The following is a 140,368-nucleotide window of genomic DNA, read 5'->3' as shown; positions in this document are numbered from 1 at the left end:
AATGTAGCAAGTTATGGAGGTAAGGCAATAAATAGGCCATAGTGCAAAATAATTACAATTTAGTATTAACACTGGACTGATATATGTGCAAGAGATAATGTGCAAATAGAGATACTGGGGTGCAAATGAGCAAAATAAATAACAATATGGGGATGAGGTAGTTGGGTGGGCTAATTTCAGATGGGCTGTGTACAGGTGCAGTGATCGGTAAGGTGCTCTGACAACTGATGCTTAAAGTTAGTGAGGGAGATAAGAGTCTCCAGCTTCAGAGATTTACTATGGAGCTCCGTCAGAGTGACCATTGGGTTCTTGGTCACCTCCCTGACCAAGGCCCTTCTCCCCCGATTGCTCAGTTTGGCCGGGCGGCCAGCTCTAGGAAGAGTCTTGGTGGTTCCAAACTTCTTCCATTTAAGAATGATGGAGGCCACTGTGTTCTTGGGGACCTTCAATGCTGTAGACATTTTTTGGTACCCTTGCCCAGATCGGTACCTCGACACAATCCTGTCTCGGAGCTCTACGGACAATTCCTTCGACCTCATGGCTAGGTTTTTGCGCTGACATGCACTGTCAACTGTGGGACCTTATATAGACAGGTGTGTGCCTTTCCAAATCATGTCCAATCAATTGAATTTACCACAGGTGGACTCCAATCAAGTTGTAGAAACATCTCACGGATGATCAATGGAAACAGGATGCACCTGAGCTCAATTTCGAGTCTCATAGCAAAGGGTCTGAATACTTATGTAAATAAGGTATCTGTTCTTTATGTTTAATACATTTACTAAAATGTCTAAAAAACTGTTTTAACTTTGTCATTATGGGGTATTGTGTTTAGATTGCTGAGGATAAAAAAAGAATGTAATCCATTTTAGAATAGGGCTGTAATGTAACATAATGTGGAAAAAGTCAAGGGGTCTGAATACTTTCCGAAGGCACTGTATGTCTCTAATTTTCCTAAAGGCTGTTTTTGACCTCAGCTGGGACATCCTAAAGGACATCTTCCCAGAAGGAGAAGTTAAGAGGCTGTCATGGGAGAAGCCTGAGGTCAGACACTGCACCTACAAGTGCAAACTCAGCTTTGATAATGTGGCAGAGGTTCAGGTGAGACAAAAGTAGGATTTGTGGAGTCAACTCTTGCGCTGTGTGTGTGTGATTGTGTGTCTGTGGGTGTGCGGTCGTGCATGCATTATTGTGTATTAACGCTGTTTGTGTCTGTCATAGGCATTCATAACAAATGAGGTTTTAAAGGCTTATGGCCTCAAGAAGGTAGAGGTGGACCTGACCAAGAAGTTTGGCCATACCTTCACAACAAGCCTCAAGCGGAAGAAGCTGGACAGGGTGGACCACATTCTGGTAAGCTTTTTACAAGTGTGTTGTCATTGTCCATAATTGACACACGCACACACACACACACGCACACACACTAATGTATCCTGTTGGTCTCGTTCAGCATCAGGAGCTGCCTGGAGAACAGCTCCAGATGCAGAATTGGCAGCAGGAGGAGTTGGCCATCAAGATGAGGATGGTCGACAGCCTCTTTGAATACCTGCTGGAGGACACTGTTGATGTCCTCAACAAGATCCACGAGAGGAAAGCCTCAAATATATGAATACATATTGTTACGGAACCGATTATACAAACTCGGTAAGTCTAGGGGTCTTAGGCTTGCCTACTGTTCTGTAACCTGACTAGCAGTGGTGTGTATTCATGGATGCCAAGGTAAGCCATGCTTCCCCAAATATTTGACAAAAAAAAAAAAACTATACATAAAAACCATTATCTTTCGTCTCTCTGTGTTTTCATAATTTTCTGTCAATTCGCAAGTGGCTGAATCTCACCGGAGAAATATCATCCGGGCGAGGAAAACAGCGCCCCTCTGTCTCAGTATGTGTAGCCCATGTATCTGATGCTGTCTGGAACAAAAGAGTATGACATGTTGCCACTGTAGTATTTGATTGATTGATGGCAGCAAGCATTTGGCCTCCCTTGATAATTATTTTTATAAAATACACTACATGACCAATATAATATCCGAAGTAGGTGAGTAAATTTGTTCATATACTTTTTGTAATTTGCAGAATTCAGGGAAGCGGGATTTGTGAGAACCTTTTTATACAACTCGTTTTTTTAAACTGAGGATGTTTTGAGACCGGTTGTAAACCAAGGTTTCCAGAACCCTTCTGCTGCTCTCGTATGTGGTTTAACACAGTGGTGAAACACAGGGTTGAAAGATGTGAGAAAATACTGGTAAGCAGACTCCACATCGGCTTGATTATAAACATGTTTTATCTTAATTATTAATCAGATTCAAAATCAATGTTATTTAAATGTAAGTGCGAGGTCAGATCTAACAAATAATTAAAAACGTTTATGAACAAAAATGGCCACTCCTCCTCCCACTCTTGATGTTCCACAGTGGTGAACAGCATTATAAGGAGACATGTCATAAAGCATGGCTGTCTCTTCAGTCAACCAAGTTTCTGAAAGGGCAACGATGGTCAACAACTAGTCCTGAACATCTCTAAGACTAAGAGCATTGTATTTGGTACAAATCATTCCCTGTTCTAGACCACAGCAGAATCTGATAATGAATAATGTGGATGTTGAGCAAGTTGAGGAAACTAAATTAATTGGTGTTGGGTGTTACCTTGGATTGTAAACTGTCATGGTCAAAACAAATTGATTCAACGGTTGTAAAGATGAGGAGAGGTGACCCATGGGGCAGCGCACAATTGGCCCAGCGTCCAGCGTCGTCCAGGGTAGGGGAGGGAATGGCCAGCAGGGATGTAGCTCAGTTGGTAGAGCGTGGCGTTTGCAACGCCAGGGTTGTGGGTTCGATTCCCACGGGGGGCCAGTATGAAAAATAAAATAATGTATGCACTCACTAACTGTAAGTCGCTCTGGATAAGAGCGTCTGCTAAATGACTAAAAATGTAAATGACTGCCCTTGATAAAGAGTTGCTCTGCTTTCTTGACACCACACTCCACAAAGCAAGTCCTGCCATGCTCTAGTTTTATCTTATCTTGATTATTGCCCAGTCATATGGTCAAGTGCTGCAAAGAAGGACCTAGAAAAACTGCACCTGGCCCAGAACAGAGCAGCACGTCTTGCTCTTCACTGTAATCAGAGGGCTAATATTAATACTATGCTAGTCTCTCTTGGCTAAAAGTAGGGGAGAGAATGACTGCATCACTTCTTCTTTTTATAAGAAACATTAATGTGTTGAAAATTCCTAATTGTTTGCATGGTCAACTTACACACAGCTCTGACACACACATGTACCCCACCAGTTTCACGCCCTGACTCAGGGGACGCTTATATGTTGAGTCAGGGTGTGTATATTCCTTGTTGTGCTTTTTCTATGTGGCTTGTCTAGTATGTATAGTTCTATGTTGGCCGGTGTGGTTCCCAATCAGAGGCAGCTGTCGCTCGTTGTCTCTGATTGGGGATCATACTTAGGCAGCCTATTGGCACTGTCTAGTTGTGGGATCTTGTTCCGGTTAAGGTTTGTTGTGTGTCTACCTTAGGACTTCACGTTTCGTTTCGTTTATTGTTTTGTCGTGTGTTTATTAAGTTGAATAAACATGTACGTATATCACGCTGCGCCTTGGTCTGACCCGTCATTCAACGAACGTGACAGAAGATCCCACCAAACAAGGACCAAGCAGCGTGCCGAGAAGGAGCAAACGCCTGGGACTCAACAGGAGGTAACATTAGTAGATGTCCTCCTCGGTTGGGGGAGAATTACAGAGGAGGAGGCCGTCCGTTATCGGAAGGCGATGAAGAAGGAAGCCCGGGTAGGAGAGGAGAAACGGCACCAACAGTGCCGACAACGGAGACCCGAGAGGCAACCCCAAGAAAAAATTTGGGGGGGCACACGGTGTGGACGACGAGGCAGCAGGAGGCCGTGAAAGGGCGGATCTGCAGGTTATGAGAGGAGGCCACCATGTTACGGGGGCTGTTGGCTCAGAGGGAGCAGGAGTTATTCGGTCAGAGGGAGGCGCTACAGGAGGCTAAAAGGGAGAAGGAAAAAGTAGAGGCACGGCGAGAGGAGCTGGTTAGGCAGCAGAAGGAGCGGGGGTTAATAAAGGAACCCAGTCCTGCTCCTCGCACCAAGGAAGTGGTGCGCGTCGCCAGCCCGGCCCGGCCTGTTCCTGCTCCTCGCACCAAGCCAGTGGTGCGCGTCGCCAGCCCGGCCGGGCCTGTTCCTGCTCCTCGCACCAAGCCAGTGGTGCGCGTCGCCAGCCCGGCCCGGCCTGTTCCTGCTCCTCGCACCAAGCCAGTGGTGCACGTCGCCAGCCCGGCCTGGCCTGTTCCTGCTCCTCGCACAAAGCCAGTGGTGCGCGTCGCCAGTCCGACCCGGCCCGTTCCTGACCCTCGCACCAAGCCAGTGGTGCGTGTTCCTAGTCAGGCCCGTGCCCGTTCCACTGGTGCCTGGTCCGGCACCGGTCAGCTGCGCCACTCCAGAGCCAGAGCAGTCCGCTCCACCGGGGTCCAGTCCAGCTCCGGTCAGCGGCTCCACTCCGGAGCCAGAGCAGTCCGCTCCACCGGTGCCTGATCCAGCTCCGGTCAGCGGCTCCACTCCGGAGCAAGAGCAGTCCGCTCCATCGGTGCCCAGACCAGCTCCGGTCAGCGGCTCCAGTCCAGACCATGACGTCAGCCCCTCTCCAGGTTCGGGGTCTCCCACACCAGGGTCCAGACAGGGCCTGACGTATCGTGGGAGGAAGGAGAGGGGAAGCAGCGCGCCGAGGTCCAGACCAGACCAGGGGCGCAACAGGGAGGCGGAGAGTGAGAGGTCGTCACGCCCCGAGCCGGATCCGCCTCCGAGGCGGAATGCCCACACGGCCCCTACCCTGTTATGTTTATGTTGTGCGGTCGGAGTCCGCACCTTTGGGGGGGGGTACTGTCACGCCCTGACTCAGGGGACGCTTATATGTTGAGTCAGGGTGTGTATATTCCTTGTTGTGCTTTTTCTATGTGGCTTGTCTAGTATGTATAGTTCTACGTTGGCCGGTGTGGTTCCCAATCAGAGGCAGCTGTCGCTCGTTGTCTCTGATTGGGGATCATACTTAGGCAGCCTATTGGCACTGTCTAGTTGTGGGATCTTGTTCCGGTTAAGGTTTGTTGTGTGTCTACCTTAGGACTTCACGTTTCGTTTCGTTTATTGTTTTGTCGTGTGTTTATTAAGTTGAATAAACATGTACGCATATCACGCTGCGCCTTGGTCTGACCCGTCATTCAACGAACGTGACAACCAGATATGCCACCAGTCACCAGACTGCCACCAGTCTTTCACAGTCCCCAAATACAGAACAAATTCAAGAAAACGTAAGTATTATATAGAGCCATGATTGCATAGAACTCTATTCCATCACAGATTGCTCAAGTGAACAGCAAACCTGGTTTAAAAAAACAGATAAAGCAACACCTCATGGCACAATGCCTCTCCCCTATTTGACCTAGATATTTTGTGTGTATGTATTGATATGTAGGCTATGTGTGACGTTTTAAATGTATGTAGTTCTGTCCTTGAACTGTTCTTGTCTATTAATGTTCTGTATTATGTCATGTTTCATGTTTTGTGTGGACCCCAGGAAGAGTAGCTACTGTTTTCACAACAGCCAATGGAAATCCTAATAAAATACAAAATACCTCTTGGTTGGCCAGCACAAACAGATTATCGTTGTTCAGTTGGTGGTGCCTAGGGCTGTGGCGGTCACGAAATGTCATCAGCCAGTGATTGTCAAGCAAATAACTGTTGGTCTCACGGTAATTGGCCGTTAATTAACATAAACACATTTAGCATCTCCTGGCTTCCACACATAGCCTACAAGCCACTGATGCAGACCCTTGGCACATCTGCATTTAAAAAAGTCTAATATATCCATGTAATATAGCCTACACCTTCACAATAAATCCATTATTTATTTTAGACAGGTCTAAAGAAGCATGATATGAAGAAAATTTAGTCTATTTCAGAAGAACAGAATAGCATGTTAGGTCCTGATCTGGCTATGCCAAATAGCTGTGGGCTACACTAGTTCATTTACCAGACAAGATTTTCTTAGAATTCCGTGGCATTATTTTATAGTATGAAGAATACAATTGAACATAGCTGAATAAAATAGAAAGGATATTTTCTCTAAACGATTTGAGGGAGTGCGCACATGCGGCTATTCTGTGTTGAGTGGTTAACAAAGAAATAGGTATTCCTATATGCTTAATTTAGAGTTATTAATGTAACTTTAGTTGATCTACAAATGTTGGGCTATATGTTATGATTTTTTCTGTATTTGTAAGGCTGCATGATGGGACTCTAATGATGATTTGAAAAAAGTTGCTTGAAAGGCATGAGCTCTGCTTTGTTTTTTGCGCAGGCTGTACACACTACATTAGTCACTCATTCACAATTTGACAAGCACTTGATAATGCCTAGAATTTTACAGCGGCATCCCCTTTGTGTGACCGTAATGCACACAACAACAAAAAAAATGCATTTTGCTGCCAGTGGCAGTTGTGCCCTTCTCCCTGAGTACTGCGCGCTCTGAATCACCTTTCACTCATATGGCTCTCCATCACCTGATCTGGTCTTTCTCACAGGCTACAAGTGAAGACAGACACATCGGGGATGCAACTTTGCGCGTCCTTATACAATTCCGAGGTGGATATTGAAGATATTGGAAGAACTGTCCACATTTACTTTTCATCAGCCAACAAGATGAGTAGGCCTAACGAACAGCAAAAGCACTAACCTATGTCAATCTACTATCCCCCATAGTACAAAAATCAACCTATTCTATTCTGTGCAAGAAATAAATATTCCAATCATAGTCTGGGACAGTTGTGGGATGCGATAGATCCCAAATTAATACAACCACTAGCATCAAAAAAACTTTTTTACGCAATATGGCTGACGCAACAGATCAGAATGTTTAGCTTAAAATGTTGATAAACTATTAGGCTATTTCTTCCCATTATAAGCGTAGCAATGATCACATGGTAGTAGGCTATAAGCGTGAATGTTCCATTAGCGGAAAACACCATTACCAAAAGTGACCGCAAATGCAATTATGCATCTGATGCTTTTAATATAAAGGTGAAAGTTATCTTCCCCAAACTTCAAACTCACACGCTGCTTATGTATGCCAGTTAGGCTCTATGTAACAGGGTTGGTTATGTTTCCACTTGCCTCTAAAGAAATGTGTATTTAATGTTCAAGCATTCTTATTGGTTGGTTCAACTCTGATGACAATAAGGCGTGTTGTGATTGGCCCCGCTTGCAGCTAGGGGGAGATCGTGAACGTCAGGTCTTCCCAGTATGAAAATGTGATGCAAGGGGTAGGTCATGTTCTGAATACTGTTTTATATTTTACAATGTGTACAAGGTTGCTGTACGTTACTGATTCATACATGTGTGGGTATATGGTACCTGTTAGGGATTGAGGGGCTTTCTGGGATGTGCTTTGGCATATGATTGCTGTAGATAAGTGTGTTAGCTAGCATACACCGACGTAATGGTCACATGAGCCCACTGCTAACACAGTTGCCTTCATGTTACAGATTTTGCCATCGACAGCCATCAATATCATTAAGCTCTGCACAACTAACGTGCTGTTTCCCATTTAACAACAGGTATTTACACATGTTATATTTTGTATTGTATGTTTGTATTTTGTTCGGCCAGTATGAAAATGTGATGCAAGGGATTTTGCCATCGACAGCCATCAATATCGTTAAGCTCTGCACAACTAACGTGCTGTTTCCAATTTAACAACATAAATAAATGAAGCTCAACTGGGACCACTGGCTGATGTGATTTATTAAGAGAAAACACAACGCAAGGAGAGTACGATATACATCTGTTACATCTACAGTGGGGAAAAAAAGTATTTAGTCAGCCACAAATTGTGCAAGTTCTCCCACTTAAAAAGATGAGAGGGGCCTGTAATTTTCATCATAGGTACACGTCAACTATGACAGACAAATTGAGATTTTTTTTTCCAGAAAATCACATTGTAGGATTTTTAATGAATTTATTTGCAAATTATGGTGGAAAATAAGTATTTGGTCACCTACAAACAAGCAAGATTTCTGGCTCTCACAGACCTGTAACTTCTTCTTTAAGAGGCTCCTCTGTCCTCCACTCGTTACCTGTATTAATGGCACCTGTTTGAACTTGTTATCAGTATAAAAGACACCTGTCCACAACCTCAAACAGTCACACTCCAAACTCTACTATGGCCAAGACCAAAGAGCTGTCAAAGGACACCAGAAACAAAATTGTAGACCTGCACCAGGCTGGGAAGACTGAATCTGCAATAGGTAAGCAGCTTGGTTTGAAGAAATCAACTGTGGGAGCAATTATTAGGAAATGGAAGACATACAAGACCACTGATAATCTCCCTCGATCTGGGGCTCCACGCAAGATCTCACCCCGTGGGGTCAAAATGATCACAAGAACGGTGAGCAAAGATCCCAGAACCACACGGGGGGACCTAGTGAATGACCTGCAGAGAGCTGGGACCAAAGTAACAAAGCCTACCATCAGTAACACACTACGCCGCCAGGGACTCAAATCCTGCAGTGCCAGACGTGTCCCCCTGCTTAAGCAATACATGTCCAGGCCCGTCTGAAGTTTGCTAGAGTGCATTTGGATGATCCAGAAGAGGATTGGGAGAATGTCATATGGTCAGATGAAACCAAAATAGAACTTTTTGGTAAAAACTCAACTCGTCATGTTTGGAGGACAAAGAATGCTGAGTTGCATCCAAAGAACACCATACCTACTGTGAAGCATGGGGGTGGAAACATCATGCTTTGGGGCTGTTTTTCTGCAAAGGGACCAGGACGACTGATCCTTGTAAAGGAAAGAATGAATGGGGCCATGTATTGTGAGATTTTGAGTGAAAACCTCCTTCCATCCGCAAGGGCATTGAAGATGAAACGTGGCTGGGTCTTTCAGCATGACAATGATCCCTAACACATCGCCCGGGCAACGAAGGAGTGGCTTCGTAAGAAGCATTTCAAGGTCCTGGAGTGGCCTAGCCAGTCTCCAGATCTCAACCCCATAGAAAATCTTTGGAGGGAGTTGAAAGTCCGTGTTGCCCAGCGACAGCCCCAAAACATCACTGCTCTAGAGGAGATCTGCATGGAGGAATGGGCCAAAATACCAGCAACAGTGTGTGAAAACCTTGTGAAGACTTACAGAAAACGTTTGACCTGTGTCATTGACAACAAAGGGTATATAACAAAGTATTGAGAAACTTTTGTTGTTGACCAAATACTTATTTTCCACCATAATTTGCAAATCAATTCATTAAAACTCCTACAATGTGATTTTCTGGATTTTTTTTCCTCAATTTGTCTGTCATAGTTGACGTGTACCTATGATGAAAATTACAGGCCTCTCTCATCTTTTTAAGTGGGAGAACTTGCACAATTGGTGGCTGACTAAATACTTTTTTCCCCCACTGTACACCCCTTGTAAAGCGGATTAATGTGCTTAATTTTAAGAAGTTATTTGGCCACTTTAGTTGTGATACAAACCTTATCAAAACATATAGGCCTATGGGCTAGGCTACATGAGGTGTGCGACTATGATTGGAAAAGTAGCAAAAAAAAAGGCATTGTTTCTTATGCTGGGCATTATTCACAAGTGAAAATACAGTGGGGAAAAAAGTATTTAGTCAGCCACCAATTGTGCAAGTTCTCCCACTTAAAAAGATGAGAGAGGCCTGTAATTTTCATCATAGGTACACGTCAACTATGACAGACAAAATGAGAAAAGAAAATCACATTGTAAGATTTTTAATGAATTTATTTGCAAATTATGGTGGAAAATAAGTATTTGGTCAATAACAAAAGTTTCTCAATACTTTGTTATATACCCTTTGTTGGCAATGACACAGGTCAAACGTTTTCTGTAAGTCTTCACAAGGTTTTCACACACTGTTGCTGGTATTTTGGCCCATTCCTCCATGCAGATCTCCTCTAGAGCAGTGATGTTTTGGGGCTGTCGCTGGGCAACACGGACTTTCAACTCCCTCCAAAGATTTTCTATGGGGTTGAGATCTGGAGACTGGCTAGGCCACTCCAGGACCTTGAAATGCTTCTTACGAAGCCACTCCTTCGTTGCCCGGGCGATGTGTTAGGGATCATTGTCATGCTGAAAGACCCAGCCACGTTTCATCCTCAATGCCCTTGCTGATGGAAGGAGGTTTTCACTCAATCTCACGATACATGGCCCCATTAATTGTTTCCTTTACACGGATCAGTCGTCGTGGTCCCTTTGCAGAAAAACAGCCCCAAAGCATGATGTTTCCACCCCCATGCTTCACAGTAGGTATGGTGTTCTTTGGATGCAACTCAGCATTCTTTGTCCTCCAAACATGACGAGTTGAGTTTTTACCAAAAAGTTATATTTTGGTTTCATCTGACCATATGACATTCTCCCAATCCTCTTCTGGATCATCCAAATGCACTCTAGCAAACTTCAGACGGGCCTGGACATGTACTGGCTTAAGCAGGGGGACACGTCTGGCACTGCAGGATTTGAGTCCCTGGCGGCGTAGTGTGTTACTGATGGTAGGCTTTGTTACTTTGGTCCCAGCTCTCTGCAGGTCATTCACTAGGTCCCCCCGTGTGGTTCTGGGATTTTTGCTCACCGTTCTTGTGATCATTTTGACCCCACGGGGTGAGATCTTGCGTGGAGCCCCAGATCGAGGGAGATTATCAGTGGTCTTGTATGTCTTCCATTTCCTAATAATTGCTCCCACAGTTGATTTCTTCAAACCAAGCTGCTTACCTATTGCAGATGCAGTCTTCCCAGCCTGGTGCAGGTCTACAATTTTGTTTCTGGTGTCCTTTGACAGCTCTTTGGTCTTGCCCATAGTGGAGTTTGGAGTGTGACTGTTTGAGGTTGTGGACAGGTGTCTTTTATACTGATAACAAGTTCAAACAGGTGCCATTAATACAGGTAACGAGTGGAGGACAGAGGAGCCTCTTAAAGAAGAAGTTACAGGTCTGTGAGAGCCAGAAATCTTGCTTGTTTGTAGGTGACCAAATACTTATTTTCCACCATAATTTGCAAATAAATTCGTTAAAAATCCTACAATGTGATTTTCTGGAAAAATTTTTCTCAATTTGTCTGTCATAGTTGACGTGTACCTATGATGAAAATTACAGGCCTCTCTCATCTTTTTAAGTGGGAGAACTTGCACAATTGGTGGCTGACTAAATACTTTTTTCCCCCACTGTATATGTGTATTAAAGTAGTCAAACATTTAGTATTTGGTTCCATATTCCTAGAATGCAATGACTAAATCAAGCTTGTGGCTCTACAAACTTGTTGGATGCATTTGCAGTTTGTTTTGGTTGTGTTTCAGATTATGTTGTTCCCAAAATAAATGAATGGTAAATAATGTATTGTGTCATTTTGGAGTTACTGTTATTGTAAATAAGAATATAATATATTTCTGAACACTTCTACATGAATGTGGGTGCTACAATGATTATGGATAATCATGAATGAACTGTGAATAATTATGTGTGAGAAAGTTACAGAGGCACAAAGATCATACCCCCAAGACATGCTAACCTCTCACCATTACCAATAACATGGGAGGTTAGCATTTTTTTGGGGGTATGATATTTATGCCTCTGTAACTTTCTCACTCATCATTATTCACGATTCATTCATGATTATCCGTAATCATGGCAGCATCCACATTCATGTAGAAGTGTTCAGAATCATATTATATGATTATTTACATGAACAAAGAGGAATAAATAATTGATGGATTGTGGCATTGATGATAGTTCTCAAGTGGTGTGAACATTAAAAAAAAAATATATATATATATACTTTGTGAGAAAGGTCCTTCAATATGACAAACTGAACACAGTATGTATGTACTAGCGTATCGTGATGAAATACTGTAGTGAGGCAACACAGGTGACATGAATGGCCAACATTCATACTTGTCATTGTCCATAATTGACATGCATGCACACACACATGTTTCAGAAGCACTTGTCAAACAAAGTGTAGAATGTATTAGACTATTACTCTTTAAAGCAATTTATACAGGTCATTCTGATATTTACATTTTAGTCATTTAGCATACGCTCTTATCCAGAGCGACTTACAGTTAGTGAGTGCATACATGTGCATACATTTTTCATACTGGCCCCCCAGGGGAAACGAACCCACAACCCTGGCGTTGCAAGCGCCATGCTCTACCAACTGAGCTACAGGGGACTACTAGGCTACTGATATGTACCCTAGTAGTCAAAGGTCAAAGTTCTGTTGACCTAAACATTCCAAAGATTGTCTGAAGGATATCTGTGAATCCAAGCTTTCCAGTGATATATGATTAAAGGGTGTACGTGAGCAATAACTTGTTGTATAATTGCATTGTTTGTCATAGGGTAACATCCATATGGGGAAAATGAATGGAATGGAGGGATGAATGAAAGCCTGATAACACACAGAATGCTGCTATTGCTGCACTGCTATCACACATTTTACAACTCTAGGGACATAGACCTTCAAACAAATCACTATTAGACATTGTCACCGCAAGTGAGCCTGATGGCCCAAATCTGGGGGTCTGGCTCATGGAACACCGCTGGAACTAATGTATCCTGTCGGTGTCTTTCAGCATCAGGAGCTGCCTGGCAAACAGCTCCAGATGCAGAATTGGCAGCAGGAGGAGTTGGCCATCAAGATGAGGATGGCCGACCACATATTTGAGTACTTGCTTGATTGGTGTCCTCATCCAAATCCACAAGAAGAAAGCCAACCAGGACCCAACAGTATCAAACAATAACCCAACAACCTCTTAAATAAATCAACCACAGCACGTTCTTGGACTCATTCAGCACTTTTTCCTGATTAGTTGTTGAAAGTTTCATTAATATTCCTGAAACATAAGTTGAAAATTATGTGGTCGCTGCTTACTGTTGTCAAGAACTTTTGATACAGTGAGGGAAAAAAGTATTTGATCCCCTGCTGATTTTGTACGTTTGCCCACTGACAAAGAAATGATCAGTCTATAATTTTAATGGTAGGTTTATTTGAACAGTGAGAGACAGAATAACAAAAATAAAATCCAGATATAAATTGATTTGCAATTTAATGAGGGAAATAAGTATTTGACCCCCTCTCAATCAGAAAGATTTCTGGCTCCCAGGTGTCTTTTATACAGGTAATGAGCTGAGATTAGCAGCACACTCTTAAAGGGAGTGCTCCTAATCTCAGTTTGTTACCTGTATAAAAGACACCTGTCCACAGAAGCAATCAATCAATCAGATTCCAAACTCTCCACCATGGCCAAGAACAGAGAGCTCTCCAAGGATGTCAGGGACAAGATTGTAGACCTACACAAGGCTGGAATGGGCTACAAGACCATCGCCAAGCAGCTTGGTGAGAAGGTGACAACAGTTGGTGCGATTATTCGCAAATGGAAGAAACTCAAAATAACTATCAATCTCCCTCGGCCTGGGGCTCCATGCAAGATCTCACCTCGTGGAGTTGCAATGATCATGAGAACGGTGAGGAATCAGCCCAGAACTACACGGGAGGATCTTGTCAATGATCTCAAGGCAGCTGGGACCATAGTCACCAAGAAAACAATTGGTAACACACTATGCCGTGAAGGACTGAAATCCTGCAGCGCCCGCAAGGTCCCCCTGCTCAAGAAAGCACATATACAGGCCCGTCTGAAGTTTGCCAATGAACATCTGAATGATTCAGAGGAGAACTGGGTGAAAGTGTTGTGGTCAGATGAGACCAAAATCGAGGAGGAGGAATGCTGCCTATGACCCCAAGAACACCATCCCCACCGTCAATGGGTATTCCAGCATGACAATGACCCAAAACACACGGCCAAGGCAACAAAGGAGTGGCTCAAGAAGAAGCACATTAAGGTCCTGGAGTGGCCTAGCCAGTCTCCAGACCATAATCCCATAGAAAATCTGTGGAGGGAGCTGAAGGTTCGAGTTGCCAAACATCAGCCTCGAAACCTTAATGACTTGGAGAAGATCTGCAAAGAGGAGTGGGACAAAATCCCTCCTGAGATGTGTGCAAACCTGGTGGCCAACTACAAGAAACGTCTGACCTCTGTGATTGCCAACAAGGGTTTTGCCACCAAGTACTAAGTCATGTTTTGCCGAGGGGTCAAATACTTATTTCCCTCATTAAAATGCAAATCAATTTATTACATTTTTGGCATGCATTTTTCTGGATTTTTTTGTTGTTATTCTGTCTCTCACTGTTCAAATAAACCTACCATTAACATTATAGACTGATCATGTCTTTGTCAGTGGGCAAACATACAAAATCAGGCAGGGGATCAAATACTTTTTTCCCTCACTGTATATTATTAAATGTGTGTTTGTGGATGAATTTACTTCGGCCAAATGCCTTTTATTACGTTTTTGCACTGAAGACCATTGTGCTATGTTTTTGCCCATTCAAGACCATTCTAAAAAAACTACAATTCTACTTCCTGAAAAATGCCATGTCACTTTCATAGCATATTTCACCCCTGTAGATGTATATATCTAAGAGAGAAGTGAAATGAGAATTGAAATGTCTCAATGGCTTTCTTCTCTATTGATTTGAATCGATCTGTAAATGTCCTTGTGTACTGGAAGTTCTATGTAAAGTGATGGTTTGTTGACTGGATGTATTTGCAGTACCTGCAACAAGCTTCAGAGACTGTTGTAATCGTCAAGTTTCCTTTTTATTTTCATATTCTAAAATGCAAAGGACATAACAGGATTTGAGAATAAATCCCAGGTTGAGTGCACAAAAATGTTTCCACTGCAAGCGATTATTTACAAGAACGAAAATCAACATACCCTATCTATATGTATTTCAACAGGTACCAATATTCAGTGTGAACCTTGCACACTTACTTAGACAAAAGAGTAGAATGCATACATAACAGTTGAATTCACTTTTCATCATGTTTCTGAACTTAGTATACTAAAGGTAACAACAATTCAACAAACGTTTAGTTTTGTGAACCATTCTTATACCCAGCTGTTTTTAAAGTTCACTATTAGTGCATTAAGGACCACTGTCTTCTTTATCCTTATCTACTCTTTTTGAGGGAATTGTGATCTCTGGAAATAGGCTCTGTTAAACATTAACAGGTAACATTGAACACAAAACCACAGAAAACCCAACTTATCACCCAGTTAACATTGCTACCAATGTATACCAATGGCTAGCAATGAATTATAATCATTTGATTGTACCATCCTTAAATAATCATATCAGTTTTTAGTGCCGTTTTTACAAAGATCAGAATCGATTTTGAATGTAAAAATTGTTCTCGCTTGCAGCTTGAAGAATGATTAATTTGCTAATGTACAGTATGGCAACGATATCTAACAAGCAGATCAACTGTTAGTAAGTCTCTGCTTTACAATATACTGTACACAGAATCATGATTTTGGTTGTAAAAAGATGAGCATACCCACTGGGCAAACTGGTTGAATCAAAGATGTTTCCACATCATTTCAACCCCCAAAATCAATGTGATGACGTTGAATCAACGCAGAGAACTAATTGGATTTGCAAAAAGTTATCAACGTAAGAACATTTCCTATTTTTTTCACCCAACTTTTAACCTAAATCCAATGACATGGTGAATTTCTTTGTTGATTTCACAATGAATTCACGTTAGTTGACAACTCAACCAAATGTCAATCAAAACTAGACGTTGAACTGACCTCTGCGCCCAGTGGGTATTATCCAGAGTTCAGTTTCAGTGTGATTTGGTCGACAGACAGTTTCCAGTGACAATTATTTTTAACAGCACTGCATTCTGTTTTTGATTGATGTCTCCTACTAATAACAAGATACAAATTGATTTTTGAAAGCTATAACAATTCAGTTCAACACTATGCGTGCTAGCTATATCAAGATAAGCCAAAAACACTTACTATCGATTAAAGAAAAAATCTGATATGAAATGTGTCCATTGTCTGGAAGAAGTTCAACACAGATGGGGTTTTAAACACAGGAAATACATGATAACTTACTTTTTCAAACCTTCAGTAGGCAATAATAACGAAAGTGCTCTTTTGTCAAACCTGTAAAAAAATAATTTATACACATCCCATCGGCTGATTGGAGTACTTCATCACAAAATTTGTTAACAACTGTTTGTTTATCGATGGTCCTTTCCACCATCACTTCATCCCCCCATTCTCTTCCTCACCTCCTTCTCCTGCTACTCTGTCGTACCTAGTGATGTGTTATTTATTGAAGGGCAGACAGGCAGGCAATGTGACAGTGGAGCAGGATGGGCCTGCTAAGGGCTCGGCCACCTCTCCCTCCAGCTCTGTCCAGGTCCCCTTCTCTGGGCTGAAGCAGATGGTGGAAGACTTGTAGGCTCCCTGCAATACAGCAGTTGAGACATCGTTATTATATTCATTCATACATGTGTCTATGAGGGCAATTCTTTCAAGGTCATTTAAAGGTATTTCACAGTGTCCCACCTACGGTTGTCTCTATCAGGACTGAAACTAATCTAGCCAACAGGTTGTTGGTATTCCTAAACCCATACTGTAGGCCTACATACCCTAAGCTATTGTGATTTTAAAACAAGCAACTTCATACTCACACACAATCATACATACGGTATAGCGTTAATGTAGGATAAAGATAGTGAAATTAGCCTTTACCATGCTCCAGCTGTATCCTCCCACTAGGAAGATGCTGTCGTCCAGGATGCAACAGCCGGGGCCACTGCGTCCCTCCAGGATTGGTGTCTGGAGGATGTTCCACTGGTCCGCTTTGGGATCATAACACTCCACCAGCATCACGTCCAGGTGAGAGAAACCTGAGCACAGCAGAAAGGAAACATGATGAGAAACCCTCATTGTGATTTTCCACACTGCAATATTCCTAGAATAATGCTCAGCTGAGGACAAGCTATTGGGGTCATATGGCTATATGGGTCAAGCTATTGAATACAATTTTGCATTGGTGGACAGCATCCTGAAGAGGAAATACTAGTATTCAGATGATCCATCTTCTACTCCACATTCATTAATTGTCTATGTGCAAAAAATAGAGTAGCTGAGACATGCCAGTCCTTACCTTTCAGATGGTTGCCCCCGATAGTGTAGAGGCGGTCATTCATCCCAGCCAAGGCATGAATGGCTCTCTTTGTGTTCATATCCTGTTTCCTGGCCCACACATCCATGATGGGGTCGTAGCAATACAGCCAGGATACGTATTCTCCATTATGGACTCCACCTATAGTGGTATAGCAGATACACACATAAAGACGTTATTATTAGCTGTGAATGGAAGGGTCAGGATCAATAGACCCATCACTCTGCTTTTGAAGAGAAACAGCCTGACTGAGTGTGCAGGGAAATCAACGAGTCTGTGTATGCATTGATAGGTGATATTTAGCAGTCCTGCACTAATCACGATACTCCAGATCAATAGATTTTTACTGTGTCTGAGTTAGTAATTTTTTTGCTTTACATTTTCAGCATGAACTCATTTTCCATTGAGATGATCTGTGAGGTCTCCCTTGTAAAATAGGTATTTTGACCTCAATGGGACAACATAGTAAAATGAAGGTTAAATAAAATGAGTGAGGTCTGACCTGAGATATATATTTTCCCATTGTGCACTGCTCCAGCGTGTGCGGCTAGGGGCTGGGGCAGGGAGGATACGTAGTTCCACTCGTTAGTCTCCAGGTTGTAGGACTCCACGCTGGAGAGGTAGCCCGACTCGTTCCTCCCACCAATCACATACAGGTGTTTATCCAGGCAGCAGGCGAAGAAACTGGCTCTCCTGAGGAGGAGGCATCAACCAGACAACATCATTAAAACATCCAGGACAGTGTGTGTGTAGGGGGGTGTGTGTGCATGTGTGTGTGTGTGCATGTGTGTGTGTATGTGTGTGAGTGTGTGCATGTGTGTGTGTGTGTGTGTGCATGGTGGAAGCCTTGGTGGACAAAGTTATAACTCAGTTATAACCTCTGTATGTAAAAAAATATGTTTTATTGTCCCATACACTGTATAGCTGCTGTGAAATGTGATGCTTTACAGTGTCAACCATAGTAGTAAGGCGCCCCTGGAGATTTTTCACCTTGTCGGCTTGGGTATTAGAACCAGCAACCTTTCAGTTACTGGCCCTAACCGCTCTAACCGCTAAGCTATTTGTATGGAATGGTTATAACATTCAGACACTGCAATAATTCAGTGTTAATAATCAGTACAATAATTCCCACATCTATTTGTATTGCATTATTTTGTCAATCTTGTTTGCATTGACTTACCTTTCCTGCATAGGCGGAAGTTGTATCCAACTGTTGAATCGTGGATCATAACGGCTGACATGATTAGTGCTGTGCTTTCCTGCAAAATACATGCCAGAATCAAGATCCATAAACAGTTAATATGGCCACTCTTATCCTTTCAAACAATGTCGAGTGGCAATAAAATATATAGATACTATACATGGATAGTATTGGTATTAGTAGTAGTATCTGTAGTGATGTTACCATTGGGGTTCCACTGGTCCTCTCCACCCAGCAGTAGAATGAAGTTCTCCACCTCCACCACACAGTGATGGGCACTGTTGTAAGGCATTACTGGGAGACACAAGACAACAGTGGAGGATGTCAGAAACTGGCAGGACACAGAATGGTGGTGTCATGGTTCCACCTGTCACCAGAGGGAGGCAGAGACCGCCCTAGAGACTATAATGACGGTGTTGTTACAAATTATGATTTCCTTTTAGAGAGGTGTGTTTTCTGTCACCCTTTGCAGTAGCTTGATTTGTTTGCCATGTGCGTTGTCTCCTGAGTGAGTTCGAGTCTTAGTGATGGTTGTTTTCCCAGTTTTACTTTGTACCTTCTGTTGAACGTTTTCCTGTAAAGTATTTACATTTTTTCCTAAACCACTGGTTCCTCCTCTGGTTCTCGTCTCTGCTCCTGGGTTCTACCTCACCATGTCACAGGTGGAACTTGAGTTAGCAACTGGCTAAAGCCAACATGACATCCAGTGAAAACTCTATACTGTGTGTGAAAAGAGCAGTAACTTGCACTCTAAACAAAGGTACAATTCTAGCACAAAATCAACCAAAAGATTCAAAACAATTCCTTTTAATCCAGTATTCAGACATTTTTGGTGTTATTTCACATTCGACAACACACTGCATGAAGCTCACAGGGCCAAACGCTCCCAATCAACACTACAATATAATACACCACACTGACTACAGCACCTGGTGGTGGTCTCCCTGCCTGTTTACTGTCTGTATGTCTAGGTGGTCCAGTCTATCCCTCTCTCCCCTCCATCTTCCCCTGCTAAAGTGACCCCCATTGAGATGGAGAGAAATGGTCTTAGGTGACAGTCATAATGAACATAATCATGTTCACTCGATAAATCTAGAGGCCCGTACTGTGCGTGGGCTTTTGAGCGTAAATCAGTGGCATGGTAAAGCCCACCTGTCTGTCTCCATCCGTCATTTCCACTGTCACCTCCCCGCTAGTCTGATGGATTGCAGTTGCTGTAAAATTAGACAGCCTTGAATCTCATTTCTTTACGATTGGCCTCTCCTCTCCTCAGCTCTGCAATCTCAATAGCTGTGGCTGGCTGACATGTGGAGGTCTTCCACTCATAGAGGGGAGTCTAGCTCAGACAGATAGTGACTGACTAACAGAGCTTTATCTTCAATAAGGGTGTGTGACTTGCAGAGGTCTTCCATTGAAGGTGGAGAGCCTCAGATAGATAGGAGGACTAACAGCTTTATCTTGAGGGAAGGGGATTATACTCCCTGACTTCAGTGCACCACAATGGCAAGAGGGTGTAGGTGGCAGACTTCCTTACATGCCTTAATGTTATCATTCAGTAGATGCTAAGAAATGTTAATGAGTGGTTATTTTTGTTGTGTTGTGATTTCTGCTCATAGTAAACAACATCTGAAACTGTAAAAAAAACATTGCACTCCACTGAGGGTAAATTAGACGGTACTGAGGGTAAATAGACTCAGAACAGTGGTTTTACTGTCCATAACTTATGTTCAAGTTGGCTAATTCATTTGTTTTATTCCTATTCTGATAGTCTTGCACATTACAGCCTGAAAATAAATAAGATCCATCTCTGAATCAGGGATCATGATGTTCATAGATGTTGATATCAAAATCCGTTTCAATTGTTCCATATTTACCACTGGAGCCTAAACTGTAAGACCACTATGTGGCAGAAACCCAATCCCTTCGAATTGGCCTTGCCTTGACTTTACAGTAAGCTCTCAGGCTCACTAGAGGGAGTCAGACACCTCAGCATTGGTTGGGGTTGACTGAATGACTCCACGGCAACTGCACTAATCAACGTTGCGTTACTACAGCCATCTAACATCATTAGTGATGCATCCCACCACATTGCATTCTTTTGTTCTGTACTGTGCTTAGATCAAGATTCATTTTTGAAGCCATGAGGTGTTAATGCCAGGTTGGCTCAGGTACTGTAGAATCAGGCAGCAGTGGACAGAGTCACTACTTTATCCGAGCCACTGTCTTTGTCTTCCATTCCATTCCTTTCCCTTCCCTGCTTCTTCACGGTGCTATAGGTACACTAGATGGCAAGCAAGAGTTCCTCTAGTTTCTAGAACAGACGAGCTGCAGTGATCTGACGCGACAAGAGGGATCAGACTCTCCCTAAATTGTGTTGATAAATGTCTTAATCAAACGCTATCCCTCTCAGGCTTCGCCTCATTGAAAAGTTATGATTGAATGTTAATCATTCTCTATTCCACATCTATTGTGTAGCAGCTCCATCAGGTGGCCATCGATGTGTTACGTTAAGGGAATGATTTTGCAGTTTTGTTCTTCCACACGGACACGGACCATTTGAGTGTTAACTTTTAGTTTTGAATAATGGAAATCCCCATTGACCTTTTGGTTGTTACACTTTATACCAATGAGCTTTAATGAGAAAAATGTCAATACTGAAATATCAATGAGGCTGAAAGTCGTTGTGTATGCATGCCTGTTTTGGTAACATGGCTGACAAAATCAAGAGGAAATGTTAAAATACCATTAATGTAACACTAATGATAACAGAGCAGAAATGTAGCTTATTGCGTGTTGACAGACAGTAGACAGGTGCGTAATATTTGGGACCACTGCTACAATTCTGTCTAGCTACAGATGGTATGTGTTGAAATGGTATCATGGTAAATAACACTGGCAACATCAGACCAGGACCAGAAATAACTATGGGCATGTGTGAGACAAGTGTTGTTAGTGTGTTGAATGGGGACTGATTGAGAGCAGTTGTGACAAATGGACAATAAAGTTGTATTGTATTGCGAGAATAGAGTGTACAAGGTCTAGGAGATGACAGTAGGTAGGTAGACCAGTGGTTAATATGTATGAATGGAGCAACATTAGTGAGAGATGCACACTGCCAGGCCAGAGGACAACAACTCAATATGAACACAGATGATGATGATGATGCAAAGGACAGATAAGGTTTTCCATTAGCACTTGTTTGACCTATGGAATGTGGCAAGAATATAGTGGTGTCTCTCAAAAGGTCAACATAGACAGGTGGGAGAGAGAGCATAGAACACTATATGTTGAGGCAAGTAGTGTAATAGAAAGCTTGTTCTTTGTATTTTCAGAAGTATTACAGATGTAGGATCTTAACCCTTTACACTCGTGGGATTGGCCTATATGGATAAGGCTAAATTGAAATGTTTCTTACAGAAGAAATATGAACATTCATAATCATGGTAGCAATTGAAAGGGAACAGTTTATGGGGAAATTATTACACCAAAGGTTTGGACACAACCTGGCACAAGACTGAATCCAAACCTTACACTGTTGATTTTCTGTGCATTTTACATTTACTGTACTTTTCGTCGCATTTGATCATAACGAACTGTGAAAATACTCTGGATACATTCAGTAACATGATAAGACTATTCCTGGAAAATGTGGGGTAGGTGCAACATAAGACACAAAATTGACAAGGGTTTGAGTGAGAGGACTAACTGGTGTATCCAAGTGGCCACACATCTCTCCAAAGTGTGCACAGTTAGTAAGTCATGCACTTTTATGACTCAAAGAAGAATCTTCAACTATATGGTACTTTTTTTTTTGCTGTCCTAGCTGTGCTGTTGAGGAACTAGAGCAAGCACACTTGTAGTTGTTTTGTTTGGAACACAACCCTGCATCCCCACCATCCCACAATTACTGTTGTTGTTTACACAATCCAAAAACGGTCCATTATAAATTGCAACTGGGTCAGGTGGGCATCATTTGAAAGCCTGTTCTATTGCCAATATGACTAGCTAAGTTATAAAATAGAATATTACAGTGTTAGGCTTTCACAAGGCAATTCAGAGAAACAGATCGTAATTTTGGTGTGCATAGAAAGGAGTCATGAGTGCATTCAGTTGCTTGTGCAGCAGCTTATTTTCTTCACAATAAACAAAAATAGGCTCATTCTGTTCAAAACATTCCAGGGAGTGACATCATGTCATCTTGTAACTGTACATCAAACATAGTGATCATAAACATTGACACTGTATATGACATGAGTTTTATGATTTGGAAATGTGAAGTGCACATTTGGACTCATGGGTGTTTGGCTTGCTTTTATAATAAATAATAATAATAATAATAATATGCCATTTAGCAGACGCTTTTATCCAAAGCGACTTACAGTCATGCGTGCATAATTTTTTAAACTTTTTTGTGTATGGGTGGTCCCGGGGATCGAACCCACTACCTTGGCGTTACAAGCGCCGTGCTCTACCAGCTGAGCTACAGACATCAAAGCGGTATTTATTATAATCCTCAACGTCTCATCTTTCAAAATATATAGAGTCCTCTTAATTTACAGCATTTCCCTCACTCAGACAACAGAAAATGTGCAAAAGTTGCCCAATTACTGGGAGAAATGGGGGCAACTTCTTGTCGCGCAAGGTACTCAAGTTTAGAATGGCTGTCAGTCAAAACCCATACAGCTCTGTGAAGCACAGAACCAGAGCTCTAACATCATGTATAGCATGTTACTGTACAGCCACTGCGTTCCAATTTAGGCGTTTATCAGTGCCCAAATCTGCAATTTACAATCTGTACACGGGTATGAGTGTAAATGGCTACTTTGTTCACTCTTTTGTTGCACAGCAGGACATGCAAACTTGTAGTGTATTCAAGGTTTATAAAGACTTCTAAAGTTTCTAATGTCAGACTTGACTTGCCCTAACGTGTGTCAACCCCTATAAATCTGGCCATTCATCTTTGCCAGGAGATTTCAGCAAAAATAAGGGAAGATCCACACCATGGTGGTGAGCCTGTAATGTCACGCTCTGATTAAAAACGTACACTAAAAGTGCTAGTGATACACCATTACCTCTAGGAATTTGAGGAACTTCTTCCCTCTTCCCTCATTTTATCTGAAAATTAACCTGTACTAAAGGCAAAGCCTCGTAACATTAAACTTGAAACAAACCTTGAAATCCTGTTGTTGATTCGTGGTTGAAAACTGGTTAAAATTAGACATAAACTGTGTATGACTTTTTGTGAATTCAACCAAAAAATCAATTGATGTTCAACGTCAGCATGTTGAAAAAATATAAAATATGATGTTGATAAAACGTTGATTCTTTTTATGCTTATAACAGAAGAAGCTTCAGGTAAAAGACAGGGCTACTACTCACTGGTGAGGATCTTCCATGTCTTCTTCTCGTTGTCATAGTACTGGACCAGATTACTGGGGAGTCGATCGGGTCCAGGGGGCAAGCCACCCACCAGCAACAGCATCCTCTTATTGGAACGAATCCTGGAGGAAAGTGGGTGTGGAGGGGTTGAGGTTTGGATGGGGTTGGGGGGAGGGGGGTTGAGGTTTGGATGGGGTTGGGGTGGAGGGGGGTTGAGGTTTGGATGGGGTTGGGGTGGAGGGGGGTTGAGGTGTGGGGACAAGAGATAGGAAACACAAAGATTACATAACTGATATAGATTAAATAAAACATCCACCAACATCAAACAAAAATAGAAGCTTTTTCATTATAGTATTAAGCCAACTGCAACTAATCACTACAACTTCATTGTGTTGGAAGTCATTGAATTGTAGCATATCCTATATGAAAGATAAGAAAATTATCTTCCCCATCATGTAGAAACTTCCTTATTGGCCAACACTATATGAGCTATGTAGATCATAGTAGTAACAGCTTAACAACATTGTGTATTAACTTGAACATTATATATATTTAATAACATGGTAATAACAGAGTAACTGGGCTTTGTAATTTCATAACTGTTTGTTCTCTGAATTGATGTGAAAAAATGTACCCACTTGTTTTTCATATGCTTTCTGTCCAAAGGGGGTTTACACCCTAAATATATCTGTTAAATTAGGTGTGAAGTCATCAGAACATTTCTACAGGGTGACATACAGTGACGCAAATATGACTGGGCAATGTACAGTAGAGTAGATCAATATTGCTATTCCACTGGTCAAGACTCTCCATGTGGCAGTTCTGAACCAATTGTGCAACATATTCTTGAGTTCTGGGGGTTTGTTTGTGAAATAGCCGAGCCACATACTTTACTGTACATTGAGTCCAGTCATCTTGTTTCGAATGAAGTTCAATGCAATTAAACAACCACCCACAAAGTAACAGTCGTTTTAACAACATTGGCCATTAATTCCAGACATTTGTATTGTTATTTTTTATGACTAAATGACCACCGTCTCAGTGCATACATTTGGATACTGGCTCACTCGTGTTTTTGGGCTTATTCTCATATGCAAATGACCACTGGATATAGATAATGCTGATTAATTGAGGGGAGAGAAACAGTGGCATGTGATATTAATATGAGAAGTTTAGATCCTAGATCCGTGCTGCATTTGGACCCATTTATGGACATCTCACTAAGGAGACTCTACTAGGCATGGCAACATGCTACAGTACATGCAGGTCCTCTCCATTGCTTATAACTTTTTATTGGATTTCCACTAGATAGGGAAACAGTAGTGTGCTCCATAAAGATATTGTGAGAAATAAATAGTGAAATTAACCATGCCATAAATTACCCTGGTAAATACATTATACACCACAAGAGCAAGATAATTGTTTATTTATATTTTCTACAATACTGTGAGATTAGTTTTCCAATCATAAAGCCTACTGTTTCTGAATGAAGAAGATAATGTTCAAAAAATGTAAAAGTCAAAATTGCTCCATAATATTTCAGAGACTCATGATACAAACTGAAAAATGTTTCTGAGGAGGTTTTTAACGAAGGTGTTTGCTGTAAACATCAGCAGCTTCAAGCACAACCAATCAATCATCTTCCTGTCAACTCCTGTCCATTAACTGTCTCTGAAAATGCTGATCATGATGAACACACCATGACAAGCCATGGTTGTGTACTGTAGGTAAGGCAGACAAAGCAGCCATTCTCGGTATGGATCACCCAGACCTATAACTCTGTAATCCATGAGTTATTTTCTTGCTCTTGTCAAGCTATTCAAAAATATATAGGTTATGTATATATAGGTTATAGGTCATATCTACCCAGATTATGTCAATAGAAGTTTTCATGTGCTCTTATGTAATATGTTTTACAAGTGTGCCTATGTTTAATTATAATTGACCTAAATATTTTTGGGAATAATGTGATAACTCGTATTTCAGAAGAAATGCCTGAATGTACTGTTCAATTATCTTCCTATTGATTTAAGTTATGTCTATCTTTTCACCACTTAAAAAACTTTACAGAGAGTTAACAAAGTTCTAGTGTGAGATGGTATAGAAAATAAGTTAGAGTAGACCATTCTAAAGCATCCTCACTAACCCTAACCTTATCCAAGTGTACAAAGTAGTACCTTTACTAACCTCTGTGTGTGTGTGTGTGTGTGTGTGTGTGTGTGTGAATACATATGTTCGTGCATGCATGTGTGTGTGTACATCCTCACTTGCTGGCTGTGGTCTGCCTGCAGTGCTGTCTGAAGGGCATCAGGTGGTAGTTCATGGCATCCATCAGCAGCTTCTGGCACACTGGGTCACTCCTCATGAAGTCAACCGACTGCACCCTCTCCACCAGCTCCGGGGCCGGGATGAGGGCGAAGCGCAGCCTCTTCATCAGGTCCGGGGCGTAGTGCATGCGAGTCTCCCGGTCATGCTCTAGCCACAGCACCGACATCTGGAAGAGGGCCAGCTCCGACTCCACCGGGGGCGGCAGAGCGTCCAGCATGGCGCACATCTCCTCAAAGTTCAGCAGCAGCACATCCTCCACCAGGTACTTGTTGGCCAGCTTCTTGGTCTCGTCCAAGCCATGCAGCGCCGCGATCTTGCAGATCTGCTTGTAGTTCTGCACGGAGATCTGGTCGTTGAGGAACTGCACGCTGAGCTTGGTGATCTGGGGGACATTAAGGATCTTGCTGACCGACAGCACCTCTTCCACAGTGTCCAGGGAGAGAGTGACGTTGGCAGTGTACAAGTACTCAAGCACTAGCCGTAGTCCGATGGAGGAGCAGCCCTGGAGGACCAGGTTGTTGATGGACCGGGTGCTGGCCATCAGCTTGTCATCGGGGGAGGAAGATGGTGTACCACTGCTCCCCTGGTCCTTGTTGTTGTTGGTCCCCTCGTTGTTGAGCATATGACTGCTGGAAAAGAGACACCTGAAATACTGAGAGCAGGACGCCAGCACCGCTTTGTGGCAGTAGAACTGCTGTCCTTGGGCAGTGAGAGTCACATCACAGAAAAGCTGTTTCCTCCATAGCAGGTTGAGCCCGTGCAGCAGGGTGTCACTGTGTGTGGGGTCAAAGGTGGATGTTCTATCACCCGATCTGGACATGACTTTACCTAGGCAACAAATACACCATGCAAGCCATTTAGCCTACATCTAGCCCATTATCTGTGAATAACATAACATGATATCATCATTATAGTCAGGAGGGAATTGTCTCTAATACCTTCACGTTATACCGATCATAATGGTTAGTTAAATGAATATGTATCCGTTTGAACCGGTAAACCATCATGCTGCTCCCGCGGATACTATTCTGCAGTGAACAATATAGTTCGGTCCGGTTGGCTATCATTTCAACTTTGGCTCGGGTCGGAAGACAAGAGAAAACAAAAACGTATTGTCCCAAGAATGTGCCATTCAATTGCTATTTTCATTATTTCACGACTAGATCATTTCAGTTGACGCTGCGGTTTGAAGCGCATTGTCAAAACAAACTATGAGAGGAGATGCTGCAGCGCCTTCTCTTCGATAACGCAATTTAAGTTGTTGGATAAGGGGAAAATGCAACCCCTATGCAAAGATAATATGCAGCATTCAGCTAACACTTATCGTTCTCCTCTTATCTTGCTGCACTCTCACAATGATCAAATTTACACATCCACAAATGCACGCACGGAGTGATACAAAAGCAATTAGTTTGCCCTCACACAGCCGACATCATCACTGTGCTCTGTGCGGGAGCTTTTTTCCCTTTTACCTGAGTTACGACTATTCAGACGTGAGTATCGGAAATTATTCATTCAATGCAGCTATCCAACAATATAAATGAAACATGCAGGAGTGTATGTAGTTAAACAACGCTAAAAATGCATTTAATACATTCAATATGTTTGTAAACTTGATATAAGCGTCCTGTACTACCTTGTTTCGTAGTCGCCACATTCTCTAAAGCGCCTGTCACAACTAAATGATGTGAGCAGTTTGCCTCAGATCAAGCCAAACTTACCTGATTACGAGCTTGTAAAAAGCTTCAGGTTCCCAATAATCTCACTTGACTTTTCTTTGTTCTCCTTTTTCTTTAGATATATTCCTTTCCTTTAAAAGTATATGGTCGGTGCAACAAAATAATTATTGATTCCCACTCATAAAGTCACTATTTCAGGTTATTTGTTGGCGTTGATCATTTGTTCTTCTGAATTAACAAGAAGTGTGTGAGTGTGTGAGAGGGAGCTGTGCTTTCTGCAAGAGAAGAAGAAGAAGAAATATACGTGTGACAAATTATGCTACCAAGAAACAACACATCATTATCCTTGGGCCTGGGGCTCAGTGAGTCGTAACGAGAGTAATAGGAAATCCACGGTTGGGGAGAGAAACGGTCGTGCATGGCCAGTGGAGAGAGACCATGCAGGGGTATGGATGCTGGAGAGACTCGCAAAATTATGGCTCAAGGCTATTGTAAAAACTGTCGAGCGTAAATGACTGCGATTTCAAACATCTATGGAAGAAAGAAAAGAGAAAGGGGGAGAAAAGCCGAGTCTTCCCCTCGCTGTTATAGAGGGAACCGTCAAGTTTTAGTGCGCATTGCTAATTAGTCAATTTCTCTCTGCCTTCACAGCCCGACGACTTTGCTGCTGAGCTGAAACTGCTAATTTCTGGGACCAGCCTTTTTTTTGGCTGTGAACTGGATGGATGAATGAATGGCTTGTCTCGCACAAATGACAAAAAGCCCCTGCCTTAATCTCCATCGGCAAAATAACCCCTCATCTCATTCTGCTCCTGCTTGTCCTTTAAATGAAGGTACTCTACACCAACTTTAGTGGCTTATATGCATCACATTTGGACATAGAGTATGATATTACATATACTAGTTTTAACATTTTAATTATAAACATATTTGTATATGTTTGACAAAATGATGTTCTGGAAACATAAGGTCATCCTCATCCTCATCCCAATAACCAGCCACATTGTATCAAGTTAAGATGCTATACATATAAACATCTATTATATAGCTATTTTATCATCTAAAAGCAGAAGTGAACTATCCATTAGATACTTGTAACTTGATATAATCGTTATTGTGGCATGGACATAGGCCTACTATAGGGCTACACAATAGAAAGGAATGAGTGTATTTGTATTTATTATGGATCCCCATTGGCAGCAGCTACTCTTCCTGGGGTCCAGCAAAATTAAGGCAGTTATATATAATTAAAAACATTGCATTACATTTCACAACAGATTTCACAACACATTAAGTGTGTGCCCTCAGGTCACTACTCTACTACCACATATCTGCAACACAAAATCGATGTGTACGTGTGTGTATAGTGCGTATGTTATTGTGTGTGTGTATATGTGTGTGTCTGTGCCTGTGTGTGTCTCTTCACAGTCCCTGCTGTCCCATAAGGTGTATTTTTATCTATTTTAAAATCAGATTTGACTGTTTGCATGAGTTACTTGAGTTCCATGTAGTCATGGCTCTATGTAGTACTGTGTGCCTCCCATAGTCTGTTCTGGACTTGGGGACTGTGAAGAGACCTCTGGTGGCCTGTCCTTACAAATGAGCCCATACAAAATAGGCCTCACAACCCATTTTGACAGCATTTCTAAATAATTTCACCTTATAGTAGGCTTACAGATGCACTGTCAACTCTAATAAAGACACTACATATCTGGTATTTGGTCTCTTGTAACTCATATTCAGGTGGTTCCATGAGTCAGACCATGTCTACCAATGTTATCAACATGTTACATATAAATATGTTAGAAAGCCATACATAATGCTGTTATGAATGTATTGTTATAACACTTTACACAGTATCTTGGGAGGTAACATCTTATGTCCAGAACTGTTTGGTCCAACTGTTTGGTGCTACAGCTATGTGGTTTTAGTGTCACTCAATACACGTGGTACCATATCTTATCACATACAATTACCTATACTATTTCATTACATACAATTCAACTGTCATTCTTAATTGACTATATGCTGCATTTAGGTTTATGGATCATCACAATTGTCATATTGAGGGGCTAAATAACAAAGCAAGTCAATGAAACATGTATTTCCCACAAAGCAAACCGTGAAAACAAAACATTCAAGCAAATCAATTTTAAATCTGTTAAAGCACTTATTAGGTTGGACTGAACTGTCAATTAAATAAAGAGCACAATTGGAGCAAAAACGTGCACATCCAAGGGTCCCCTGGGACCAGAACTGACAGATACCTCCTCACAAGTTATAAAATGACAGATAAGGATAAATGAGCTTGTTCATGTACTATGAAATAGAGCAACACCATCAGATAATAGCAGGCCACACAAACAGTGGGTTATAACATTGATAAAAGATATAATCTTTCTTGATGCCTTTTGATGGTTGAATGTTTGACAACAGGACAGCACCACCTCTCAACCCAGTGTGGTTTATAGATCACACAGTTACTACCAGTCTTGTAAAATGACCATTTTGAAGGCGATAGCCAAATCGGCATACTCGGCAGGAATGTGCATAGTGGAAACCTGGTTTGGACTTTCCACCGTAGTTGCCCCCAAGGAAACTCCTACACACCTCCCTGAACACCAAAGACCATTTGAGCATCCTGTGTACTCATCTAGTGGTTTGGCTATTACCCCACAGTGGAGGTGTCATAATACCCATAAAACCTAGCGGTCAAACAAGGAAATGGTTCCAATCATTTTTCCACCATTCAATTTTTCCCATAGGGAATTTTAGAAACACTTAAAATAAGGGTGGTGTTTCGTGTAGGCTTACCCTGGCATGACGTTTTGATAGCCATGTAAATCTCTCTCGGACAAGGTGACTTTTATTAATATATTCTGCACTATTTACTCTCAGATTCGAAAATGCTAATTAGCATCAAAGTAGACATCATGCAAGACTTCAAATCCCTGCAAGCTCCTGCATGTCATCTCTTTGCTAACAATTATGGTGTCAATTTAAAACTTTCACAAGACAGTTCGCATAATTGTCAATTTAAATAAATGTAGCCAATTGATTCATTACCAAATATAGCTAACATTAGATAGTTAATCCAGAGAATCTTACCTTTGCTTCGAATCGACAGTCTCGTCAAGATCATCATGGCATTTGTAGTTCTTAATGATAGCCACATTAGCAGCTAATTAGCATTTCATTTTGGGGGGGTAAATACAGGTGAATATATTGATAAAAGTCACCTTGTCCTGGAGAGATTTACTGGGTTATCAAAACGCCTCACCAGGGTAAGCCTACACGAAACACAGACCTTATTTGAAATGTTTCTAAAATACCCTATGGGAAAAACGAACGGTGGAAAAACGATTGACCGCTAGGTTTTATGGGTATTAATGACTCATACTGTGGTACTCTATACATGTTTTAAGCAATGTCCATCACTAGATATTGTTCAATGAATGTGTTTATCAAGTTAAAACATAATAATTTTGATTATACAGTAAATTATACAGTATCACATTCTAGTACCTAGCTATAACCTAGTCTGTCTGGGACTGTAATGTTTGCCAAAGATAATACAACAGTCAATTAGGACGACATTACCCAAGTCTCCAGAGAGCCATTCTAGTGCTATGAAATGACAATTTCCAACTCTTTCAGCTCTTTGTAGCAACTCAGTCTCCTGAGGCCACTGGTCTTCAGATTTCAGGGCATTTATGTGGTGGTAGGTTGCTGCAGGGAGGAGAGGGGGAAGGGGGGGGGGGGGGGGGGGGGGGGGTCGGTCATCAGATAGGAGAAGAGTTTCTGGACTAATTAAACCCCTTGAGACAGAGAATCACAGTACAGTGATTTACAACTCTCTACATACCAGTTAACCCAACTCATATGTGTCTGTCATATTCACATTACATGCACCATTCTGTATTCCTTGAAGAGGAAGTAAATAAGGATTTTCTTAGAATGTAAAAATTTGATGGAACGCAATTGAATGTTCTGAAAAATATGATTGAACAGTATATCTACTCTGTTATCAAACAAAAACCAGGAGGACTTATTTTGACCTGAGTTGACTTGCTTACAGTATGTACTGCTTATGAATGTGCTATGTATGGACTATGAATGTGTTTTGAGTTTAGTGTTCGATCTAAGACTAGGGTTAAGGTTAGGACTAACCATAGTAGTGGTTTCCAGTCCTGGTCATTGAGAACCACAGGGTGTGCAGGCTCACCTGATTTAAATAATCAACTAATTATCAGGACCTTGATTTGCGGAATCAATTCTGTTAGTTCTAGGCTGAAAGAAAAGCTGACACACCCTGTAGCTATCAAAGACCAGGGTTGGTGCCCACTGCCCTACTACAAAGAGGATATGCAGAGAAAGAAAATGCGTTTAGTGAAAAATAGTGTCGGTGTCACGGATTCTGCCGAGACTGCCCTTCCTTCTGGTTCGGGCAGGCTTCGGCGTTCGTCGTCACCAGAGTACTAGCTGCTGCCGATCTATGTTTTATGTTTCTATGTTCATCTGGTTGTTGTCTAGTGTTGCACACCTGTTTCCCATTATGGTATTATGTCCTTCCCTATTTAACCTGTTCGCTCCCACTGTGTGTTGTGCGTGTTTGTTACTTGTTTCGAGTGTCGTTTGTGAGCGGGTTTGCTCCTCCCTGTGTTGGAGGTTTTGCTTGTTTCTTTACTATACAGTAAAGTAGATTTTTTATTTCATTCTGTGTCCTGCGCTTGACTCTGGCCTACCGCATTCCACAGACATTCATGACAGAAACACGCACCACTATGGAGTCAGCAGGAGCAGCCGGATTAACCGAGACGATGGAGGAACGAGTCTAACGACAAGAGATGATGATTCAGACTCTCTGGGTCACCATGGAACGAGTGTTCCAGACGATGGAACGATGGGAGAGAGGTGGTATCCCGTCACCATCTCCAACCACTCAACCACCTACAACACTGGTCACCACTCCGCCACCTGGGTCCAGTGGGATTCGGCTCTCGCTCCCGAGGGCATATGATGGTACACCTGCCGCGTGTCAGGGATTCCTCCTCCAGGTAGAGCTCTACCTGGCCACCATTCACCCGGCGCCCTCGGGATACGAGAGCGTGTCCGCCCTCATCTCCTGTCTATCGGGGAAGGCTCTTGAATGGGCCAACGCCGAGTGGGGAGGAATAGACTCGAGAACTGTCCGCTACGAGGATTTCACCCGCCGCTTCTGGGCGGTATTCGATCATCCACCAGAGGGGAGAGTGGCGGGTGAACGTCTGTTCCACCTACGACATGAGATGAGGAGCGCGCAGGAGTTTGCGCTGGAGTTTAGAACATTAGCAGCCAGCGCCAGATGGAATGAGAGGGCCCTGATTGACCATTATCATTGCAGCTTAAGGGGGGACGTCTGTCGGGAACTGGCCTGCAGGGACACCGATCTCAACCTGGACCAACTGGTGGACATGTCCATCAGGTTGGATAACCTGTTGGCAGCCCGCGGACGTTCTGATCGGGGTCCGTCCATTCCATCCCCCAGCACCTCCGAGCCTACCCCCATGGAGCTCGGAGGTGCTGCGGTTAGGCAGACGGGGAGAGGGACCGTCCCCTGCACCAACTGTGGCCATAGAGGACGACACACTGCTGGTCGGTGCTGGGGAGGGTCCTCAGGAGGTCGAGGCAGCAGGCAGAGCACTGGTCGACCGTTTCAGGTGAGTAGGCACCCGACTCACCCAGAGCCCCCTGTTGCTGTTCCATCTGTGTATTGATATTGTCTTTCCTGAGTTTTCTCCCCATTCCCAGCATAAGGCGCTAGTAGATTCAGGCGCGGCTGGGAATGTTATTGATCGCCAGTATGCTCGTAGTTTAGGGATCCCTACTGTGTCTGTTGATAAACCTTTCCCTGTGCATGCATTAGATAGTCGCCCGTTAGGGTCAGGCATAATCAGGGAGGTCACCGCTCCACTTCTGATGAGGACACAGGGGGGTCATGAGGAGAGGATTAGCCTCTATCTGATTGATTCTCCTGCGTATCCTGTGGTGTTGGGACTTCCCTGGTTAACCATTCATGACCCCACGATTTCATGGCAACAGAGGGCTCTCAAGGGATGGTCCGGTCAGTGTTCAGGGAGGTGTGTAGGAGTTTCCTTGGGGGCAACTACGGTGGAAAGTCCAAACCAGGTTTCCACTATGCACATTCCTGCCGAGTATGCCGATTTGGCTATCGCCTTCAGTAAAAAGAGGGAGACTAAATTACCACCCCATCGTCCGGGGGATTGCGCGGGAAATCTCCTGGTAGGAGCTGCACTTCCCCGGAGTCACGTGTATCCTTTCTCTCAGGAGGAGAGGGCGGCTATGGAGACATATGTCACCGAATCTCTGAGACAGGGATACATTCGGCCATCCACATCACCTGTCTCCTCGAGTTTCTTTTTTGTGAAGAAGAAAGATGGTGGGTTACGCCCGTGGTGCATTGATTACCGTGGCTTAAATCAGATTACCATCAAGTACAGCTATCCATTACCCCTGATAGCTAGTATGACGGAATCATTGCACGGGGCACGCTTCTTCACAAAATTGGATCTCAGGAGCGCGTACAACCTAGTGCGTATCCGGGAGGGAGATGAGTGGAAGACGGCATTTAGTACCACCTCTGGACATTATGAGTATCTTGTCATGCCATACGGGTTAATGAATGCTCCATCAGTTTTCCAATCATTTGTGGATGAGATTTTCAGGGACCTGCACGGACAAGGGGTAGTGGTGTATATTGATGACATCCTTATATACTCCACTACAAGGGCCGAGCATGTGTCCCTGGTGCGTAAAGTGCTTGGAAGACTGTTGGAGCATGACCTGTATGCTAAGGCAGAGAAATGCCTGTTCTTTCAGGAGTCCATCTCCTTCCTAGGGTACCACATGTCCACGTCTGGGGTGAGGATGGAGAGTGACCACATTTCGGCCGTGCGTAATTGGCAGACTCCAACCACGGTGAAGGAGGTGCAGCGATTCTTGGGGTTTGCCAACTACTGCCAGAGGTTTATCCGGGACTTTGGTCAGGTAGCGGCTCCCATTACCTCGTTGCTGAAGGGGGGACCGGTCCGTCTGCGGTGGTCAGCTGAGGCGGACAGGGCTTTTAGTCACCTGAAGGACCTGTTTACCTCAGCTCCAGTGCTGGCTCATCCGGATCCCTCCTTGGCCTACACGGTTGAGGTGGACGCATCCGAGGCTGGGATAGGCGCTGTACTTTCTCAGCGCTCGGGCACGCCACCCAAGCTCCGCCCCTGTACTTTCTTTTCGAAGAAGCTCAGCCCGGCGGAGCGCAACTATGATGTGGGGGACCGGGAGCTGTTGGCTGTGGTCAAAGCCCTGAAAGCGTGGAGACATTGGCTTGAGGGGGCTAAACACCCTTTTCTCATTTTGACTGACCACCGCAATCTGGAGTACATCCGAGCGGCGAAGAGGTTAGGTGGTCCATGTTTCTCACCCGTTTTGTTTTCACCCTGTCTTACAGGCCAGGCTCCCAGAACGCTAAGGCAGATGCTCTGTCCCGACTGTATGACACGGAGGAGAGTTCCGTGGAGCCCACTCCCATACTTCCGGCGTCGTGTCTGGTGGCACCGGTGGTATGGGTGGTTGACGCGGACATCAAGCGGGCGTTGCGTAATGAACCCACTCCTCCCCAGTGTCCAGAGGGTCGTATGTACGTACCGCTGGAGGTCCGCGATCGTTTGATCTATTGGGCTCACACGTCACCCTCCTCTGGTCATCCTGGCATCGGTCGGACAGTGAACTGTCTTAGTGGGAAGTACTGGTGGGTCACCTTAGCTAAGGACGTGAGGGTTTATGTTTCCTCCTGCTCGGTGTGCGCCCAGTGTAAGGCTCCTAGACACCATCCCAGAGGGAAATTACACCCCCTACCCGTTCCACAACGACCGTGGTCCCACCTATCGGTGGATTTTATGACTGATCTTCCTCCCTCAAAAGGGAACACAACCATCCTGGTCGTTGTGGATCGGTTCTCTAAGTCCTGTCGCCTCCTTCCTCTGCCCGGACTCCCTACGGCCCTACAAACTTCCGAGGCCCTATTTACCCACGTCTTCCGGCACTACGGGGTGCCTGAGGATATAGTGTCTGATCGGGGTCCCCAATTCACCTCAAGGGTTTGGAGGGCATTCATGGAACGGTTGGGGATCTCGGTTAGCCTTACCTCAGGTTTTCACCCCGAGAGTAACGGGCAGGTGGAGAGAATCAACCAGGAGGTGGGTAGGTTTCTGAGGTCGTATTGCCAGGACCGGCGAGGGGAGTGGTCGGTTTTCCTACCCTGGGCAGAGATGGCAATAAACTCCAACTGCCACTCTTTAACTGACCTCACTCCTTTCCAGTGTGTGTTAGGTTATCAGCCGGCCCTGGCCCCTTGGCATCAGAGCCAGATCGAGGTACCTGCAGTGGACAAGTGGGTTTGGCGCTCGCAGGAGACCTGGGACGCTGTCCATGAACGCCTGCAGCGGGCCATCAGGCGGCAGAAGGCGAGCGCCGACCGCTACCGCTACCGCTACCGCAGTGAAGCTCCGGTGTATGCACCGGGGGACCGGGTCTGGCTCTCGACCCGAAACCTGCCCCTTCGCCTGCCCTGCCGGAAGTTGGGTAGGCGGTTTGTGGGTCCATTTAAAGTCCTGAGGAGATTGAACGAGGTATGTTATAGGTTACAGCTTCCTACTAATTATCGCATTAAACCCTCGTTCCATGTGTCTCTCCTCAGGCTGGTGGTAGCTGGTCCACTCCAGGAATCTGAGATATGGGAGGTTCCTCCGCCCCCACTAGACATTGAGGGGGCTCCGGCGTACTCGGTCCGTTCCATCCTGGATTTGAGGCGTCGGATGGGGTGCCTGCAGTATCTCGTGGAGTGGGAGGGGTACGGTCCGGAGGAGCGGTGCTGGGTTCCTAGGAGGGATATCCTTGATCCCTCCTTGTTGAGAGAATTTCATCGAAATCATCCGACTCGCCCGCGCCGCGTCCTCCTGGCCGTCCCCGAGGCCAGTGTTGACGCATGGCTGGAGCCGCGCGTCAGGGGGGGGGATACTGTCACGGATTCTGCCGAGACTGCCCTTCCTTCTGGTTCGGGCAGGCTTCGGCGTTCATCGTCACCGGAGTACTAGCTGCTGCCGATCTATGTTTTATGTTTCTATGTTCATCTGGTTGTTATCTAGTGTTGCACACCTGTTTCCCATTATGGTATTATGTCCTTCCATATTTAACCTGTTCGCTCCCACTGTGTGTTGTGCGTGTTTGTTACTTGTTTCGAGTGTCGTTTGTGAGCGGGTTTGCTCCTCCCTGTGTTGGAGGTTTTGCTTGTAGATTTTTTATTTCATTCTGTGTCCTGCGCTTGACTCTGGCCTACCGCATTCCACAGACATTCATGACAGTCGGAATGTAGGAATAGTTAAGAAATGTGAATACCATACGCTTTGTGCATTTCTACAAAATGTGAAAGAATCTATTTATTTTTGTTAAAACACACAATCATCACTACATACTGTATATTGATGCTCTTACAATGTCAATAATTGAAATAACATTGTAGTGATAGGCATATCAACAACAATACAGGGAAATAACTCAATAATACACACTGCTCAGATGATTACAGCCTAGAATAAACAGATAAAAGATTAGAGCATTTAATATAATCAATGAAACAAAACATGGAGAATCTATCTGGAAGTTATAGCATAGCAAAGTCTACCAGGCATAATTCATCTTGCTGGCTGCAGCAGCAGCAGAGGGTATGCTAAGATAGAAAGTATTATTTTCCTAAATGGAAGGTGTCAGATGGTCACGGAAATGTGATCGGCTGTTCAAGATCACTGCTTCCCATCTGCAATTTGTGATGTGTGAAAGATTCAGCCCAAATGTGCTCACAAACCGGAAATCCTCAGCACTTTCTCTTATCGTGGAAAAACAAGATAACCAGCTGTTTACAGATCACAGAACATATCATATTAATATCATGGAAAGGGTGATATCATCTTGTTTGTACAAATATTTTGTTAACTAAGTGGAGTGGTATGGCAATGGCAACCTTCAGAGGGAAACTGTATATCTAGGAGGATGGAAATGTGCTAGGTTAAAGATAGTATTTTCTCCGAAAATCTTTAAAAAAATAATAAAATATGAAGATATTGCCATGCGAATTATGTGGTAAAATTGATGTACATACATTTTTTGTGTTTGATCACCAATGGGATCCCTTTTAAGGTGCACAAATTATACACATCAAATAGTAATTCCATACAAAATATCTGCTGTTTGTAACATGTTTATATCATGTTTTATGATCAGTTACTAGCTTTACGATAGCATCAGCATTCTTTCCCAAGTGTAACCTCAAATTACCCCTGCACCTGATGTCTACTGTAAACTCAAGCTCTTTTCCTCTTCATTTAATCACTCACTGTATGCTTTCATTGAATCTGATAAGAGCTACACAACCGTTACACAACCGGAGTGATATTGTTAGTGTGAATAAAGGAAATTGAAGATGTAGTGGGGTACAAATACAGTTCACTGCTCCAGAACCCTATGCATTGTTAACTGTCTCCGATGCTAGTTTTACCAGTTTAATAATCTGTCCTCTGCACAGTCTAGTCACAAAAAGAGCAGGTGGAGTTTGCTGGAGACAAAATCATTCCATTTATACAATTCTGTGTATCGATAAGGTCCGTTATTGGCCTACTCTGTATTGAAAATGATCCATAACCATAGGAAGGAGATTAATCATTTATAGAGTGAAATGTGCTGTTGTCTGTATAGCACCAGTTGCTAATTCTTCACTGTAAGGAGAACTAAAGCGGTGATAAACTCCTATACCACGTAGACCATAACCCTTGTGAATGATACAATGTTATCCTTCTGTACATTGGTATACATATCTACAGTACAGGTTTCCTATCAGTTCAAAGTTAGTGTTAGTACTCATCCAAAGTCTACTGTGTATTAATTATTGTGCTCTTATTGGCTGCTGTTTGAAACCCCCAGATCTTCACGCATGGCGTAGTGTAGGCACCACAGACACATGGCGTAGTGTAGGCACCACAGACACATGACGTAGTAAGGGCACCACAGACACATGGCGTAGTGTAGGCACCACAGACACATTACGTAGTGTAGGCACCACAGACACATGGCGTAGTGTAGGCAGCACAGACACATGGCGTAGTGTAGGCACCACAGACACGGACACATGGTGTAGTGTAGGCACCACAGACACATGATGTAGTGTAGGCACCACAGACACATGGCGTAGTGTAGGCACCACAGACACATTACGTAGTGTAGGCACCACAGACACATGGCGTAGTGTAGGCACCACAGACACATGGTGTAGTGTAGGCACCACAGACACGGACACATGGTGTAGTGTAGGCACCACAGACACATGATGTAGTGTAGGCACCACAGACATATGGCGTAGTGTAGGCACCCCAGACACATGACGTAGTGTAGGCACCACAGACACATGGCGTAGTGTAGGCACCACAGACACATGGCGTAGTGTAGGCACCACAGACAAATGGCGTAGTGTAGGCACCACAGACACATGGCATAGTGTAGGCACCACAGACACATGGCGTAGTGTAGGCACCCCAGACACATGACGTAGTGTAGGCACCACAGACACATGGCGTAGTGTAGGCACCACAGACACATGGTGTAGTGTAGGCACCACAGACACGGACACATGGTGTAGTGTAGGCACCACAGACACATGACGTAGTGTAGGCACCACAGACACATGGCGTAGTGTAGGCACCCCAGACACATGACGTAGTGTAGGCACCACAGACACATGGCGTAGTGTAGGCACCACAGACACATGGCGTAGTGTAGGCACCACAGACAAATGGCGTAGTGTAGGCACCACAGACACATGGCATAGTGTAGGCACCCCAGACACATGACGTAGTGTAGGCACCACAGACACATGGCGTAGTGTAGGCACCACAGACACATGGCGTAGTGTATGCACCACAGACAAATGGCGTAGTGTAGGCACCACAGACACATGGCGTAGTGTAGGCACCACAGACACATGGCGTAGTGTAGGCACCACAGACAAATGGCGTAGTGTAGGCACCACAGACACATGGCATAGTGTAGGCACCACAGACACATGGCGTAGTGTAGGCACCCCAGACACATGACGTAGTGTAGGCACCACAGACACATGGCGTAGTGTAGGCACCACAGACACATGGCGTAGTGTATGCACCACAGACAAATGGCGTAGTGTAGGCACCACAGACACATGGCGTAGTGTAGACACCACAGACACATGGCATAGTGTAGGCACCACAGACACATGGCGTAGTGTAGGCTCCACAGACACATGGCGTAGTGTAGGCACCACAGACACATGGCGTAGTGTAGGCACCACAGACACATGGCTTAGTGTAGGCACCACAGACACATGACGTAGTGTAGGCACTACAGACACATGGCGTAGTGTAGGCACCACAGACATATGATGTAGTGTAAGCACTACAGACACATGGTGTAGTGTAGGCACCACAGACACATGGCATAGTGTAGGCACCACAGACACATGACCTAGTGTAGGCACCACAGACATATGATGTAGTGTAGGCACCACAGACACAGACAAGGCTCACATAGTCAGCCAGCAGCCGGGAGGTGAGCAGAGAGATGAACAGGCGGTGTCCCCTCCAGACTGAGCACAGGAGCGTACGTGTGTGTGTGTGAGGCATTCTATTCTCAAATGACAAAGGAGAACGGATGAGCGATAGAGGAGGGAGAGAGGGAGGGGACAGGGGAAGTTGTACGGAGGGAGGGAAGACTCACCTTGGGAGTGGCTAGCTGGACTACTGGGACAGGAAGAGGTGTGGGGGAGACTGGAGAGGACACCAAGGTGTGGAGGACGGGGCACAGGGGGCCAAGCCAAGCCATGGTGGGAGTAGTCTAGAGTGGAGAACTGTGTGGGGGCTGGGGGGAGTAAGGGGGTGCCAATGTGCAGTCTCCCCAGCGTGATGCATCTACCTTCAGGGTGGCAGCAGGCGTGGAGTGGGGTGCGGTGGAGCGAGCACAGGCTCAGTGGCGCAGTCACCTAGGGACGCTGGAACTGCTGTTGCATGACTGATAGTTATTCCTTGGGAGAATTGTGAGATGAGCCCCATTGTATTAGCATCTCCCCCCACTACCACAACCCAAATTGTATTAATGCTGTTGAGCCTTGAAAGTGTTTTTTTTAGGGGTGCAAAGAAATTGTGGTATCAACAAAGCAAATGGTGTATTCCAGTTTTTAAAAAATAATATATACTTTTTTTAGCCATATTATATAATCAATAATTTAATTTACAGTATGAATGTCAATGAAAACCATAGTAGTATGAAAGGGGAGGTATCGCATAATTTGCTATCCTAAAACCGACTGAGTTTGGCTGAGATACAGCATAGAACTGGTGTATTCATATAAAATATAACTCCCACAGTAAATTCCCTTGGCAACAAGGACATATCACATTATTCCATATTGATTTGAAAAATTCTCAGACATTAAGCCTTTGAATTTTTGCCCTACTTTTGTTTCCGACTCTCGCAGTCGTATCTTCTAGAAAATTCTCTGTGTCTAATATTGTCAGCACTTCCAATTATTCACTCCACTGACAAGTGAAACAAACTGGGGCCAACCAGTCCATTCTGTATTATCTACCCCCCTTGGATTCCTGCGACAATAATTAATACAATGGCAAGCCACTGTTACCGACCCCGGCAACATAAGTTCAACAACGTAAATTCTCCCATTTCGAACAATTGTCGAAAGGAAGGAAACGACTACTTTCAGCTACACGTGAGGTTATAGCTAATGATGTAGTCACCACACAGTCCGTGAGGTCAACATAGCTAATGATGTAGTAACCACACAGTCAGTGAGGTCAACATAGCTAATGATGTAGTCACCACACAGTTCGTAAGGTCATCATAGCTGATGATGTAGTCACCACACAGTCCGTGAGGTCATCATAGCTGATGATGTAGTCACCACACAGTCCGTGAGGTCATCATAGCTGATGATGTAGTCCCCACACAGTCCGTGAGGTCATCATAGCTGATGATGTAGTCACCACAGTCTGCGAGGTCATCATAGCTGATGATGTAATCACCACAGTCCACACCACAGATAGACAGGCCTGTGCAGTCTGGTTTCCAGTTCATAGAATGGATATAGATCCCATTAGAAGATCTCATTAATAACATCAGGTTATTACCAGGTTATTACTCACACCATTACATATATAATGCTGTGGCTCTGGTGGATGCCAAGAAACATGAATACAGCCTGACTATAAATATACAGTACAGTACATACAACTTCCAGCAACTCAAGCAGGGTCACCATTGACCACCGCATAGGCATGGTGCTGTACATACAGGCGCATAGGTAGCACAATCACAGATAAGAGAACGGCATAGACAGACACAACACAGACACACAGGACATAAACATAACATGCGCTTAAAGTACAAGCACACAATCACAATATCAACACACAAGACATAAAGTTTGAGGGGTTGTGGTAAGAGTTGCCATTACACTTCATGCAGATAAAGCATTTCCTATATAAAATCAAAGGATTACTTGTAATGTGTTGATCAACCAACCAATACCAACATGCAGTTTTACCATGGGAGATGTTGAAAGGTTTATTTAAACAATTATTGTGGATCACTTTTTTCCCTTCCAACAGCCATTAAAAGAACGTCGCATCATGTGTAAATCCTCACAGCAGGACTTGGCATCAACAGAAAAAGTGGATGCGTTTCTCTTTAACAGCTGTAATTTGTGTTTTCCAATCACCATGCTGATTTCTGCTCATTATACTCTGGGTTCACATCGGTAAGTGAGCAAAGTTTGGATTGATTGACTCTAATTAACTACAAAATGTTCAGAGCCATGGATGTATTATCATGCTAGCTAGCCACAATGTCACAGACATTCAAAAATTACTATCCTGTTAAGATAAATGTATTGTAATCAAAGGAGTGTGTAAACACAGGGAACATGTAGTATTATTTCCGTGATCATTTTTGTTTGGCGTGTTTTCCATGTGGTTTGTCACACATTGAAAACAGAAGCCTACAAAGCTTATATGCAGATTTCAAATGTATTCTCAAAATGTAATATATTCATATATTGTTAGTCATACAAGATTGGTATTGGTATCAATGAATGGAAAGTTGTGTACTATCCAAACTTCAGTTGTCTAAGTCGTACAGTGTTTCCCAATTCCGGTCCCCGAGTACCCCCGTCCCCCAACAGTACTTTTTTTTTGTGGCCCCAGACAAACACACCTGATTCTACTTGTCAACTAATCATCAAGCCCTTGACAAGTTGATTCAGGTGTTTTTGTCTGGGGAGACAACAAAAATATGTGCTATTGGGGGTACTCGAGGACCTGACTTGGGAAACACTGGTCAAAGAAATGACAAATGTCAATTTGTGAATGGTTTCCCACTGAGACGATGGGAAGACAGAAACTGACAACTCTGCTTAGATCCACTGTCTGCACAACTAAAAGGGTTAGGGTCTGAAAAAGTTAATCTAGGAACCTCCACAGTACTATTTGGTCATCTCTTTGTCAAGTCCCTATCCCGGTTGTGTCCACTAAAACAAGGCAGTATCTCCCTCGTTGATATGTTAGACACAGTAGCACCTCTCTGCACTCTATTATTCCTTTGCCTCCATGGCTCAACTCTCTACACTCTTAGAAAAAAGGGTTCCAAAAGGGTTCTTCGGCTGTCCCAATAGGATAACCCTTTTTGGTTCCAGGGAGAACCCATTTTGGTTCCACATAGAACCCTTTTGGGTTCCATGTAGAACCCTCTGTGGAAAGGGTCCTATATGGAACCCAAAAGGGTTCTACCTGGAACCAAAAGGGTTCTACCTGGAACCAAAAGGGTTCTTCAAAGGGCCTATGGGGACAGCCAAAGAACCCTTTTAGGTTCTAGATAGTACCTTTTTTTTCTAAGCGTATACTGCTCCCAACTCTGGCCATTTTGAAAAGTACATAAATCCACATTGTATTCTTTCTGTAAATACCCTGCTGAAGGCTTGCACCAAAACATGTTAGCTTTAACAATAAATACATACTTTTTAAAGCAAAATTCAAATGTACATTGTATATATTTACTGGACATTGTATGGAAGTGGTGTTGGAGGGCCAGTAGGAGGCACTATTTCCTCTGGCCTAAAAAATTATAATACCCCAATGCCCCAGGGCATTTCGGATGGGACGTTAAACGGGTGTCCTGACTCTCTGTGGTCACTAAAGATCCCATGGCATTTATCGTAAGAGTAGGGGTGTTAACCCAGTGTCCTGGCTAAATTCGCAATCTGGCCATCATACCATCATGGCCACATAATCATTCCCAGCTTCCAATTGGCTAATTTATCTCCACTCCCCTGTAACTATTCCCCAGGTCGTTGCTGAAAATGAGAACGTGTTCTCAGTCAACTAAAAAAAAAAGAAAAAAAAAAGAAGTATACTGTCAAATATTTTTTCATCTTCACCTTCTGCTCTCTCATGAACAACTAGAGATGATGGCTTGAAGGGACCAGTAGCAAACTGACCCCCCATTATCCATGATTCCAAACAAACACCCAGTATTAGATAACCTGTCAATCAGGTCCTACCACAATATCTGTACAACCTGTCTGTGTGCTATATATATTTATTTAACCTTTATTTAACTAGGCAAGTCAGTTAAGAACAAATTATTATTTACAATGACAGCCTACCCCGGCCAAACCCTCCCCTAACCTGGACGACGCTGGGCCAATTGTGCGCCGCCCTATGGGACTCCCGATCAAGGCCAGTTGTGATACAGCCCGGGATCGAACCCGGGCCTGTAGTGACGCCTTAGACCGCTGCGCCACTCGGTCCCCCAAAGTGAAAGCCCCTTCACTGACTGGCATGTCACAAATGATTACAAGGAAATACCACAGATACTGTAGTGTATGCCCACTGTGTTGTGTTTGTGACACATGTTCTGAATTTTGTTTACTCATCATAGACTTTACATAATAACACAAGTGTGTATAACATGTAATAAACATAAAATACTGTACAGTAGGCCTAGCATTTTTTCCATCAATATCTCCACACACTACAGTAGTACACACACACAAGCACACACACACACACACACGTACACATCAGTACACCCACTACAGTCTTGCCTCCAGACAAATGTGATGACAGCCAGCTCTGGTTCAGTGCCATTTATTTGGGGGATTGATTAGATGCAAGGAAAGGAGATTAATGTGTTGGGAAGGTGCCTTCATTTGAGATATTGCTATAATGTTTAAGAGATACAGATGTAGGATCTTAATTTGATCACCCTGTTGCAAGAGAACTTTAAAACGTGTAGTGTATTTGAGGTTTAAAAAGGCTTCTGAAGTTCATAATTTCCACTTTGAAAAATGTATCAACCCCTACAAAAATGTCCAATAATTATAATCCACATCAAATTCACATTTCCTGTTTCTGTAGGATTATTTTCCTGCTGTAGCAAACAGGCTCAAATTAAGATCATACATCTGTATCAGAGTCAGTACATTTATCAAAATACTTTTTGGGGAAAGAGATGGATCCCAGCTTAGTAAGGCGCTGATCTGAAAGACCGTGTTAGATCCATTAACCTGCATGTCTGTCTTAGACAACATGCCTGTTGAGGAATCACACAATACAACAAATTGTTACCCTTGACATGTGATGAAAATAACACAACTCACTAGTATTGCACCTAGAGTGCCTTATTCCCCAAACTGGAATATCTTTAAACTACTGGTCTTTACAATCAAAAAGTCAAAATGATCATAGTAAACACACACTTTCATAAGGCCAACTTGACTACCAGGTGATTCAATAAGATGCTATTCTATAGCTTGGCAGTGGAAATGGAGCATGTGTTGCTAAAGTCAATGGTGATGTCAATAACCACGTTTCCATCCATAGTTTTTATGCGAGTAAAGTCATACCGTAGAACAAAAAAATTCTGCGAGAAATGGACGTGGAAATGCCTTTATGCACAAATATTGATATAATAACCATCATATCGAAGTAAACTTTGAGTCACGCGATGATATGTTGTGTGGTCCAAACACTACGACTCGGGAAACCTTGCAGTTTACCGCCCTATAGGACTCCCAATCACCGCCGGATCGTGATACAGTCTAATCGAACCAGGGTCTGTATTAACGCCTCTAGAACTGAAATGCAGTTCCATAGGAGCCAAGAGCGCACGTGACAAGAGCGCTATATTGACTAGAGCGCACGTTACAAGACCAGAGTAGGCACATTTGCTATTTAACGCAACAGTTCTTGTGACAAAACTATCGGTAGAGTTGAAAATGTGATGGAAACCGAATGAATTTTTGATTTTTATTTGGTACATGAAAAAGTAAATGTTGTGTGCACTAGGTCATAAAGCACTGATTTTTATCTGCAACAAATCTGTTTGGTGGGAAAATGAACATATTTTCTCTATGCAGATTTGTTTATATTCGCATGATAATCTTTCGCCAATTGAATGGAAACCGAGCTACAGTCTCCCTCTCTCAGCTTGTTGTTTCATACTGCCCCCCTCTGCCCTGGCTGGCTGGCAGGGGGGAGGGAGGGGAGAGAGGCCTCGGTGTCATCAACAAACAAACGTCTCTATCAACAACACTGAGAACCAGAAGACTGCAGACCTGGACCAACAATATCTATCACCTGGCTGAGTGACCTGATAGGAAATCACACTGTCACTACTTGAGGTGAGTTCAAGAACATCTAGGAGAGAAAATATCTTAAACCAATAGCCATCTCCATAGCCTAATAGCCCATTTCAGTGGTCTGAAATTGTCCCATCACAATAATCAAAATATAAACAATGGTGTGGTAATAATACTTGTATCACAAATGTTTATCAAAGAGGAAAATAAAAACTTTTGAAGTGTGTTCAATAAATATTAATGTGCCACATCATTATTAGGCCTATGAAGCAATGGGAAGGAACATGCTTGATGAAATAATAAACATTTATTTTCTCTTCCAAATAAATACTACATGTGATTGAGGTGAGATGTGCCAAATTGAAAGCAGCGTTACCTGGGTGTTCTTCAGTTAGAAAGCCAATAGGCTACTGCACCACGCTACACAACATCCTTTCGTAATGTGCACACTATTTACCCCTGGATTGCTCCAGGCTAATGTCTCAATAATGTTCACTCCTTTCTCAGGTCCTTCCCACAAAGGACTTAACTAATGATCCATGGACAAAATGAAGCATTTAAATTTATTCATTAATCATTCATCTCCAGCTCATTGAAAATGCTAAACTTCCACAAAATGAAGATTGAATATTGAAAAGTGATTGAGGGAGACAGCTTTCTAGAAGAGCAGAGGGAGAAAAAAATGAAACAACTAAAACAAGTGTGCTTGTCTACTGAGAGGAAGTGTTTTGCTCGGGCATTGGTCCGGGTGGTCGAGGTGGTGTACTAAGTGCTAGTTAAGGTCAGGGAGGGTTTTAGTAGTCCTGATTAGAGCTCCAAATCTGGAGAAGCATAGAATTTCTGTCAACACTGCCTGTAATTATTCTCTTTTCCAATTAATGGTGACATAGATTAATTATCTGATGAGGCAAAGCCAATTGCAATCATTCACCCAGCTAAAATTAGATCAGTCCTGGCAGCAGCATGAAAGTCACCTGTTTCATTGTTATGGATCTGCTTCTGGTAAAAGAGAGGGGGGGGGGGGGGGGGGTAGTGAGTCAGTGAAGCGTGCTGGGGTAAGTAAGTTGTCTGGCACCAGGTGAATGTCCAATTACACTGTTATCTGAACTGTATGCATCTTCTTCTTGTTCAACCCAATGGCATCCGGACCTGCTTGTTTGTTCCCTGCTGCTGTCGCCATCGTCGCAGCATCATCAATGGTAGTTGAGTCATCTGCCAGAGAGTGCAGAAAGGCAGAAATGCACTGGATTGCTTCTGACAACTCCTCCTGTTTGAATAAGGGAGCAAATAGAATCAATGAATACCATCTAATTAAGAAAACAGAGTGACGACAGTCGTCAGACGACGTTGAGTGGAGGAGATTAGAGGGAGAGCAGCAGCTTTGACGACAGACATACAGTAGACAAACACAACTCTACTGTTGATGTGATGCTCTCTCCGTCTGTTTCACTACTTGCTGCTTGCTCCACGTGCTGTCTAGAGATAGTGAGAGTAAGTTACGCCCAGCGTCTTGATCTTTATTTTGTGGAAGGAGAGAGCGAGAACGAGTGCAATAGAGAGAGGCTCCTGGTTGAACCATGGTGCAGGTTCAGTGCGCCTGTGTTTTAAAAACCTCAGCATCCAGTTTTTCTATTAAACTGCCTGGCACTGTCAACCAACTTGGGAATCTGAACTGGCCTAGCCATGCAGAAATTCTCTGACTAACAATTATATCAGAAACAGGATCTTGGATTACTGTCCCTGGAGACCGGGGCTAGTGGGCGTCTGCTACTATCATTACTGGCTATTCAACAAGCACTCTGCACTGTGAGCCTCGCCGCTGTTAGCCATTGTCAATTACGCCATCCCTGGTGTAAACTGGCAGAACACAAAAACTCAACTGCCAGTTCTGGCAGCGGTGTTACATGATGACAGCGCCCCCACCACCACACACACCCACCATCCCACACCCCCCAAGTTCCCCCACCGCCCACTGCCTTCTCCTCTGAAGCTGCTGCAAAGCAAGAAAATAAGTAACATTTGGCTTCATAATGTTAGTGTGCCTTGGTGGTGGAAATGCAGACCTGACCTCTCTGATGTTCTGCGAAAGAGGTTAAGTGGACATTATGGATTAGTATAGTACCCAGCAGGATTCAATCCATGTGGACTCCATTTTGGTATATTTGTTTCATTATGGTTTGTTCTGTTGGTGCGAAGTGGGAACTGCTCTGAGGCCATCACCATCAGTGTATAAAGTATGCAGTGCATCGCTGAGGGGCTTTGGTTTTAAAGTGAACGTTACTCTGAGGGTCTTTGTGCTTAAAGTGTGCACTACTCTAAGGGGTCTTTCTAAGGGGTGTGCACTACTCTTAGTAAGGACCCTGAGTAAGGAAGCTTAGTAAGGAAGCTGTGCGTAGTGCGTAGTAAAGCCTGCTCTAGTCTGGAGGAGCCGGGTTGGGGGTTTAATGTGAGTAGCTGCTGTGCTCTGCTCTGAGGGACGCTGGGCTGTGACGGGTGACGGTGTGCTGCGCTTCAATACACCAGCTCTTTTGTCCTTCACACTCTGCAGCTCCCTGATAGCTCCTCCCTCCTCCTCCTTTCCTCCTCCTCCATGCTCCACTCCTCCCTGCTCTGCTCTCCCCTCTGCTCTGTGTTCAGCTGCCTAGAGCCTCCCCTCCTCTCTTCGGGGTTAGGCCTGGGAGACATGACTGCTCCCTCCCTCCCTGACTGACTGGCTGTAATGTCTGGCTGGATAACACCCATCAAAAAGCATGTGGCAATAAAAAGGGGGAAGGAATGGATGGATAGGGAAATAATGACTAGATGTGTTATTGCTCACTGTGTAGAGAAGACTAGACACAGAGGGTCTGAAATTAAGTCAAATCAATTCTATCTGGAAAGAAGTCTGATCGAAAAGAATCAGTGGAATTATAAATTTCAATCGCAATGAAGACCTAGCCAAAACATGTATTGTCTAAGTCTGTGGGACTGTGACATAGGTAATAGTAGTGCTAGATTGGGAACAGCTGATAGACATGGCTGGCTGTCACACCTGGAGAGAGAGCAGGGGGAAGGAAACAATGCTGAATGGAAACACCTCTGGATAAAAATATAATGGCTATGAGAGAATGTGAATGGTTCCATGGTTGAATGGCACCTGCCTGCTTCAGTATGATGGTCGGTGAGAATGGCACCTGCCTGCTTCAGTATGATGGTCGGTGAGGGGGCTACAGGACAGCACATTTGATAAAGATTCATCACTCTCCTTCTGTCCGCTTTGACCTCCTCTCACATCTCACCACATATTAGCCGACCATTATCCAGTAATTGAAGATCTCCACTTCTCCATGCACCCCTGCAGATTCAGAATACGTGTCTAATACTTTTTCAGCAAAACATAAGAAAGGTAGCGAGGGGTAATTCAACCAAGTTGTACCATAGATAGCTATCCAGTAGTAACACCCAACACAATAAACATAAGGCAGCCACACAGCCAAACGTAATGTAGTGAATAAATATGCGACCTAACAGAGTGAATGTATATATAGTTATCTGTAGAGGAGAAAGGGCTAGCCTCAGATGCCGGGTCACCGCATGCCATAGGCACTCGCATCGAAACGTCATCAATCACTTCACTGTGCCGGCGTTGATGGTGGCGTCTTTAACTCTAGTGTGATGATGCTACAGACGGCCGTGGAGACTGGTGAATGTTTTACTGTGGGTTAGTGGACTGGTTAGTTCCCTGCCAATGGAGGCATGACGCTCAGCTCAACATGTTTTAACTTTGGGATGCCACACATGCTCAGCATTACATGAATACATTAAGTTATTGTACTGTTATAAATTATTATACTCCCATTAATCAAATCTACTCAACCCATGAATCCTCCCAACACTTAAAAAAATATATTGTGATATACTGCAGGAGTAGGCAGGCGGATTTAAGAATTCAAGAAAAACCCATTAAACTGGAATGGTTGTAATGTTGTCTGTGTGTGGATTCACAAGGGAAAGTCCTATGAAACATACATACCTGGACAGTTTTTATTTTCTGGTTGTTCTCATTAGAGAGGGTCTGGAAGCGGGCCAGTTCAGCCTGGCTATAGAGGTTGCGTTGTCTGAAGTATTTCACCACAGCTTTGTGCATCCTCTTCTGCAACAAATACATCTAGGAGGGGGGAGACAGGGAGAAAGAAGGAAGGAAAGGAGAACAGAGAAAAAGGAATTGGAAAGGCAGGAGAGGAAATAAATGGCAGTGTTCAAGAAGAATGATGGAGAGGAATAGAGAAAGCAGTCAATAGCCCATTCTGCAGTACACAGGCCTGACAGGAATTTCACAGTCTCTTGGTTTCTCTGCCCATTCGTGTGCAGTCATCAGAATCCAGTCACATCTGGCTGCCAGGATGGGGGGTTAATTTTCTCCAAATGCTTCAGCAGTTTTGTTCTAGCCGAGGCAAACTCTGTGACTGCAAAGCTGATGAGTAAAATATTTCTACTTCACCCAGTTTAACTTTATACCAATCCCCTCAAGACATATTTTACACATACACACAGAGTCATGAACCCCCCACCGAAACTAGAAATTATTCCTAGTCTATTGGAAAGATATGATTCTCGCTCGCTTTATTATTTGAACACAGTTTCAAGCAAAGGGGTTTCTTTCAATTCTGATAGATGCCATTGCTTTTTCTCCCTCCATCTCTGTTTTCCTCCTGCAAAGCTTATCATTGCTTGGCAATGTGTTCCCCAGTGCATAGAGAAACTAAAGCGAATTAGCTCAGCCATCTACTGCTGAAGGAAAGACAATAACAGGAATTCTCTTCATGGTGTGCCCTGTTAAAAACCTATGCTGAGAGCTCCATCCACATAAACAAAACAATGCTTACATGCAATGATAAGAGGCCACTTACATGAACCATAAAGTAACTGATGCTATTGGAGGAGATAACACATCGCCATTGAAAACCACTTTTAGGTTAGTGCTATGCTAGTTGAAGGGGGTAGGTATGGTAGGTAACCATATACAAAACATTTATTTTGATATTGCCTAACATTTGAGAAAAGTGTTGGGTTGGAGCATTGAAACATTCAGCTATGTGCAGGTGATTAAAAAATAAACCAATTGTAACATGAACTTACTGTATAATGTCAACTAATTACAAATGCTATACATTCAGAATGTATCTTTGTGTACAATGTCTTACTACTATGGTGCTAACTACGTTTGTATTATAACAGGCCAAAGCCTGTAAACCTTGGCTTGATGAGTCAGACCAGTAGAGCGCCTTAGCAGGAGCTTCCATTGGCTCCCTCTGCTGAATATCAAACATTTTACAGGCTCTTCAAACAACTGAGAGTTTCTTACATGTTTGGAGTGAGCCATGTCATTCCAGTACACAGTATTGCTATGGGCTGTCAAACAATGTGTGCTATGATATGATCCCACTAGTGTGCTGGGTCCTTTGAAGCTAGTCTTTCTTCTCTGGGACAGAAGTAGGTTAGCTAGCCACTATGAATAAAACCTTGTAACATTGGGTATTGAGAATAACAACTGATAGAAATGAGATTGTCAGAGGGATATGAAAATCAGAAATATATATATATATATATCATTACATTCAATCTGTTTCTATTTTGAATGAGAAAATTAGAGATGTTGGAAGGTGGTTCTGTACTAAATGTCTATGTGTAGAGCTGAAACAAACAGAAATGGTTAAGGAAGGCTGAATCCAGAGTAAAAGAAAATCAGGCTTTGATCATGAGCGTGGAGAATCCTGTCCACAGGATTTAATTTCTGCATTTTTCACTTGATAACATTCATTCAGTCAGATGAGTAATTGCTCAAGTAAAGGTGTTAGTCATTTTGGGGAAACAAATCATGTCTATTGCTTATTGCTTGAAGCAGTGCATGTTTTATTTCCTGTGTAGGCTATAGAATATGGTCTTCATCTGCAATTCCCGGTCCATAAAGACCAAAACGGTTCAAATGTTGTTTTCTGTAGCCTCTCTCACAACTATTCAACACCTTTAGGAGTATACGATGTTCTGTAGTTTTCATTTAAGACCTTTGGGAGTATTAGCATTGAAAGTGCATTCTCTTTTTTTATTATTGACCTGTGCCTGCTATGGGTCTCCCTCCCATTGGCCACCTAGCCCATTGGCCACCTAGCCCATTGGCCACCTAGTGAACAGAAGCTAATGTGTAACACAAACATAATGAAACAGGTCACCTTGGAACACCTTGAAAAACACTTATTATGCATCCTAAATGGCATCCTTTGTACTATCTAGGGCACTACTTTTGACCAGGGCCCACAAGTTCAGAGTGCCATTCAAGACTGCATAGTGAACTTAGTCTTTATAAGTTTGCATGAATTGCATCCACCTATCCCCTCTCTAATCTCCCCCTGGGCAGAAATACTACTATATCACATCCATCATCCTCCTCCACTAAGGTTATCTCATCAAGATCAGATTACTGCAGTCATCTCCTCATTGGTTACCCAACTAAAACAATCCGAAAATTACTGACCATGCTAAGAAACATTCCAATCAAAACGGCAAACTGGATATAATATAATTTAACATAATATCATATAATATCATATCATGATTTAAATGTATGATTCAATTATTGTGATTCAAAATGTAAAGCTCTATAATTTAATAACATTAGGAAGTAGACCGTTCAGTAGAGAGCCTACCTGTTTGTGATCATAAAAAGATGCCTCTGTTCGGTTCCTCTCGTCAAACACCCCAACAGCCCCCTGCTTGGCGATCATCAGGACTTTCTGAAGGTCTCTGTACTCATGGGCCAACTCAACGTTTTCTCTTAGGGCTACCTTTAGGTCATCCTACAACACACACACACACACACACACACACACACGTTCAGTTACACGGTTTCACATATATTGATAACAACGTGTCTTGACAATTTTAAGCACTAGACAGGATTTATGAGTGTGGTCCACAGTCACAGAGAATATTGAGGAGACATGGCAGGTTGCAGCACAGTATGACTGAGGAGTTCCACCATGATGGTTGGTTCCATAAACCCCTAGTGGAGGAGAGCTGCTGCAGTCCTACCAAGGAACAATACATGCTGAAGCAGCAGTTATACTGCACTGCCTACATGTTGGATGTCAGCTACTGTCTGAGCGATCAAAGATATGGATCACTGTCCCAGGCTATGCTATAGAAAGGAGAGATAAACATTCTCATGAACCAATAGGCCTGGGAGTGAAGCCATAGATGTACAGTATGTATTTAGGGCATACTGTATACTCAGCATTATGACAGGCTTAAAATTAATTTCCAATAACATATTTTGTCATAGGTTATTTAGTAGGTAGAACAAGTACACGTGTGTGAGACTATCTGTGTGTGCTTGTGAGTGTGTACTACTGGATGTGTGAGTCTTACAATCTAGGGCATACAGGGCCAAATACAGACAATTAAAGACTGACTGGACACTTCTGGAAATCAAATAAATAACAATGACTGAGTAACTGTCTCTCGCTCTGCCTGCCCTCTTCTCATCTCTAAACCCCATTCATTCCCAGAGTATTTGATCATTGTGCTGCTGTATCCATTGTGCTGCTGTATCCTGGTGATCTTGACTGTACTGTGCTGTACCTGCAGAACGAAGGAACATAATGAAGTGTGTCTCTGCAGTAAAACACAACAGCAGCAGCACTAAGGTGATGAGTTTAACCCAGCAGAAAGAGAGCGAGAGAGAGAGGGGGGGGGGGGGGGGCTGTAAACATGACAAATTCTTTCTATTGATTCCAGATTTAATTACAGCAGGCAAGGCATGCAGCACTACTGACTAAGCCCATCTGATGGCTGCTGTTATCTGAAGTGTAATTGGAACGAATTACACATCATTGCCCATAAGAAACTTATGGAGTCTGTAGTTTGTTCGCGTTTACTTTCTCCACGGTGACTACTACGCCGAACGCCAGCTAACTGCTTGATTACATTAATGAAGGAAGACACCATGTTGATGGTGGAAACGCTTTGGAAACGTTTGGGTTTGGCGATTGGAGATCATGATAGACATTTACAGTGCCTTCAGAAAGTATTTATACCCCTTGACTTATTCTACATTTTGTCGTGCTACAGCCTGAATTCAAAATGGATTAACTAGATTTTTTTCCTCTTCCATCTGCACACAAGACCCCATAATGACAAAGTGAAAACATGTTTTTAGAAATGTTAGCAAATGTATTGAAAATGAAATACAGAAAGATCTAATTTACATAAGTATTCACACCCGAGTCAATACATGTTAGAATCACCTTTGGTACTGATAACAGCTGTGAGTCTTTCTGGACAAGTCTCTAAGAGCTTTGCATACCTGGATTGTACAATATTAGCACATTATTCTTCTCAAAATTCTTCAAGCTCTGTCAAATTGGTTGTTGATCATTGCTAGAGTCTTGGCATAGATTTCAAAGCAGATTTTGGTCAAAACTGTAACTTAGGAACATTCACGAATATGGGGGGGAATTGCCTTTAAAATTGCTGGTTCTATTAATGTAACTGCTGCATCATTTCCAGTCCCCCATATACATATACAGTTGAAGTCGGAAGTTTACATACACTTAGGTTGGAGTCATTAAAACTAGTTTTTCATCCACTCCACAAATGTCTTGTTAACAAACTATAGTTTTGGCAAGTCGGTTAGGACATCTACTTTGTGCATGACACAAGTAATTTTTCCAACAATTGTTTACAGACAAATTATTTCACTTATAATTCACTGTATCACAATTCCAGTGGGTCAGAAGTTTACATACACTTAGTTGACTGTGCCTTTAAACAGCTTGGAAAACTCCAGAAAATGATGTCATGGCTTTAGAAGCTTCTGATAGGCTAATTGACATCATTTGAGTCAATTGGAGGTGTACCTGTGGATGTATTTCAAGGCCTATCTTCAAACTCAGTGCCTCTTTGCTTGACATCATGGGAAAATCAAAAGAAATCAGCCAAGACCCCAGAAAATAAATTGTAGACCTCCGTAAGTCTGGTTCATCCTTGGGAGCAATTTCCAAACGCCTGAAGGTACCACGTTCATCTGTACAAACAATAGTACGCAAGTATAAACACCATGGGACCACGCAGCCGTCGTACCGCTCAGGAAGGAGACGCGTTCTGTCTCCTACAGATGAACGTACTTTGGTGCGAAAAGTGCAAATCAATCCCAGAACAACAGCAAAGGACCATGTGAAGATGCTGGAGGAAACATGTACAAAAGTATCTATATCCACAGTAAAACGAGTCCTATATCGACATAACCTGAAAGGCCGCTCAGCAAGGAAGAAGCCACTGCTCCAAAACCGCCATAAAAAAGCCAGACTACAGTTTGCAACTGCACATAGGGACAAAAGATCGTACTTTTTGGAGAAATGTCCTCTGGTCTGATGAAACAAAAATAGAACTGTTTGGCCATAATGACCATTGTTATGTTTGGAGGAAAAAGGGGGCAGCTTGCAAGCTGAAGAACACCATACCAACCGTGAAGCACAGGGGTGGCAACATCATGTTGTGGGGGTGCTTTGCTGCAGGAGGGACTGGTGCACTTCACAAAATAGATGGCATCATGAGGAAGGAAAATTATGTGGATATATTGAAGCAACATCTCAAGACATTAGTCAGGAAGTTGATGACCCCAATGACCCCAAGCATATTTCAAAAGTTGTGGCAAAATGGTTTAAGGACAATAAAGTCAAGGTATTTGATTGGCCAATACAAAGCCCTGACCTCAACCCTATAGAACATTTGTGGGGAGAACTGAAAAAACGAGGCCTACAAACCTGGTGTCACGCCCTGACTCTAGGGACTTGTATTTGTTGAGTCAGGGTGTGTATTTTCTGTGTTGGGTTTGTCTATGTTAGTTTCTAGATCGTTTAGATCTATGTTGGCCAGGGTGGTTCCCAATCAGAGGCAGCTGTAGCTCGTTGTCTCTGATTGGGGACCATACTTAGGCAGCCTTTTGGCACCTGTTAGTTGTGGGATCTTGTTCCGTGTAAGGTATGTTGTTTGTATGCTACCTTGGACTTCACGTTTCGTTTGTTGTTTTGTCGTGTGTTTAGTCGTTAATAAACATGAATGCATATCACGCTGCGCCTTGGTCCTTCCCGTTCGTCAACGATCGTGACACCTGGACTCAGTTACACCAGCTCTGTCAGGAGGAATGGGACAAAATTCACCCAACTTATTGTGGGACGCTTGTGGAAGGCTACCCAAAACGTTTGACCCAAGTTAAACAATTTAAAGGCAATGCTACCAAATACTAATTGAGTGTATGTAAACTTCTGACCCACTGGGAATGTGATGAAAGAAATAAAAGCTGAAATAAATCATTCTCTCTACTATTATTCTGACATTTCACATTCTTAAAATAAAGTGGTGATCCTAACTGACCTAAAACAGGGCATTTTTACTAGGATTAAATGTCAGGAATTGTGAAAAACTGAGTTTAAATGTATTTGGCTAAGGTGTATGTAAACTTCCGACTTCAACTGTAGTACCAGTCAAATGTTTGGACACACCTACTCATTCAAGGGTTTTTCTTTATTTTTACTATTTTCTACATTGTAGAATAATAGTGAAGACATCAAAACTATGAAATAACACATTTGGAATCATGTAGTAACCAAAAAAGTGTTAAACAAATCAAAATATATTTTATATTTGAGATTCTTCAAATAGCCACCCTTTGCCTTGATGACATATTTGCACACTCTTGGCATTCTCTCAACCAGCTTCATGAGGAATATTTTTCCAACAGTCTTGAAGGAGTTCCCACATATGCTGAGCACTTGTTGGCTGCTTTTCCTTCACTCTGCGGTCCAACTCATCCCAAACCATCTCAATTGGGTTGAGGTCCGGTGATTGTGGAGGCCAGGTCATCTGATGCAGCACTCCATCACTCTCCTTGGTAAAATAGCCCTTACACAGCCTGGTGTGTTTTGGGTCATTGTCCTGTTGAAAAACAAATGATAGTCCCACTAAGCGCAAACCAGATGGGATGGCGTATCGCTGCAGAATGCTGTGGTAGCCATACTGGTTAAGTGTGCCTTGAATTCTAAATAAATCACTGACAGTGTAACCAGCAAAGCACCCCCACACCATCACACCACACATGCAGAGATCATCCATTCACCTACTCCGCGTCTCACAAAGACACGGCGGTTGGAACCAAAAATCTCACATTTGGACTCAACAGACCAAAGGACAGATTTCCACCAGTCTAATGTCCATTGCTCGTGTTTCTTGGCCCAAGGATGTCTCTTCTTATTGGTGTCCTTTAGTAGTGGTTTCTTTGCAGCAATTCGACCATGAAGGCCTGATTCATGCAGTCTCCTCTGAACAGTTGATGTTGAGATGTGTCTGTTACTTGAACTCTGTGAAGCATTTATTTGGGCTGCAATCTGAGGTGCAGTTAACTCTAATGAACTTATCCTCTGCAGCAGAGGTAACTCTGGGTCTTCCTTTCCTGTGGCGGTCCTCATGACAGCCAGTTTCATCATAGCGCTTGATGGTTTTTGCGACTGCACTTGAAGAAACTTTCAAAGTTCTTGGACTGTCATTTCTCTTTGCTTATTTGAGCTGTTCTTGCCATAATATGGACTTGGTCTTTTACCAAATAGGGCTATCTTCTGTATACCACCCCTACCTTGTCACAACACAACTGATCGGCTCAAACGCATGAAGAAGGAAATAAATTCCACAAATTAACTTTTAACAAGGCACACCTGTTAATTGAAATGCATTCCAGGTGACTACCTCACAAAGCTGGTTCAGAGAATGCCAAGCGTGTGCAAAGCTGTCATCAAGGCAAAGGGTGGCTACTTTGAAGAATCTCAAATATAAAATATATTTTGATTTGTTTAACACTTTTTTGGTTACTACATGATTCCATATTTGTTATTTCATAGTTTTGATGTCTTCACTATTATTCTACAATGTAGAAAATAGTAAAAATAAAGAAAAACCCTTTAATGAGTAGGTGTGTCCAAACCTTTGACAGGTACTGTATATATTTATTTATAAAAATAAAGATCTTCACTGTCTTCTTGGTAAGCAACTCCAGTGTAGATTTGGCCCTGTGTTGTAGGTTATTGTCCTGCTGTGACTGGTGGAAAGCAGACTGAACCAGGTTTTCCTCTAGGGTTATGCCTGTGCTTAGCTCCATTCAGTATCTTTTTTATCCTGAAAACTCCCCAGTCCTTAATGATTACAAGCATACCCATGACATGATGCAGCCACCACTATGCTTGAAAATATGGGGAGTGGTACTCAGTAATGTGTTGTATTGAATTTGCCCCAAACATGACACTTTTTATTCAGGACAAAAAGTAAATTGCTTTGCCAAATTTTTGCAGTATTACTTTAGTGCCTTGTTGCAAACAAAATGCATGTTCTGGAATATTTTTATTCTGCACAGGCTTCCTTCTTTTCACTCTGATAATTAGGTTAGTATTGTGGAGTAACTACAATGTTGTTGATCCATCCTCAGTTTTCTCCTATCACAGCCATTAAACTCTGTAACTGTTTTAATGTCACCATTGGCCTCATAGTGAAATCCCTGAGAGGTTTCCTTCCTCTCCGGCAACTGAGTTAGGAAGGATGCCTGTATCTTTGTAGTGACTGGGTGTATTAATACACAATCCAAAGTGTAATTAATAACTTCATCATGCTCAAAGCGATATTCAATGTGTGCTTTTTATATTTTTACACATCTACCAATAGGTGCCTTTCTTTGCGAGGCATTGGAAAACCTCCCTGGTCATTATGGTTGAATCTGTGTTCGAAATTCACTGCTCGACCTTACAGATAATTGTATCTGTGGGGTACAGAGATGAGGTAGTCATTCAAAAATAATGTTAAACATTATTATTACAAACAGAGTGAGTCCATGCAACTTATTATGTGACTTGTTAAGCACATTTTTACTCCTGAACTTATTTAGGCTTGCCATAAGAAAGGGGTTGAATACTTATTGACTCAAGACATTTCAGCTTTTCATTTTTAATTAATTTGTAACGATTTTGAAAAACATAATTCCACATTGACATTATGCGGTATTGTGTGTAGGCCAGTGACACAAAATCTCAATTTAATCTATTTTAAATTCACACAACAGAATGTGGAAAAAGTTAAGGGGTGTGAATACTTTCTGAAGGCACTGTACCTGCTGAATAACTGGACTTCAGCTGATTTTGTTTAATTTAATTTCAATTGACTTAGTGTATGGGGCGACTTCTTGAGTTGAATGGAACTGTTTGTGGATACACAACAGTGTTGTGGTGGCCAGTAAATGTGGTAACAATGTCACCAAGAGAAAAAAGCAGATGAGCATGCCATCCAGCGCACGCACACACACACACACACACACGTACACAAACAGGAAAAACGAAGGGGACGTGTCTGACGTGCAAACCGATATTACATTTTCGAATTGGTGAAAATTAGGTTACGGTTAGGGTTAAGGGTTTTGTTAAGGTTAGTGTTAAGGTAAGGGTCAGTTATGGATTTTGGCTAATCGGGCTGTCAATGGGATGCAGGTCAGAAAGGTCCTCTTAGTCTCTCCCCACACACAAACACAAGCCTCCTCTGAGCTGTTAGCAATACTAATGGGCTCTACCTGACAGTTAACATCCCAACAGTCAACATCCATAGTGACCTCCAGGGCCTTCCAATGATAATATGAGGTCAGCATCTTTCTCCTGTGTAATTTTATATCTCAATGTGTCCAGTCATTACTGTGTTTACTCGTTCTCTGAGTCACGCACAGCGGTTCCCAAATGCTTAGTGTGCTTATTACGTTATGCTAATGTGGACATTATGTGTGTGCTTTATATTCAAATCAAATCAAATCCAAGTTTATTGGTCGCGTACACAGATTTGCAAATGTTATCGCAGGTGCAGCGAAATGCTTGTGTTTCTAGCTCCAACAGTGCAGTAATAATACCTATCAATACAAAACAATATGCACATAATCCAAAAAGTAAGAAGAAAGAAATTAAGAAATGTCAGAACGTGTATAGAAAGTATGGACAGTATATGAATAGAAACTGTGTACAGCAGTAGTTATATAGGACCTAATGAACCTAATGATCAAAGTAACCAATTTCCTTATAACTTAACACTCTCTCTAACTCTTGATCTTTTCATTTGGTGAGAGGGGCTATAGGCCTATTGTTGTTTCCATTAAAATTTTTCAAGTGAAAAAGGCTAAAGCTATTTTTGCATGATTGCCTTTTACCAGGCTAATGGGACTTGTGTCTATGAGGAAGACTTCCTAATTCTTAAATTGTCTCACGCCAACAACTTCTTTAAAGTTGCTGCGCTCACGGATGCATGGCGGCCTAGCTCCATTGCCTTTTCTTGTTTTGAACTAATGCATTCTTGATCACCGTTTAATGAAACTCTATACCACATGGCGATTTCACATTAGATAAGCCATGTGAGACTCCCATCAGCCACGAGGCTCTGGCTGGGCTGATAATCCTGCATGCTGCAGATGAAAACCTTACAATAAATAGGGCTCTCCCATTAAAGGGGCAATCTGCAGTTCCTACATCCATTTTTGGACTTATAAATTAATGATATATCCCCATAAGATTCTTGAAGAATATAACTTATAAATGTCTCATGAGCTTAATTCAACTGTACCGAAACAGGGGTGAGGACCTCCCTTGGTTATTCTTTCAACTGCTGATTGCCACTTTAAGACAAAGCATAATTATAAAATAATGTACACCACAGACATAAATAATTTTATACTCCAACAGTTAGTTGTCACTCCTTTAAAAAACACAACACGATTGACCTTGGCTGGTAATTCTAATTGCTTAGGACGCTGTTGTGGTCTTCTCACAACGGATTGTAGCGAGTAATTCTAGTGACACTAATCCACAAATAACTACACAATAAGCTGAGGACCCTTTCAGTCATCCTCTTGTGTTTGTTAACAATATACCACTTTGAAGACAATTGCCAATGGGCATGTTTGAAAACTAACAAATATTTTTAGCCTACCTGTTTTTAGCCTACCTAAATGTTACTGTATATGGTCTCAATTCCAGTAAAATTAACTGTATGAGGAATACCAGTAATACTAACATCGAATACAGTGAGTACAACATAAACCAAACCACCTTGCATTCAACCAAATGACCCAGTGTTTTACCTTGGTTTCCTCCATTTTTTGCTGTCTGGTTGTGAATAGAGTAGTGTGAGTTTGCACTGCTTGCTCAATCCGTTGTTGACAGTTGGTGATATCACGTTCCAAGGTGTTCATGATCAACGTAGCTGTTTGGTTTTTGAACTCTACGGCATCAAAGATGGACCTGATAAATGTCAAATACAGGTGAACGACAATCAATTGATTTGGAATAATACCAAGCTGATTCCTGTGGTAATATCAATGATGGAAAAGCCAAGACTTCAAAGTTAATGGTGACGCTTCATGCTCTGAGCACAGCATGAATCAAACTAATACATTCAAGCTTTCCAGGGTCTCTGGTGCAGCAGGCTTACAATGATAATACATTCCAAATAATCTGGATGGGGTAGAAGGATGGGGTATTATATTATATTGGCAGAGCAGAGGGTGGTTGTGAGGAGAGGAGAGATTCTTACTGTAGTTCTTCAATGACATCTGGCATAGTGGCTGCTGTTTCCTCCATCCTGTCAGACCCTGTTCTGTACTCTTTGGATTTAGCAGTGAGGACTGCGATTCTGCTCAAGGCATGGTCAAACCTCTTGGTAACATCTTGGTGTAATTCCTATCAACGATAAACGAGATTGAAATTAATGAACCATGCGCCACAATGAAACTTGGCAGCTTGATTTCAACATCAATAACTTTCAATAAGTCCCACCACCTACCTTCTGATTTCAAATACTTTATCACTTGTAAATCATGCGTGTGTATTAGATTGAATACATGATATTATGAAATGTGTTGTGCTAATATCTATTACATTTCTCACTCTTTTTAAAATGTGGTAAGTGACTGTGTGTAAATCCTTGATTTATCTTACCTTGACAGTATTTAGATGGTCAAGTTTCAGGTTCCTTTCCTTTTTCAGACAATTTGAAGTGTTTTTGTGTTCTGTTCGAACATCACAGAGTTTCTCCCTTAAACTTTCAATTTTCTGAAACGGATAAATTAATAATCAATTGAATTTGAAACAATCAACATATCTCACAAAAATGTTGGAAATACAGTAAACTGAACATAAAATGTTAGATTACCTCAGATTTATAATTGTAAATCTTTCTCAGTTTTTCCATTTCAATTTCCAGTTGTTTTGTAGCTGATGATGCCTCTTCAAAATTCTTATGAAGTTTCCATCTGGCGTTTTCTGTGTTGGTTTGCTCCTGGTGTAATTCTGCTTTAATCGTTGTTAATTTATCCTGAAATACAGTTTAAAACTGAACAAAACTGTTGTACACAAGGAATCATATCACTTTCCAAGATCAGTCTTATGAAATTACTGGTTTTATAACACACCTGATAGTAAAAATATACTTGACAGAACCAACCGTGAAAGTCGAAACTGTACAGAAGAGATTTACCTTCAGAATGGCCATGGCTTTCATCTCGCTCATCATGTCTTTCTTCAGATTCTCAGTCACTTTCTGAGGAGATATGTATATGTGTTGCATCAGTAACACTAGTAAAGAAGCCCACTCCATCATCGTACATTAATCTACTAGTGCATATCTGAATGTCTATCTGCAAGTGCTCTTTTCACAAACACACCTTGGTAGAGAGACTCCAAGCATGGATGAATCTTTAAAAGCATGTGCTTCTCTCACCGACAACTAGTGCAGATTATGTGATTGACAATATCTAATGGTCAGAGGGCTGAATCTAAACATCAGACACTTGTGTCAATGGGGATATGCAACCTTCTCTCTATGTAGGATTCCATTTATAAATTAGTGTCTCTAACTTACCCTCATAAATTCTGATAAAAACAGTGCATGGATCTCTAGTTATGTGCATGGTACTACAGGTAAGAGTGCATGGATCTCTACAGATGTAAGATCTTAATTTGAGCCAGTTTGCTATAGCAGGAAAATAATCCTGCCGCAACAAGAAATTAAAATTATTATGTGGATTATAATTCATGGACATTTTTGTAGGGGTTGATACATTTTTCGTAAGGGAAAATCATGTCTGAAATCTCAGTGGAAATTACAAACTTCACAAGCCTTTTTAAACCTCAAATACACTACAAATGTAAAATGTCCTGCATTGCAAATTAAGATCCTACATATGTAGCCTTGATCATACTACAGGTAAGAGTGCATGAATGTCGAGTTAAGTGCATGTCTCTTTCCACACGGACCCTCATCCTCTGCTCCTCCATGAAGGTCTGCTGCTCCAGGTCATCCAGGTTGACCTTGGTGTTAGCGTGCATTGCTGCCACCTGGGACAGCTCCTCCTTGGCCTCTTCTCTCTGTTCCTCGTTCACACTGATCTTCTGCAGCATGCCCTTCCTCTCCTTCTGAAGCTGCTTCACAGCCTGCTTACTGATGGACACACACACACACGTACGTAAGTATGCACACACACACGTACATAAGTATACACACACACACACACAAATGATATACAGTACCTCTTATAGATCATCTTACTGTAGTCCTCAGTCTCCAGTTCATACTCTTTGTTTTCCTCGTGGAGAGCCAAGATCTCCTGATGTTTCTTACAGAACACCTCCTCGGAGTGAGAGACCGCCGCTTCACCTGCAAGTCTCTGGAATATGCCCCGGATGCAACGTTAGGAAGCAATAAATATGCAATAAATCGTATGCAATAAATAAAGTATTGTGAAAAATATTAAAATGTCAACAATAACTATCATCACTTACAGTTGCATGGACTTCTTTCTGCAGCTCTGAAATCTCCTCCTTTAATTGTGCAATTTTTCTACCTTCAACCTCAATTAATATGTTCAGCTCCACAACCTGTGACCAAAAAATAACTATACATTGTATTCTCAAAGTGTAAGGAACTTTTGTGAATGTTTTAGCATATTTCTTAAGTCAAATTCCTCATTAATTCATTGATTCATTAATTATGATAGATGCAGTTGTTCACAGTGGTGAAAATCATTTAAGTTACAGACTGGCCCACATGTGCTGACGTATCATACAGTACACAGTTAGCACAGTACAGTCCTCACCAGATCATTGACTGCAGTCTCCTGCACCTCTAGCACAGGGATACGTTGTGACATGACTCCCCACTCCTCCTCTTTCAGAGCCACCCTCTCCTCTGTCTCCCTCACTGTAATGCAGTAGCCGTCCCAATAATCTATCAGCTGCTGGAACTCAGTTCTGGACAAAATAATACAATTTATCATCTTTTGAAGTCAAATTATTCATCAACTTTGCATATACAGTGAGGGAAAAAAGTTTTTGATCCCCTGCTGATTTTGTAAGTTTGCCCACTGACAAAGAAATGATCAGTCTATAATTTGAATGGTAGGTTTATTTGAACAGTGAGAGACAGAATAACAACAAAAACATCCTGAAAAACGCATGAAAAAAAATGTTATAAATTGATTTGCATTTTAATGAGGTAAATAAGTATTTGACCCCCTCTCAATCAGAAAGATTTCTGGCTCCCAGGTGTCTTTTATACAGGTAACGAGCTGAGATTAGGAGCACACTCTGGAGTGCTCCTAATCTCAGTTTGTTACCTGTATAAAAGACACCTGTCCACAGAAGCAATCAATCAGATTCCAAACTCTCCACCATGGCCAAGACCAAAGAGCTCTCCAAGGATGTCAGGGACAAGATTGTAGACCTACACAAGGCTGGAATGGGCTACAAGACCATCGCCAAGCAGCTTGGTGAGAAGGTGACAACAGTTGGTGCGATTATTCGCAAATGGAAGAAACACAAAAGACCTGTCAATCTCCCTCGGCCTGGGGCTCCATGCAAGATCTCACCTCGTGGAGTTGCAATGATCATGAGAACGGTGAGAAATCAGCACAGAACTACACGGGAGGATCTTGTCAATGATCTCAAGGCAGCTGGGACCATAGTCACCAAGAAAACAATTGGTAACACACTACGCCGTGAAGGACTGAAATCCTGCAGCGCCCGCAAGGTCCCCCTGCTCAAGAAAGCACATATACTGGGCCGTCTAAAGTTTGCCAATGAACATCTGAATGATTCAGAGGAGAACTGGGTGAAAGTGTTGTGGTCAGATGAGACCAAAATCGAGCTCTTTGGCATCAACTCAACTCGCCGTGTTTGGAGGAGGAGGAATGCTGCCTATGACCCCAAGAACATCATCCCCACCGTCAAACATGGAGGTGGAAACATTATGCTTTGGAGGTGTTTTTCTGCTAAGGGGACAGGACAACTTCACCGCATCAAAGGGACGATGGACGGGGCCATGTACCGTCAAATCTTGGGTGAGAACCTCCTTCCCTCAGCCAGGGCATTGAAAATGGGTCGTGGATGGGTATTCCAGCATGACAATGACCCAAAACACACGGCCAATGCAACAAAGGAGTGGCTCAAGAAGAAGCACATTAAGGTCCTGGAGTGGCCTAGCCAGTCTCCAGACCTTAATCCCATAGAAAATCTGTGGAGGGAGCTGAAGGTTTGAGTTGCCAAACGTCTGCCTCGAAACCTTAATGACTTGTAGAAGATCTGCAAAGAGGAGTGGGACAAAATCCCTCCTGAGATGTGTGCAAACCTGGTGGCCAACTACAAGAAACGTCTGACTTCTGTGATTGCCAACAAGGGTTTTGCCACCAAGTACTAAGTCATGTTTTGCAGAGGGGTCAAATACTTATTTCCCTAATTAAAATGCAAATCAATTTATAACATTTTTGACATGTGTTTTTCTGGATTTTTTTGTTGTTATTCTGTCTCTCACTGTTCAAATAAACCTACCATTAAAATTATAGACTGATAATGTCTTTGTCAGTGGGCAAACATACAAAATCAGCAGGGGATCAAATAAATTTTTCCCTCACTGTATGTCTAATTGCGTAAACTGCAAGCATGGCGCTACAGTTGTAAGTACTTTATAACAACACTGTTAGATTAAGTTACCACGTGATTACAGAGATATTCGAGACCTAACAGGACAGATTACTCCTACAATTATTCATTTAGTTCCTTCTATGTAGTTGCAGTACATGTGACATGTTTAAGTTGAAAACAATACATTTGAGACACTCAACCTTTATCTAAAAAAAACTTTGAGTAACTATCAGATACTGTAATACTATTTAATATGCTGTGCATGGTACTCACAGTCTGTCATTTAGCAGATTCCTGATGCCCTTAAGTTCATTGAACATCAACCCTCTATCCTCATCCGCTTTCAGTTCTTCCTTTCTCATCTCTTCTTGACAACTCTTGAGTTCACTGAAGGTCTTTGAAAATGTCTCAAGGGCCTAAAACAACAACAAAAATATAAATATGCAATATATTATATGCAATATATATATGTGACAATAACTGTAGAAAAAAACTAATAAACAAAATTCATTGTGAAGAGTACCTCGTGTTGAGCCGTATTAATTTGGATCATGAAATCGCTCTCCAGCTGCAGTTTTTCCTTCACAAGAGGCCCATTTTTCTTGATGAAATCAATGTCCTCATTTAACCGCTGGTTCAAAACCTCTGTCTTGATCATTCTATCTTTCACTTGGTGAAGTTTATCTCTTCCCAATTTCAGATGCCATTTCAATTCACTGATGTCTCTGGTACAGGCCTCATGCTCTGGAGAGAAACAGTACATATCCAGGTTTCAGGTAAAGCAGCATTGTAAGCAATATATAAAGAACTTACAAAACCTACTAGATGACAGTTTATTTTGTCTTCAACAACTAGTGTTACAGAATAATCCTCATAATAAAAGAGTGATAATAACATGAATGACCTTTCTTTAAGGGATCTTTGTCTTTATGCCACTGACTGACCTTTCTGGACAGCAACAGGGAACTCCTGCTGCTTCCACAGTGAAATACTATACATTTTCCTCCCTAAAGTTCTCCTTCTCTTCTTCTCCGACTGTAGAGCCTCCTCTGCATCCTGGCGATCAGCTTCCAGACGTTCAATCAGATACACCACTTCTACCAGGACGTCCGTGGTTTCCTTACGCAGCGGAGACAACAGGTCACCCTCTGTATGAAGGAAGAAAGATGTTCGTATAGTGTATGTATACCAGTAGCCTTATCTATTGAAAAATATTGATAATTGTCAGATTACCTAAGCTAAAATAAAATAAAAGTGGACTCATTGTACAGAAAGCATCTGCAAACAATAGGGGCTGTACTGTATATGGTTGATTCAGAATAATGTGCACGTTATAGATGCCATTACACTGTACATTTTGTTGTGTTCATGGACTTCATCACGTGACACAAGTCTGTGTACTCTATCTCTCTCATTTGAGAAAATAAATAAACAAATTAAAAATATTCACCTCTTTCACCTCTTGCACTTAGTCCAATGCCTTCAATGTATAACTCTGTAGGCATCATTGAAGACACATATTCACTGGAATTCAATCTGGAAAAGATGGAACACATTTCTTCACATACCTGAAGAAATAGGAACATTAATTGCTGTAAATGTAAAGCTTTAAATCAGGGGTGTCAAACTCATTTTAGCTCAGGGGCCACATGGAGGAAAATCTATTCCCAAGTGGGCCGGACCGGAAAAATCATGGTATATATATCTTAAAAACAACAACTTCAGATTGTTTTCTTTGTTTTAATACGATCAACATACAACATAAAGCTGGAGCCTGAGGACAGTGTGTCCAAAATAGTACAAGCACAACATCACTATTAATCATAAAACACGTCAAGTTTATTTGAAAATTCTAAAGAAAAAGAACACACAAACACACAATGCCTCAGTGATTAACAGAACTGTTTCAGAGATCACAGAACTATATCAGGGTGTCATTTCTCAGGCAGAAATGTAGATAAAAATAATGAAATCCTGTTCCCCAAACAAGTGCAAGAACCACAGAGTCAAGAATAGGTTAAATATACAAATAAAATAAAATCAATTAAAAACAATAGCACATCAACATAAAAACATATAAACATAAAGCTGGAGCCTGAGGACAGTGTCCAAAAGCACAACATCACTATTAATCATAAAACACCTCAGGTTATTTGAAAGTTCTGAGGACAAAGAACACACAAACACACAATGCCTCAGTGATTAACAGAACTGTTTCACAGATCACAGAACTATATCAGGGTGTCATTTCTCAGGCAGAAATGTAGATAAAAATAATGAAATCCTGTTCCCCAAACAAGTGCAAGAACCACAGAGTCAAGAATAGGTTAAATATACAAATAAAATAAAATCAATTAAAAACAATAGCACATCAACATAAAAACATATAAACATAAAGCTGGAGCCTGAGGACAGTGTCCAAAAGCACAACATCACTATTAATCATAAAACACCTCAAGTTATTTGAAAGTTCTGAGGACAAAGAACACACAAACACACAATGCCTCAGTGATTCACAGAAGTATATCACAGATCACAGAACTATATCAGGGTGTCATTTCTCAGGCAGAAATGTAGATAAAAATAATGAAATCCTGTTCCCCAAACAAGTGCAAGAACCACAGAGTCAAGAATAGGTTAAATATACAAATAAAATAAAATCAATTAAAAACAATAGCACATCAACATAAAAACATATAAACATACATCTGAAAGCGTTGCTCAAACTCCCGTAACAGTCCCGTTATGTTATCTTTGAACCGCTTCATGTCTGCCACATGTTGGGTCGCGCACACATTTTTCAGACAGGGGAAGTGAGCTGCATCACCACCGGCAAGTTGCGTCTCCCACAATGACAGCTTCAACTTGAAAGAACGTATGCTGTCATAATACTGCGTGACAACTTTGTTGCGCCCTTGCAGCTGTTTGTTCAAGTTATTCAGGTGCATTGTAACATCCACCATAAATGCAAGGTCCTGCATCCATTCTGCGGAATGAAATTCTAACACTGGTTTGCCCTTTTCTTCCATGAACTGTTCAATTTCTTCTCGTAAATCAAAGAAACGCCTCAGCACAGCACCTCGGCTTAACCATCTTACCTCAGTGTGGTATGGCAGGCCATAGATGTGGTCTTTCTCTCTGAGAAGGCTGTCAAACTGACGGTGATTCAGGCTTCTGGATCGGATGAAATTAACAGTTTGGATGACCACCTTCATGACGTTATCCATCTTTAATGACTTGCAACACAAAGCCTCCTGGTGCAAAATACAGTGAAAAGTCAAAAAATCACGTCCTCCATTTGCAGATTGCACTTTCTCTCTGAACTTTGTCACAACGCCTGCTTTTTTCCCGATCATTGAGGGCACACCATCTGTAGCCAGGCTGACAGCGCGGGACCAGTCCACTCCGACCCTGTCCAGCGCGCCGACGAGTGCGGTAAAAATATCAGCTGCTGTCGTTGTATCTGTCATCGGCACCAACTCCACGAACTCCTCGGTGACGGTCAATGTGTCATCAACTCCGCGGATGAAAATGGCCAGTTGTGCAACATCTGTAATGTCCGTGCTTTCATCAATTGCAACCGAAAACGCAATAAATGACTTTACTTTTTGCTTCAACTGGCTGTCCAAATCCACTGAAAGATCGGAAATCCTGTCTGCAACTGTGTTTCTTGTCAGGCTGATATTTGCAAAAGCCTGCCGCTTTTCAGGGCACACAATCTCCGCTGCCTTCATCATGCATGTTTTTACAAATTCACCCTCACTAAATGGTTTTGAAGCCACTGCGATTTCATTAGCAATGAGGTAGCTAGCTTTCACTGCAGCGTCACTGATGTCTCGGCTGTGAGTAAACACAGACTGCTGTTTCTTCAGACCGGCCAACAGTTCATTCACCTTCTCTCATCTCCGCTGTCCTTGAAAGTTGTCATATTTGTCGGCATGAAGACTCACATAGTGGCGACGAAGGTTATATTCTTTCAGCACTGCAACATGCTCTGAACACACCAAACATACAGCTTTCCCATTCAATTCCGTGAATAAATAGGATGACCATTTTTCTTGGAACACTCTGCACTCTGCGTCCACTTTTCTCTTTTTTGACAGAGACATATTGGGGCAATGAGGGTGCCAAAGCACATAATGTTAAAAGTAGAAGCCGTAATAAATATCGCGGGCAAAACAAAGTAGCTCATTGGCTGCACGTGCTTGACCTACTTGCTCTGCCCCAGTATAAACAGTTTGCTTGCTTAACACAATTGCTATTGCGCCATCCAGCGGACGCAATTGGAACAGCAGTTTATTTTATTGAAAAATTGCAGCGCATTTTTATACTTTACAAAAATTGTTTTTTTTTTGTTTTGTTTTTTATATATATTTTCTTTTCAAAATCATCTCGCGGGCCGGATTAAACCCGTTTGCGGGCCTGATCCGGCCCGCGGGCCGGACGTTTGACACCCCTGCTTTAAATGAAGAAAGATAGAATCCAATTGTATTCGTCAGGTACACAGTTTACAGAATGTTTGAAAGGTGCAGCGAAATGCTTGTGTGCTAACTCCCTCAACATTGCAGTAATAATAAGAGTCAAGTCAAAAATAACAAGTAATAGAAGCGTTAGTATGCATAGTATTAGCCTGATATATACACAATAGGATATACAGTATACATCATGAATGTGCTATGTCCAGTATGACTGTATTTACAAATATAGTGTCTTGGTCATGCAGTTGAAAATAGTATATAATAGAACACCAGAGTTGACTGTGTATGTGTGTGTGTGTGTATTTGTGTGAGTCTGTGTGCATGTGTGTGCTTGTGTGGGTTTGTTTATGGGTGGTTGTGGACGTGTTAAACTATAACCCACAAGAATAGTAAACAAACATTTGACCAACAGGAGACATTTTGTTGGTCCCAACAAGGGAAAAGGCTATTTCTAGGGGGTTTAGGTTAGGATTAGTGCTAGGGTTAGAATTAGGAGTTAGGATTAAGGTTAGATTTTGGGATTAAGGTTAGGGTAAGCGTTAGGGAAAATAGGACTTTGAATGAGAATCAATTGTGTGTCCCCACAAGGTTAGTTAAACAAGACTGTGTGTGTGTGTGTGTGTGTGTGTGTGTGTGTGCTTGTATGTGTTTGCTTATGGGTGGTTGTGTGTGTGTGTGTGTGTGTGTGCTTGTGTGTAAGGGTTGGAGGTGTGGAAAGTCACATAGGACATAACATAGGACAAAAAAGATACATCTTACCTAAAAGTTTTGCTGTTTTTCTGTTTTTCATGAGACATCTGACGCTGAACATTTCCTGACTGGTAGAGGGGACAGGAGGACAAATGACAGAAATGTATTTTTTTTTTCATATCAGTGATTTTTGGCCCATAATAATTATCTCAAAAAGCTTTTTTGCATGATCACACTAAGACATCAGAATCTTACCTGTTGACACCAGTTCTCCACTTTCCTCTTCAGCTCCTGAATATGGCAAACAGCTTTGTTGACACATGGTGAGGGGGTGTTAACCAGGGCACAACTGCGACGTCTGCTGGGGCACACTGCTTGAAGATCTACCTGATCTTAAAATATATCAGAAATGACCAGCTGTAAATCAAATTGAAGAGTTAGGCCTATGCCCCAATTCTTGATGAAATGCCAAAAACACATAACTGCTTTCCATATATATGATACTGTCACGTTCGTTCATAGACGGGTCAGACCAAGGCGCAGCGTGATATGCATACATGTTTATTTTAAACGTAATAAACAACGACAAAACAATAAACCAACGAAACGTGACGTCCTAAGGTACACACAACAAACCTCACACGGAACAAGATCCCACAACCCACTAGTGCCAATAGGCTGCCTAAGTATGGTCCCCAATCAGAGACATCGAGCGACAGCTGCCTCTGATTGGGAACCACACCGGCCAACATAGATCTAGACATACTAGACTTACAACATAGACAATCACAACATAGAATATACACACCCTGACTCAACAAATAGGAGTCCCCAGAGTCAGGGCGTGACAGTAACCCCCCCCCCCCCCCCCCCCCCCAAAGGTGCGGACTCCGACCGCACAACCTTTACTTAACAGGGTAGGGGCCGGGTGGGCATTCCGCCTCAGAGGCGGATCCGGCTCCGGGCGTGACAACCACCTATTTTCCACCTCCCTGTTGCGCCCCTGGTCTGGTCTGGACCTCGGCGCGCTGCTTCCCCTCTCCTTCCTCCCACTATACTCCAAGCCCTGTCTGGACCCTGGTGTGGGAGACCCCGAACCTGGAGAGGGGCTGACGTCTGGGTCTGGACTGGAGCCGCTGACCGGAGCTGGACCGGGCACCGGTGGAGCGGACTGCTCAGGCTCCGGACTGGAGCCACTGACCGGAGCTGGACTAGACCCCGGTGGAGTGGACTGCTCTGGCTCCGGAGTGGAGCAGCTTACCGGAGCTGGATCAGGCACCGGTGGAGCGGACTGCTCTGGCTCCGGACTGGAGCTGCTGACTGGTGCCGGACCAGGCACCGGTAGAACAGGCACGGGCCGTGCCGGACTGGACACACTCACCACTGGTCTGGTGCGAGGAGCAGGAACAGGCCGGGCCGGACTGGCGACACGCACCACTGGCTTGGTGCGAGAAGCAGGAACAGGCCAGGCCGGGCTGGCGACGCGCACCACTGGCTTGGTGCGAGGGACAGGAACAGGGCGGACCGGGCTGGCGACGCGCATCACTGGCCTGGTGCGAGGGGCAGGAACAGGCCGGGCCGGGCTGGCGACGCGCACCACTAGCTTGGTGCGAGGAGCAGGAACGGGCCGGGCCGGGCTGGCGACGCGCACCACTGGCTTGGTGCGAGGATCAGGAACGGGCCGGACCGGACTGCGAAGGCGGACTGGAGGTCTGGAGCGGAGAGCTGGCACAACCCGTCCTGGCTGGCTACCCACTTTCGCACTACACGTGCGGGGCGCTGGCACAGGACGCACTGGGCTGTGCACGCGCACTGGCGATACAGCTCGTAGAACTGGCGCAGGATATGCGGGACTGAGGAGGCGTACTGGAGACCAGGAGCGTTGAGCCGGCACACCCCGTCCTGGCTGGATGCCCATCTTCGCACGGCACGTGCGTGGTGCAAGCACAGGACGTACAGGACTGTGCCGGCGCACTGGCGACACAGTACGTAGCTCCGCATAACACGGAGCTTGCCCAGTCATACGCCTTCTCGCGTGAGTACGGGGAGTTGGCTCTGCCAACCACCCCGTGGGATGCCTCTCGGGCTTCCTCCTTGACCGGCCTCCTCCGTGTTGTCGTTGCTCCTCTCCTGCCTGGGCATCTATCTTAGCCCATGGTCCTTTCCCCGCAAATATCTCTTCCCATGACCACAACTTGCCCACCTGTGAAATGGCCCTTCGCTCCGCCTGGGCACGCTGCTTGGTCCTCGTTTGGTGGGATCTTCTGTCACGTTCGTTGATGAACGGGTCAGACCAAGGCGCAGCGTGATATGCATACATGTTTATTTTAAACTTAATAAACAACGACAAAACAATAAACCAACGAAACGTGACTTCCTAAGGTACACACAACAAACCTCACACGGAACAAGATCCCACAACCCACTAGTGCCAATAGGCTGCCTAAGTATGGTCCCCAATCAGAGACAACGAGCGACAGCTGCCTCTGATTGGGAACCACACCGGCCAACATAGATCTAGACATACTAGACTTACAACATAGACAATCACAACATAGAATATACACACCCTGACTCAACAAATAGGAGTCCCCAGAGTCAGGGTGTGACAGATACATACAAACAACAGTATGACAGTATAACATAAGGTATAATGAATATGACATTTGTATCCTTTAAAATCAGATACAAAGATATAGTATATCGGACACGTAATCCACTTTGTGTGAAAGAGACTTACACAGTGTTATGACAATACGACAATGATCTTATGTCATTTACACTATCACCCATAACTGTTCATATTACCAATCACTGTTTTGTAAGCATCAGTGAATAGGCAAAGGGCCAGGGAAGCCTAATTTGAGCCTCCAGTGGGAGACTCAAGGCCAACATAGGCTTAGTGGTGGAAGGGCGCCATCTGGCTGCAGTATGGCTCCTGGCCTAAATGCACAATGTTGAAACAGATATCCTACCCAGGCTTACATACACTTTAGGCCAGTGCTTTCAAGGCAAAACATAGCCTACTCTATGTAAGATGATGCTGCAGGTGGAGCGCTCATAGGAAATATGATTAAGCAAGTGAGCGACTTTCACCTTTTGTGATGGACTGTAATGTGATAGAGTACATTACCTGCTGTTGTGCCAATCTGTCTCAAGTGTCTCTTTAGAAGCAAGACAATGTGTGATGACAGACAGTATACCCATTGTAGAATAATGCTACCACCTGTATCTCTGTTCTGTTTCAATAGCCTTTCAAGTGTTTAGGTGTGTGGGGTGGGGGGTTGTTATTTGTGCAAAATATCATTCAAACCTTGTAAACATGGCCCCCCTTCCCTGGATGGAAATCTGAGTGGTTCAACTTCAGGCATTGTAGCAATATGCAATCTCCACAATCCTGTGCAAAAACAAATTATTGTTAGTTAGATCAATGTTGGTGAAATTAAATCACTTATTTGCTAACTTTACATCTTGCCACTGTGTAACCTAATGGCAAAAAGCAGGCTAGGTGTGTGTCATGTCTCATCATGGAATAAAGTCGAAGCATGAGCGAGTTGGCTATCAACTTACTTGTTCGCAGAATGGATAGGCCCTCGTTCTTTTAAAATGATAACATCCTGATTCAGGCGCCAATGTAACTACTACAGATACTTTATCCGGAAACAATATATCCGGTGAAATTTTCAACAAACTTTATTTTCTGACCAGAAAGCTAGGAGAAAGGAGTTATAATGCCCCACGCGATTCTATTCCGTCTTGTATGGCTACGTAAACTACCCGTATCACATGGTTGCTAAGCAACAAGCAAAGGGCTGCATTCAGAACAGTAGCATAGGTTTTTTCACTGTACCTTATAAAATGACAAATATTATTCAATTTTGTAGTTTTTCTCGGCTTCTCGAGGCTCTTTGCATGACACAGGCATTGCTCATCTGCCATCTAAGTTAGAGGGACATATTATGCATTGTATTAATTCAGAGGAACCTTTTCACCAAGATTAGGCTAAAGTCTAGACATTTTGAGATACTCTATCAACATTTTAGAATGATAAGTTGCATGAAGTTTCCCAGTGAAACTGTTTGGCTGACTAGGAGTCAGAGGAATATTAAATGTAATTATATTAGGGTACGGCTTGTTGTAGAAATGAGTCATGAAGCAAGTTAGCCTATGAATGAAAGGACAGTGAGACTCATCCTGATTTTCAATGGGGCATCACATTTGTGCCTAAGCAGCAATTGCACATGCATTCATTACAAGTATAAAATAAAAATGATCTGTTTATTGATCATTAATTGATGAGATACCAACACAATAAATGTTACTTATATCCTACTGGCAATCAATGCCATTTCCACTTAAAGCGCAATTGAATGCTCTACAAGTTAAACAAAATAAGGAACAGACATTATAGGCCTACCATTGTTAGATCTGTGAGACACGTTCTAGGATAGGGCAGGGTCAATAAGACCTCAACTGGATACTGGTATGGAAGCATGCAAGACAGGACTATCACAAAATATATAGATTTTATTACAAATACGGCACAGTACGCCGATTTACTGGGCAGGCGTAACTTGGATGTCACCAAAGGTAGTTTACAGTTTTACAAAGGCCTGAACGAAAACACAGCAAATGTTAAGTGGAAGCACAGCAAACTGGTTTTCAGTGCAGCACAGCAAACACAATATTCAACAGGGATTCTATAACAAAGGTCTAACAGACTAAAGTGTACATGCATAAAACGGCACCCTCTCTCAATCTACAAAAAAATAAAACAGTAAGCTATTAAACACAATACATACCTCTGCTGCCTCAGCTGTCTCAAGTCCACTCCACTCGACACAGCCACCATTTATTTTTTTGATAGTTTTTTAACCTCCATTTAAGCAGGGAGTCATGCTGAGACCACAGTCTCTTTCGCAGATGAGCCCTGCATAAACACATCAATAAACAACAATTGCACTATACATATCTATAAACATCAATTGCACCCCACTGGCACAGATGTCAATTCAATGTCTATTCCTTGTTGGTTCAGCGTAATTTTATTGAAATGACGTGGAAACAACGTTGATTCAACCAGTGTGTGCCCAGTGAGACAATACATGAAAAGCAAAAACAAAAAACACAAAAAGCAAAACTACCATAAGAAACAAACACATTCCTCAGTAAAGTTTCAAGTTTTAAGTACAGTGAAATGCCTTTCTAAATCCAACAATGCAGTAATCAATATCAATGTAGTACTAAAAATAACATAAGGTAGAACAAAAACACATACAAAGAAATAAGAAGAACACAATAAGTAAGTAAGCTATATACAGTGTCAGTTCTAATATCATATTTACAGTGTGCATGGATACTGGAGTAATAGACATCAAGATATATGATAAACAGAGTAGCAGCAGCGTTTATGATGATTTATGTGAGTGTGTGTGCGTGTGTGTAGAGTCATTATAAATGTGTGTGCATGTCATGTGTGTGTGAGCAAGTGAAGTGTGTGTGTAACATGCACGTGAGCAAATGAAGTGTGTTGTGTGTGTTGGAGTGTCAGTGTGCATGAGTGTGTCGAGTCCTGTGAGTATGCATAGAGACTAAAATATAAAATACAAGGGTCAACTCAGTTTGTGTAGCCATTTTGTTAGCTACTTAGCAGTCTTATGGCTTGGGGATAGAAGCTGTTCAGGAGCCTGTTGGTGTCAGACTGAAGCAAAAGGCCCTCTAACATCAAAGCAGAGGCCTTCTAACATCTGCCTGAATTGCCAACCTGGTCTCAGAGCATTTTGTGTTATTCTGTATGTAAATCTGAGATACTTATTTAGTATGATATGTTACTTTTTGTATGGTATGTATTAATTTGTGGATGTCCATCACCCATTTCGTATGATATGTTACGAATTACAATTCAAATTATATGTTACGAATTTGCAAAACGCACCTACCTTTGGTAGACATTTGTGTTATACGCCCACCCAACCACCCTACTTTAGTTTTTGCCTTAAGTAACCATCTGTCTTATGTAACCATACCAAACCTAACATATCATCCTATTTTGAGTGTCCCAGATGTACATTTACTATGTTACGTCTGGTCTATGAGACCAGGCTGGAAATGCCCTACAGGCACCAACTCCACCAACTTTAAGGACTTTTGGAGTTCATTCCATATGAGAGGCGCAAAAAAACTAAAAGCAGATATACCTAACTCAGTGGAGATTGAAGGGATCTCCAGGGTTAGCCATCCCTGAGTCTGGTAACTTATACATCTGAAGGTTAACAATGAGGTAAGGTATGGCGAAAGTTCATGCAAGAGGGCTTTATAGACAAAAGCACTGCAATGCATCGATCTACGAGACTTCAAGGAGGACCAGCCTACTTTCTGATACAAAATGCAATTATGTGTACTGAACCTATCGCCCGCAATAAAGCGCAATGCGCTATAATAAAATGCTTCCAATGGCTTCAATATAGCAATCATATAGAAGATATCGCCATATAATAATAACCGGAATGAATGTTGACAAAATTATTTGTTTTCTACTGTTTAACAAAAGACAGGACCTGTTCCTATAGAATAAGCTTATTTTAATTCTTAACTTCTTAACTAACTCATCAACATGCTTTTTAAAAGATAGCTTTTCATCAATCCAGGTACCCAGATATTTATAAGAGGGGACGATCAATAAGGGCACTATCCAAAGCACCTATGCATAAATCATCAGATACATTTTTACTTGATTTGGAAAATAACATATACTTGGTTTTACCTGCACTAAGTACCAATTTCAGTTCAACAAAGGCTCTCTGCAGGGCAATAAAGGCAGATTGAAGCTCTGACAGAGCCTGGTCAGCTGCAGAGCAGTAGCATACATCACAGTGTCATCTGCATACAGGTACATTTATTTAAAAACATTTTTACAGATAAACCAATATTGTTAATGTAAATAGTGAAAAGAACCGGACCAAGAATCGATCCCTGTGGGACACCCTTTGTTACAGTGGGGAGAACAAGTATTTGATACACTGCCGATTTTGCAGGTTTTCCTACTTACAAAGCATGTAGAGGTCTGTAATTTTTATCATAGGTACACTTCAACTGTAAGAGACGGAATCTAAAACAAAAATCCAGAAAATCACATTGTATGATTTTTAAGTAATTAATTTGCATTTTATTGCATGACATAAGTATTTGATACATCAGAAAAGCAGAACTTAATATTTGGTACAGAAACCTTTGTTTGCAATTACAGAGATCATACGTTTCCTGTAGGTCTTGACCAGGTTTGCACATACTGCAGCAGGGATTTTGGCCCACTCCTCCATACAGACCTTCTCCAGATCCTTCAGGTTTCGGGGCTGTCGCTGGGCAATACGGACTTTCAGCTCCCTCCAAAGATGTTCTATTGGGTTCAGGTCTGGAGACTGGCTAGGCCACTCCAGGACCTTGAGATGCTTCTTACGGAGACACTCCTTAGTTGCCCTGGCTGTGTGTTTCGGGTCGTTGTCATGCTGGAAGACCCAGCCACGACCCATCTTCAATGCTCTTACTGAGGGAAGGAAGTTATTGGCCAAGATCTCGCGATACATGGCCCCATCCATCCTCCCCTCAATACGGTGCAGTCGTCCTGTCCCCTTTGCAGAAAAGCATCCCCAAAGAATGATATTTCCACCTCCATGCTTCACGGTTGGGATGGTGTTCTTGGGGTTGTACTCATCCTTCTTCTTCCTCCAAACACGGTGAGTGGAGTTTAGACCAAAAAGCTCTATTTTTGTCTCATCAGACCACATTATCTTCTCCCATTCCTCCTCTGGATCATCCAGATGGTCATTGGCAAACTTTAGACGGGCCTGGACATGCGCTGGCTTGAGCAGGGGGACCTTGCGTGCGCTGCAGGATTTTAATCCATGACGGCGTAGTGTGTTACTAATGGTTATCTTTGAGACTGTGGTCCCAGCTCTCTTCAGGTCATTGACCAGGTCCTGCCGTGTAGTTCTGGGCTGATCCCTCACCTTCCTCATGATCATTGATGCCCCACGAGGTGAGATCTTGCATGGAGCCCCAGACCGAGGGTGATTGACCGTCATCTTGAACTTCTACCATTTTCTAATAATTGCGCCAACAGTTGTTGCCTTCTCACCAAGCTGCTTGCCTATTGTCCTGTAGCCCATCCCAGCCTTGTGCAGGTCTACAATTTTATCCCTGATGTCCTTACACAGCTCTCTGGTCTTGGCCATTGTGGAGAGGTTGGAGTCTGTTTGAGACAGGTGTCTTTTATACAGGTAACGAGTTCAAACAGGTGCAGTTAATACAGGTAATGAGTGGAGAACAGGAGGGCTTCTTAAAGAAAAATTAACAGGTCTGTGAGAGCCGGAATTCTTACTGGTTGATAGGTGATCAAATACTTATGTCATGCAATAAAATGCAAATTAATTACTTAAAAATCATACAATGTGATTTTCTGGATTTTTGTTTTAGATTCCGTCTCTCACAGTTGAAGTGTACCTATGATAAAAAATTACAGACCTCTACATGCTTTGTAAGTAGGAAAACCTGAAAAATCGGCAGTGTATCAAATACTTGTTCTCCCCACTGTATGTCCAGAAAACCTGATTTAACACCATCAGTAAATACACACTGTGTTCTGTCCTACAAGTTGTACTGAGAATACTTACAATTACTACTTTACAAGCAGAGACTGGAAAAGGATTATCAAATGTGACTGAAGTTTGCCACCATCTCAGGTGGCAAACTTCATTTAGAAGAAGACCATAGCAAACAGTTGCAAGGAAGCAAAACAGTTCCAAAACGTTTTGCAACGTAAACGAGAGTTTCTATTGGACAAATTAATGTAGGTCCCTCCTTGTTTTATTCTGTTTGCTTCTGTTGGCTTCCATTTGGTTCATTTGGTTCCTAGTGAAAACAGAAAAGTATGTACGTGGTCCAACTCTGACGTAACCCTATTGAAGTTAAAATGTAAAACGGTTAAGGTAAGGTTTAAGGGTAGGGTTAGGTTAGGTAAGGGTTATGGTCAAGGTAAGTGTAGGGGTTAAGATGATTAGGGTTAGGGTTCTAGTGTATACACCCCAGGTGGAGGTGCATTTTTGTTGTACTTTGCATCCTCTCTATCTGTGTGAGGAGGATGTTATGTCTTTTAAAAGAGGCATAGCTTACTCTGAAAGTGGCCACTGATAATCACAAACCAAGCTGCTATTACTGTGCTTATCTGACTCAACAACAACAACAACAACAACAACAACATATATAAATAATAATAATAAAAATCAGATGGGGATTGTTTCCACACACTGCACGTATCCTTCCTGTGCATTGTAGTCATGGTGGGTTGAATAATTATGTGTTTGTATGTTTCTTTTGTCAACTTCAACATTTGGTAAGAATTCACTGAAGCAAGTGAAGAGATTCCACATTACGTCATCGGCAGAGGCCACATACTCGAGGCAAATGCTGGGTTGCGGTAACGTTACTCGAAAATTTCGAACACAGCACCACTGCAAAAAGCGTTAGTAATAACAGGATTATCACCGTTCTAGGGGTAATGGACAATTGATCTAAATGATTCGTAATCATATCTATGGATACGGCTGACACTTCAATTCCTGGATGTAAACAATGCAGTTTTATGACCATGCCTCGAAATCCTGGTAAGTATAGACAGCACAAATGAACTGCAACATCGGTAGTGAAACGACATTATCACTCGTTTAAAATCCAAGTTACTGTGTAATAGGAACTAGTGAGATCGATCTTTTTTTATGACGAGGCAAAATGCATGCCATTTAATAGGGTTAAACTATTGACAATTTGGGGGTTGTAAAAATGACACCTTTATATCGCTCATTTGTAGAGATGCCTCTCGTTACATGGATACAGTTTATTTTGCAATGGATGTGCATATAAATCTGTCATCTGCTGCCTGTTGCCTTTCTTCACTCACGTGTGTTTGACAAAAAACATTTAAATATGATGCTCTCAGTATTTCACACTGTCAATCATACTGTTTCTCAATTCTTTCTGAAATACACCAGAGCTGAGCACGATCCATTCTAGATAAAGTAATGTAGTCATTGACATGGCAATCATGGCTGGTTGTAAAACAGTAATGGCATCATCAACCAACAGTTTGGTATATAGCGGCATTCATTTCCCACCCATCCAGTTGTTTCTGTTGTTGCAGAGATTACCTGAAGCAGTTTCACTAATCACCACTGTAAAGCTGACAGTTTCAGAGTTGTTTTCCCCCACAAAGGAGTTCACATTGGAACAAAGTGTCAATTCAGGAACAACAAAGTTATATTCAGGAACAACAACCATAAACATGTCAAAAACAACGTTTTTGTCTTGTGGAGCAATGACCCATGGCCTCTTTGCAATGTCTCTGAGTTGTACCAGTCAGTGCTGTCTGCCCAGGCCAGAGGCCACACAAGCAGAGAACTGACTGGTACAACTCAGAGACACTGCAGTGTCCAATGTAATACACTCCCTGACAGACAACATAAGACAGTTTAGACTTCTTATTAACTGACCATATATGCTGCTATAAATACACAATTTTAATATGTGATGGGTGTTTTTGTTGGTGATTTCTGTACAGTTAACTTCATAACTGAACGAAGTAGACAGCTCTACACCCAGCTCTACACTGTGGTTAGAAATCAGATGCCAACATCAATTATATTCTCATGATGTAAAAATAACACTGGGCAATCAGTGGAAGGAGTAAATACATGAACAGCTGCAATATATAGCTTATGACTCAGTCTGCTATGGGGAAATGCAGGGTCACAACTCAAGCAACTGCTCGTGTCCCGGAAATACTGTATGACAACCTGATCCAAGTAGTTTAAGAATATAAATGAAAACCACCACAGTCTCCTGTGCTTTTCTTTCTTCACCTGTGGTAAAAATAGAGCCATAATATAAATAAGGGACTTATAAGGGAATGGTTCAGCAGCCTGGAGCTCTGTTAATAACTGGGCAAGAGAGTCTATTTATCCACTGCATCAATAAATGTGATCATTTTAATATCGCTGAGAGAAACTGACTTTATAGCCTTAGTTTGATTCTGGCAGCGGTGGAGAGTTACAAGTCATCTGCAATGTTTATGGTGTACGATGATTTGCTCGTTTTAGGGCAGTTATTTTAGAATACAGCGAGTGTATCTGACACTAGCACAGAGCAAGAGTAATGCTCGCTGGGCAGGCGCCAAGCGAGAGGTTGGAAGGGGCTGCAACTGGAGAGCCAGTAAAGCTGTACAAGAATGTGGAGCCTGTTCATTTGAAGTTAAAGATAGAGGCAGCAACACAAGCTGTGTCCTGACAGTTTCTAATTTCAGATATCTGACTGTAGCTAAGCTAACCACCATCCAACTGGTGCTGGCTGCTTTTGATGTCATGTTTGCCTGGTAGAGAGGGCTTTATACTCTGTACAGTTGTTGTTAAGAAGGACATGCCTTTGGAGTAGCACACAGACAGAAAAGGAGAAGGAAACAGAGGAACATGGTACATTCTGAAGGGTACGTTCAACATTGACAAGTTTGTAATCTCCTGATTTGTGTTGTTTGTTGTCAATCTTCACCAGGGGAATAGTAGTTTGTGTCAATCTTAGCTATTTATTTCACAGATTAAAAATAGCCTTCGTAAGGTCAAATACTTGGCACAAGAACTTGTCTGTTTCTTTTGTGATATGAAAAGGGAGTTTTACCATGTTATTATTAGTTAGTTATGCATTTCTGCACTACTGTAGATGAGACATCTCCAGTAGATTGTGCTAGGATGATTAATGAATTATTCACTGAAAAGTGTTTAACATTGTTGTAACTTACTTCAACTAAAACTTGACATTACAGACAGATACTTTTTGTTTACAGTCATCTTTATTGTGTGAAAACAGTGTCTAGTGAATGCAGTACTTTTTATCAATTTCACCCGGTGTTACCATAGAGGGCGTAACTCTGCAGAAAAGGGTCTGTGTGCAGAAAAATAGTTGTCCATTTTGTTTATGTGTACAATACCTTGAATTTGGAATGAAACATTTGGAAGTTCCTGCCTGTAACCTGAGACCACTGCATAATATTTGCATATTTATCCCTTTCAATTATATACATTCTACAGCCCTATTTGTTGAAAAGTGACCAGTCTTAGTAGAACGAGTGTAATGAGTCAAAGTCGTTTATCATTTCTGTTGTCATTGTATAATGGACAAGTTCTATTGTAGATTTATTCTATTTGTAATTGCAATGTATTCAAATCCTGATTCAAACATGAATGGTGCCTGTTAGATCTTCAAGAGAAGATGTATGACGAAAGGTTGGTGAAAAACATTGCTCCACAAACTTTGGACCCCTCTAAAGGGGGGGGTGACGACAACGACATTGCACCCTGTCTTTTAGAAATGGACAATGGAGTGACTGGGTTCTTTGCTACTTCTTTGCTATGGCAACTAAGCACATGACTAGGTGTATTAGATTGCTTTGGACAGTGTGCAGCGAGGCATGGTGTGAGCGTTCGCTAGCTCTGCCACTCTGCCCCTGTGAAACACTCAGCCTTGTCTCATTCAAGTTTTTCAATGCCCTGTAGTCTGCTGGCGACTGACTTTTGTTTACATACTTACATTATTTAGTGTGTCCTGAAGGTCAACTGGTAAGAAATGATCTGTCATCAGTGTTTCCCCTAGGATTTTAGAGGCCCTCCGCTTGGCCACAGAGACTGTGTTTTGCTAATTTACTGCAATTCTAAAAATAAATCCCATGGGGCAGAGATAATATTTTACAGTTTTAAATCTAGTTTCCTGCAATTCTACAAATGTTTTCATGGTGCTGAGAGAAAATGTGCAGTTTTAAAGCTAATTTCCTGCAATTCTATACATTTGTACTTTTGAAGTAACTGTCCAGTGAAAATCTCACTTTTAATATTCTGTTAACTTATACCCAAATAATGTTTTTGACTCAATCTATACTCCCATTTGTGCCCAACGCATAAATTGGAGAAGAAAAATAAACACTTCAAAAACCCCACCTGAAACTTGTATCTCAAACAGACCATTTAAGAAATGCTTGCTACTTCCTCTTAAGCCTTGTTCACATTGGCAGTTTGAAGATACAAATCTGATTCCTGGCCATGCAACTTGTGTTTGAACAGTAAAATCTGATTTATTTGCCCTCAAGTGGTTTTTAGACTGTTATTTGGCATATCTTTATTTTAATTTTAATTTTTTATAGATTTTGTTTATTGGACATATAAAGGAATACAAATTACAAATTGAACAGATACATCCTTTTATCCCCTCTATACTTGTTGAAACACCTCCCTCCCCTTAACAACAAAAGCACCATACATACAAAAATAAAATAAATTAAAACATACAATTGGAAATAATAATATATAAATATTAGGGCTGTCAAATGATTAAAATTTTTAATCAAATTAATCAGAATTTTCAGTGGATTAATCATGATTAATCACTATTTGCAATTACACCTGAATCCTAACCATTTTTTTCTGAAATGCATACCAAAAGATAAATAACAGGACACAGATACATAATTTTCATATTATGTCTGTTTATTAACACAGCCAAATAATGGTGTTTTAAATCAAGCTGAAACATACTACACACCATAATATTTGTCTTTGGCTGTGGCTCTTGACGGTGGCTTATAGAATGAGTCTTGAGATGCCACTTGCAAAACATCAAGGAAACCTGAGTCTTCTACAATGCTAATGGGTCTACAATCCTTTGCAATCCATTTTGCTATTGTGTTGGTCAAATTATCTGAGGTTGATTTTTGTTAATTGCCTGCAAACATTCAGCGTGGTCTGGCGCAAACCACTTGCTGAATCTGACGGCCCAGCAAACGCATGTTTGGCGTTGACATGGTACTTCAAGCTTGAACAGCTCCGGTGAAATTGAAACTCCTTCTTACAAATCTTGCAAATAACCTTGTACTTGTTAACTGTACCATCATCATTCTTCTTATATTTGAATCCGTCAATAGGCCCACTTTGCTCACCTTGCTCCATCTCGCCTCTAGCTCCCAACCACTTTCCTGACCTGAATAATTTGTCACACTGCGCATGCGTGAAATGCGTTAAAAAAATTGACGTAATTAACAGCAAACAACTAATTAACGTCGTTAACGCGCTATTTTTGACAGCCGTAATAAATATACATATACAGTACCAGTCAAAAGTTTGGACACACCTACTAATTCCAGGGTTTTTCTTAATTTTTTACTATTTTCTACATAGTAGAATAATAGTGAAGACATCAAATCTATGAAATAACACATATGGAATCATGTAGTAACCAAAAAGGTGTTAAACAAATCAAAATATATTTTATATTTGAGAGTCTTCAAAGTAGCCACCCTTTGCCTTGATGACAGCTTTGCACACTCTTGGCATTCGCTCAACCAGCTTCATGAGGTAGTCACCTGGAATTAACAGGTGTGCCTGGTTAAAAGTTAATTTGTGCAATTTCTTTCCTTCTTAATGCGTTTGAGCCAATCAGTTGTGTTGTGACAAGGTAGGGGGGGGGGGGGGGGGGTATACAGAAGATAGCCCTATTTGGTAAAAGAACAAGTTCATATTATGGCAAGAACAGCTCAAATAAGCAAAGAGAAACAACAGTCCATCATTACATTAGGTCAGTCAATATGGAACATTTCAAGAACTTTGAAAGTTTCTTCAAGTGCAGTCGCGAAAACCATCAAGCGCTATGATGAAACTGGTTCTCATGAGGACTGCCACAGGAAAGGAAGACCCAGAGTTACCTCTGCTGCAGAGGTTAAGTTCATTCAAGTTACCAGCCTCAGAAATCGGCAATTAACTGCACCTCAGATTGTAGAACAAATAAATGCTTCACAGAGTTCAAGTAACAGACAAATCTCAACATCAACTGTTCAGAAGAGACCGCGTGAATCAGGCCTTCATGGTCGAATTGCTGCAAAAAAACACTACTAAAGGACACCAATAAGAAGAAGAGACTTGCTTGGGCCAGGAAACACGACCAATGGACATTAGAGCGGTGGAAATCTGTCCTTTGGTCTGATGAGTCCAAATTTGAGATTTTTGGTTACAACTGCCGTGTCTTTGTGAGATGCAGAGTAGGTGAACGGATGATCTCTGCATGTGTGGTTCCCACCGCGAAGCATGGAGGAGGAGGTGTGATGGTGTGGGGGTGCTTTGCTGGTGACACTGTCAGTGATTTATTTAGAATTCAAGGCACACTTAACCAGCATGGCTCCCACAGCATTCTGCAGCGATACGCCATCCCATCTGGTTTGCGCTTAGTGGGACTATTATTTGTTTTTCAACAGGACAATGACCAAAAACACACCTAAAGGCTGTGTAAGGGCTATTTGACCAAGGAGAGTGATGGAGTGCTGCATCAGATGACCTGGCCTCCACCTTCACCCGACCTCAACCCAATTGAGATGGTTTGGGATGAGTTGGACCCCAGAGTGAAGGAAAAGCAGCCAACAAGTGCTCAGCATATGTGGGAACTCCTTCAAGACTGTTGGAAAAGCATTCCTCATGAAGCTGGTTGAGAGATTGCCAAGAGTGTACAAAGCTGTCATCAAGGCAAAGGGTGGCTACTTTGAAGAATCTCAAATAAAAAATATATTTTGATTTGTTTAACATTGTTTTGGTTACTACATGATTCCATATGTGTTATTTCATAGTTTTGATGTCTTCACTATTATTCTACAATGTAGAAAATAGTAAAAATAAAGACAAACCCTTGAATGAGTAGGTGTGTCCAAACTTTTGACTGGTACTGTACATACACAAAAATAAAAAATAAATATAACAACATACTATCCCTTCCCTCCCACACCCTCTCATATCCCGTTGGCCAAAATTCTTACTCCTGATCAATAGAAGGCAACTATTCAAAAAAGGAAATTAAAGGCTGCCATCTCAAGAAAAAGTTATCAGTACAACCTCTCAAAGTGTATTTAATTTCAAAGTGTAGAAATTACATTAGATCTTTCAACCAGGCTGATACAGTGGGAGGTTTTGAGGATTTCCAATTAAGCAAGCTCTGCCGGCTGGAAGCAAACACTACAACGTCTGCTTTACTTTTAGTGAGACTAGGCAACAAAGATGGAACTCCAAATATAGCTATCAAATGACAAGGCTGCAGGTCAATATCTAGAATTTTAGAGAGAGTATTAAAAAAGGATGACCCAATACTCAGACAGCTTAGAACAAGAATAAAACATATGAGTGTGGTCTGCCGGAGTGATTGTTGACAGTTTGACAAGAACACGTGGTACAGTGGGGAAAAAAAGTATTTAGTCAGCCACCAATTGTGCAAGTTCTCCCACTTAAAAAGATGAGAGAGGCCTGTAATTTTCATCATAGGTACACGTCAACTATGACAGACAAAATGAGAAAAAAAAATCCTGAAAATCACATTGTAGGATTTTTTATGAATTTATTTGCGAATTATGGTGGAAAATAAGTATTTGGTCAATAACAAAAGTTTCTCAATACTTTGTTATATACCCTTTGTTGGCAATGACACAGGTCAAACGTTTTCTGTAAGTCTTCACAAGGTTTTCACACACTGTTGCTAGTATTTTGGCCCATTCCTCCATGCAGATCTCCTCTAGAGCAGTGATGTTTTGGGGCTGTCGCTGGGCAACACAGACTTTCAACTCCCTCCAAATATGTTCTATGGGGTTGAGATCTGGAGACTGGCTAGGCCACTCCAGGACCTTGAAATGCTTCTTACGAAGCCACTCCTTCGTTGCCCGGGCGGTGTGTTTGGGATCATTGTCATGCTGAAAGACCCAGCCACGTTTCATCTTCAATGCCCTTGCTGATGGAAGGAGGTTTTCACTCAAAATCTCACGATACATGGCCCCATTCATTCTTTCCTTTACACGGATCAGTCGTCCTGGTCCCTTTGCAGAAAAACAGCCCCAAAGCATGATGTTTCCACCCCCATGCTTCACAGTAGGTATGGTGTTCTTTGGATGCAACTCAGCATTCTTTGTCCTCCAAACACGACGAGTTGAGTTTTTACCAAAAAGTTATATTTTGGTTTCATCTGACCATATGACATTCTCCCAATCCTCTTCTGGATCATCCAAATGCACTCTAGCAAACTTCAGACGGGCCTGGACATGTACTGGCTTAAGCAGGGGGACACGTCTGGCACTGCAGGGTTTGAGTCCCTGGCGGTGTAGTGTGTTACTGATGGTAGGCTTTGTTACTTTGGTCCCAGCTCTCTGCAGGTCATTCACTAGGTCCCCCCGTGTGGTTCTGGGATTTTTGCTCACCGTTCTTGTGATCATTTTGACCCCACGGGGTGAGATCTTGCGTGGAGCCCCAGATCGAGGGAGATTATCAGTGGTCTTGTATGTCTTCCATTTCCTAATAATTGCTCCCACAGTTGATTTCTTCAAACCAAGCTGCTTACCTATTGCAGATTCAGTCTTCCCAGCCTGGTGCAGGTCTACAATTTTGTTTCTGGTGTCCTTTGACAGCTCTTTGGTCTTGGCCATAGTGGAGTTTGGAGTGTGACTGTTTGAGGTTGTGGACAGGTGTCTTTTATACTGATAACAAGTTCAAACAGGTGCCATTAATACAGGTAACGAGTGTGAGCCATAAAGTTACAGGTCTGTGAGAGCCATAAATCTTGCTTGTTTGTAGGTGACCAAATACTTATTTTCCACCATAATTTGCAAATAAATTCATAAAAAATCCTACAATGTGATTTTCAGGGAAAATGTTTTCTCAATTTGTCTGTCATAGTTGATGTGTACCTATGATGAAAATTACAGGCCTCTCTCATCTTTTTAAGTGGGAGAACTTGCACAATTGGTGGCTGACTAAATACTTTTTTTCCCCCACTGTAGCTAACTAGCTTGTTCATTGTTTACAAACAAATTAGTGAATGTGCTAGAAAGCTAAACAGCTACCCAATTTAGCTAGCTAGTTGACTGCTGTGGCTAGCCAAAAATGATTCATTTTGAAAGTTGGATCATCTTATCCTTTAAAAGTGTTCTTATACTATGATTTTGAACATTCAAAGCAACTGGGACTTGTCCATGGCAGGCATTGTTGTCACCTTAGGTTGCTACAGAACTTCTGAGTGATAGGAAGCACGAGCACCACCACCAATCAGCCTACACCACTGCGCACACACCAGTCATTACTCTGACAACTAGCGTAGCCATGTCAGCAAATGACTGCTGTCTGAACACACACAAATCCGATTTGTCACTTGTAACTTGCTGTTTGGAGAGTCGATATTCCAAACGGATTTGAAAAACAAAACTGATTTGAGCATTAAGTCCTGCAGTGTGACCAAGGCTATAGAGTATGATGCCATACTCCTGAGGAGGATGAGCTGGCCAATCAGTGGTCTAGAGGAGGATGAGCTGGCCAATCCGTGGTCTACTGTATTAATATTTTTTATGACCGGTATACGTCCACACCATTCTGTTGTTGGGGTACGCCCATACCATTCCGACACAGAAAAGCTGCTTTTTAACATACTTAACTACCATTTTTGGGAAGGAAAACTATTTAACTCATATTGTAAGTCATTATAGGTCATATTTCATAGGAATCTGGAAACACTGGACAGTTTTGTTAGTTCTCAATGAAGACCTTATTTAAAAATAGATAGCTCCATTATCTTTTCTACATACTTTATATCTGATTTTAGTCGATTAAGTTTATAATGAAAACGTTTTACATCATATTTTTTGGAGTGGCGGCCACAATTTAAATAAATATAGAGGAAACACTGGTCATGCATGCCACCATCTATTCAAGTGAAGATGGGCAGTGTGAGGGGGTCAAAAGTGCTCAGCATTGATGAAAAAAACAACTCTAAATGTCAATAATTTCACAGATGATGTTTAGTGACGGCCTCTTGGAACTATTGATACAGTATCTTGTGGTGATTCACGCTATGAAGTGAATTTAGATAATAGTGTGTGGATGGTGACATCAAGTGGATGGTGATACAGTATGTAGAGTGTACTGGTGGTGATAACCAAGGGGATAGTGTTGCGCTTGTTGAATTGTGTGTTTAACTCTGTACTGAGGGCTTACTAAATGCATTGAGTCAGTAGGACCGTAGGACGTACATTACATGATAGAAGTTGCAGCTGAGCAGTAGCACTGCTATGTGAATAATACTACAACTACTAACAAGCTGTTGAGTTAGTAGTGTTACTCATGTATTCTAATGGCAAAATTATCACCTGGGAAGCACTATATTTTGCTGCACACAATAATGATATAGTCATTCATCCATTACAAAGGTATCACTATTAGAAAGCAAAGAATCAAAGAATTTTTGAATTATTGTAAAATTGACTGTGTCCATAAAATGTATATAGTACAGTGGGGAAAAAAGGATTTAGTCAGCCACCAATTGTGCAAGTTCTCCCACTTAAAAAGATGAGAGAGGCCTGTAATTTTCATCATAGGTACACGTCAACTATGACAGAAAATCACATTGTAGGATTTTTAATGAATTTATTTGCAAATTATGGTGGAAAATAAGTATTTGGTCAATAACAAAAGTTTCTCAATACTTTGTTATATACCCTTTGTTGGCAATGACACAGGTCAAACGTTTTCTGTAAGTCTTCACAAGGTTTTCACACACTGTTGCTGGTATTTTGGCCCATTCCTCCATGCAGATCTCCTCTAGAGCAGTGATGTTTTGGGGCTGTCACTGGGCAAAACAGACTTTCAACTCCCTCCAAAGATTTTCGATGGGGTTGAGATCTGGAGACTGGCTAGGCCACTCCAGGACCTTGAAATGCTTCTTACGAAGCCACTCCTTCGTTGCCCGGGCGGTGTGTTTGGGATCATTGTCATGCTGAAAGACCCAGCCACGTTTCATCTTCAATGCCCTTGCTGATGGAAGGAGGTTTTCACTCAAAATCTCACGATACATGGCCCCATTCATTCTTTCCTTTACACGGATCAGTCGTCCTGGTCCCTTTGCAGAAAAACAGCCCCAAAGCATGATGTTTCCACCCCCATGCTTCACAGTAGGTATGGTGTTCTTTGGATGCAACTCGGCATTCTTTGTCCTCCAAACACGACGAGTTGAGTTTTTACCAAAAAGTTCTATTTTGGTTTCATCTGACCATATGACATTCTCCCAATCCTCTTCTGGATCATCCAAATGCACTCTAGTAAACTTCAGATGGGCCTGGACATGTACTGGCTTAAGCAGGGGGACACGTCTGGCACTGCAGGATTTGAGTCCCTGGCGGCGTAGTGTGTTACTGATGGTAGGCTTTGTTACTTTGGTCCCAGCTCTCTGCAGGTCATTCACTAGCTCCCCCAGTGTGGTTCTGGGATTTTTGCTCACCGTTCTTGTGATCATTTTGACCCCACTGGGTGAGATCTTGCGTGGAGCCCCAGATCGAGGGAGATTATCAGTGGTCTTGTATGTCTTCCATTTCCTAATAATTGCTCCCACAGTTGATTTCTTCAAACCAAGCTGCTTACCTATTGCAGATTCAGTCTTCCCAGCCTGGTGCAGGTCTACAATTTTGTTTCTGGTGTCCTTTGACAGCTCTTTGGTCTTGGCCATAGTGGAGTTTGGAGTGTGACTGTTTGAGGTTGTGGACAGGTGTCTTTTATACTGATAACAAGTTCAAACAGGTGCCATTAATACAGGTAACGAGTGGAGGACAGAGGAGCCTCTTAAAGAAGAAGTTACAGGTCTGTGAGAGCCAGAAATCTTGCTTGTTTGTAGGTGACCAAATACTTATTTTCCACCATAATTTGCAAATAAATTCATTAAAAATCCTACAATGTGATTTTCTGGATTTTTTTTCTTCAATTTGTCTGTCATAGTTGATGTGTACCTATGATGAAAATTACAGGCCTCTCTAATCTTTTTAAGTGGGAGAACTTGCACAATTGGTGGCTGACTAAATACTTTTTTCCCCCACTGTATGTATAAGCTGGAAGTAGAGGCCTAAGCATTGTTGTTCACTAGTTTACTCCAATTAGGGAAGGGGTGGTGGGGTTGGAAAGTAATAAAGGGAAATATATTTTAAAAAAGGAAATGTATATGTATGTGTATATATGTATGTACAGTGGGCTCCAAAATTACTGGCACCCCTGACTGGCAATGCACAAACAATACTTTAAAAAATATAAACAATATAATTATAGAGATAAACTCAAAATACCAACATGTGAGAAATACTGTTCTTTATTCATGTTTCAATGGAACCAACCAAAATCATACAATTATTTAATACAAAATAAATGTAACCAAAATCAAGGTTTCATCATTATTGGCACCCCTCATTTAGTACTTAGTGCAACCAACTCTGGCAAGGATAACAGCATGGAGTCTTTGCCTGTAATGTTTGACAAGGTTAAGGAACACATTTGGAGGGATTTTGGACCATTCCTCTATGCAGACACTTTCAAGATCCTTCACATTATTGGGTTTACGCTTATCAACTGCCCTCTTCAACTCAGCCCCATTGTCACGTTCGTTTAAGGACGGGTCAGACCAAGGCGCAGCGTGAAATGCGTACATATTTATTACACCGAATAAACACACTAACAAAACAACAAACCAACGAAACGTGAAGTCCTAAGGCTACACACAAAACAAGCCTCTAACCGGAACAAGATCCCACAACTAACGAGTGCCAATAGGCTGCCTAAGTATGATCCCCAATCAGAAACAACGAGCGACAGCTGCCTCTGATTGGGAATCACACCCGGCCAAACATAGAAACACACAACATAGAATGCCAACATAGAAAATACAACATAGAATATCCACACCCTGACTCAACATACAAGAGTCCCATGAATCAGGGCGTGACAGTACCCCGGCTCCGGGCGTGACGACCACATTCTCTCAGCCTCCCTGTTGCGCCCCTGGTCTGGTCTGGACCTCGGCGCGCTGCTTCCCCTCTCCTTCCTCCCACGAAGTACCAAGCCCTGTCTGGACCCTGGTGTGGGAGACCCCGAACCTGGAGAGGGGCTGACGTCTGGGTCTGGACTGGAGCCGCTGACCGGAGCTGGACTGGGCACCGGTGGAGCGGACTATTCTGGCTCCGGACTGGAGCCGCTGACCGCAGCTGGACTGGGCACCGGTGGAGCGGACTAATCTGGCTCCGGACTGGAGCTGCTGACCGGAGCTGGACTGGACCCCGGTGGAGCGGACTACTCTGATTCCGGAGTGGATCCGCTGACCGGAGCTGGACTGGGCACCGGTGGAGCGGACTGCTCTGGCTCCGGAGTGGAGCCGCTGACAGGAGCTGGACTGGACCCCGGTGGAGCGGACTGCTCTGGAACGGGCACGGGCCGGGCCGGACTGGCGACACGCACCACTGGCTTGGTGCGAGGAACAGGAACGGGCCGGGCTGGACTGGCGACACGCAGCACTGGCTTGGTGCGAGGAACAGGAACGGGCCGGGCCGGACTGGGAACACGCACCACTGGCTTGGTGCGGGGAGCAGGAACGGGCCGGGCCGGACTGGAAACACGTACCACTGGCTTGGTGCGGGGAGCAGGAACGGGCCGGGCCGGACTGGGAACACGCACCACTGGCTTGGTGCGGGGAGCAGGCACGGGCCGTACCAGACTGGGAACACGCACCACTGGCTTGGTGCGGGAAGCAGGCATGGGCCGTACCAGACTGGGAACACGCACCACTGGCTTGGTGCGAGGAGCAGCAACGGGCCGAGCCGGACTGGGAACACGCACCACTGGTCCGGTGCGAGGAGCAGGAACTGGCCGGACCGGACTGGGAACACGCACCACTGGCTTGGTGCGGGGAGCAGGAATGGGCCAGGCCGGACTGGCGACACGCACCACTGGCTTGGTGCGTGGAGCAGGAACAGGCCGGGCCGGACTGGCGACACGCACCACTGGCCTGGTGCGAGGAACAGGAACAGGCCGGGCCGGACTGGGAACATGCACCACTGGCTTGGTGCGGGGAGCAGGTACGGGCCGGGCCGGACTGGGAACACGCACCACTGGCTTGGTGCGTGGAGCAGAACAGGCCGGGCCGGACTGGCGACACGCACCACTGGCCTGGTGCGAGGAACAGGAACAGGCCGGGCCGGACTGGCGACACGCACCACTGGCTTGGTGCGGGGAGCAGGCACGGGCCGGGCCAGACTGGGAACACGCACCACTGGCCTGGTGCGAGGAGCAGGAACGGGCCGGGCCGGACTGGGAACACGCACCACTGGCTTGGTGCGAGGAACAGGAACGGGCCGGGCCGGACTGGGCACACGCACCACTAGCTTGGTGCGAGACGCAGGCACGAGATGTACCGGACTGGAAACTGACGTTAGAGATCTCCGACTGTACCAGTCTTTCACTCTCTGCGCCCAGTCCTCCTCCCGTGAGGACTCCTCCCAGAGCCCCCACAAGTGCAGTGGTCGGGGCTCTTCTCCATCGATCCCCAACCACCCTTTTAGCCCCCCCCAAAAAATGTTATTGGGGCTGTCTCTCAGGCTTCCTCCTTGGCCGGCGCCTTCTGCGTTGCCGTTGCTCCTCTCTAAACCGGGCCTCCACTGTCTCCTCCCAAGGACGGCGATCCATCCCAGCCTGAATCTCCTCCCATGTCCAGGAACCCTTTCCGTCCAGGATCTCCTCCCATGTCCAGGATGGCTGCTCCTGGGCACGCTGCTTGGTCCATATTTGGTGGGATCTTCTGTCACGTTAGTTTATGGACGGGTCAGACCAAGGCGCAGCGTGAAATGCGTACATATTTATTACACTGAATAAACACACTAACAAAACAACAAATAACAAATAACAACAAATAATAACAAAGATAGCTAATAATGTAAGCATACTGTGTCCATAATAAGTATATAGGTTGTATGTTGGGAGCTTTTGGGAAAGAGCACAGTTAGAAAGATATGCCATATAGAAGCAAACCGGATGGACATCATGAAAATGATCGGAGAGGTTGAGAGTAGAAGAAGTTCAGGAGCAAAAAAAAAATATATATATATATATATACACTGGGGAGAACAAGTATTTGATACACTGCCGATTTTGCAGGTTTTCCTACTTACAAAGCATGTAGAGGTCTGTCATTTTTATCATAGGTACACTTCAACTATGAGAGACGGAATCTAAAACAAAAATCCAGAAAATCACATTGTATGATTTTTAAGTAATTAATATGCATTTTATTGCATGACATAAGTATTTGATACATCAGAAAAGCAGAACTTAATATTTGGTACAGAAACCTTTGTTTGCAATTACAGAGATCATACGTTTCCTGTAGGTCTTGACCAGGTTTGCACACACTGCAGCAGGGATTTAGGCCCACTCCTCTATACAGACCTTCTCCAGATCCTTCAGGTTTCGGGGCTGTCGCTGGGCAATACGGACTTTCAGCTCCCTCCAAAGATTTTCTATTGGGTTCAGGTCTGGAGACTGGCTAGGCCACTCCAGGACCTTGAGATGCTTCTTACGGAGCCACTCCTTAGTTGCCCTGGCTTTGTGTTTCGGGTCGTTGTCATGCTGGAAGACCCAGCCACGACCCATCTTCAATGCTCTTACTGAGGGAAGGAGGTTGTTGGCCAAGATCTCGCGATATATGGCCCCATCCATCCTCCCCTCAATACGGTGCAGTCGTCCTGTCCTCTTTGCAGAAAAGCATCCCCAAAGAATGATGTTTCCACCTCCATGCTTCACGGTTGGGATGGTGTTCTTGGGGTTGTACTCATCCTTCTTCTCCTCCAAACACGGCGAGTGGAGTTTAGACCAAAAAGCTATATTTTTGTCTCATCAGACCACATGACCTTCTCCCATTCCTCCTCTGGATCATCCAGATGGTCATTGGCAAACTTCAGACGGGCCTGGACATGCGCTGGCTTGAGCAGGGGGACCTTGTGTGCGCTGCAGGATTTTAATCCATGACGGCGTAGTGTGTTACTAATGGTTTTCTTTGAGACTGTGGTCCCAGCTCTCTTCAGGTCATTGACCAGGTCCTGCCGTGTAGTTCTGGGCAGATCCCTCACCTTCCTCATGATCATTGATGCCCCACGAGGTGAGATCTTGCATGGAGCCCCAGACCGAGGGTGATTGACCGTCATCTTGAACTTCTTCCATTTTCGAATAATTGCGCCAACAGTTGTTGCCTTCTCACCAAGCTGCTTGCCTATTGTCCTGTAGCCCATCCCAGCCTTGTGCAGGTCTACAATTTTATCCCTGATGTCCTTACACAGCTCTCTGGTCTTGGCCATTGTGGAGAGGTTGGAGTCTGTTTGATTGAGTGTGTGGACAGGTGTCTTTTATACAGGTAACGAGTTCAAACAGGTGCAGTTAATACAGGTAATGAGTGGAGAACAGAGAGGACTTCTTAAAGAAAAACTAACAGGACTGTGAGAGCCGGAATTCTTACTGGTTGGTAGGTGATCAAATACTTATGTCATGCAATAAAATGCTAATTAATTACTTAAAAATCATACAATGTGATTTTCTGGATTTTTGTTTTAGATTCCGTCTCTCACAGTTGAAGTGTACCTATGATAAAAATTACAGACTTCTACATGCTTTGTAAGTAGGGAAACCTGCAAAATCGGCAGTGTATCAAATACTTGTTCTCCCCACTGTATATAATAGAATTATTGTAAAATTAACTCTGTCCATAAGGTGTAGATAGTAAGTATAGACCGGAAGTATAGGCCTGGGCATTGTTGTTCACTAATTTACTCCAAGTAGGGAAAGGATGGTGGGGTTGAAAAGTAATAAGGTGGTCCTCTGTAGCTCAGCTGGTAGAGCACGGCGCTTGTAACGCCAAGGTAGTGGGTTCGATCCCCGGGACCACCCATACACAAAAATGTATGCACGCATGACTGTAAGTCGCTTTGGATAAAAGCGTCTGCTAAATGGCATATTATTATTATTATTATATATATATTAAAAAAAACATGGGGGATTGGAAGTGATGCAGACAATTACATTGATAGAAGATACAATCTATCTGCAATATTAAGCTGATCCATTTTTTTTTTTTTTTTATAAATAAACACACAATAAATAAAAATCCAAATATGAAAGAGAAAAATAAAAAATATATCTAGAAAACTAAAATATAAAAAAGTAAATAAAAGAAGAAAAAAACAAAACAACAAACCAACGAAACGTGAAGTCCTAAGGCTACACACAAAACAAGCCTCTAACCGGAACAAGATCCCACAACTAACGAGTGCCAATAGGCTGCCTAAGTATGATCCCCAATCAGAGACAATGAGCGACAGCTGCCTCTGATTGGGAATCACACCCGGCCAAACATAGAAACACACAACATAGAATGCCAACATAGAAAATACAACATAGAATATCCACACCCTGACTCAACATACAAGAGTCCCATGAGTCAGGGCGTGACACCCATAGATTTTTGATTGGATTGAGGTCCGGCGACTGAGCTAGCCATGGCAGAACATTGATTTTGTTGTCACAGAACCATTTCTGTGTGGATCTTGAGGTATGTTTTGAGTCATTGTCTTCTTGGAAAGTCCACCTACGGCCAAGTCCCAGCCTTCTGGCAGAAGCAACCAGATTGTCAGCCAGAATTGCCTGATACTTGGTGGAATTCATTATGCCATCAATCTTAACCAGTGCCCCTGGACCTCTGGAATTAAAAAAGCCCCAAAACATCACTGACCCACCACCATATTTCACCGTGGGTGTGAGGTGCCTCTCCTTGTATGCATCTCTGTTTCGACACCAAACATGCCGATGCTGTATCTGACCAAAACGTTCCATTTTGATCACATCTGACCAGAGCACCTTCTTCCAGTAATAAATGTAAATGACGTTTGGCAAACTCCAAGCTCTTGCATCTGTGTCTTGGGGTCAGAAAGGGCTTTCTTCTGGCAACCCTTCAAAAGAGCCTGTGGTTGTGGAGGTGGCGTCTGATGGTGCTTTTTGAAACCTGATGACCCCAAGATGCCACCAAGGCCTGCAATTCTTTCACAGTGATTCTTGGGGATTTTGTTGCTTCTCTCACCATCCTCCTCCCTATCCTGGGGGGCAATATGCATTTGCGTCCTCTACCCGTGAGGTTTTAAACTGTACCATATCTTTTTTATTTTTTAATAATTGCCCTGACAGTGCTCAGTGGTATATTCAATCGTTTGGGGATCTTCTTGTAGCCATTACCAGATTTATGAAGGTCTACGACCATCTGTCTCTTTTGAACTGCCAGTTCTTTTGTTTTCTTCATGGTGTTGGATGACAAAGGTATATTGCATGCGTGTTACCTCATTTTTATACCATAGTAAACAGAAAGTGATGTAATGGCTCAATATAGTTCCTTAAGACTTAGATAAACTTAAATAAGTGGAATTTAATTCCTGGTTTAATTTTGGTAGATGTTATTTACCACTCGGGGCTCTCAGTGCTTGAGGCGTCACAACAGACCCCCTGGTTCGGCACCCAATTGGCCCAGCGTCGTCCGGGTTTGGCTGGTGTAGGCCGTCATTGAAAATAAGAATTGGTTCTTAACTGACTTGCCTAGTTAAATAAAGGTAAAATAAAATAAAATAAAATAAATTTACATTATAATATTTAAGGGTGCCATTAATTGTGAAACCTTGATTTGGAGGACATTGATATATATAATATATATATTTGCGAGAAGAAAAAAAAACATATGGGGTATTGGAAGTGATGCAGACAATTACATTGATGGAAGTTACAATCCATCAGCAATATTAATGCTGATCTATCCCCTATTATTTTTTTATATTTTTTAATAAGAATTTTAAGAATGTTCTTCTGTTAATTCAAACTGTCATGGCCCAGTAGCCCAGTAGTACTCATGAATAGTCACTCTGATTTTCTCTCCTTCTGATCAGAATGATTGAAGATCGTGGGAGGATTGGCGACATCATGGCGGAGAGACGACAACTGTTTGCAGAGATGAGTAAGTGTCCAGGGCCATCTCTGAAGAGAGATACACATTCAAAGTATTATAACTATAGTATACATAATAATGTCATTCACCAGGTTATTAATTACATTTACCAAGTAATTTACTAGGTTACATCTACAAAATATTAATATAATTAGCATCCAGTATAGGCCTACACAGAAGAACAGCATTCATTGGGAAAACTAGACAGACATCTAGTGTTAATGTCCACATGAATACCCTATGAGCAACACTCTTACCCCAATAGCTCCACACAGTCTATCCTCAACGAGCATTCCTGTGTTACTGTCTGTCATATTGCCTTTCACAATTAATGTATTTTTCCTACAGGGGCGCAAGAGTTGGATTCTATAAGATTGTCCACGTATAGAACTGCTTGCAAACTCAGATTCGTTCAGAAAAAATGCAATCGTGAGTATGGTGTGATATCTTCTGTTTCATAGTAATAGTCTTAAAGTTGTATTTGTAAAAACACACCGCTAAAAGGAATCAGTGTCCATGCATTTTTATTGGATTCTATTCCATTCTATTATTTTACAGTCCATTTGGTGGACATCTGGAACGTGATCGAGGCGTTCAGAGAGAACGGCCTGAACAACATGGACCTCAACACAGAGTTCACTGTGGCTCGCCTGGAAGCAATACTGTCCACCATCTTCTACCAGCTCAACAAGCGCATGCCCACCACACACCAGATCAATGTGGAACAGTCCATCAGTCTGCTACTCAACTTTCTCCTGGCTGCCTATGACCCGTGAGTATCCACTATCACCTCATCACTGTGGGACGGTCACTGAGCATCATTTTCTTCTCTGTTTGTGTGTGTGCGTGAGTGTGTGCATGTGTTACTTCATTGAAGTGAAGTGTTGATATGTGATAAGTCTGTCCACAGTACACACAGTCTTTCATGAGAGAATGGATGTCCAGACTGACTGTTGTTATAACGATGCAATGGTCTCACAATGGTCTTGTGCCATTGATTAATCTTTACTTCTGATGAAAGACAAGAGAAAGTAAACAGTGAAAATGACATAGTGATGATAAATACAATTGAGCCCTTTTTGCTTGTTTTACTGTTGTATTTACAGGGTTACACAGGTATAAGAGCAACTTAAAAAGGGATACTTCGGATTTTGGCAATGAAGCCCTATATTTACTTCCACAGAGTCAGATGAACTCATGGATACCATTTTTATGTCTCTGAATACAGTATGAAGGAAGTTAGAGGTAATTTTGCGAGCCAATGCTAACTACCGTTAGTGCAATGACTGGAAGTATATGGTATCTACTAGCATGCTAGCAGTTACCATATACTTCCAGTCAATGCTCTAATGCTACACTACATGACCAAAAGTATGTGGACACCTGCTCGTCAAACATCTCATTCCAAAATCATGGGCATTAATATGGAGTTGGTCCCCTCTTTGCTGCTAAAACAGCCTCCACTCTTCTGGGAAGGCTATCCACTCAATGTTGGAACATTGCTGCAGGGACTTGCTTCCATTCAGCCACAAGAGCATTACTGAGGTCGGGCACTGATGTTGGGCGATTAGGCCTGGCTCGCAGTCGGTGTTCCAATTCATCCCAAAGGTGTTCAAGGGGGTTGAGGCCAGGGCTCTATGCAGGCCAGTCAAGTTCTTCCACACCGATCTCGACACACCATTTCTGTATGGACCTCGCTTTGTGCATGGGGCATTGTCATGCTGAAACAGTAAAGGGCCTTCCCCAAACTGTTGCCAAAAAGTTGGAAGCACAGAATCGTCTAGAATGTCATTGTATGCTGTAGCGTTAAGATTTCCCTTCACTGGAACTAAGGGGCCAAGCCCGAACCATGAAAAACAGCCCCAGACCATTATTCCTCCTATGCCAAACTTTACAGTTGGCACTATGCATTGGGGCAGGTAGCGTTCTCCTGGCATCAGCCAAACCCAGATTCGTTGTCGGACTGCCAGATGGTGAAGCGTGATTCATCACTCCATAGAACGCGTTTCCACTGCTCCAGAGTCCAATGGCGGCGAGCTTTATACCACTACAGCCCTTCGCTTGGCATTGCGCATGGTGATCTTAGGCTTGTGTGGGCTGCTCGGCCATGGAAACCCATTTCATGAAGCTCCCGACAAACAGTTATTGTGCTGACATTGCTTCCAGAGGCAGTTTGGAACTCGGTAGTGAGTGTTGCAACCGAGGACAGACGATTTTTACGCGCTACGTCCTTCAGCACTCAACGGTCCCGTTCTGTGTGCTTGTGTGGCCTACCACTTCGCGGCTGAGCCATTGTTGCTCCTAGGCGCTTCCACTTCACAAAAACTGCACTTACAGTTGACCGGGGCAGCTCTAGCAGGGCAGAAATTTGATGAACAGACTCGTTTCTAAAAACCTGTTTTCGCTTTGTCATTATGGGGTATTGTGTGTAAATTGATGAGGATTTGTATTTATTTAATCCATTTTAGAATAAGGCTGTAACGTAACAAAATGTGGAAAAAGTCAAGGGGTCTGAATACTTTCCGAAGTACTTAGCAATTATGCTAACGCTAGTTAGCAAACTTCCTCCAAACTACACGCAGAGACATAAAAATGGTATTGACGAGTTCATCTGACTCTGGGGAAGAAGATAAAGGGCTTCATTGCCAAAATCCTGAACTATCCCTTTAATGTTAAAGTGTTTAAATCATTGCAAGTATTATTCTCATACTGTATATTCTTCACCTGTTCACAAATACACAAATTATACAAGTACACAAATACTAAACACATTTCCTCTTTTAGGGAAGGCCTCGGAAAAATGCCTGTCTTTGTTGTGAAGATGGCCCTGGCAACCATCTGCGGAGGAAAGATTTTGGATAAATTAAGATGTAAGCTCACCCGTTTATCTTTGTTAAGAATAATACATTAGAGAGAGAATTAACCATTTGCAGATAATTAATTGTCAGTTAGCTTTTTGTTAACTTCTTAATAGTTATCCTGCACAATTTAAAATGTGTTTAGTCAGTGAAGTCTCTCTCTATCGAGGAATTTTGTGATACAACTAAATGTGGTCCAAGTGGGTTTTTCATTTAAGTCTGTCTGCCTGCACTATGTTTCCTAGAAGAAAACGAGAACAGTGGCCATTAACTCTCCACGGCTGGGAGAAGTCATTATTTATCATCTGAAGGATAGGGTTTATGACATAATCCTCAAAATCTAGTGCAGCAGAGCAGCCGCAGCAACTCATGGGGAAAGTAAATGGAAGGGTAGGCTATTTTAGCTGATGTTTTGTGGTAATTACTATGTATTGCTACACAGCTTTCATTTGTTTTTGTTCTTTGTAAATGCAATACACAGCATGATTGCACTGTCTAATGCTGCAATTAGCTAACAATGGTGACAGCTGACAATTAATTTGATACGTTATTTATATATTTTGGAGTAACGCCTCCCCTCCCACTTTCTGCCCAGATATTTTTTCACAGATATCAGACCCTGGTGGCATAATGGTGTACTCCCAATTCGACCAGTTTCTGAGGGAGGTTCTCAAATTGCCAATGACTGTTTTTGAGGGGCCTTCCTTTGGCTATACTGAGCAAGCCACAAGAACCTGCTTTGCACAGCAGGTAAGAGTCCCTATCTATACTGAAAATTAACATACAATTTCAAGTAAATCAATGAATGAATAAATAACACACTATAGGTATAGAGACTGGATGGATGTTGTAATTGTGTATAAAACATCCTTTATAAAACAGTATTTTCTTTATAGTACTAGCTACCCCATATGCATAACCTGTATGTGATGTGTAACCCTGTCCTCTACTTAATGTCGACAGAAAAAGGTCTCCCTCAACACATTCCTGGACACGCTGATGTCAGACCCTCCTCCTCAGTGTCTGGTGTGGTTACCACTCATGCATCGCTTGGCTAATGTGGAGAATGGTGAGCCACCACCGCCACCACAGCATATTTAACACATTCATGGGATAGCACTGGGTATGAATTTTGTCTCTCACCATCACATTGAGTCACCACACAGTAGACACACTTGCTCAAGCACACACACACCCATGAACGAGCACACAAACACACACGCATACACACCCTTCCACCATCACATCACCCTGCCCAATCCCTCGTTAATAAGGTACAAACTGTGTCATTAGTCTCACACACACTGATGTTCACAGAACACCCTCCTTTATTTGAAGAACGCTGTCTGAGAGACCTGCAAAACATCCCAGTGTGGTTATCCTATATAAAGATATCGGTTGCAAACCAATTTGTGTTTGTATTAACAACATTTGGGGTGTGTGTGTATATGTATACCTGTGTGTGTGTGTCTGTCTGTGTGTGTGTGTGTGTGTGTGTGTGTGAACATGCATGCACATGTTGGTGTGTGTGCCCCCCCCCCCACCCCGCCCCCTCCGCCCCTGCAGTGTTCCACCCGGTCGAGTGCTCCTACTGCCACAGTGAGAGTATAATGGGCTTCCGCTACCGCTGCCAGCAATGTCATAATTACCAGCTCTGTCAGGACTGCTTCTGGAGGGGGCATGCCAGCGGTTCCCATAGCAACCAGCACCAAATGAAGGAGTACACGTCATGGGTAAGGGGGGTGACGGGGTGGGGAGAGGAGGGGGACGCCAGCCAGACAGCCATTTCTGCTCAGCTTCACCCAACACAATACAGTGCTATGCAGATGATGATGAGACTGTGACTTGATTCCCTCACCTGTGGCAAGGAATATTAAATGCAGTGTATTTCCCTTGAAATACCAGATACATTTAAATGATATGGATGGGAAGTGGGGAAATGCATTTTAGATATGGATTATACTGGATGTGCTGTGACGTTTTGGTCAATGACATCTACTCCTATATGATATTTTGAAAGTCATTACTCTTCTTGCCCTCTAAAATCACAATAGCATATGTTTGTGTTTCTCCCAGAAATCGCCTGCTAAGAAGTTATCTAATGCTCTCAGCAAGTCACTGAGCTGTGCGTCCAGCAGAGAACCTTTACACCCCATGTTTCCTGACATGCCAGAAAAACCTCTGAACCTAGCCCACATTGTGTAAGTATGGGGCTATTCTATTCTATTCATACAGTAACACAGTAACACTTGTATTCAAGACCACAGTCATCCTTTTAAATTCCAGTCAATTTCATATCCATCCCAAAATCCCATACTACAGCCCCGTATCCCCAAAGTAAATGTTGAAACTTGATGAATGTATGTATATCTGTTTTGTAATTGCTTTATATACATTACACTACATGCTTCTAAGTCTCAAGTAATAACAATCAATCAATCGTTGGATGCACATGATCAATTAATGTTAGCTGTAGGAATAACCACAATTGGTAAAACAGATGTTTCATCTTTGCTCCGTTTTTCTTTGTGTGTGTTCTGGAAATCAACAATGACAATATGAAGCCAAGGTCTTGTAGTGCTGCAGTGTACAGTTGAAGTCGGAAGTTTACATACACCTTAGCCAAATCAATTTAAACTCAGTTTTTTTACAATTCTTGACATTTAATCCTACTTTGGAAGTATGCTTGGGGTCATTGTCCATTTGGAAGACCCATTTGCGACCAAGCTTTAACTTCCTGACTAATGCCTTGAGATGTTGCTTCAATATATCCACATCATTTTCCTTCCTCATGATGCCATCTATTTTGTGAAGTGCACCAGTCCCTCCTGCAGGAAAGCACCCCCACAGCATGATGCTGCCACCCCCGTGCTTCACGGTTGTTATGGTGTTCTTCGGCTTGCAAGTGCCCCCTTTTTCCTTCAAACATAACGATGGTCATTATGGCCAAACAGTTATATTTTTGTTTAATCAGACCAGAGGACATTTCTCCAAAAAGTACAATCTTTGTCCCCATGTGCAGTTGCAAACCGTAGTCTGGCTTTTTTATAGCGGTTTTAGAGCAGTGGCTTCTTCCTTGCTGAGCGGCCTTTCAAGTTATGTCGATATAGGACTCATTTTACTATGGATATACAGTGAGGGAAAAAAGTATTTGATCCCCTTCTGATTTTGTACGTTGCCCACTGACAAAGAAATGATCCGTCTATAATTGTAATGGTAGGTTTATTTGAACAGTGAGAGACAGAATAACAACAACAAAATCCAGAAAACGCATGTCAAAAATGTTATAAATTGATTTGCATTTTAATGAGGGAAATAAGTATTTGACCCCCTCTCAATCAGAAAGATTTCTGGCTCCCAGGTGTCTTTTATACAGGTAACGAGCTGAGATTAGGAGCACACTCTTAAAGGGAGTGCTCCTAATTTCAGCTTGTTACCTGTATAAAAGACACCTGTCCACAGAAGCAATCAATCAATCAGATTCCAAACGCTCCACCATGGCCAAGACCAAAGAGCTCTCCAAGGATGTCAGGGACAAGATTGTAGACCTACACAAGGCTGGAATGGGCTACAAGACCATCGCCAAGCAGCTTGGTGAGAAAGTGACAACAGTTGGTGTGATTATTCGCAAATGGAAGAAACACAAAATATCTGTCAATCTCCCTCGGCCTGGGGCTCCATGCAAGATCTCACCTCGTGGAGTTGCAATGATCATGAGAACGGTGAGGAATCAGCCCAGAACTACACAGGAGGATCTTGTCAATGATCTCAAGGCAGCTGGGACCATAGTCACCAAGAAAACAATTGGTAACACACTACGCCGTGAAGGACTGAAATCCTGCAGCGCCTGCAAGGTCCCCCTGCTCAAGAAAGCACATATACAGGGCCGTCTGAAGTTTGCCAATGAACATCTGAATGATTCAGAGGAGAACTGGGTGAAAGTGTTGTGGTCAGATGAGACCAAAATCGAGCTCTTTGGCATCAACTCAACTCGCCGTGTTTGGAGGAGGAGGAATGCTGCCTATGGCCCCAAGAACACCATCCCCACCGTCAAACATGGAGGTGGAAACATTATGCTTTGGGGGTGTTTTTCTGCTAAGGGGACAGGACAACTTCACCGCATCAAAGGGACGATGGACAGGGCCATGTACCGTCAAATCTTGGGTGAGAACCTCCTTCCCTCAGCCAGGGCATTGAAAATGGGTCGTGGATGGGTATTCCAGCATGACAATGACCCAAAACACACGGCCAAGGCAACAAAGGAGTGGCTCAAGAATAAGCACATTAAGGTCCTGGAGTGGCCTAGCCAGTCTCCAGACCTTAATCCCATAGAAAATCTGTGGAGGGAGCTGAAGGTTCGAGTTGCCAAACGTCAGCCTCGAAACCTTAATGACTTGGAGAAGATCTGCAAAGAGGAGTGGAACAAATCCCTCCTGAGATGTGTGCAAACCTGGTGGCCAACTACAAGAAACGTCTGACCTCTGTGATTGCCAACAAGGTTTTGCCACCAAGTACTAAGTCATGTTTTGCAGAGGGGTCAAATACTTATTTCCCTCATTAAAATGCAAATCAATTTATAACATTTTTGACATGCGTTTTTCTGGATTTTTTTGTTGTTATTCTGTCTCTCACTGTTCAAATAAACCTACCATTAAAATTATAGACTGATCGTGTCTTTGTAAGTGGGCAAACGTACAAAATCAGCAGGGGATCAAATACTTTTTTGCCTCACTGTAGATACTTTTGTACCTGTTTCCTCCAGCATCTTCACAAGGTCCTTTGCTGTTGTTCTGAGATTGATTTGCACATTTCGCACCAAAGTACGTTTATCTCTAGGAGGCAGAACGCGTCTCCTTCCTGAGCGGTATGACGACTGCGTGGTCCCATGGTGTTTATACTTGCATACTATTGTTTGTACCGTTGAACATGGTACCTTCAGGCGTTTAGAAATTGCTCCCAAGGATGAACCAGACTTGTGGAGGTCTACCATTTTTTTCTGAGGTCTATCAGAAACTTCTAAAGCCATGACATCATTTTCTGGAATTTTCCAAGCTGTTTAAAGGCACAGTCAACTTAGTGTATGTAAACTTCTGACCCACTGGAATTGTGATACAGTGAATTATAAGTGAAATAATCTGTCTGTAAACAATTGTTGGAAAAATTACTTGTGTCCTGCACAAAGTAGATGTCCTAACCGACTTGCCGAAACTATAGTTTGTTAACAATACATTTGTGGAGTGGTTGAAAAACAAGTTTTAATGACTCCAACCTAAATGTATGTAAACTTCCGACTTCCACTGTATCTTTGATACATTACTATTCCAACCCTTAACAGCTAAGCCGAGTCATATGTAGGGTTGCTAAATTCCGGGAACTGGTTGGAAGCTACCCGGAATCAGGAGGGAATAAGAAGGAAACGTAAGCCAGGATTGTTTTGGGGGAAAACCAGGGAATTTATTGAAAGTTCCCGGAATTTAGCAACCCTAGTCAGATGACCAATCTGTTTGGTGGAAAAGAGTGGCAATGCATTCAAAGGGCTGAGAATCTGAGACAAATATTGATTTTGACATCTAGATTATTGTCATGTGAACGTGAATTCAGTTGTACCACTCACTGTGGCCGTTGTAGTGCATGCATGGGTGATTGTAACAAATCTCTTTGTTCTTTTCTTGCTGCAAAATAGAGACACCTGGTAAGTTTGCTTTGAATACTTGCTAGAATATGTATAATATGCTGCTAGTACATTTAATTAGATCAACTCAAGTACTATAGAAGGTAGTGTATTATATTACTAGTAGCTAGTGCCATATTTTTTTGTCTATTGTTTAATCCGATCTTGTTGATCCTCCAGGGTCAATCCTTATATACTATGCCCTGTAGTTCCTCAAAGTGGCACCTCAGTTTTAGCACAACCAACTTGTGTGCAGTTTACTACAGGTTTCTGCTTCAATAATCCCAGCCCTCCTTTGTGCCACATGTGAATACCTTTTTAGGTCATGTAAACAATACGATTATGAGGAGTTAATGACCTTCGGATGAGTGAGGAGGAAATCCACACCCACACATTTTTTATGTGACGTGTCACAATCAGAAACTGCAGCTATTATGTCCTGACTCCCTAGACCCATTCAATGCTCTTTCGGCCCTCTGAGACCTTGACGCACACACGCACACGCACACACGCGCACACACACAAACACACACGGTGTAAGCATCAGTTGCTTCTCTTCCATATGATGATGGAAGCCGCTATTGTCATGTTGGCTGTTTGAACATCATCATGTTTGTCTCCTGCACCACAGGCCTCCCAGACCAATGAATAGCACCAATGACTTCATGCTCTCCCACTCCATGCCCACGTCAGGGAACCCTTACTCAACTAAGAAGTGAGTATCTGATATGATATCAGTCAGAAAGACTGCAACAAAGCCGGATATGCAGAATTCTCAAAGACAGAATCAAGTTAGGTTACCTGACTGTACATATTTGTCATGAAAATTAACACCTCTAAGCCCCCTTAAAATCCACACATCAGTATGAATCCTACTAACCAATCTTTATTTTTCTAAACCTATTTGAATGCATGCGACTAATTTGTGGAGGTTTGTGTTGTCTCACTCTTTTGTCTGGTGTAAATAGCTTGCCTTATAGTACCAAGAATAATTAAGCTGAGCAGAGAAAACTGTTGGCTAGGGCTGCTTCATATCTGTTGAAAGGAAGGGGGTAAGTGACCCAAGCGGGCGTACTGCCTTGGAGAATGATTTGGTGGCTCAAATGCATCCGTGAACTAATTCAAATAGATATAGGCTGTGTCTGAAATGGCACGCTATTCCCTACAGTATATAGTGCACTACTTTTGACCATGGCCAGGCCTGGTCAAAAGTAGTGCTCTATTATAGGGAATATGGTGCCACTTCAGATGCAGACATAGTCATTATAGAGCATACACTGCAGTGGAACCATTCACTCTTCTGATTTCCTATAGATGGGTTTACACAGTGATACTCAAGGAGCTATCTGAAATATGCTAGATGGTGCATGCATAGTGAAGACCAATAACCATTCATCAGGGTAGAGTATCTATTACAATCATTTTCATAGGCGTCCCACATTACCTGGGAGAGTGAAACTAACTGCTGCAAGTCACTAATATTAGCTTTGAGTCTCTCTCTCTCAAGTTAATTTTTTTCTATTTTCAGTGTTCTCTGTCAATCTCCTTTTTACATACTTGTATGGCCTTTTATTTTCTGTTTCGCTGGCTCGTAATGTCAGCTTTGGACTAAGGAATAATATAAGTACACGGTAGATACGCACACACACACACACACACACACACACACACACACACACACACACACACACACACACACACACACACACACACACACACACACACACACACACACACACACACACACACACACACACACACACACACACACACACACACACACACACACACACACACACACACACACACACACACACACTGAGCAAGCCAGGTAGAACCAGGGAAAGTTACAGGAGAAGTTACACACATAGTTTTCTGGCTTTAGTGAGTCCTCCATCTCTACTTATAGGAACTGCACCTGCGCTTGATGAGACAAAGGCTCCATTGGTTTAAACACTGACCCCATTCATAGAGCCAGGTTTGTAAAGATATGTACCTTCTAGGGATGGGCATTTGACATTGTTTGACTGTTCGAGTATTTGAATGAAATAAAAAAAGATTTTTAGAACACAAGGCCTGCACTGGAAAGAAGTATGTCCGCATTTATCTATAGATAGGCCTATGCCAATAGTGCGCGACAATGCCAAATTTATCATGACCATTACAGATATCAAATCCTAATTGCTAAATTGCCCCATACAGTGAGGGAAAAAAGTATTTGATCCTCTGCTGATTTTGTACGTTTGCCCACTGACAAAGAAATGATCAGTCTATCATTTTAATGGTAGGTATATTTGAACAGTGAGAGACAGAATAACAACAACAAAATCCAGAAAAACGCATGTCAAAAATGTTATAAATTGATTTGCATTTTAATTAGGGAAATAAATATGTGACCCATCTGCAAAACATTACTTAGTACTTGGTGGCAAAACCCTTGTTGGCAATCACTGAGGTCAGACTTTTCTTGTAGTTAGCCACCAGGTTCGCACACATCTCAGGAGGGATTTTGTTCCACTCCTCTTTGCAGATCTTCTCCAAGTCATTAAGGTTTCTAAGCTGACGTTTGGCAACTCGAACCTTCAGCTCCCTCCACATATTTTCTATGGGAATAAGGTCTGGAGACTGGCTAGGCCACTCCAGGACCTTAATGTGCTTCTTCTTGAGCAACTCCTTTGTTGCCTTGTCCGTGTGTTTTGGGTCATTCGTAAGAAGCATTTCAAGGTCCTGGAGTGGCCTAGCCAGTCTCCAGATCTCAACCCCATAGAAAATCTTTGGAGGGAGTTGAAAGTCCGTGTTGCCCAGCGACAGCCCCAAAACATCACTGCTCTAGAGGAGATCTGCATGGAGGAATGGGCCAAAATACCAGCAACAGTGTGTGAAAACCTTGTGAAGACTTACAGAAAACGTTTGACCTGTGTCATTGCCAACAAAGGGTATATAACAAAGTATTGAGAAACTTTTGTTATTGACCAAATACTTATTTTCCACCATAATTTGCAAATAAATTCATTAAAAATCCTACAATGTGATTTTCTGGATTTTTTTTCTCAATTTGTCTGTCATAGTTGACGTGTACCTATGATGAAAATTACAGGCCTCTCTCATCTTTTGAAGTGGGAGAACTTGCACAATTGGTGGCTGACTAAATCCTTTTTTCCCCACTGTAGATGACATTATGAGGATGGAAAATTATGTGGATATATTGAAGCAATATCTCAAGACATCAGTCAGGAAGTTAAAGCTTGGTCACAAATGGGTCTTCCAAATGGACAATGACCCCAAGCATACTTCCAAAATTGTGGCAAAATGGCTTAAGGACAACAAAGTCAAGGTATTGGAGTGGCCATCACAAAGCCCTGACCTCAATCCTATAGAACATTTGTGGGCAGAACTGAAAAAGCGTGTGCGAGCAAGGAGGCCTACAAACCTGACTCAGTTACACCAGCTTTGTCAGGAGGAATGGGCCAAAATTCACCCAACTTATTGTGGGAAGCTTGTGGAAGGATACCCGAAACGTTTGACCCAAGTTAAACAATTTAAAGGCAATGCTACCAAATACTAATTGGGTGTATGTAAACTTCTGACCCACTTGGAATGTGATGAAAGAAATAAAAGCTGAAATAAATAATTCTCTCTACTATTATTCTGACATTTCACATTCTTAAAATAAAGTGGTGATCCTAACTGACCTAAGACAGGGAATCTTTACTAAGATTAAATGTCAGGATTTGTGAAAAACTGAGTTTAAATATATTTGGCTAAGGTGTATGTAAACTTCCGACTTCAACTGTACATGAATGGACGCTTCTCCCTCTTTGTCACGGATGCCATGGTTGCCCTTAGTTTGAAGATGTCCGGAGACAGGTGTTTTATACAACAGCCTTCTGTGTGTTCTCTTTTCGACTCCCTCTGCATATTTGCAATCAAACTGCAACATTTTCTCCATCTCCTTAGCTATCATACTCTAATTCCAGTGGAGAGCCACCTTTTTGCAGTTCTACTACGTGATATCTTTCAAAAAAGCCATGTTAGAAAGGATTACCTACACATACTGACCAGCTCATGTTATAGACAGAAGCGTGCTACATGGCAGACCAATCCGAACTCATCTCTCGGCATGTCCAGCCCATCCATTATCTCAGCCAATCATGGCTAGTGGGAAGGTTCCTGTCTTTTTCCGTGGCTAAACCAACTAGGCTCGTAATTTAACAATTTTATTCGTATTTACAGATGGCATGCAAGTTTGTTATTAAGGCACATGAAAGTTTACATGTTCCAGAAGGCATTTCTGCAAAAAAACGCATTTTGATTTAAAAAAAGTTTACATTCTAATGCCTCTCCTGTGAAGTAGTGACGCGCAACATACGCCTACTTTCCTGAAACGAGTCACAAATGGCACTAGCAGTTCGCAAAGTAGCCTAAGTGGAAAATAGATGGGACACAATTATTCCAAAACTGTAGCTCGTTGTTGGAACACATATTTTCCTACTTCAATCAACCAGTCCATTTTGAATTTGTAATAAAACTGTCGTCATTTGGCAAGGAATGTAGTTTGTGTATCCCATCAGTTAGATACGTTTTTATAGGCATTTATTTCTGTAGGCCTAACGGGAGCTTGTGTGCACACTCAGCAGGTGTGTGTGTAGAGAGCAGTCGGAACGCAATTGAGTGAATGAGACATGGAGGGGAAAGGGAATTTAAGGAGAAGAACTGTGTGATGCTTGGCTTGGTTTCCTTTTTGTTGTGCCCCACAAATGCTCAAATGTTATGGTTTCAAAGCAAATTAAATATTTTTTTCGGGACCAAGTTTTACTTGCCTGTCCGGGCAGCCACAAAGCACATTCCACCAAATAGTTTTACAGTACAAAAAATGTGATCTCTGGTTAAAGATCGAGCTTTGACTGTAATCCATGGCTTCTGGTTGGGATATGTACGTACAGTCACTGTGGGGACGACGTCGTCGATGCACTTATTGATGAAGCCGATGACTGAGGTGGTATACTCCTCAATGCCATTGGATGAATTTCAGAACATATTCCAGTCTGTGCTAGCAAAACAGTCCTCTAGTGTAGCATCTGCATCATCTGACCACTTCCGTACTGAGCGAGTCACTGGTACTTCCTGCTTTAGTTTTTGCTTGTAAGCAGGAATCAGGAGGATAGAATTATGGTCAGATTTGCCAAATGGATGGCGAGGGAGAGCTTTGTTTGCGTCTCTGTGTGTGGAGTAAAGGTGGTCTAGAGTTATTTTTCCCTATGGTTGCACATGTGACATGCTGGTAGAAATTAGGTAAAACTGATTTAAGTTTGCCTGCATTAAAGTCCCCGGCCACTAGGAGCGCCGCTTCTGGCTGAGCATTTTCTTGTTTGCTTATGGCCTTATACAGCTCGTAGAGTGTGGTCTTAGTGCCAGCATCGGTTTGTGGTGGTAAATAGATGGCTACGAATAATATAGATGAAAACTCTCTTGGTAGATAGTGTGGTCTACAGCTTATCATAAGGTACTCTACCTCAGGCGAGGTACAAACTACTCTCCAGTGTTTGCATGTAAATACATTATAATTAACTAACCAATCATACAGATACTGTTCCAATTATCATTTGAAATTGATGTACAGTAATTTAAGTAAATGCAGAACTACTCTTTATATTTGGCTGCAGTATTTTGTGTATGTGTGTCTAGTTGCAGTACCTCACTGCAGTAAATATGTAGATATGTAGATGACAGATGACTGTCTCCCCTCCTCTCTCCACCTGTTGATCAGTTTGCTGGAGAGCAGTTACCACCAGGAGGAAGAGCACAGTCTCATCGCCCGCTACGCTGCTAGACTGGCCTCTGACGCAGCCGCCGCGGTGAGACACACATGCTATCTGAGGTCATAGTGGGAGAAAATACCATGAATAGCATCCTGACATGTGCTCAGCGCTAATACACATTTGTTCCAAATGCCTGTTTTCCTGAGTCAGGTCACCCATTCAGGAAGAACTCGTGCCTGTAATCATGACCCATCAGTGTTCCCTGTGGGTGCTTATCACTGCTATAGTCCACTGTAGCTCAGTTGGTAGAGCATGGCGCTTGCAACGCCAGGGTTGTGGGTTCGTTTCCCACGGGGGGCCAGTATGAAAAATGTATGCACTCACTAACTGTAAGTCGCTCTGGATAAGAGCGTCTGCTAAATGACTAAAATGTAAATGTAATGTAGTAGTGTATAAGGAAATAACATAAGCCAGATGACCTCAGTACAGTCGATAATGTCATGGTTCCCTGTGTGTTATGATAATATCATGGTTCCCTGTGTGTAATGAAAATGTCATGTGTCTCTGTGTGTAATGATAGTGTCATGTGTCTCTGTGTGTAATGATAATGTCATATGTCCCTATGTGTAATGATAATGGTATGTGTCCCTGTGTGTAATCATAATGTCATGTGTCCCTGTGTGTAATGATAATGTAATATGTCCCCATGTGTAATGATAATGGTATGTGTCCCTGTGTGTAATGATAATGTCATGTGTCCCTGTGTGTAATGTTAATGTCATGTGTCCCTGTGTGTAATCATAATGTCATGTGTCCCTGTGTGTAATGATAATGTAATATGTCCCCATGTGTAATGATAATGGTATGTGTCCCTGTGTGTAATGATAATGTCATGTGTCCCTGTGTGTAATGTTAATGTCATGTGTCTCTGTGTATTACAGCAACAGCAGCAGAGGGTCCACAGCGACATCTCTTTCTCTCTGGATGCCAACAAGCAGCAGAGGCAGCTTATTGCTGAGCTAGAGAGCAAAAACAGGTCAGGGATGGTTTCCATCTGAATTTGCTTTTCTCTCTCTGTTCACCTATTCTTTCCAACCCTGCCATCGTGCCAAATTACATGAACGGAATGTGCTAGGTTATTTAATGTGGTGCTCAATGTGCTTCCCAATTACAATGTGCTTCCCACACAAACTGTGGTTGGTAGTAATTCAAATGAGCTGTAGCCCTGTTTGCATGGTAGTACCAGAAAAATATAAAAGCAACTCAAGTCTGGTGACTTAATGTGGTCAAGCTAGCTGGTAGACCCCCCTGTAAGCCATCACACCATCTAAATCACATAAACAAAACTACCTCAGAAAGCTTACATATGTGATATATTAGCTTCAACTGGCCTGTGTTTGTGTCACAGAGAGATCTTGCAGGAGATCCAGCGTCTGAGAGTGCAGCACGAGCAGGCCTCCCAGCCTCCAACGAGCACGTCCCAACAGAACCCCACTCTGCTGGCCGAGCTACGGCTTCTCAGGTAGACCCATCTCAAATTCTTCTACAAAGAAATCTGTGAATAAATGTGTATATATTATGGCTGTTTTTCCTCTACCAGGCAACGCAAAGATGAGCTGGAGCAGAGGATGTCTGCTCTGCAGGAGAGTCGCAGGGAACTCATGGTACAGCTGGAGCAGCTGATGCTGCTGCTGAAGGTGCGTGAGAAAGCCATACAGTTTCATTTCTACTGTAATGTAGGCCTGCTAAGGAGAAGGGTAGAAAATCCAACACACTTTTCATTATCCAACCACTAGCGAGAGCACTTCTTCAAATCGAGCACTTCTTCAAATCTCACTGGGGCTTCATCATTACATTTTACATTTGAGTCATTTAGCAGACGCTCTTATCCAGAGTTACAGTTAGTGAGTGCATACAGTGGGGAAAAAAAGTATTTAGTCAGCCACCAATTGTGCAAGTTCTCCCACTTAAAAAGATGAGAGAGGCCTGTAATTTTCATCATAGGTACACGTCAACTATGACAGACAAAATGAGTAAAAGAAATCCAGAAAATCACATTGTAGGATTTTTTATGAATTTATTTGCAAATTATGGTGGAAAATAAGTATTTGGTCAATAACAAAAGTTTCTCAACACTTTGTTATATACCCTTTGTTGGCAATGACACAGGTCAAACGTTTTCTGCAAGTCTTCACAAGGTTTTCACACACTGTTGCTGGTATTTTGGCCCATTCCTCCATGCAGATCTCCTCTAGAGCAGTGATGTTTTGGGGCTGTCGCTGGGCAACACGGACTTTCAACTCCCTCCAAAGATTTTCTATGGGGTTGAGATCTGGAGACTGGCTAGGCCACTCCAGGACCTTGAAATGCTTCTTACGAAGCCACTCCTTCGTTGCCCGGGCGGTGTGTTTGGGATCATTGTCATGCTGAAAGACCCAGCCACGTTTCATCTTCAATGCCCTTGCTGATGGAAGGAGGTTTTCACTCAAAATCTCACGATACATGGCCCCATTCATTCTTTCCTTTACACGGATCAGTCGTCCTGGTCCCTTTGCAGAAAAACAGCCCCAAAGCATGATATTTCCACCCCCATGCTTCACAGTAGGTATGGTGTTCTTTGGATGCAACTCGGCATTCTTTGTCCTCCAAACACGACGAGTTGAGTTTTTACCAAAAAGTTATATTTTGGTTTCGTCTGACCATATGACATTCTCCCAATCCTCTTCTGGATCATCCAAATGCACTCTAGCAAACTTCAGACGGGCCTGGACATGTACTGGCTTAAGCAGGGGGACACGTCTGGCACTGCAGGATTTGAGTCCCTGGCGGCGTAGTGTGTTACTGATGGTAGGCTTTGTTACTTTGGTCCCAGCTCTCTGCAGGTCATTCACTAGGTCCCCCCGTGTGGTTCTGGGATTTTTGCTCACCGTTCTTGTGATCATTTTGACCCCACGGGGTGAGATCTTGCGTGGAGCCCCAGATCGAGGGAGATTATCAGTGGTCTTGTATGTCTTCCATTTCCTAATAATTGCTCCCACAGTTGATTTCTTCAAACCAAGCTGCAGATTCAGTCTTCCCAGCCTGGTGCAGGTCTACAATTTTGTTTCCGGTGTCCTTTGACAGCTCTTTGGTCTTGGCCATGGTGGAGTTTGGAGTGTGACTGTTTGAGGTTGTGGACAGGTGTCTTTTATACTGATAACAAGTTCAAACAGGTGCCATTAATATAGGTAACGAGTGGAGGACAGAGGAGCCTCTTAAAGAAGAAGTTACAGGTCTGTGAGAGCCAGAAATCTTGCTTGTTTGTAGGTGACCAAATACTTATTTTCCACCATAATTTGCAAATAAATTCATTAAAAATCCTACAATGTGATTTTCTGGATTCTTTTTTCTCAATTTGTCTGTCATAGTTGACGTGTACCTATGATGAAAATTACAGGCCTCTCTCATATTTTTAAGTGGGATAACTTGCACAATTGGTGGCTGACTAAATAATTTTTTCCCCCACTGTACATTATCATACTGGCCCCCAGTGGGAATCGAACCCACAACCCTGGCGTTGCAAACGCCATGCTCTACCAACTGAGCTACACGGGACTACATGAGGAAGCTTCCCCAGCTTCAGTAAATCCTGAGGAGTTGCTCTGGTCTTGACAAGTCTTCCTTTCTCATCTTCTTACCATAATCCATAACTTTCTTTATAGTCCTGTGTAGCTCAATTGGTAGAGCATGGCGTTTGCAATGCCAGGGTTGTGGGTTCGTTTCCCACGGGGGACCAGTATGAAAAAAAAGTAATATGTATGCACTCACTAACTGTAAGTCCCTCTGGATAAGAGCGTCTGCTAAATGACTCAAATGTAAATGTATCAAAAATGACTGTGTTCCCCAGTTTCTTCATGTTAAAATATTTGGGATTTAACATTTTCCAGTCATTCTACTAAGGACAGTGTTTTGATCATATGATTATGACCACTGACAACATACAACCAACATAACTATCACATAATAAAACTGTATATACAGTTGAAGTCGGAAGTTTACATACACCTTAGCCAAATACATTTAAACTCAGTTTTCACAATTCCTGACATTTAATCCTAGTAGAAATTCCCTGTCTTAGGTCAGTTAGGATCACCACTTTATTTTAAGAATGTGAAATGTCAGAATAATAGTAGAGAGAATGATTTGTTTCAGCTTTTATTTCTTTCATCTCATTCCCAGTGGGTCAGAAGTTTACATACACTCAATTAGTATTTGGTAGCATTGCCTTTAAATTGTTTAACTTGGGTCAAACGTTTTGGGTAGCCTTCCACAAGCTTCCCACAGTAAGTTGGGTTAATTTTGGCCCATTCCTCCTGACAGAGCTGGTGTAAATGAGTCAGGTTTGTAGGCCTCCTTGCTCGCACACTCTTTTTCAGTTCTGCCCACAAATGTTCTATAGGATTGAGGTCAGGGCTTTGTGATGGCCACTCCAATACCTTGACTTTGTTGTCCTTAAGCCATTTTGCCACAACTTTGGAAGTATGCTTGGGGTCATTGTCCATTTGGAAGACCCATTTGCGATCAAGCTTTAACTTCCTGACTGATGTCTTGAGATGTTGTTTCAATATATCCACATAATTTTCCTTCCTCATGATGCCATCTATTTTGTGAAGTGCACCAGTCCCTCCTGCAGCAAAGCACGCCCACAGCATGATGCTGCCACCCCCGTGCTTCACGTTTGGGATGGTGTTCTTCGGCTTGCAAGCCTTCCCCTTTTTCCTCCAAACATAACGATGGTCATTATGGCCAAACAGTTATATTCTTGTTTCATCAGACCAGAGGACATTTCTCCAAAAAGTATGATCTTTGACCCCATGTGCAGTTGCAAACCGTAGTCTGGCTTTTTTATGGCGGTTTTGGAACAGTGGCTTCTTCCTTGCTGAGCAGCCTTTCAGGTTATGTCGATATAGGACTTGTTTTACTGTGGATATAGATACTTTTGTACCTGTTTCCTCCAGCATCTTCACAAGGTCCTTTGCTGTTGTTCTGGGATTGATTTACACTTTTCGCACCAAAGTACATTAATCTCTAAGAGACAGAACGCGTCTCCTTCCTGAGTGGTATGACGGCTGCATGGTCCCATGGTGTTTATACTTGCGTACTATTGTTTGTACAGATGAACGTGGTACCTTCAGGCGTTTGGAAATTGCTCCCAAGGATGAACCAGACTTGTGGAGGTCTACAATATTTTTTTCTGAGGTCTTGGCTGATTTGTTTTGATTTTCCCATGATGTCAAGCAAAGAGGCACTGAGTTTGAAGGTAGGCCTTGAAATACATCCACAGGTACACCTCCAATTGACTCAAATTATGTAAATTAGCCTATTAGAAGCTTCTAAAGCCATGACATCATTTTCTGGAATTTTCCAAGCTGTTTAAAGGCACAGTCAACTTAGTGTATGTAAACTTCTGACCCACTGGAATTGTGATACAGTTAATTATAAGTGAAATAATCTGTCTGTAAACAATTGTTGGAAACATTACTTGTGTCCTGCACAAAGTAGATGTTCTAACCGACTTGCCAAAACTATAGTTTGTTAAAAAGAAATTTGTGGAGTGGTTGAAAAACGAGTTTTAATGACTCCAACCTAAGTGTATGTAAACTTCCGACTTCAACTGTAGGATAACATTCAGTCAGAGAGTCAGTCATAACAACAGTCAATGGGGATAGGAGTTTAAGAAGTCTTACATAAACTGCTTACTCTACTGATTTAAGTGGTAAGGCTATCAATCTAATTACTCAACTGAAGGGATCAATGCTAATCCAGTTAGCCCTACCTAGCATGAGCATGCTAGCATCAGACTTGCTATAGGCCTACTATATGGGAGAAAATCCCAATAGGTTTTTACATGTGAAAGAAATTGTCTTCATTGATTGATTATACTATTGTGTGTTTTTATGACAGTACATGAATAACGTTTTTCTCAACAGGAGGAGGAAAGGAAGCAAGCTGTAAGTTTGTCTGTGAAACCTAAAATAACTAATGCTTCTTACAAAGAGACTTCTGAATGTGATGTTTGTGGTTTTGCTGACAATATTTGATCAGGTCTCATGGGAACTGAAAATGCAGCAGTCAATTGAACTAACAGCATGTTAAATATTTAACTAATATTGACTTAATGGAAAGTGGTGCTAAATGGACCTAAAATTCATTATGGCACGTGCTCAATGTTTGTTGCTTACCAGCCATGGATGTGTTTTTGGATAAACATGCTTAACATAACAGCTTTTTCAGCAGAAAACTTTACTGGCCTGAACTTTAGCAATTTTTGCTCCATTACTGGGTCTTATAACATTGGAATTAACAATATGGGAATGATGCTATTACTGATACAACTCTTAGAGGTTTCAAGCAGTGATGAGGAGTAGGGCCATGAGCTTTTCCTGACCAAAACTACAATCCCCACTTGACGTTCCCCATACAGACCTATGGAGATTCAGAACTTCAGAAATTCCACCCACCCCACTACCCCCCATGCTAACAGGACAACATCCCAATCAGAAGAGACCAACAGTCCAGCAAGACAGCTATGCTGTGACGAGGTGTGAATGAAGGAGTCAGGCGCAGGAGGTAAAACACCGAAGTCCAGAATTTATTCCGTTTACATAAATAAAACGCGCCCAGCGTCAAAACGAAACTATCACAAGGGAAATATTCCACTTGGCAATAGCAAAATGGAAGAGTAGTTCAACCGAGCTACTCGCTCTCACAATGAAACAATCACTCACAAAGACAAGGGGAACAGAGGGAACACTTATACACATACTAATTAGGGGAATGAGCACCAGGTGTGTGTGATTGACAAGACAAGACATGACAAGTGGAGTGATGAAAATGGGATCGGCAGTAGCAAGTAAGCCGGTGACGACGAACGCCGAAACCTGCCCGAACAAGGAGGGGAGGCAGCCTTGGCGGAAGTCGTGACAGTACCACCCCCTTGACGCGCGGCTCCAGCAGTGCGCTGACCCTGGCCTCGGGGATGGCCAGGAGGACGCGGAGCACGGCGAGTCGGATGGCGACGGTGGAAATCCCTCAACAGGGAGGGATCGAGGATGTCCCTCCTTGGAACCCAGCACCGTTCCTCCGGACCGTACCCCTCCCACTCCATGAGATACTGAAGGCCCCCCACCCGACACCTCGAATCCAGTATGGAACGGACCGAGTACGCCGGGGCCCCCTCGATGTCCAGAGGAGGTGGAGGAACCTCCCGCACCTCAGACTCCTGGAGCAGACCAGCTACCACCGGCCTGAGGAGAGACACATGAAACAAGGGGTTAATACGGTAATCGGGGGGAGTAACAACCTGTATGTAACCTCGTTTATCCTCCTCATGACTTTAAACGGCCCCACAAACCGTGGGCTCAGCTTCCAGCAGGGCAGGCGGAGGGGTAGATTCCGGGTCGAGAGCCAGACCCGATCCCCCGGTATGAAAACCGGGGCCTCCCTGCGGTGGCGGTCAGCGTTCGCCTTCTGACGACGTACGGCGCGCCGGAGGCGAACGTGGGCAGCATCCCAAGTCTCCTCCGCGCGCCGAAACCAGTCATCCACCGCAGGAGCCTCGGTCTGGCTATGGTGCCACGGTGCCAGGACCGGTTGGTAACCCAAAACACATTGGAAGGGTGTTAGGTTAGTGGAGGAGTGGCGGAGAGAGTTATGAGCTTATTCTGCCCATGGCAGGAACACCGACCACTCCCCCGGCTGGTCCTGACAGTAGGTCCGCAGGAACCTACCCACATCTTGATTCACCCTTTCCACCTGCCCATTACTCTCGGGGTGAAATCCAGAGGTCAGGCTGACCGAGACCCCCAGACGTTCCATGAACGCCTTCCAGACACTAGACGTGAACTGGGGACCTCAGTCGGACACTATATCCTCTGGTACCCCATAGTGCCGGAAGACGTGAGTAAACAGAGCCTCCGCAGTTTGTAGGGCCGTGGGGAGACCGGGCAGAGGAAGGAGGCAGCAAGACTTCGAAAAGCGATCCACAATGACCAGGATAGTGGTGTTACCTTGGGAGAGGGGAAGATCAGTAAGAAAGCAATACTAAGGTGAGACCATGGTCGTTGTGGAACTGGTAAAGGTTGTAGCTTACCCGCTGGGTGGTGCCTAGGTGCCTTACTCTGGGCGCATACTGAGCAGGAGGAAACATACACCCTCACGTCCTTAGCCAAGGTAGGCCACCAGTACTTCTCGGTCAGGCAGCGCATTGTACGACCGATACCTGGATGACCAGAGGAGGGTGTCGTGTGTGCCCAGTAGATCAGACGATCACGGATAAGCGCAGGCACGTACTGCAGCCCAGCTGGACACTGCGGTGGAGATGGATCTGTGCGTAATGCCTGCGCTATATCCGCGTCCATCGCCCATACTACCGGTGCCACAATGCATGAGGCCGGGAGTATGGGGGTGTTGTCTCTGGGCCTCTCCTCTGTGTCATACAGCCGAGACAGTGCGTCTGCCTTCACGTTCTTCGTACCCGGAATGTATGAGAGTGTGAAATCAAACCGGGTGAAGAAGAGGGCCCACCTGGCCTGGCGAGGATTCAGCCTCCTCGCTGCCCGAATGTACTCCAGGTTACGGTGGTCTGTCCAGACGAGGAAAGGGTGTTTCGCCCCTTCGAGCCAATGCCTCCACACCGTCAAAGCTCGGACAACAGCCAGCAGCTCCCGATCACCAACGCCGTAGTTCTGCTCCGCCGAGCTGAGCTTCTTCAAAAAGAAGGCACAGGGGCGGAGCTTGAGTGGCGTGCCTGAGCGTTGGGATAAGACAGCGCCTATCCCTACCTCGGACGCATCCACCTCCACTACGAACGGTAGTGATGGATCGGGGTGAGCCAGTACCTGGGGCTGAGGTGAACAGATCCCGCAATCTACTGAAGGCCAAATCAGCCTCAGCAGACCAGCGGAGCCGGGACGGCCCACCCTTCAACAAGGAGGTAATGGGAGCTGCGACCTTGCCAAAGCCCCGAATAAACCTCAGATAGTAGTTGGCAAAGCCAAGGAAGCGATGCACCTCCTTCACCGTGGTTGGAGTCGGCCAATTACGCACGGCTGAAATGCGATCTCCCTCCATCTTCACACCTGTGGTAGTAATGCGATATCCGAGGAAGGAGATTGACTGCTGGAAAAACTCACACTTCTCTGCCTTGGCATGAAGATAATTCTCCAGCAGTCGGACCAGTACCTTGCGAACCAGGGACACATGCTCGGCGCGTAGCGGAATACACCAGGATGTCATCGATGTAGACCACCACACCGCGACCAAGCATGTCCCGCAACACCTTGTTCACAAAGGACTGGAAAACGGATGGAGCATTCATCAAACCGTATGGCATCACCAGGTATTCATAATGCCCCGAGGTTGTGCTGAATGCTGTTTTCCACTCATCCCCTTCCCGAATACGCACCAGGTTGTAGGCACTCCTGAGGTCTAATTTGGTGAAAAAACGAGCCCCATGCATTGACTCAATCACTGAAGGAATGAGGGGAAGAGGATAACTAAATCGTACCGTCACCTTATTCAGTGGTGGATAATCAGTGCACGGGCGTAAACCGCCATCTTTCTTCTTCACAAAGAAGAAACTCGAGGAAGCAGGTGAAGTGGAGGGACGTATATACCCCTGGCGCAGGGACTCGGTGACGTATGTTTCCATAGCCTCCGTTTCAGCCTGCGACAGGGGATACACATGACTCCTGGGATGTACAGCGTCTACCCGAAGGTTTATCGCGCAATCCCCCTCCCGATGAGGTGGTAATTTAGTCGCTTGTGTCTTGGAAAACGCGAGCGCCAGATCATGGTATTCAGGGGGAATGCGCACGTTGGGGGAACCGTCTGGACTTTCCACCGTGGTCGCACCAACGGAAACAGACACCTACCCGGACCCTCACGCGACCACCCTGTAAGAACCCTCTGCGGCCATGAAAAATTGGGGTTGTGAAGGGCTAACCATGGAATACCTAAGACTACAGGGTAAGCAGGAGACTCAATAATCAAAAAAGTGATCTGCTCAACAGTAACCTCCTTAACCAACCCGGACCCTAATGGTCGACTATCAAGTGCTCTGATGGGGAGTGGAATGGATAGGGGAACCAATTAAATGCCTTGACGGCGTGAAAATGCTCTGTCCATAAAGTTCCCAGCTGCGCCTGAATCGACTAGCGCCTTAGACTGGGAAACTACCAGGTGATCGGGAAAGGAGATAGATAAGGTACAGTGTGCCGCAAAGGGCTCTGAACAAGTTTGGGTGTTTGTTACCTGGGGTGATGTGTGAGTACCCTGCCTACCGCCTCCAGACCCAATGGAACGTTGACTGCGACATGAGGTGGATTGTACCTTAGTGCCACCAGAGTGGCACTGTCGCTGTCCTCCTGCGCTCTCTCGACCGGCGGCTCCCCCCAGCTCCATCTGCTCGGGGTCAGAGTGGGAACGGGCAGACCCCTACCAGGATGTCCTCTGGCTGCTAGCAGATTGTCCAGTCGGACGGCCATGTCCACCAGTTGGGAGAACGATAGCATGGCATCACGGCAGGCTAGCTCCCGTCGGAAGTCCTCCCTTAGGTGGCACCGGAAATGGTCGATCAGGGCCCGCTCGTTCCACCCGGACCCCGCTGCCAGCATCCGTAACTCCAGCGCGTAGTCCTGTGCGTTCCTCATCCCCTGCCTCAGATGGACCAGTCGTTCGCCCGCCTCTCGACCCTCAGGCGGGTGATCGAAACCGGCCCGAAAGAGGCGAGCAAACTCCCCGTAGTCCTCCAACGCGGCACCTCCCTCGTTCCACACCGCGTTGGCCCACTCCAGGGCTCTCCCACAAAGGCAGGAAACGAGGACGGATACCTTCTCCCGCTCCATTGGCGCCGGCCTGATGCTGGAGAAATACAGCTCTAGTTGGAGCAGAAATCCCTTACATCGCGCTGCCGTCCCATCAAACACCGGTGGCCGGGATATCTGGATCCCTCCAGAGGCTGGGGTGTAGGTGGCTGGATCCAGTTGACCAGCTGGTCTCGATAGATCGGGTCCTCTCCTCTCCAGGCGTTGTACTACCTGAATCACCCGATCCATCGCTTACCCCAAGCTGGCCAGCATCGAGGAATGCTCCTGGACCCTTGCCACAACTCCAGGCATGCGGTCTTCTCCTGCTGACTCCATTCAGGTGAGTGATTCTGTGACGAGGTGTGAATGAAGGAGTCAGGCACAGGAGGTAAAACACCGAAGTCCAGCGTTTATTCAGTTTACATATTAAAACGCACCCAGCGTCAAAACGAAACTATCACAAGGGAAATATTCCACCTTGGCAATAACAAAATGGAAGAGTAGCACAACCGAGCTACTCGCTCTCACAATGAAACAATCACTCACAAAGACAAGGGGAACAGAGGGAACACTTATACACATACTAATTAGGGGAATGAGCACCAGGTGTGTGTGATTGACAAGACAAGACATGACAAGTGGAGTGATGAGAATGGGATTTGCAGTAGCTAGTAAGCCGGTGACGACGAACGCCGAAACCTGCCCGAACAAGGAGGGGAGGCAGCCTCAGCAGAAGTCGTGACATATGCAGAAGGGGCACGAAGAATAGATCACCCTGCTGCAGCCGAGCTAAACCAGATAAGGCATCTGCTGAACATAATCTGCTAAAAAATCCATTAATTCCTTCTTCTTATCAGAAATAGAATGATTAGAAATACAACCTATTATCATTATGAGTTCAGTTTTACATAAGATACCCAGGAAAGGGTTAACGTTAGCTCATATAAATATATGTAACCTCAGAAACAAAGTTCATGACATTAGTAATTTGCTAATCTTAGATAGTATGAATATATTAGCAATTTCTGAGACTCACTTAGAACGCGCATTTGATGATACAGCAGTAGGAATACAAGGATATAACATCTATAGAAAAGACAGGAATGTCTATGGGGGAGCTCAGAGAGGATCTCATGACAAGTGAAGTAGAAGTGCTGTGGTTGCATGTTCACCTGCCTCATCTGAAGCCTCTTCTTTTAGGGTGCTACTATAGGTCACCAAGTGCAAACTGTCAGTATCTGGAGAATATGTTTGTGATGTTAGATAAGGTCCCTGAATGTATCAGATAAATGTATTTTCTTGGTGACCTGAACATTGACTGGTTATCATCTAGTTGTCCTCTCAAGAGGAAGCTTCTTACTGTGACTAATGCCTGTAACATGACCCAGGTTATCACTCAACCAACTAGAGTGTATACCAATAGTGTTGGATCTGTGACATCCACTTGTATTGACCATATCTTCACCAATGCTGCAGAGCTTTGCTCCAAAGCAATATCAGTTCCCATTGGCTCTAGTGACCATAACATTGTGGCAATAACAAGGAAAGACAAAGTACCAAAGGAAGGGCCTAAAGATATTTATAAGAGATCATACAAAATGTTTTCTCAGGACTCATTTGTTGAAGATGTAAAAAATGTATGTTGGTCTGATGTGTATAAGGAGGAGAATCCAGATGCAGCACCCAGAGAATTTGTAATTGTATTCTTACCAATTGTTGACAAACATGCAACTGTTAAGAAACTAACTGTGAGAACTGTTAGAGCCCCCTGGATCGATGATGAACTGAAACATTTTGTGACTATATATATATATATATATATATATATATATATTACCAAAACAAGATAAATTACATAAAAAAACTATAGGAAAATACTTTGGAGCACCGTAAATGATATTATGGGCAGAAAACCCAATTCATCTCAATCGTTCATTGAAGTTGATGGGTCATTTATAACTGAACCTTTTGATATAGCCAATCATTTCAATGACTATTTCACCGGTGAAGTGGACAAACTGAGAAGTGAAATGACAACATTGAACAGTGAACCATCATATTTGTGTATTGAACATCTAAAAATGAAAGAGAAGGAATGCTGTTTTGAATTTGGTCAAGTTTGTGTGGAAGAGGTGGAAAAATGGTTGTTATCCATCAATAATGATAAGCCACCAGGTATAGATAATCTAGATGGGAAACTATTGAGAATGGCAGCAGACTGTATAGCCACCCCTATTTGCCATGTCTTTAACCAAAGCCTAAAGGAGTGTGTCCACACTCAGTTTGCTGCCTGTTCTTAGTAAACTGATGGAGAGAATTGTGTTTGAACAAATACAATGATATATATATATAAAAAATAAGTTAATTACTGACTTTCTGCATGCATATAGGGAAGTGCACTCAACTTGTACTGCACTGACTCTGATAATAAGATGATAGTTGGAGCTGTATTGTTAGATTTCAGTGCAGCCTTTGATGTTACTGATCATAATTTGTTATTGAAAAAACTAACTTGTTATGGCTTTACATCACCTGCCATCACATGGTTGGAGAGTTAGTTATCCAATAGAACTCAGAGAGTATTCTTCAATGGAAGCTACTCTAACATCATATACACTACCGTTCAAAAGTTTGGGATCACTTAGAAATGTCCTTGTTTTTGAAAGAAAAGCAATTTTTTTGGCCATTAAAATAACATCAAATTGATCAGAAATACAGTGTAGACATTGTTAATGTTGTAAATGGCTATTGTAGCTGGAAACGACTGATTTTTAATGGAATATCTACATAGGCGTACAGAGGCCCATTATCAGCAAACATCAGTCCTGTGTTCCAATGGCACGTTGTGTTTGCTAATCTAAGTTTATCATTTTAAAAGGCTAATTGATCATTAGAAAAACCTTTTGCAATTATGTTTGCACAGCTGAAAACTGTTGTGCTGATTAAAGAAGCAATAAAACTGGCCTTCTTGAGACTAGTTGAGTATCTGGAGCATCAGCCTGTGGGTTCGATTACAGGCTCAAAATGTCCAGAAAAAAATTACTTTCTTCTGAAGCTCGTCAGTCTATTATTTTTCAGAGAAATGAAGGCTATTCCATGCGAGAAATTGCCAATAAACTGAAGATCTCGTACAACGCTGTGTACTACTCCCTTCACAGAACAGCGCAAACTGGCTCTAACCAGAATAGAAAGAGGAGTGGGAGGCCCCGGTGCACAACTGAGCAAGAGGACAAATACATTAGAGTGTCTAGTTTGAGAAACAGGCGCCTCACAGGTCCTCAACTGGCAGCTTCATTAAATAGTACCCACAAAACACCAGTCTCAACGTCAACAGTGAAGAGGCGACTCCGGGATGCTGACCTTGTAGGCAGAGTTGCAAAGAAAAAGCCATATCTCAGACTGCCCATCTTAATCTTTTATTTTTATTGGCCAGTCTGAGATATAGCTTTTTCTTTGCAAGAAGCTAAAAGGACTATGTACAGTGGCTTGCAAAAGTATTCACCCCACTTGGCATTTTTCCTATTTTGTTGCCTTACAACCTGGAATTAAAATGGATTTTTTTGGGGTTTGTATCATTTCATTTACACAACATGCCTACCACTTTGAAGATGCAAAATATTTTTTATTGTGAAACAAACAAGAAATAAGAGAAAGAAAACAGAAAACTTGAGCGTGCATAACCCCCCCCAAAATCAATACTTTGTAGAGCCACCTTTTGCAGCAATTACAGCTGCAAGTCTCTTGGGGTATGTCTCTATAAGCTTGGCACATCTAGCCACTGGGATTTCTGCCCATTCTTCAAGGCAAAACTGCTCCAGCTCCTTCAAGTTGGATGGGTTCCGCTGATGTACAGCAATCTTTAAGTCATACCACAGATTCTCAATTGGATTGAGGTCTGGGCTTTGACTAGGCCATTCCAAGACATTTAAATGTTTCCCCTTAAACCACTCGAGTGTTGCTTTAGCAGTATGCTTAGGGTCATTGTCCTGCTGGAAGGTGAACCTCCGTCCCAGTCTCAAATCTATGGAAGACTGAAACAGGTTTCCCTCAAGAATTTCCCTGTATTTAGCGCCATCATTCCTTCAATTCTGACCAGTTTCCCAGTCCCTGCCGATGAAAAACATCCCCACCACCATGCTTCACTGTGGGGATGGTGTTCTCGGGGTGATGAGAGGTGTTGGGTTTGCGCCAGACATAGCGTTTTCCTTGATGGCCAAAAAGCTCAATTTTAGTCTCATCTGACGAGAGTACATTCTTCCATATGTTTGGAGAGTCTCCCACATGCCTTTTGGTGAACACCAAACGTGTTTGCTTATTTCTTTCTTTAAGCAATGGCTTTTTTCTGGCCACTCTTCCGTAAAGCCCAGCTCTGTGGAGTGTACGGCTTAATGTGGTCCTATGGACAGATACTCCAATCTCCGCTGTGGAGCTTTGCAGTCGTTCAGGGTTATCTTTGGTCTCTTTGTTGCCTCTCTGATTAATGCCCTCCTTGCCTGGTCCGTGAGTTTTGGTGGGCGGCCCTCTCTTGGCAGGTTTGTTGTGGTGCCATATTCTTTCCATTTTTTAAATAATGGATTTAATGGTGCTCCGTGGGATGTTCAAAATTTTGTATATTTGTTTATAACCCAACCCTGACCTGTACTTCTCCACAACTTTGTCCCTGACCTGTTTGGAGAGCTCCTTGGTCTTCATGGTGCCGCTTGCTTGGTGCTGCCCCTTGCTTAGTGGTGTTGCAGACTCTTGGGCCTTTCAGAACATGTGTATACTGTATATACTGAGATCATGTGACACTTAGATTGCACACAGGTGGACTTTATTTAACTAATTATTTGACTTCTGAAGGTAATTGGTTGCACCAGATCTTATTTAGGGGCTTCATAGCAAAGGGGGTGAATACATATGCACGCACCACTTTTCCGTTAGTTATTTTGTATAATTTTTTGAAACAAATTCTTTTTTTCATTTCACTTCACCAATTTGGACTATTTAGTGTATGTCCATTACATGAAATCCAAATAAAAATCCACTTAAATTACAGGTTGTAATGCAACAAATTAGGAAACATGCGAAGGGGGATGACTACTTTTGCAAGGCACTGTATGCTGATGATTGCACACTCTACACATCAGCACCTACAGCCAGGGAGCTCACTGAGACTCTCAGGAGTTACAGTCAGTGTCAGAATGGGTAATTAACAATAAACTGGTCTTACATACATCAAAAACCAAAAGCATTGTATTTGGTTCAAAGCAGCTGAACTCCTAGGAGTAACATTGGATGGTCAGTTATCATGGTCAAGTCATATTGACAAAGTTATTGTGAAGATGGGAGAGGTATGTCTGTTATTAACACAAAGATCAACTGTACTAGTTGTTCAGGCTTTGAGGGTTGAGGAGAAATTGACGACTTCTCTTCTTTATAAGAAACATTTGTGTGTTAAAAATGGCTAACCACTTAAATAATCTATTTGCATACACTTTGAACAGACATACATACCCCACCAGACACGCCACTATGGGTTTCTTCACAGTACCCAAACCAAAAACAGATGTAGTTATGTATAGAGCCATTGTATAGAGCCATGCCATCGTGTAATGCTCTGCCACCAGATGTTTATCTTTTAAAAAAACAGATAAAATGTATTTGTAAGTTTTATGTGGACCCCAGGAAGAGTAGCTGCTGTAGCTAATGGGGATCCTAATAAACTAAACCAAACTAAATAACTGAATAATTCAGTATAGAAATAGCTCCACAAACATTAGATGGATCAATGTGGATCATCACTGGTTGTTACTGCACTGGTGTGTTACTGCTACTACTGACACAGTGACAAGAAGTGACACCTAGAGTCACACTAAACCCATACTTCCTGTTTCCTGTTTCAGACTCAGGGGCCTGGCTCCCCCCACTCGTCTCCCAGCCACACAGTCAGCCGGCCCATCCCCATGCCAACCCAGTCAGAGTCTGCCGGCACCACACCCACTCACACCCCTCAGGACTCACTCATGGGTGTGGGAGGGGATGTGCAGGAGGCCTTCGCTCAGGGTAATACACACACACACACCTTTACAGTTAGGAGTGCAGTAGCCTCCTCAGGTTCTGGAAAGCCACAGTGTGTGTAGGCTTATGTACCAGCCTCTGTTCTATCCCCAGGCCCCAGGAGGAACTTGAGAAATGACCTCCTTGTTGCTGCTGACTCCATCACCAACACCATGTCTTCATTGGTTAAAGAGCTCAATTCAGGTAATACTATGGTCTCACTGTGTCTCTGACTTTTGAAAATATACCTTTCACATCCTCAGAGCATTTTAAAGCTGTGTGTGTTTTGTCTTCTTCAGAGGCTGGAATTCAGTCAGATAGCAACATGGACTCTCAGACAGATGAACTGGTCTCCTCTCCCACTTCCGATCTTCTAGCACAGATGACCACTAAACCACGGTAACTACAGTATGAAATATGCACAGTGTGTAGATATGCTGTATGAATCTCTATAAAAAGCTAAAAATCATATACAGTAGATTGTAGTATGGTAATGTTAGATTTACCTCCATAGTGTTGGTGGCATGAACCCTGGTGGAGTTGAGGAGGAGTGCTATGAGAACGACTTGGTTCAGGTGTTGGAGGATGAGCTGAAGATGGGGGAACTACTGAAACACAGACAGGAGCAAGAGAAAACCTGTATGGTGAGCTATTGTTTGAGTTATTATTATGGAAAATAAGTGAATTTCAAAACATATTCCTTACACATACCCCCTGTATATAGCCTCGCTACTGTGATTTTACTGCTGCTCTTTAATTATTATTTTTTACTTATCTATTTTTTTACTTAACACTTGTTTTTCTAAAAACGGCATTGTTGGTTAAGGGCTTGTAAGTAAGCATTTCACTGTAAGGTCTACACATGTTGTATTCAGCGCATGTGACAAATAACATTTGATTTGATTTGAATTCTTCTCTCTTCGTTTTGGCTGTGTTCCTGGTGCCGTACAGGTGACTTTGCAGCAATGACCATATTTAAGAAGTCTCCTGGTAAGAAGCCTAATTCATTTCTCTGTGGTCTTTTAAATGTTCTTACCATTTGATGTTCACTGCGCAAAAATAATAACTATTAATCTTCTGTGTCTATTTGATTCACTGCCTGGAATATATTTTTTCTTACTACGATATATTCCAGCACAAATGGGCAGAGTATTTAACTCCCGCTCCTCTCAACAGGTAAGCAATATGAAAAGCAACAAAAGTAGAAAAACACTGGAAGATGGATGAGATGAGAAGGCATATAGAGAACGCTGTGAAGAGATGATGGTCCACATGCATGCAGGGGCTCCAAGCCAAGCTAAAAAAGAAGTGACAAGGAGGAAGGATCAAAGTTATGACACTGCTAAATCCAACAATAGAATACATAGTTATATTATGTAAAGATCTATTTTTTAAACCAACAGCGTTTTTAAGTGAATACTGTGAACCGATATGGAGGGATTATAAAACAACACAGCTGTCTATTATACCACCGGTGCCATAAAATCTAATAACTTTATTGAGAATTATTTGTTGATTTCTAATCATATTATTTTTGGGTACGAGTTGTTGAAGAATTGTTCAAGTATATGCTGTAGTTCATTTTTTCCTGGGGCCGCATTCGGTCTTCAACGAGGTCCGGAGGGCCGCACTGAATGTTTTAAATATTTCCTTGCTGTCAAAATGTGCAGAAAAATTGTCCTCTATCAATCATTTTGGGAATTTTCTATGCTCTATGACTGTCTAGTGTTTAATAGCAAGCTGGACCGTCAAGAAACTATATGAGTATAGGTCCATTATCATTTCTACACAGTTTCGATTTGATTTTAGTCATTTTAAAGTATATTTTTACTCAAACCACCCACGGGCCGGATTGGACCCCCTCCGACCCGTATGTTTGACACCCCTACTGTAGGTGTATTGCTGGACAAACCTGGCCGTTGTCTTTCCGTGAGATTGCTTTTTAATCCAAATAGTAAACGTGGTGTATGTGTAAACTGAGGCACAACTGTCTATAACCCAGAAGGTAGCTACAGTATGTCTGACCGCTATGACCAGGTTGGCCCACCAGTCCAATGATTTCTAACTACTGGTGTTGTATGGCTTTTGTATTTGTTGTTTGACCTTTTAGCTTTTAGTTTGACCTATTGAAAGAGTGGCTTGTCAGATAGTTTATTTTATTTGATACATATCTCATATTGTGTGCCCTGCCTTAGCTGGTTAGCCTAGCTCACTTTTGGATGGGGTACAGTCAGAGACCTTCAATGCAGCATGTACTGTAGCTAACATTGTTCCAGCCACTGTTAAAATGCAAATTTACATTCACTGTCAAAATCACCCAGAAATATTGTCTAGTAGTTAATAGTACTGTATTACATAAGACAACTTCGCAGCAGAGGAACAATGTTATTTGCATTCTTCTGCATTTTGTGTTTGTCTCATTGCAGATTTGATTGAATTCCACCTGGAGTATTAAGCCGGTAGGTGATACTAAGAGAATGAGACAGTATAGGACGAAGAAGATGAACCTATGATACATCTGATGCTGGAAAGTGTTGTCTACTGAAGGATTTTGTTAACTAATAGCTATACATTGATTAAGAGTTATAGTTGAGTTCATTTTATGAATAGCTGCTTGAGATTTGAAGATGTGACGATATAAATGAAATTGGAGTAGGGAGTACAGTACATAGACAGCACATAGTAGATAGAATGGACAGTACAGAACATATAATGGACAACAATGTTCATAACACTCCAGATTCTAAGGTTTACACTTGCAAGAACAGAGAACATTGTTTGTTTACCATGTTTCAGAATCAATATCTTCTATTTTACCATAGATTTTGAAGTTGCATTGTCATTTAAATGTTCTGACCAAATTATTAGTGTTCTTCTACTCACTCACACACAAATCTCCCTCAAACATACACTCAAAGATACTCACAGTCACACCCAAGCTCAGTGTGTGTAAATGTTACCCAGTCACTTGAAAAGAAGTGGCGCAAGCCAATTTTAAATCATAAATGTGTGAAATATATCTAGTATGATTTTCGGGCTAGTTCATGTAAGTGATTTTGCATGGTGGTGATGATGCATAATAAAGAATTTACACAACATGAGAATGTTGTTGCCTAGGAGCTCTTTCTCTCTTCTTTTTCCCATCACTTATAAAATGCACCTGCATAGCCTGGAATCCAAACTGATATCTGTTTGAAACAATGATGAAACGGAGCATATCAGTTTGGATTCCAGGATAGCAATATGATATCCCATAGGCTTTCTTTACTGCTCCACATGTATTATCTGTCACTAGTTCACTGCTCCCAGCTCACTGCATTTAATTCATCACCTACCCTCCCAGTTGGAACAAAAGAGCAGACAACCATTGCTAGATAAGATCACTACGTGTGTATAAACTCACACATAATGTAGGTGTATCCCTTGGCTACTGTGATTTTCCTACTGATTTAAATTCTTAGGGAATCATGTATTGAGATAGGGTCCCTGTCGAATTCAGAAGTAGCCTTCAAGTTGACATGATTCCCTAAGAATTTAAAATCAGTAGAATAATCACACGCAGCAGCTGGTACTGAACGTCAGAAAGTCTGTCAAATAACCCCTTGGGCAAAAGAAAATACCTTTGCCGAAGCATTTCAGCCAAGGTAATCTTAAATGGTAATGACATTTCATGCTTTCTGGCTCCTGACATATTTATGAAACTGACACCATCGTCTCATTGCTTTGCCTGCTCTGTCCTCTGTTTCTGCTCCCCTGCTCTTGCTTGACATGCCACTCCATTATTCTGTCTTCCTCCCTCTAGGTAGGACTTGAGTGCCCCCTGCTGTTCAACAAGTATCTTCTTCTTTGGTATTATGGTGGTCCGCAAACAAACGTTATAGGTGTATGACTCCACCTACTTTATTGGCTGTATATCAGCCTACTATTCTGTAGTATGAATTCATTACACTTTGTGAAAAAATTGCCCTACCAACTAACCCTACACCCCATTAAAACCTCATCACTATTCCACTACTTTTGCGCTATCTGATCCTACATCAGGCCAACAGCCTGGGAGGACAGGACACTATCGTTAAAAACACTTTGTAACTCTTCTGCAGTAAAATCTCGTACACCCAAGTACTTCTCTGCAGCTGCCACCACAACATCTATCCTCTGTGATTTATGTTCCATTCCTGTGATACAGCTGACAAACATGGCCATGAACGCCAAAAAAACCAACCTTACTGAAGCACGTTATTCCTATCACTCTCTATTGACCTCGGCCTACTCACAGGCACCCTGGACCCATCTTCCTCTACTACTCTCTTCATTGCCTCAGCATATTACACCTTCTGTACTACTCTGATCCTGGCAACCTCAACATGTCTTTCTCTCACCGGACACCTCTGATCTCCAGCACCATGCGTACCCCTACAGTTTACACACACAACTCTTTCCACCGATACTACACATTCCTTTGCCTCATGTCCTCCTGCACACTTCTCACATCTAGCAATCTTCCTCCTACAGACTGCTGACACGACCATAAGCTTGACACCTAAAACACCGTAATGGGTTAGAGACAAAAGCTCTCATGGGAGAACTTGCACATCCTAACTTTACTTTATCTTTAAAAACTCTGCATCAAAATTCAGAAGGACAGACAGTGTCTTCTCTGTTTCACCACGCTCTCCACCAGGTCTGCGTCGCACCAAACGGCGGTCGTCACAGACACCGGGAATCTTCAACTTCATCTTCAACTTGACCAAACCCTCCTCAACACTTAACGCTAGTCCAGTTATCGCTCCTTTCAACAGAGTTCTTGTACCCAGTCGATTTTGCTGTGACTCTTATGTGGATGATGTTAAAAATATGATGTGATTAAAAGGAGCATCCAGACGCTGCACTTGATGAATTTATGAAATTGCTTCTTCCAATTATTGATAAACATGCACCTGTTAAGAAACTGACTGTTAGAGCTGTTGAGGCTCCATGGATTAATGAGGAATTGAAAAACTGTATGGTTGAAAGACATGGGGCAAAAGGAGTGGCTAATAAGTCTGGCTACACATCTGACTGGCTGACTTAATGCAAATTGAGAAATTATGTGACTAAACTCAACAAAAAGAAGAAGAAACTTTATTATGGAGCCAAGATCAATGATATAAAGAATGATTGAAAAAAACTTTGGAGTACTTTAAATGAAATTATGGGCAGAAAAACAAATTCAACTCTATCTTTCATCGAATCAGATGGCTTATTCATCACAAAACCATTTGATGTTGCCAATTATTTTAATGATTACTTTATTGGCAAAGTGGGCAAACTTAGGCAGGAAATGCCAACAAGAAAAGCATTGCAAGTTTGAATTTTGTAAAGTTAGTGTGGGAGAGGTGGAAAAATAATTGTTATCGATCAATAATGACAAACCTCCTGGCATTGACAACTTCGATGGAAAGCTACTGAGGATGTTAGCTGACTCTATAACCACTCCTATCTGTCATTTATTTAAACTGAGCCTAGAGGAAAGTCTTTGTCCTCAGGCCTGGAGGGAAGCCAAAGTAATTCCGCTACCCAAGAGTGGTAAAGCGGCCTTTACTGGTTCTAACAGCAGACCTATAAGCTTGCTGCCAGCTCTTAGCAAACTGTTGGAAAGAATTGTGTTTGACCAAATACAATGCTATTTCTCTATAAACAAATTAACAACAGACTTTCAGCATGCTTATAGAGAAGGGCACTCAACATGTACTGCACTGACAAAAATGACTGATGATTGGTTGAAAGAAATTGATAATAAGAAGATTGTGGGAGCTGTACTGTTAGATTTCAGTGCAGCCTTTGATATTATTGACCATAACCTGTTGCTGAAAAAACGTATGTGTTATGGTTTTCAACCTCTGCCATATCGTGGATTCAGAGCTATCTATCTAATAGAACTCAAAGGGTTTTCTTTAATGTAAGCTTCTCTAATGTCAAACATGTAAAGTGTGGTGTACCGCAGGGAAGCTCTCTATGCCCTCTACTCTTTTATATTTTTAACAATGACCTGCCACTGGCATTAAACAAAGCATGTGTGTCCATGTATGCTGATTATTCAACCATATTCGCATCAGCAACCACAGCTAATGAAGTCGCTGAAACCCTTAAGAAAGAGTTGCAGTCTGTTTTGAAATGGGTGGCCAGTAATAAACTGGTCCTGAACATCTCTAAAACTAAGAGCATTGTATTTGGTACAAATCATTCCCTAAGTTCTAGACCTCAGCTGAATCTGGCAATGAATGGTGTGGCTGTTGAGGAGTTGAGGAGACGTAATTACTTGGCGTTACCTTAGATTGTAAACTGTCATGGTCAAAACATATACAGTACCAGTCAAAAGTTTGGACACACCTGCTCATTCAAGGGTTTTTCTTTATTTTTACAATTTTCTACGTTGTAGAATAATAGTGAAGACATCAACACTATGAAATAACACATATGGAATCATGTAGTAACCAACAAAGCGTTAAACAAATCAAAATATATTTTATATTTGAGATTCTTCAAATAGCCACCCTTTGCCTTGATGACAGCTTTGCACAATCTTGGCATTTTCCTCAACCAGCTTCACCTGGAATGCTTTTCCAACAGTCTTGAAGGAGTTCCCACATATGCTGAGCACTTGTTGGCTGCTTTTCCTTCACTCTGCTGTCCGACTCATCCCAAACCATCTCAATTGGGTTGAGGTCGGGGGATTGGGGTTGTCAGGTCATCTGATGCAGCACTCCATCACTCTCCTTCTTGGTAAAATAACCCGTACACAGCCTGGAGGTGTGTTGGGTCATTGTCTGTTGAAAAACAAATGATAGTCCCACTAAGCCCAAACCAGATTGGATGGCGTATCGCTGCAGAATGCTGTGGTAGCCATGCTGGTTAAGTTTGCCTTGAATTCTAAATAAAGCACAGACAGTGTCACCAGCAAAGCACCCCCACACCATAACACCTCCTCCTCCATGCTTTACGGTGGGAACCTCACATGAGATCATCCGTTCACCCACATCGCGTCTCACAAAGACATGGCAGTTGGAACCAAAAATCTTCAATTTGGACTCCAGACCAAAGGACAAAATTCCACCGGTCTAATGTCCATTGCTCGTGTTTCTTGGCCCAAGCAGGTCTCTTCTTATTATTGGTGTCCTTTAGTAGTGGTTTCTTTGCAGCAATGCGACCATGAAAGCCTGATTCACACGGTCTCCTCTGAACAGTTGATGTTGAGATGTGTCTGTTACTTGAACTCTGTGAAGCATTTATTTGGGCTGCAATTTCTGAGGCTGGTAACTCTAATGAATGTATCCTCTGCAGCAGAGGTAACTCTGGGTCTTCCATTCCTGTGGCGGTCCTCATGAGAGCCAGTTTCATCATAGCGCTTGATGGTTTTTGTGACTGCACTTGAAGAAACTTTCAAAGTTCTTGAAATCTTCCATATTGACTGACCTTCATGTCTTAAAGTAATGATAGACTGTCGTTTCTCTTTGCATATTTGAGCTGTTCTTACCATAATATGGACTTGGTCTTTTACCAAATATGGCTACCACACTCCAAAAAGCAAGTTCTGCAGGCTCTAGTTTAGTCTCATCTTGATTATTGTCCAGTCGTGTGGTCGAGTGCTGCAAGGAAAGACCTAGTTAAGCTGCAGCTGGCCCAGAACAGAGCGGCACGTCTTGCTCTTCATTGTAATCAGAGGGCAGATATAAATACAGTGGCTTGCGAAAGTATTCACCCCCTTGGCATTTTTCCTATTTTGTTGCCTTACAACCTGGGTGTGGATACCTATTCACCCCCCCAAAGTCAATACTTTGTAGAGCCACCTTTTGCAGCAATTACAGCTGCAAGTCTCTTGGGGTATGTGTCTATAAACTTGGCACATCTAGCCACTGGGATTTTTGCCCATTCTTCAAGGAAAAACTGCTCCAGCTCCTTCAAGTTGGATGGGTTCCGCTGGTGTACAGCAATCTTTAAGTCATACCACAGATTCTCAATTGGATTGAGATCTGGGCTTTGACTAGGCCATTCCAAGACATTTAAATGTTTCCCCTTAAACCACTTGAGTGTTGCTTTAGCAGTATGCTTAGGGTGATTGTCCTGCTGGATGGTGAACCTCCATCCCAGTCTCAAATCTCTGGAAGAAAAACAGGTTTCTCTCAAGAATTTCCCTGTATTTAGCGCCATCCATCATTCCTTCAATTCTGACCAGTTTCCCAGACCCTGCTGATGAAAAACATCCCCACAGCATGATGTTGCCACCACCATGCTTCACTGTGGGGATGGTGTTCTCGGGGTGATGAGAGGTGTTGGGTTTGCGCCAGACATTGCGTTTTCCTTGATGGCCAAAAAGCTCAATTTTAGTCTCATCTGACCAGAGTACCTTCTTCCATATGTTTGGGGAGTCTCCCACATGGCTTTTGGCGAACACCAAACTCTTCTGTAAAGCCCAGCTCTGTGGAGTGTACGGCTTAAAGTGGTCCTATGGATAGATACTCCAATCTCCGCTGTGGAGCTTTGCAGCTCCTTCAGGGTTATATTTGGTCTCTTTGTTTCCGCTCTGATTATTGACCTCCTTGCTTGGTCCGGGAGTTTTGGTGGGCGGCCCTCACTTGGCAGGTTTGTTGTGGTGCCATATTCTTTCCATTTTTTAATAATGGATTTAATGGTGCTCTGTGGGATGTTCAAAGTTTCGTATACCCTGATGTGTACTTCTCCACAACTTTGTCCCTGACCTGTTTGGAGAGCTCATTGGTCTTCATGGTGCCGCTTGCTTAGTGTTGCCCCTTGCTTAGTGGCATTGCAGACTCTGGGGCCTTTCAGAACAGGTGTATATATACTGAGATCATGTGACAGATCATGTGACACTTCAATTGCACACAGGTGGACTTTATTTAACTAATTATGTGACTTCTGAAGGTAATTGGTAGCACCAGATCTTATTTAGGGGCTTCATAGCAAAGGAGGTGAATACATATGCACGCACCACTTTTTTTAGGAATTTTTTGAAACAAGTAATTTTTTTCATTCCCCTTCACCAATTTGGACTATTTTGTGTATGTCCATTACATGAAGACCAAATAAAAATCCATTTAAATTACAGGTTGTAATGCAACAAAATAGGAAAAACGCTAAGGGGGATGAATACTTTTGCAAGGCACTGTACTATGCATGCCATTCTCTCTTGGCTAAGAGTTGAGGAGATACTGACTGCATCATTTCTTGTTTTTATAAGAAACATTAATGTGTTGAAAATCCCAAATTGTTTGTATAGTCAATTTACACACACACACTTACCCCACCAAACATGCCACCAGGGGTCTTTTCACAGTCCCCAAATCCAGAACAAATTCAAGAAAGCGTACAGTATTATATAGAGCCATTATTGCATGGAACTCCGTTCCATCTCATTCTGCGCAAAATAAACAGCAAACCTGGTTTCAAAAAACAGATGAAGCAACACCTCACGGAACATCGCCTCTCCCCTATTTGACATAGATATTTTGTGTCTAAGTATTGATATGTAGGCTACGTGTGTCTATTAAAGTTCTGTATTATGTCATGTT

General features: G+C 42.8%; 3 protein-coding genes across 3 annotated transcripts; 1 reads left to right on the top strand and 2 right to left on the bottom strand.

Moving 5' to 3' along the window:
* Positions 1-16,273: 16,273 nt before the first annotated feature.
* LOC311098926 (kelch-like protein 14) lies at positions 16,274-26,866 on the bottom strand (the record flags this gene model as incomplete). The annotated part of the gene is made up of 8 exons (XM_084139474.1): positions 16,274-16,414; positions 16,703-16,860; positions 17,121-17,279; positions 17,641-17,831; positions 18,319-18,397; positions 18,544-18,633; positions 23,719-23,840; positions 25,986-26,866. The coding sequence occupies 8 exons, from the start codon at positions 26,864-26,866 to the stop codon at positions 16,274-16,276; spliced, it is 1,821 nt and encodes a 606-aa protein (XP_083995600.1).
* A 20,730-nt stretch (positions 26,867-47,596) lies between these two features.
* On the bottom strand, positions 47,597-75,063 carry ccdc178 (coiled-coil domain containing 178; the record flags this gene model as incomplete). Its single annotated transcript, XM_084139471.1, has 19 exons — positions 47,597-47,773; positions 50,519-50,653; positions 53,190-53,339; positions 61,691-61,850; positions 62,143-62,288; positions 62,547-62,660; positions 62,761-62,922; positions 63,085-63,147; positions 63,864-64,047; positions 64,137-64,273; positions 64,389-64,484; positions 64,703-64,856; positions 66,798-66,940; positions 67,048-67,268; positions 67,469-67,672; positions 67,975-68,060; positions 71,762-71,820; positions 71,948-72,084; positions 75,006-75,063. 19 exons carry the CDS (start codon positions 75,061-75,063, stop codon positions 47,597-47,599), a joined length of 2,586 nt encoding a protein of 861 aa, XP_083995597.1.
* An 8,118-nt stretch (positions 75,064-83,181) lies between these two features.
* On the top strand, positions 83,182-133,920 carry LOC311098925 (dystrobrevin alpha-like). The gene is made up of 21 exons (XM_084139473.1): positions 83,182-83,222; positions 99,570-99,637; positions 99,977-100,057; positions 100,187-100,400; positions 102,413-102,498; positions 103,082-103,236; positions 103,450-103,555; positions 104,053-104,219; positions 104,563-104,687; positions 108,789-108,872; positions 113,925-114,012; positions 114,858-114,952; positions 115,325-115,438; positions 115,517-115,613; positions 119,886-119,906; positions 130,649-130,808; positions 130,917-131,006; positions 131,102-131,201; positions 131,317-131,446; positions 131,754-131,792; positions 131,979-133,920. Exons 1-20 carry the CDS (start codon positions 83,206-83,208, stop codon positions 131,769-131,771), a joined length of 2,016 nt encoding a protein of 671 aa, XP_083995599.1. The 5' UTR covers positions 83,182-83,205; the 3' UTR covers positions 131,772-131,792; positions 131,979-133,920.
* The last annotated feature ends 6,448 nt before the right edge of the window (positions 133,921-140,368 follow it).

Source organism: Coregonus lavaretus, assembly GCF_964263955.1.
Source record: "Coregonus lavaretus genome assembly, chromosome: 23".
NCBI classification, from domain to species: domain Eukaryota; kingdom Metazoa; phylum Chordata; class Actinopteri; order Salmoniformes; family Salmonidae; genus Coregonus; species Coregonus lavaretus.
The sequence above is the reverse complement of the archived record's forward strand: the minus strand, read 5'-3'. Positions and strand labels throughout refer to the sequence as shown.

What these genes read in the sequence shown, in the direction of transcription:
- LOC311098925 (XM_084139473.1), top strand. An exon ending in CCTCTGACGCAGCCGCCGCG is followed by an intron (nt 114,013 to 114,857) that starts GTGAGACACACA and finishes TGTGTATTACAG; the next exon opens with CAACAGCAGCAGAGGGTCCA. An exon ending in GCAGGAGGCCTTCGCTCAGG is followed by an intron (nt 130,809 to 130,916) that starts GTAATACACACA and finishes TTCTATCCCCAG; the next exon opens with GCCCCAGGAGGAACTTGAGA.